This window comes from Tiliqua scincoides, chromosome 3 (genome assembly GCF_035046505.1).
Source record: "Tiliqua scincoides isolate rTilSci1 chromosome 3, rTilSci1.hap2, whole genome shotgun sequence".
In the NCBI taxonomy this organism is placed as follows: domain Eukaryota; kingdom Metazoa; phylum Chordata; class Lepidosauria; order Squamata; family Scincidae; genus Tiliqua; species Tiliqua scincoides.
The window spans coordinates 97,210,373-97,354,551 of NC_089823.1; the positions used below are offsets into that span (position 1 = coordinate 97,210,373).

Consider the following 144,179-nt stretch of genomic DNA (forward strand, 5'->3'; position numbering starts at 1 on the left):
CTGTTCTAGTAGAAGTTAGTTTGTATATTTCATATTCCATCCCCAGATTTCCCCCAGATCTTGGCAATTGGTACCCAAATACATAGGATTGTGTGTACTGTTACTTTCATGTTAAGAAAAAAATTAGAAACTATGCCCCCGTTCTAGAAACAAATCCTGTTAGTCAAATGTTGTTTGGGACAATGAAGGACAAAACTGAAATAAAATGGAATGAGAAGAGTGTAGAGCTAAGTAGGGCCTTAAAGTGAAAAACTAGAATAAAAAAAAAGTAAAAATGTATATGTATTCAATTTTAGTAGACTTTAAAAACTACTTTGAATTTCTTTTTTGAGTACTATTCTTAAAATTGCTGTTGTATTCTATTTTGAATCATTTGCTGTAAGCTTCAAAGTTCAGTTTATTGGAAAATACATTTCTGTAGCACCATTCATGTGCTTGACTCTTTATTGCACAATTCTGTATGAAGGAAAAAATTATATTACACTGGGTGCTATTTGTGGTTCTGTGAAAGTTTGCTTTAATGAAGTACATGAAGTGCAGAAAATGTGATAGTTCCCAAAATAGCCAGGTTTCCATTCTTGGCTAAGGAACCCAAAGAATGCATAAAAGCAGAGAACAAAACCTATGCATTGTGTGTGTGTGTGTGTGTGTGTGTGTGTGTGTGTGTGTGTGTGTGTGTGTGTGTGTGTGTGTGTGTGTGTGTGTGTGTGTGTGTGTGTGTGTGTGTGTTTTGTTGCTGTTTTTCCCATTATAATGTAAGGTTTAAATGTAGACTTACTTTTTATTGTAGAATGAATGAAAACATGGAATGAAATTAAAAATATGGATAGCCAACCAGTGTGTTCCAGCACTTGAAGCAAGACAAGGTTGAGAGATTAGTGATAACACTGAACTGCAGGTCTCTCCTGCAGGCGGTTCGGCACCCTCTCTGATGGTCCACAAGGGGGGAACTCACTCAGCAAGATGCTGGAAGGGATAGAAGGCAAACTTTTTTCCCCTTGAACCTTGAGGACCACTTCTCAGAGTCTTGTGATCATAGGTTGGGAACCAGTGCTTTAGATCTAGATTAGGAGTGTCAAACTCAATTCATACAGCAGGCCAAATAGTATTAATGGTAGCTGCTGAGGGCCAGAAGTGATGTTGTTAAGCTGGTCATGACCAGAAATAAGCATTTTTTTTTCTCACATAGGAGTTTATTAGCTGGAAATGACAAAAATATATATATAAACCTTGATCATATTTCCAAAATATGGGAGAGCCAAATACAGGTGTGCCCCACTTAACGATGGGGATATGTTCACCAATCCCTTTTGTTATGCAGTTAGGTCATAAGTAATAATTCTGCCCAATCTGAATGTGCCTTTATGTCAACAGACACCCCCTGCCAGACACTAGCTGGCTGCACAGGCTACTGGAGGTAGATTGCCTCTTTGCATTAAGAGCCTCTTTGTTGTGTAAACAGACACTCTGCTGCAGGCTATGGGAGACCTGACTACCTCATCAAAAGCCTCTGTTGTACTTTGACCATTTTTGTATATGTGGTCTGTTGTTAAGCAGAAGGTCATTAACTGCCTATAATTACACAGGACTTCCTTTTAGCAGCCCACTTCTGCTGAAGCATCACTTCACAGTTCAACAGTGACACCACAGCAAAAGTGGTGCTGCTGAAAGGGTGGCCTGTCTGATAATTGGGCTCCCTCAGCATCTTTGCAGCTTTTCCCTTTCTCACCCCTCTGGGTCTGCCTCTTCCTACTGTTCCTTGCCTTCTGGGGCCTTCTCAGCGCCTCAGCAGTGCTACTGAAAGGGTGGCGCTAGGAGAGCCCAATTATCATGCAGATCTTCCTCAGTACCAACCTTTCAACAGTACTGATTCTACCAATGCATCACTTTGTAGCTAAGTAGATGAGTGTGGTGCTGGGAGAGCCCAGTTATCACAGGGGCTAGATAGAAAGCTTCTGGGGGCCAAATCCAGCCTGCAGACTTTGATATTCCTGCTCTAAAGTCTACAGGAGCATGTTAAAGAATGAATAATTACCATAGCATTGGAGCAGCATAATGCGAGTGAATTCTGCGTTGCTGTAGTATAATTGCAAACATTGTTGGGACACTGTTAGTTCCCTGAATATATGTGTAGAAACCCTTAACATTTAGGCCTGCTTCATCCCTGTCTCTGTTAATAGAGCCCATAACCCTTTGTAGACTACCCTTGGAAGACAGGTGGGCTGCATGTGTGATAAATAGGTGTTAATGTAGTCATAGGAAGGTGGTTATCCCTCTCCCCATGTTTCACATTACATGTGATTATTCATCAGGAGCACCATATCTCTGATTAGTATGGCATATAAATGCTTTGCATTATTTTCTAGTCTAAACTTGACCATATCCAAGATCAGGCCTTTGGATCTCTTACATACATGCTTGCCTGAAACACGGCTCCTAGAAAGCAGCTGCTTTAGAACATACATTGTAAAGACAAACAGCAGAATGAGAGTAGACAGACACTTATAGCAAGCAGTAAAATTTCTGACCCTACATCAGTTTCCCAGTGGAAGAATGTGGGCCCTATAGCCTGATCAAGTCCCACAAATCCCTCTGTCCAATTTCAAAACTGCAACAGCAAAAAAGTTTCTGCCCCTCCAATTATCTGAAGATTACCTCAGTTCAAAGGCAGAGATTTCCAGTCACCAAGGACCACTGATGCTCTTGGATAAGCATTTGTTAAGCAGAACCATAGTGATAGGCTCATGCCCAGGAATCAAAGCAGCCAAAATTGTAATACTGCCTCTTCTTTTTTCCACCCTCTGTGTCTTTTCTTTCATTCCAACTTAGAACATAAACAGTATGCAAGGCTACAATCTACTTACACTAACGCCCCAATCCTATTGTAGTGGTGCGCTGGTGCAGCTGCTGCAAACACCTCAAAGCACATTTGCAATAGGGAGCACTGGCAGAAAGGCCTGCTCCATTCTGTCACTGCTAAATCTAGATGCTACACCAAATGGAGCAGGTAAGGTACCGCCAGGCAATACAGGGGTGGAGGATGGATGTAATGGAGTGGTGTTTTAGGGCAAGGGAGAGCAGGTAGGTGGTGGTTTAAGCCTGGGAGGGAGTGGAGATGGCAGAGGAGGCTGCCACTGTATCCTAACTCCCTTCCCAGGCCTGAAAGCTTTACATGGTGCCTTTTGGACTTGTGTCAGCAATTTTGCCGGCGCAAATCTAAGTAGCCTCATTGGGCAGGCTGGAGCTTGTAAGACCTCCGGTCTGCTCAATTTCAGCCTTGAATATGGTGTGGGCCATGTGGCCCCACTGTGCTGAATAGGATTGGTCTGTAATTTGAATTAAGTCCCAGGAACTTGTTTGGACATGCTTTGGGTAGACATGCATATGATTCAGCTACATGTATCTGAACATTTAGAGGGACGTATGCCCAGTTCGTGCTCCTAAAATGCTTTTTTTATTTTAAGAAATGTATACCCTGCCTTTCCCATGCCGAAGCAAATGTAAGGTGGCTTACTAAGCTTTTTAATCAAGTACAAAGTATATCATGCAGAGTGCCCCTGTGGACAGAGCCACCTAGAAGAACTTATGTGTGTTAGAAGACAGCGTGACCGCCTTGATAAGCAGTCACAATTCAAGAAAGCATGATGGCATATTGTTAGGCACCTTCCTCAGTTAAGTCCTTGCCAGGAAGTGAAATCTGTCCATGTGGTTGTGCTTGTTCACATGTTACTTCCCCCAGGGCTGCAGCCTGCAACTATGGGACTCCTGAAAGGGAGGATTCTAGAACTTGCAGGCTGGACCTTAGGATACCATGATTCAAAATCCAGAAGATGAAAACAAGTGAAAAGGTTGCATCAGCAAGTTAAAAATTCAATCTCCAAAATAGCATTAAACTAGTGAAATACACACCACCATACAGCTCCCCCCACAATTTATGGCTGGTTCGGCTGTGTTTACAGTATGTCATTAGAACAGTGGTTCTCACACATTTAGCACCGGGACCCACTTTTTAGAATGAGAATCTGTTAGGACCCACCAGAAGTGATGTCATGACCAGAAGCAACATCATCAAGCAGGAAAATTTTCAACCATCCTAGGTTGCAATCCTACCCACACTTACCCAGGAGTAAGGTCCATTTACTAACACTGTTAAAAGCATATGCATAGGAGAATGTTAAAAGTACAGGTTCTTCACATTTCCCCAAAAGCAGTTACATCCCATGGGAGCATCAAGTCTAATATAGTATTAAAAATAAAACATTGAAATGAATAGGGACCCACCTAGTGGGTCCCAACCCACAGTTTGAGAAACACTCCATTAGACAGTTCTTCCTAACTACACTCCCATCTAGTGGAAATCAGGCGTAAGGGCCACTCCAAGTTTTTGTACTGCCAATATTTAACATCCAATATTTAACAGACCAATCCACGTGATCAGGAACAAATGGTGCCTTGAGCAGTTTGACTTTTAGGAGGATATTTTAGTGCAAGTACTGATCCAGTATCAATACTGGGATAATCTTCCTCTACGTAATGGAAGGAGTAGCCTTGCAACAGGGTTACAGCGCCATTATTTTTAACCACTTTAAAAGGGCAGTGAGACCTAGATGCTGGCCCTGGCAGGAGATGAGTAGTGTGTCACTGAGGCCACCTACTGGGGAAGTGCAGAACAACTGAGAACGCACGCCTTAAAAAAGATATCTGGGGGAGGGTGGTTCACCAAATAGCGCAGGCATGGGATAGTTCTATCACAGTGTTTCTCTATGTTTGCCCCCTGCTGTACCACTTCACATTGTCCACCTATTGGAAGTACCACTGGAAATAACTGGCAATGATGTCTTCACCAGTTACTTCCAGAGTGGGAGGCCAGGTGCCACGCAACAAACACTGGTAAGAGGCTCAGGGCGGATGGGAGGGTTTTTTTGAGAGTGCAAAAAGCACACACTGGAGCTCCGTGTGCTGGGCCAAGCCTCCTACCGCTGCTTGTTGCACTGTGTTGCTGGTCTTGCTGCCAGGCAGCAGGGGTCTGGGGGCCCCATGAGTACCACTGGATGCCATCACAAGTACCACCAGTGGTACGAGTACCACTGGTTGAAAAACACTGCTCTATCATTTATCACTAACTTTATCCAAGGAGATAACCAACAAATGGCTGTGAAGGTGCTATTTCACAGTTCAGTGAAAAAAGGAGACAACAGTGACGATGAAAGCCTGTTCTTGGATTTATTCAAAGTAAAATTGTAAGACCAAATAGTATTCATGAGTCATTGTGCCCACCCACCTTAGAGAATCTGCCACAGATTTGCACGCTCCAGTGAGGCAAATGACACTGAGGAAGATTCTGTGGATGATATGCCAAGTCTCCGACTGCCATGGCCTGCTCACAGACAGCATAAGTTGCTCTGCCTTCCTGTTTGCTGACAGAGAACTTCCACTGGAGGGGCCTACACAGATAAGTACTCAAAAATCAATTATTGGGAAGCATCCTTCAGAATCTCAGGGCCCAATCCTATCCAACTTTCCAGCATGGATGCAGTGCAGTGCAGCCCACAGGTAAGGGAACAAACATTCCCTTACATTGAGGAGACCTCTCTGACTGCCTCCCCCACTGCAGGACGCAGCACGTGCCCCATTGGCGCAGCTGCATCACCACTGGAAAGTTGGATAGGCTTGGGCCCTCAGCTTTGATGCAAAGAAATGTGCGTCTGTGGCCTTCATGCTTGAAATGCCTGGCAATGCCTGATCATAGTCTCAGAAGTTGGAAGATACATTTCCCAGTGGTAGCAGGGTAGCGGTAGTGTTCAGTCCTTCTCATAGTCTCTTGCCCTTGATTGTGACTAATAAAACTGAAAGGGTGCAAAAATACCGTAGTTAAAATTGAACAGATTGTGCAAAATAAGAGCACCCATGTTCTGGGGTAAGCCCTGCCATAGGTCTCCCACCCCCTACCCACTAATGGCACACTGAGTGTTAGCACTGCCACTGATACTGAGGGCTCTGGGGGAAGCTCAGCCAGGTGGTTCTCTGATATGCATAGACCCTTGGCCATTGCCTGACTGGGTTGACACTGATGCCACCACCCCTGTGTGCATATTATGGCTTATAGTAACTGTGGAAAACTGAAACGTGGAGACAGAAGCAGCTGGGGCACTAAAAGAAAGAAAATTCAGGATCCCCAATAATTGTGTGTTTGCCTGAGTAAAAGTTAGAAGCAAATGGAACACTTCAAACAAAATACATTACTTCAGAGGGAACTGTAATTGAAACAAAGAGAGAGGTGTGCACTTGGAATAAATTTATTTGCTACCTTGCAAGAGCTGTAATTGAAAAGAAGAGAAACTTGTTGAGTGGAGCATTTGAAATTGACTTCTGTGAGAGGCACTGTGCTGGAATAAATTTCCTGGCTGATCTGCAGAGCTGAGCTTTTGAAACATCCAACCAATGGACTTGGAAGTAGTCTGCCCTAGACAGCCAAGCTTCACATACTGCAGCAGTCTGACTTGAAGTCACCCAGTGGAACTGCCTGTCTTTTGATAAATGACCTCATAATATTGTGCTCAGGACCAATCTATCTAATTGTGAGTTCCCAACATGGTATCGGTGCCGTGCTCTGATTCCAGATTACATCGCTCTCTCTCAGCATGTAATTCACAAACACACTTTACCAACGTTCTGTCACACTTTAGCATGAGTAAAGTCTTGTGAGATGTCCTCTGACATGTGGAAAGAGGCAGGATTGTGCCCTCTGCACAGCCAGTGAAAGGTCTGAAAGGAGCAGTGTTGGGAACTCAAGTCAGGTGACTTGGACTCAAGTCACAAAAATGCACGTTTTTCAGTGACTCTGTGACTCGTGAGCCATGCCCGTGGAAGACTGAAAAAAGACTCAAGTCAGGGCCGCCTGACTCAGCCCCATGGTTTTCCCCACGTGAAAAAGGTGGGGCCAGTGAGCAGCAGGGAGTTCCAGCCGGGAGGCAGGGAAGGGTTAATAAATCGGGCAGGGGAAGGCAAGTGAGCTCTTTTCCCCACATCTCTGATAGAAAGGAAGGAACCAATGATCATTGGACAAAGGATGGGCATTCAGATATTTTTACTGGCTGAGGGAGAGCAGGAGGAGGAGGAGCCCAAGGAGTTTCTTGCCTTACAATTGGCTGCAGAAGCCCAGGGAGGTGGGAGAAAACTCTTTTCCCTGTTTCTGCTTTCCAATCTTATGGCTTCTTGGCTCTGTTGTTACTTGGGGGAGCAACCCTCACTGAATGACCAGCTAAAGTGGAACTACTTCTGAATAGGGCTGCAAGGATTGGGTTGTCCTGATAAGCCTTCCAGCTGCTGTTCGTGACCCTCCCCCTCGCCACTTCTGTCTTGGCTCTCACACAGTCCCTCCCACCCCTCCTGCCCTCTTCACAGATAGGCAGGGACAGCAGGGGAGTGTTCAAAAAGAACTCCAACACACAAACACACACACACCCCTCAGCAGCAGGCCTGTTTTTCCCACAATGTGCTCTTTAAAGGAGGGAGGGACTTGACTCGAGTCCATTAAAGTGACTAAAGGGTGACCTGGAAAGTGTCTGTTAGGACTCTTTTTGAGTCAAGTTGTAGGAGGTGGTGACTCTAGACTCAACTAAAGTCAACCCACGCTGGGTTTTCCCAACACTGGAAAGGAGCCTCTGCATGTGGACAGCTTGCACTGTTTGGAACACTGCATCGGCCACCTCAAATTTTATTTACTTGTAAACATCAAAGTGGTTTCTTGTGCTTGAGATATACACCATCATGTAGGAGATATATATATATATATATATATATATATATATATATATATATATATATATATATATATATATATATATATAGTTTAAAAATGGATAATTTTGAAAATTAACAGTTTGTGATAGTTAGCATTTTGTATCGTACCGTGTTAACACATTTCAGAAACAACATATTTAACAGGAGTTAAGAAATAACCCGTTAAGAAATATTTGTTTGATTTGAATAATTACTCCTATACAATCCATCCAGACAGGTAATATTACTAGATTCACAACTAGCCCATTCATTATTATGGTACACTTTAATTCAAGGTGTATTGCAACAATTTTAATAACACCATGCTTGATTTAAAGCTAACACATAGTTAAACATTAATAATAAAATGTGTTTGATGCCCTATTTGGCACAAGAAGTAACACCTCCTGTACAATAATAAAGAACAATCTGGGATTCCTTTTGCATACTTCTAATTAAAATAAATTATTATCACTGAAATAGTTCTTATACTTAATCACTACTGAAATTATGGTGTCGTAGAGAAAAATTACAGTCCTGGACTTAAGGTGTTTACAGGAGTGACAGGTATAACAAGGAAATCACAATGGTTGCATTTCAACACAAAGCAATGGAAACAACAGCATTCATGTCAGTGTAGTGCTTAGAACAGGGATGTCACATATACGGCCTGTGGGCTGGATATGGCCTGCAGAAGTGCTTTATCCAGCTACCAAGATCATTAGACTCTCCCAGTGCAGCCCTTTCAGCAGTGCTGCTTCTGCCAAGTCTCTGGGAGGAAGAAGGCCTCAGAAAGCAAGGAACACTACGGGGAAAGGGGCAGACCAAGAGGGGTGAAACTGGGGGATACTGCCAAGGTTCTGAGAGCACCCAATGATCACATGGGCTGGCCTTTCAGCAGCACCACTTTGCAGAACACCTCTCAGCTGCTGAGTTATGAAGTGACACCTCAGCAGAAGCTGCACTACTGAAAGAGCAGCCCACTTGATAATCGAGCTCTCCTATGTCTTGAAAGCACGATCAAGAGTTGCATATTTTCTCTTCAGTCATTTGCAGCTAATGAGTTCCTACCTGAGAACAAAGTACTTACTTCTGGCCATCATCTGCTTAATGACATCACTTCCGACCCTCAGCAGGCACCATGCTATTTGGCAGCCCTGGTTTAGACACTGACTTTATTTTAATTACATTCTGGTTTAAACCTTGGAGGTATAACATGCTGATCGTCAGACAATTGTTAGACTTGGGTAAAGAAGAGCCTGAACTGAAATTCAAGGGCCAAACACATTTAAGGAACAGGAGTATGTCATTGGAGTTTATGCAGTTTTCCAGGTCAGACTTTCTGTAGACCATGGGTATTCTTTTATTACTCTACACCACATAGAAAGGCTTGTTTGTTTGAGCCGTTGAATGAGCTTCACCAATCTTGTTCTTTGGCAAGCAAGCAAGTCTGACATTAAGTACCTTACCTATGGCATACTGCTATAAAGCTCAGATTATGAGTTACGGTCCAATTCTATTCCCCTCCAGCCCAGAGCATGCAGCACTGCTGACAGAGCACACACTGCATGCTATGGGGTGAGTGTGACCAGATGGCCTAGGAGAGGTAAGTAAAAAAAGGGTGTACTTACCTCTCCATACACTACCTGGCCTCCAATGCGTCTCCTCAGACCTGCGCCTCCTCTTTTGCTGGCATACAACCTGGGGGCAGGTCCTGGGGGCAGGACCAGGCCAGGAAAAGGGGATAGAACCTAAGCATGTTCTGCTGCCACTGAGATACGTCCTCTCCCACCTCTGAACCACCCCCATTTGGTCTGCTTTCTGCCCAGAAGCTCCCTGGAACCATTCCTTCCACCTTATTTGCAGTACTGCACTAGGATTTACAGCAGCGGATTGCAATCAGATTGGGCTGTCTATTTTGTAGGATTTTGGGGGAGGGGAGGTTGAATATTTTATTGAAATCTATAGAAAGAAAGGTGAACCAAACTACCTCTTATCTTTATAGCTATTGTCTCTTTACAGTTTGTTATTCAGAAGTTTGTCCCTAAAGGGCCCTGATAGAAAGGAAGAAAGAGACAGAGGAGGATGAGGAAGTGGGAAGTGAATGGAGGAAAGAGAAAGGAAGGAGAAGCTGTAACCTTTTGAGCTTGAGAATAAAGAATCAGCTTGATGGAGTCCAAGCCTTGCCTGCTGGATTCTTCCCATCAGGATTAGGACAATTTTCAAAATGCCCTTACAGAAACAAATATAACTTCTCCTTAGCAGGGATAGTATATGCCCCCATGCTGCCTGAATCCCCCAAACCCCACTTCTGCATGCATGCTCCTGAGCATCTGCACTCCCCTGATGGCTGCAGTGGAGAGTGGGCAGGGGTGCCTCATCCCCCTTTCCTTATTAAGAGCACAGCGTGCAGCCTCCTGGCTCCATGCCATTCTGTTTGAAATGAACAAGAGCAGCATATGCTAGGAATCCATTTCAGACAGCAGTGGCACATCATGCTCTTTGTAAGTAAAGAGAAGAGGGCAGGTTTCAAATCATCTGTCTCTGCCCAGTTGGTGCTTTGTGAGAACCAAGTAGGCAAGGTTGAGCAATACAGAGCCACAGCAAGTTTTTTTTCCTTCCCCCTTCTTGTTCTCCTAGCTCAGGGAGGAGAAGGAGGCTGCCACTGCTGTGATCTGCTACAAACTTGCTCCCAGCAAGCTGAAAGGGAATTGGAGCACCCAGTGAAGCAGCAGGCTGGAGAGAACAGCAGACAGATGGACAAGGGGCTCATCCACTTGTTATCCCTTCAAAAATGCCCAAGGGTGCCACTCTACCCAACCATTTCAGGTTGCTTCATGGCGAGACCGGCCTGCTCCTTAGGCATTACTGGTTATTATGGCTGGTTGTCATGTTATTCTGGTTGGAAGAGGAGAAAGGTGAAACAATCCTACACAAGCATCCTGCATCTTTGGGGGCAATATAGCCAGTTAGCTAGCTGGAGGGGTTACCTATCTTTTTTTCTTGTTCAGTAAGTTTCCTTTCATCTGCAAATTGCTGCTCTCAAGCTGATTTCCTTCTGCCTCTCAAGATCCTCAGCTAGATAGACCCCCCCCCGCCAGCCCTATTTGTGCATATCTACTCACAAAAATATGTTTAATGTGACTCAATGGAATTTATTCCCAGGGAAGTGTGCATAGAATTTCAGCCTCACTGTCCTATCCAATTATGTAACTTTTTCAATTAAGTTTCCCCCCCCCCTTTCTTTATAACCATAAGCCTGGCAGCAATCTTAACAGACATCTCCCAAAACACACTGTGTAAATACACTGTGTAAACACACTGTGCCAACAGTTCTTTGGATCTTAGAATTAGTTTTTCTACTTGCAGGTTGCTTTTTATGAGCAGTATGAAGCACAGCACAAGAGGTGATATATAGTCATTACCTTTGTAGAAGGAAAAAAAGTACTCTGGAAAAGATGCAAAATGCAGAAAAATGCCACTGGGGAAAGAAGATGTCAGATGTTATGGAACAGCAGAGGCAGAATGACAAAGATTATGTAAAACAACACACACAAACACACACACACAGAGGCATGCATCAGTTAACAATGGGGATACATTCCCTGAAGTCTGTTGGTAAGTGACGATGTTATTATATGCTGTGGGCAGCATGATGTCCTGCTGCCACTGCTGTGCACCTGAAAGTGCTGGCTGCTCTGGTGGCCAGATATCACCCCAGCAGACCTTGCGTGGTGTCAGCTGGGGTCATATCTGGCTGGCAGAGCAGCCAGCACTTTCAGGTGCACGAATGGCTGCGGTGGGGCAGCAGTGCGCATTAGGGAATGGCTTTCCCTGCATCTCCAGGAGCTCCCAGTGTGTGTAACAGTTTAGTGCACTCTCAGATGGGCTTATTTGGGTATGGTCACTCCATAGGGACTGTTGTATGTGCAGTCAGTTGCTGGTCAAAAGGTTGTTAGCCAATGCATACCCGAGTGTGTGTGTGGTAGTGGGCTTCTGAAAACTGGAAGTGGCTTATGGAAGCTTCTGAGGGCTATTCTGAGACCTGCAGACTACTGTAGAGTGGGTCACCAGGCCAGGGAGGCCTGTGGAGGCTCCAGTAAGTAATGGGGCTTCTGGAGTGGTTCCTATTTGGAGCCAAACCAGCACAAGGGTGGGCAGGAGAGCCCAAATCGCAACCCACTGTACTTGGGTTTATGACCCACCTATGGGTCACAACCCACACTTTGGGAAGTACTGCATTAGCAGCTGTTTCAATTTGACTCCACTGAACATTAAGAATATTTATAATCTAATTTGTGCAAAATGTCAAAATAGTAATTTCCAATGGACTGATTTTCTTCAGATCTGGTGGGATTGTTCTTATTTAAACTCTTCCTCGATGAAAGTGGAGAAAGTTATACAAGTTAACAGGCTACTATGTATATGCTTTTAACAATGATAGTAAATGGGACTTACTCCTGGGTACGTGTGGCTAGGATTGCAGCCTAGGATTGTTAAAAATTTCCCTGCTTGATGATGTCACTTCCGATCATGACATCACTTCTGGTGGGTCCCGACAGATTGTCATTCTAAAAAGTGGGTCCGAATGCTAAATGTGTGAGAACCACTGCTATAATCTTAGAGCAGGTCCTATTGAATTCAATGGATTTTACACATGCTTGGGTTAGGGCTAAAAGAATGGTTAGAGGCACATTTAAGATGAAACTCTGTAAGTATTTTCCAGTTCAAATGTTCTTTGTATGATCATGCCAATAACATTATGATAACTAATATTTAAATCTCCTTAACACTTTTGTGAAGCTTTAAATTGTATTTTATCTTTTTTTCTGTCCTAGTGCTTTAATGGGTGATTACTTGCTTCTCTTCAAAAAGAGAAACTGAATTTCAGGCATGATGGTGTTTGATAAATTGCTGTGCACTTATGCCTAACAGTTTCAACGATAGGCATGACAATTTAAAAATTAACTTAAAACCAAATTTCTAAGCTAAGCAATGGAAATCAGACTGCAAATCAGATTGTCTAACACATAAAATTTGTTTATGTGTTTTCCTTTTGTGGGCAACAAAACCCAAAAGCTCCATCTCATGGGATAGAAAGCGGGGAGCAGACAATCAAAGTGGCATCAAACACCTCTCCTTCGCATTATGGAACACAGTATTGCACTATTCATCAGCGCAGAGGCACAACCAGAAACCATACATCAGATCAAACACTTCTTAAACCCATTCCAAGGCAGCAAAACTGCACATCAGTAGTGCCTTCCTGACACTCAGAAACAGCATACGCAAGCAAAAAACCTTGAAATCTAAGCATGTAGAGACGGGCCTGAGCAAAATAAAATAATGGGTCTACATGATATAATTGACTAGTGTGCTTATGAAGCACCAATAATGCCATCTCCATAGACAAGCCCAGCCTTCCAAGAAGCTGACAGAAGGTTGTCAAATGGGGTGGGGGGGAGCAAACTGGCAAGCACTTCCCCACACCCCACATTGTCTCCCACCCCTTCCAACCCAATGCTGATGGAGTTACACCAGTCAGCATTCTGATCAGATATGATCCAGGCAACAGCAACTGCTTTCTTCTTCCTCCAGTACAGAGGAAAGAAGCTGCACTGAGAGCAGCTGGAGAGAAGGGGACAGACCCAGGCTTCCTGTCCTCTACTTAGCTACTCAGGGTTGAGTGTGTGTGGGGGTGGATGTGCATAAAATTTATTTCTTTTTTTACTTACTTATTGTTAGGCAGGACAGCAAGTATGGGCTGACTTAAATGCCACCTGAGCACCCACTGGGCCTGTCCCTGGGCAAGATCTCAGAGGTAAGTCTTGTTCAACAAAGATCCTGCTTCTGCTTGCAGTTGCCACTTAATTAGCAGTTTCCTCTTTCTTCTTTTCTTTTGAAGTGGCTAATTAGTTGTTTCCTGTTCACTTGTTGTGGTTGCCATGTTACTGAACTGCCCTTAGTGTGTCAGTTCCTGTTCCTTAGAGGTGGAGGCTTTAATTAGAGGTGGAGAAGAGGGCAGAGGTCTCCTCAAGGTAAACAAACTTTCATTCCCTTACTTTGGGTCAGTTTCCATTACCCCAGTGCAATTCCTTGGGTCTCTGCTAGCCATTTTGTTGGTACAGAATTAAGGAGAGTAAGAGAGAGGTAAGGGGGTAAGAGGGAGCTCAGCATGCCAGTGTGTGTGAGTTCTTCTGATCACCGCCCCTGTCTGCCCAGAAGCTTCCCCACCCTGGCTTTTCCTCTGTCCCTGCCGCTGGCTTACGTATGCTGCCAGCAGAAGGCCTCCCTGCCTGTCCAAGCCTAATAATGTGTGTCCAGCCAGAGGGCCAGCCCATTCAGATCGAGTTATGTGTTAAGCTGACCTGAGTAGTAGTAAACCCAATGAAAAATTTCACTCCAGAAGTCAGTTACTACAATTCCCAAGTGGGCAGGGCTTCTTCTTACTCTGTCACTGCTGTAACTCAACTCTAGGTATGACTTTCTCAGAGGTTGTGGTGGTAGCAAGGGGCTGAAGGGGGGAGGAAGACTGAAAGATCTGATATATTGCTGATTCTGTAGAAGGTCACCAAATTGCCTTGAACAAATCAGGGCGCAATCCTAATCCACTTTCCAGCACTGACATAAGGGCAATGCAGCTCTGAGGTAAGGGAACAAACATACCTTTACTTTGAGGAGGCCTCCATGAGTGCCACTCAACTGCAGGAAGTAGCACATGCCCCATTGGCAAAGCTATGCCTGTGCTGGAAATTTGGTTAGGATTTGGGCCTCACTCTCTTTTCACTTACCCTACCTTGTCAGGTTGTTGTGAAACTAAGGGTGCAATCCTAACCCCTTATGTCAGTGCTTTCCAGCACTGGCATAAGGGCAATGCAGCTCTGAGGTAAAGGAAGAAACATTTCCTTACTTTGAGGAGGCCTCCGTGAGTGACACCCAACTGCAGAATGCAGCACACGTCCCATTGGCACTGCTATGCCAGTGCTGGAAAGCACTGACATAAGGGGTTAGGATTGCACCCTAAATTCTATGTTGAGATGCAAATGTAACAAACAGATATGTGACTGACACCCAATTATTCAGGATGGTGAAATCTTGAATGATTGAGCCACAAAATGGGAATGAAGTTTAGTGTAAGTTATGTGTGAAGTCATACACATTGCTGCATGGAGTCCTAAGTTTTATTTATTTTAGAAATGTTATACCCCATCTTTTCTCTTCAGCAAAGCATATGAAACAGCTTAAAGCATCATATATACTTCATCAATGGATTCTGAACTGCTGATGACTTATCAGGAAAGAGATCATGGAGTTAGGGAAAATAGTTAAATGAAAGCATCAACTATGTGTGTGACAGCTGTGAAAAAGGCAAAGCCCATGATTGGAATCATTCGAAAAGGAATTGAAAAGAAAATAATTCCTTTATGCAAATCTATATAATATTGAAAACACTTGAATATGGTGTACATATCTGCTCACTCCACCTCCAAAAGGATATTGTAGAGCTGTCAGACATGCCATAAAAAGGCACCCAAAATTTTCTGGTAGGAAGTTTGGCAATAAACTTGGGGTTTTTGCATATAAATAAAGATGACATGCCATGATAAAAATGTATTAAATTATCCATGACATGGAGGAAGTACCTTTGAGCTTCCTTCCTCTGTTGTCTACCCCTTACCACCACTCTTTTTTTGTCTATTTAGATGATAAGTGTGTGGGGATGGATTTGTCACTGTTAATTTTATGCATGTTCAGTGCCCTTTTTGCTGGTTTAAAAAAAATATTTATTAACCTTCGTGTTCAGGGGCAGAATAAAGGATCAGTGGCGCCAGTAGGATTTGTGTCACCTGGTGCAGGAGGCCAGCACATCACCCCCATGATGGACCTCCTCCCATGCAATGGGCAGGGCAATGCTGTGGGTGATGATGTACAATCACCCCATCCTTGCTGGTTTTGTGGTTATACCTTTTGATAGAACACAGATATTTCAACAAGGTTTTTTAATTGCATTCTACTGTAAATCTTGCATCAAATGGTATAGATTAGAACATGATGGTATTATTCCTACAAACCATGACTTCAGCGATTTCGGTCTTCCCTGTGCATGTCACCCGGTGCAACCTGCAACATCAGGTTTAAGTGCTATTTATTTCATAAAACCACAGACTAAAGAAACTTGGTGGAAAGACATACAACAATCTCAAGGCAAGAATAGTCTTTTCAATTATAACAGTAATTCTTCCCAAAGCAAACTATCATAGATAGCTGCATCTATTTTAATTTGTTCTTTGGGAAAGTCAGTAGACATTCGTATCTATTTTAAGTGTTTCTTTTACAGTTGCTATTAAGTTGCCACTAGATCTTTTAATCCCACAGAGACCCGAGCTTTCAAGTGGGAAAAATATGAGCAAGACTGCAGATCTCTTCCAGTTTCTTTTGCAGTCCGTTAATTTCCCATAGGTATGTACATCTGGAAATATCAGCATAGTTCCGCCATACAGTGTTTGGATTAGTAACCCTTGGCACACAATTAGCATATAATATCAAGTTTATTCCTCATTTTTATTTTCTGTGTACTATATTTAGATTGTAATAACCAGTTAGTTACTACAACAACTCAGAGCACAATCTTATGGGCTCTCAGTGCTGGTGCTGAACTCCAGTGCTGGGTGTCACAAATGTGCCATAAGGCACCTCTGTGGCACTCAGAGAGGAGGGGCTGCTGGCACTGGGCCAGCATTAGTTGGCACTGAACCTCACTGCTGTATGGATGGATGGCTAGCGCTCCTGCAGTGCCAGCCAGCAGCATGTTCAGAGCGGGGGTGGGGGAGGCAGGGAGTAGGTGGAATGGAACAGGGGAAGGGACAGGTGCGGGTGGAACCAGCAGAGCTCTGCTCCTCCATATCCTATCCTCCACATCAGGCTACAAAGCCCAACATGGAGGCTCTCAATTCTGCGCTGGCAAAATAGGCAGCACAGACTTGATAAGCTCCATTGCAGGGCCTGGGACTTTCCCCACAGGAAGAAGACAAAAGTTCCTTCCCCCGAGACTTCCAGTGGCACCACTGCACCCAGTGGAGGCACCAGGGATAGGAATGGGCTATTATTTACTACCAATGTTTCCACAGCAGCATAATGGGATGGACTTTTCTCATACACCTTGCACATGATACAGGTGTGATAACGCTGCCAAATGTCACTCCAAACACCGTCACATCAATAGTTATTCACATGTATATGAATGAATGTTCAGCATAATAGATGCATGACCAAGATTATCCAACTGGTTTAATTTATTCTGTAATATCACAGCTGTACAATTTTCATACATACAGAAGGAAATGCATATTGGCTACATCATGGCATGTGGATGCATTTCCAATTATAATACAGTTAGGTGCAACTCCACTTGAAAATGTACATTTTTTACAACTTATACAAAGTAAAGACTGCTACACTATTATCTGTGACAGTATAAAGCTTTGATTTATGTTAAGTTTCATTACTAAACCACTTCCTGGTTAAATACAAAATATACTAAATCATTTTTAAAAGGCCCTTGTGGTACTTGGCCAGTATATAAAATATGTTGTGTAAAATTTAACCATTTGCATTTTTAAAAATAAACTTGTAACTGTAGTTAAACATTTTGTAACTGAGCTGCAAGACCGACTTGTGAACAGGAGCCATATTGTAACTTCTTTGCTATTGCATTGATCATCATCAGAAGAAACTAGCACCCCGATCCTAAACACAGCCCTTAGAAGTAAGGCCCACTACAAGTAAAGAGTCTTAACTCTCACTAATGTGTTCAGAAAGGGGTGTAAGGCTGAAATCCTAAACTATTTCCTTAGAAGTAAGTAGGATTGAAATGAATGGAACTACCTTTCAAGTCAGTAGTCATAATCCAGTTTAGAGTTAAGGAAGTTTAAGCCACCTGAAATGAATAGGCTTAAATGTGCTTCACTCTTTGTTGGTTTGTTGACATTGTGTTTAGGATAAGTTTGCAATGTACTGCTGCTGTATTCAAATAGTCTATAGAACAATGTTATGGAAAGATAAACAGCATCCCTCTATAAAGAAAACTGGAATGCTACATGTTTACTAACTACAGTTTAGTGGGCAGAGTCTTACCAATTTGTGAAAAAAAAATGCTTTTCATATGATCAACCTGAACATAATGTGTTAACTCTTATTACTTTGTTATATGTTTTTGCCCGCAGTCCGTTTCCTTGTTAACAGCTGTATCAAAGGAAAAAACAAGCATTTCTTCTATTGCCATCTTTATGACAAGAATGGTTTGATTTATACAGTATCTTCCTTTAAAAAATATACATTTTACAATTCTGGCACCTCAACAAAAGGTGACACAGAGAATAAATATATGTTTTCACGGCTTTATTCTCCTTGGATTTAGAAACTACCTGTTGTAGGCCCTTTCTTTTTTAGTTTTCTCCAGTGCCTTGTCCATTGTTTTCTCATTTTCTCCTCTACATTTGGGACAGTACCACTTGCCCTTTGGTTTATGATTGAGTCCCACACATGAGAAGTGAAACCATTCAATTGGGCACTCATCATTATCACAGCCAATCATTTCTCCATAGGAGACTTGATTACACAGACAGTAAGTTGGTTCATTGGGATCAATCGGGAGGTCTGCTGGGGAAGCTTCCCTCTCTGCTTTGGCCTTGGACCGCTTCTTTTTCTTGGAAGTTTTTGCTTTCTTCTCCTTTGGAGTTCCTGAGATGATCTCATCGTGATCATGATTATTAGAAGCATTCTCACGATTCTCATTATTTCTTTGCCGCCTTGACCGTTTATTGTTGGGCTTCTCGGCCTGAGTGATTGTCTCATTCTTTGACTTATCTTGGTTAGTTTTGCCACTGTTCCCACTGGTGTCATTAGTCTCTGGGCAGGTTTCAAACAGTTCTACATGACTGTCAACTTGCCTTGTTCTGTTCTCAACAAGTTCTACCATTTGGCTGACAATCTGGATCTTTTCATCTCCTAGTTCCTGACTCCTGATCAGTGCTCTCTGTATGCAGTGCAACTGTCTTCTTTTTTGTACTGAATCAGTTTCTCGCTTGAATTTTTCATAATAATCATCCAGCTCCTTTAAGATCTCTGTGAAAAAAGGATAAGATTATATCATTAGCTTTAAATGCTAGTGCACTTATTGCACTTATGCACTGATATGCCAAGGCACTTAAGCTTTATTAAAAAAAAATTGGCCAAGAGACAAAAACAGGAAAAACTTTCTAAATGTCATTGAGATTCTAAGCATGGCTACTTGGAAGGGGGGGAAGGCTCCGCGTGTGGGTTGTGGTGCTTGGATGCCTCCCACGGCATCCATGGTGCTTTTCGAAGGACCCCGGTGGGGAGGCTGTGCCTCACCTGCCTCCCCACCCGCCACACGCCCCTGGACTACTCATGAGTACCAAAGCCTGGCACCTCATGTGTGTGGAATACCTTTACGGTGTGTAGGCCTAAAACTCTCCTGGTTGATGAGGTCTTCTTCTGAACTGAAAACAAGCCAACCGCCAAAAACGGTCAGCAAGAAGCCACCCCCTCCCCCCACCAGCTGACAGAACGTTGACCACAGTAGTGCAACTGACAGTCCCTGACAGGGCAGGAAGCGTGCAAGGCAGGCAGGTGCTTCCTAGGATTCCAATGAGGAGAGACTAGAGATGGCGGGAGAGGGGTCAAGGGGAGACTTCTGCCCACAGGCCACGCCCACCCCATTTAGTCATATCGTAGTGCCCTCCCTCAGCCCGAGCGAAAGGCCCCGCCCCCAGTTCTGCTCTCCTTAACTGTCGCGGTCGGGCGGGCGGAGCCAGGAGAGTCTGCTACAAGCTCCGCCCCCTGCCTCAGTCAGAAGCCTCGGAGGAGGCGGGGCCAGGAAAGGCTGCTACTAGCACCGCCCCCGGCGCCTCAGAATCCTGAGAGGGCGGGGCCAGGAGTGTTTGCTACCCACTCTGCCCTCCCTCTCGCCTCAGTCAGAATCCTCTGAGGGGGCGGGGCCGTCCACATTCTTTCCCGCTCCTGCGCGCGCGCCCCTTCTCCTTCCTCCGCCCCCCTCAGAGGCTTCTGACTGAGGCGCGGGGGGGGGGCCGGAACTGGCAGCAGCCTCTCCTGGCCCCGCCCCTCCATGCCCGTGCGCCTTCAGGCACTGAGAGGCTGTTGCACGTCACTCTGCAGAGTACCCCCTCCAGAACCAGCCTGGAGACGCCTCCTCCTCCTCCTCAGGAAGCTTCTCCCCCTTCATTGTTCTGCTGCGGCCACGTTCCTGGTGGCTCAGAGCCATCACTGAACAATGGAACTGCAAGACTGCTTGAAGCGGCCATCAGGCGAAGTAAAGGGACGGGCACTCTGTGAGCATGAATGCAGCAGGCGCCCTTCCCACTGCCACCATCTTCCAAGCCCATTGTTCTTAGAAGGGAAGTGGCCGCGTTGAACTGTGTAGGGGTTCCCCCCTCCCTGTCTGTCTTCAACTGTGAACATTCGGCGAGGACCAGAATCCGCGCATCAAGCCAATCAGCATCCGGCTACTGCAGTCAGAGCCCGCCCTCTGGACGAATACAGAACCAGAGGCCTGATAGGCCCGCCCTCTTCCTAAAGAGCTTTTCCAGCCAATCAGAAGGGAAAGCCCCAAACTAATCACCGCCTCCTTCGACATTCACGTTCCAATTCGGTCCCGGGAGGGGGTGGGCGGGGCGACGACAGCCCCAATTCTTCCACATCAACGCGTCTGTCACAGTGAAGTCGGAATGCTTCCTGCTACTCGGAGAGCCAATCAACGACTGAGAAGCGGAGGGGGGCGGTTCGGAGAGTGGGAGCAAGCACTCCGCCTCCTCCTCCACTCTATCCCCCCTCCCCCTCCGCGCTGGGTTTCGTCAGCGTCATTAAAAGACCGGGCTCCGTCGAGAACCGAGGGGGCTAATGGGGCGGGGCCACGGTTGTTCCATGAAGGAAGCGTCAGCCAATCACAGAAGCCGGGGGCGGGGCGAGAACAACAGGATAATGACGGCGAACTATAAAAGGGGCTGTGACGGCACTTCGCTCCTTTTTTCTAGAGCTCCGGCGTAGAGGCGCCTCCCTCTAGGGCAACGGACTGCTTGCAAGGGGTTGAAATGCCCGCCCTTGTCCTTTAACAGCGCCCTCTCCTCCTCCTCGCAGCTCCACTCCCCATGAGACAGTCGTCCCCTCAAGTTGGTGCTTGTCTCTGCTGCCGTGCATTAGAACTCCTCACCCTGCGACAGGTCTTCTGTGGGTACTCGCTGCTCCCCCTCCACACCACCGCCGCCTCAACGCAGCAGTAGCCTGCCGGTCTCCTCCACCCACTTCCTCCAGAGGCGAGGGGGAGTTGGACGTGGAAGGGGCAGCCACCCCTGTGTCACCTCTGCCACCACCAGCCGTGGCACTCTTCTCTCCCTCCACCCACCTCCCCTGGCACCAAGTGACAAAGGACCTTTCAAGGCTCCCCACTCAGCTAAGACCACCATTTCCCTCGCTGCAGAGTTCGAGAGAGACACAGCTGCCCTCTGCGAGAGCTACTAAATACTGGACGAGTTTCTCTGAGGAGGAGGAGGAGGAAGGCTGCACCTCCCCAGCCCGCACAGCATTTATATAATCTGCCCCCCACCCTTTCCATCCCCCCCTTCATACATTCTTGTTTTAAAGGCAAGCCCCATTGAAAAAAAGAAGAGGGAACGAAGGCAACAAGCCCTGCCCACCCCCCTTCCACTCAATCCAATCCACCCTCCCTCCCTCCCTCTCACTAGCACCCTCTCCTACTACAGCCATTGCGAATACTAGGCATTCCTCAATGTTGGGCTGTGGTCGCTCGTCCCCTTCTTTCTTTTCACCCCTCTACTGTCCCCAGAAAACATTCTCTCCCAACCCACAGAGAGAGGGGGGGCAGCCTCCTCAGTGCCCCAAGCCTCCCGATTCCCTGCCTCTTCCTCGCCCCAGCTGCTGCTGCCGCCTTTTTGTCCAGCATTCTTTACACCTTAGAAAGCCAAGTCCTTGCTTTGTAAAAGAAGCCCCCCAAAGAAGACCTTTTGTTCCACCCCAAGGAAAGGCAGCTCAGCGCTGCAGAGCAGCAGCAGCACCCTTTTCATCTTCCTTCCTTCTCTCTCTCCCCCCCTTGCTTTCTACTTGACTTCTCACCAGAATATATATATAAGCTACTACCACCTTCTTTGGGATGGAGGGACAGACGGACAGACAGACAGAGATCAGCCCTGCAGAAACGGCAGCCCCATGTTCGCTTCTCCTACTACACACCAGCACATAAAGGAGAAAGCACTCGGCGCAATAGTAGGCACACTTTCCTGGGAGGAAGCCCCACTGACCAGAATGGGCCTTACTCCCGAGTAGACAGGCACAGGCTCGGGCTGTTCTTACCTTGGTATTTGGCGTCAATCTCTCTCATCAGGGAGACGTTTCTCTGCAGATCGAAGGGCAGAGACTCGATGGAGTCCAGGTAATCCTCCACGTAGTTGGCTAGATGAAGCGGCTCTCCGTTGGCGGGGTTCAACATTTTCATCCGGCCGGAAAATCTTGTGCCTGGCTCCTCTCCTCCGGTCTCACCCCCCAGTGGGCGAGAGTTTTCCTTCCCAGCGCAGCAGTCCCAATGGCAGAGGTTGAGTGCTAGGAGCTTTTCCTCTCCTGCTCCTCCGATCTCCGCAGAAAGGACCAAAGCTACATCGGAGTCTTTTCTTCTTCTGAGAGCAGAAAGGCAGCCAGCCAGGCACACACAAGCCGCGAGTCCCTACAGCCCTAGAGCAGCAGCAGCAGCTGATTGAATGGCTGTCGTAGGCAACTCACCAAGGAGGTGGTAGCAACAATCAGAGAGAGGTGTGTGTGTGTGTGCACACAACAGAGGGGAGGGAGCGAGAGGAAGGTCCTAAAAAGCCGGATCCTCTGGGTTCCAATGCCTGCAGGAGAAGCTTTACTCCGCGTACGCAGCTACTCCTCTTCCGCCGGTGCTACCAACGCAGCCTTCTCCATACCCCGTACTTGATCCAACGTGGAGAACCCAAATACTGTACCAGTTTCAAACACTTGGGAAACATTCAGCCTCGCCGCCTAGTACGCGTGCGCAGCACTCCCATACGCTCTACAACCCACTCCCCCTCCCCGTTCCCCGAACAGCAGCGGAGAGCGCTCGGTGTGCCCCTATGCATATAGTCATTATACTCCCCTCCTTTCCTTTCCCGCACTCCCTACTCGCAGAGAAGGAAGTGAGAGACTGCAGTGGGAGGGGGGGAGCGCTTCAGAGCTTGCTGCTGAGCTGCAAGGGGAATGGTGTTGTGTTGTGTGCGCGCAGAGCTGAACGTTTCTACTGCAGGCGGATTGGATGCTTTTGCATTGGAAGCCAAATAGTGCTTACGGCTGCTACTCCTTCGTGCGTGCATAAAGGAGGAGGTAAACGATATCCATGTTGACTCATTGGGGCTGCAGTCTTAGACATAGTTTCCTGGGAGTAAGCCCCACTCAATTCAGTGAGGCTTACTTTTGAGCAGGCAGGCATAAGATAGTGCAGTTCGAGATGCAGAGGGAAGTTGAGCCCTGGCTGAAACCCACTGAATGGGTCTGTCTAAATGGAGAGAAGCGGTGTGTGAAGTTTGTGGGCTATGACTCCTGAATCAGGAGGCTCTGGGCAGGACTAAGGCTGTAATGCTATGCACGCTTTCCTGGGAGTAAATCCCATTGAGTGCAGTGACACTTCTGAGCAGGCATGCATAGGGTAGTGGTGTAAGGCTGCAGTCCTATCCACTTACCTAGGAGTAAGCCTGCAACCCTATGCACGCTTTCCTGGGAGTAAAATCCATTGAGTGCAGTGACACTTCTGAGTAAGATATGCATAGGCTTGTGCTGTAAGGTTGCCATCCTATGCACTCTCCTGGGAGTAAGTCCCACTGAGTGCAGTGACACTTCCTTTTGGGTAGACATGCATAGAACTGTGCTGTAAGGCTGCAGTCCTATCCACACTTACCTGGGAGTAAGCCCCAGGACTTGCTTCTGAGTAGACATGCATAGGATTGGGCTCAAACACTGATGCTCTTTGCACTTGTGTGGGGGGAAGCGGTATAAACTTTGAGGATTCCCAGGTTGAGGCAGGTGGCCAAAGACTCCCTCTCCTTCCACCCTGTCTGCTTCAGCAGCAGCCAGCTCTGATTTGTAAGCTTTGAGTAAACTGCAAGGAAAACTCCCTATGCAAACAGCCCATTGCATTCTCCTATGTGCCCTGCCAGCAGTCTCGTTTGCAGGACGTCTCTCGCTTAAAGGGGAAGGCATTTCTCCTTCCCTCCTTGAAACTAACCACCAGAGCAACAGCCGCATCAATAATTGTAATCTGGGAATGACAGCTCTATTGCCCAATCACCCTGCAGCTTGTGCTCCAGCCCTCTGCTTTGTTACCCAACTGCAGGCTTGTCAATAATGGAGCCGGAAGGGATCTGGGCATGCGCACATCTGATCCGTGCGCGCGAAGAAAATGGAGGATGTGAGGCGAAAAGAACAAACGAACTACATCTCCCGACAGCCTCGTGTGCAGGCGGCGCATGCGCCTGGGTTGTGGCCATTGCAGTTGGAGATGGGGTAGCCCCCTGTACTTTTAAGGTTGGCTGATCTGAAAATCAAAGCACACTCAGCTGCAGAAAGCAAAAGGAGGGGAAGGGGGGCAGAGGAAGGTTACTTTCCAGCTCCTGGAAGAGGGCTACTACTTGGTTTCTCTTTGTATCTGTGTGTTAGGGCACAATCTTAACCAGCTCTACTCAGAAGTTCTATTTTGTTCAATAGGACTTACTCTCAAGAAAGTGGAGTTAGGTTTGCAGCCTTACAGTCCAATCCTATCCACACTTTCCTGGGAATAGGCCTCATTGATACTAATGGGACTTACTTCTGAGGGACATGCATAGGATTGGGCTGTAAATTTGTTAAGACAGTCAAATAGGCTTCTTCCATCTCCTAGTATGATGCTGAGATAAACATCCCTACATAACAGTGTTTTTAAAGCAGACCTGTGATGATGACAAATTGAAGCCATTTCTGCATTTCAACAACAGGGGCCAAACATGTACATCTGTGGGCTGTATGGAGATGGGTGGTAAAGGAAACTACGTGCGGGGACAAAGAGTGTATCCAGGAAACACTGAGAAAATGTGTGCTGGAAGAGGTGGGGAGGATGCATGAGCTGCCTGGCTGAAGAAGCTGCAGATCAGAATGGAGGGGGACTCTAGTTGTAGGGTAATATAGCAAATATCTTTAAAGTCTCCTGAAAGCCCAAGCCACCCCAGAGCATGCCTACTCAGAAGTAAGTTTCATTATAGTCAATGGAGCTTACTCTCAGGAAAATGAAGAGAATTGCAACCTCAGACTGAAGAATAGGATTGCAACCTCAGCTTGATTTTCCAAGGGGGGGGGGGAAGCAGCAACCATATGTTGCAACAACCCTGAAACACAATTGCATGGTTTTGAACACAGCAGTTTGTTCTGTTGCTGATGCAATCTCCTTCCCTGGAATGGTTGCTAGGGTCAAATTAGCATTTTAAGGGTGCAATCCTAACCCCTTATGTCAGTGCTTTCCAGCACTGACTTAAGGGCAATGCAGCTCTGAGGTAAGGGAACAAACATTCCCTGACTTTGAGGAGGCCTCCGTGAGTGACACCCAACTGCAGGATGCAGCACATGTCCCATTGGCCACCGATATGCCAGTGCTGGAAAGCAATGACATAAGGGATTAGGATTGCGCCCTAAAGAATATTTGCTTGCTGTGAGCTGTTTCGAAATGAGGCTGCAGTCCTATCCCCACTTACCTAGGACTAAGCCCCACTAACTCTAATGCAGCTTACTTCTAAGTAGACATGCATAGGCTTGGGCTCTGAGCCATCAGGACGATAAAAGAAAGCAAAGGAGAACTTTTCTAGTTTTGCAGCAACCCTTAAAGGCACATGAAATGGAAGCGCCTCCTTTGGATTTTCTAAGTTTAAAAAAACAAAACAACAAGGACACTCAAGGATCTCACTGATTTCAACTGCAGTCTGCATTACGGGGATGATGGTAAACTGCTGCCCATTTTTGGAGAGGCAGCGACTATGCAGCAGGCACCATCCAGAAGGCAAGGAATGGCAAAAGCCATCCCACTGGAGGAGACGAGGAGGAATAAAAATGGGGCAACAGTAGCTACCCTTTCATCGCCAAAGAGGGAGACAGCAGAATCTTTGCTGGGACTGTGCACAGGGAAAAGACACATGGGTTCCTCCAGCTGCAGGATTAATGATCTGAAGTAAGACTTGGAATTTGGAATCTGGAAACATCACAACAGGGATGGGGGGAGTTTTTCTTAAAGAATCTCTTCTTTTCAGATGAGTAGGTTAAACAAAACATACACAAGATCAACACCCCCCCCCCCCCATGAGAACAACTCTATAACACAATCAGAGAGGGAAATCTTTTCCAGACAGGAGCTTCCTTTATTCCATCCTTTCTTCCTCCATGTCACACTTTCAATGAAAGAGCTGGATTTGCCCCGTGGGACACCCTGGGACCTGGGCTAAGCGATTTAGGGCCCAATCCTATCCAACTTTCCAGCTCCAGTGTAGCCACATTGCAGCCCCATGGAAAGGGAACACATGTTCCCATACCTTAAGGTCCCAGTGACTACCCCTCCACAAGATGCAGTGCACACCCCACTGGCACAACTGCACCAGCACTGGAAAAATGGATAGGATTGGACCCTTAGGCTGCAATCATATCCACACTTTCCTGGGAGTCAGCCCCATTGAACTTAGTGGCACTTACTTCTGAGTAGACACACAGAGGATTGGGCTGCACTCACTTCGTGGTGGGGAGATAGTAGAGGGCTTCCTTTAGCTCCTTAACCATGTGAGGTTTCCTCCCGTTCCAGCCCAGGAACCCCCTTCCAGCTTCCCCCCAACTCGCTCTAGAATCAAACTAATTGCCTGGTTTTCCCATCATTTAGATTTGCTCTGCTGCTGAAGCCATGATCAAAATATAGATCTCAATAATGACAGAAGGGGAGGAGCTTTTCAAAAAGCTTTGTTGTGTCAGCCTTTTCATTAGTTACCAGTAATGCTTCCTTCTCCCTTCTTCATTTTTCAGACCACATTACAATGGTGGTTGCAGCTGTTTATTTTCAGCCCCAAAACTTGGAAGCCCACTTGTCTAGTCAGAAAAACAAATCTCCCTCCCTCTTTTTGTTGTCTAAATCCTGGGGACTGCACTTTTTACTTATTCACCTCCTTCTCTCTCTCTCTCTCCCCCCCCATCTTTTAAATAGTAATGTGTGGCAGAAAGTGAAAGAGGATTCCCTAAACTAGTGGTTCTCAAACTTTTTAGCACTGGGACCCACTTTTTAAAATGGCACACTATCATGTCCCACCTAGCTTTACAAGGCTTAAAAAAATGATCTAGAAAGAAATGTTTTTATTTATTTAATAAATGTATTTTATTTATTTAAAACGTAACATTTTATTTCTTTATTTGAAAAAAACCCTGATGCATTTGTCATAATAAGGCAGCTTTAATGAACAGCCTCAAGGCTTGAAGGGCTTTCAGCCCAATCCTATGCATGCCTAACTCAGAAGTAAGTCCCATTAGAGTCAATGGAGCTCTGCTAGACCCACCAGAAACTGGGTCCCAACCCACAGTTTGAGAAACACTGCCCTAAACAATGCCTGCAGACTTTTGGAGTCCAGTGAGAGCTAATTCTTGTATGGGGCAGAGCATAACTGTTGTTGGTCTTGTACCATGCTAAGCACTTATGGAGGGCACAATATTATCTGGGACAGGGAAGCCTTTCCCAGATTGGGTTGACTTTTGTCAATGCAAAAGATGCAATAGATCAATGTCAATAGATAAATGTCAATGCAATAGATCTGATTAGATCTATTGATAGAAACTTAAATCAACTCTATTTTAGTGCAACTGAAATATTGCTGTTGAATTAGACAAAAGTTAAATCTCAGAATTTATAAAACTGATGTCGTCACACATTACATGAAAAGAAATATTTGCATTTTTTTATTTTTCACATTTTTCTACCACACTTTCTCCAAGGAGCTCAGAGAGTACATGGTTCCTTCTTTCGTCCTCACAACAACCCTGTGAGGTGGGTGAGGCTGAGAGATAGTGACTGGCCCAAAGTCACCCAGAAAGCTTTGTGGCTGAGCAGGAATTATGAATCCAGATCTTCCAGGTGTAAGTCCAATTCTCAAACCACTACTACACCATCCTGGCTCATGGGCTCATTACCCAGGTCTGTAATTCAAATATAATGCCTTCATTGGCAAGAGCACAATGGCTCTCTTCTACCTTTTGCCCACAAGTAACACATTCAAACACTAAGGGCACAATCCTAACCAACTTATCAGCACCAAGATAAGGGCAATGCAGCCCTCAGGTAAAGGACAAACATTCCTTTACTTTGAGGAGGTCTCTCTGACTGCCACACAAATGCAGAATGAAGCACATGTTCCACTGGCACAGCTGTGTCAGTGCTGGGTTAGGATTTGGGCCTCACACCATACATTTGAGAATATCTTGTGCTACTGTTTCAGCCAAACCAATCCTGTAAAAACAGAATGTGAACTATACTGATGGAATTAAAAAGACAGACCAAAGATCAGATCAATAAACTGAAGATCAGATCAATAAATACATTTCAGATTTGCTGTTAATACAAAACAGGTGGCTTATAATGGTACAAATATATAACATGTTTTTGAAATACATGTGATTGAAAATATACTCATCCCCAACACCCAAAGGCCTACTTAGAGTAAAATCTACACCAAATTAAGCTCTATTAGGATCCATTCAATTTAATAGGAGAATTAAGCACAAACTTAGGTTTCAAGGGAAGATTTCCCATATACTACTTTACAGTTCTTATGAGTCTCTTGTCCATGTTGATGTCATGTGATAGACATACACTTGTAAATGCACTGGTATCCATTTTTAAATTGATCAACTGCCATGCAAAAAGTTGGATTTAAAAGAACTTTTATGCATTTTCTGTGAACAGGAATGTTCTTTGCTTCCAATTTCCAGGATGCTGTACATTTGGGAATACTTTTTTCAAATTTTAACTTCTGTTCTCTGTTTGGAAGGGAACCAAACAGTGTGCAAGTGGACAATGACTTACAGCACAAGTCTAGGTATGTTTACTTAGAAGTAAATCCCATTGTGTTCAATGGGGCTTACTCCCAGGAAAGCATGCACAGGATTGCAACCTTAGTCACAAAGATGCAAGTTTCCTTCACTGTACGTTCTCTTCTTTCCCCAGCTGCTCTTGTTGCTGCATTTGCTTCTAAAAGACACACTAGTGATACTGCACATAGAAATACTTAAGATTTTAAAAAAGAATATGGCTTTCCTCCAATCACGTCAGTGTCATTGGTGAGGAGGGCAGTACCCTGAAGGAAATAATGGCAGGGCAGGCTAGGATACCTGTGCAGCATGGCCCAGCATCTGAAGTGTGTTCTTCAGTCCTAGGTGGAGGGACTGTGTTGGCATTTAATGTAAGAAATGCATAATAACCAACAACAGTAATGCATGTTAACAAACGAATATTCTGGAATGGATAAAGTACTTTAAAATGTAGGTGTGTGAATTTAGCTTCGTGTTGAATCCAGTAAGGCAAAACATGCTTAACTTTTGCTAAATGGTCTGTGCCCCCACCCCCATTTAATACAAGTACTGTACATGCTTTTGGAAGATGCAGATTTTGGTGCAAGGGAGGAAGGGGGAAGTAAAATCCAATGTTGTGGAATTGTTACCAAGAATACCTGTGGGAGCTTTTTTCAGATTTAACACACAACCAGTCACTGCTAGGACAAAGGGATTTTTGAGGTCTAGATGAGCATTACTAATCATAACTGATTCTTAGGCATGTAATGGAACTTACTCTTCAGTAAGGATTTTAATACTGCAGCCTTACAGCTAAATCCTATCCAGTTTTCCAGTGCCTGTGCAGCTGTGCCAATGGGGTGCACACTACATCCTGTGGTGGGGAGGCAGATAGAGGCCTCCTCAAGGTATGGGAATATTTGTTCCCTTACCTCAGGGCTGCACTGCAGCTACACTGGTGCTGGAAAGCTGGATAAGATTGGGCCCTCACTCCCTAGTAGGTGTGTTTAGTACTGCTGCCTTAGGACCCAATCCTATCCAATGTTCCAGTGCCAGAGGGGCACTGTGCCAGAGGGGCATGCACTGCATCCTGTGGTGGAGAGGCCTCCTCAAGGTAAGGGAACATTTGTTCCCTTTCCTTGGGATGGCAGCACCAATGCTGTAAAGTTGGATAGGATTGGGCCCTTAATTGTGCCAAAACAAAAGAAAGTCAGTTCAGATCCACCTACAGCAGGGGTGCGCACACCCCCACTTACAGCCCTCGAGGCCTCTCAATGCAGCCTTCAGGGACCCCCCCAGTCTCCAATGAACCTCTGGTCCTCTGGAGATTTGTTGTAGCCCACACTGGCCTGATGCAACTGCTCTTAGCGTGAGGGCCGACTGTTTGACCTCTCGCGTGAGCTGTGGGATGAGGGCTTCTTCCACTGTTTGCTGTTTCACATCTGTGATGCAATAGCGGCAGCAAAGGAAAGGCCAGCCTTACTTTGTGCAAGGCCTTTTTATAGGCCTTGAGCTATTGCAAGACCTTCAGTCACTCATATAAATTCATCTTTAATATATTCATTTATGTAAAGTTTTGTAAATTTATTCAAATTTTAAATGCAAAATAATTCCCACCCCCAGGCCCCCTACACAATGTCAGAGAGCTGATGTGGCCCTCCTGCCAAAAACTTTGGACACCCCTGATCTACAGAATAAGTATTTAAAAGATCTCTCCTACAGAGAGGTCTTGCATGAGATAAAGGTGGTACCCCCCATATTCTATGTTCTGTATAGGTTATTTTACAGAGGAGGATCTCCTTCTCTAGGATCAAAAAAGCAGCACCAGCTTAAGGGCCATTTGCTACTAGCTTTGAGCCATTTCCATTCAATTTTAAAACATATTTCAAGTGTGTTACTTGTAGCAGGCCTGAGGAGGCTACAATCCTATCCACACTTATCTGGACTCTTAGACTGCAAACCCATGCACCCTTTCATGAGAGTAAACCCCACTGAAGACAATGGGGCTTGCTTCTGAGTAGACAAGTTTAGGATTGGGCTCTTAGACTGCAATCCCATGCACCCTTTCATGAGAGTAAACCCCACTGAAGACAATGGGGCTTGCTTCCGAGTAGACCTGCCTAGGATTGGGCTGTGAGACCGGTGTGGCTCTGAAGCCGACGCGAGCCGACAGGGCTCGTAGCTCTTAGGAGAGGGAAGCATCTAAAGCCCTTTTCATGCTTGCTGAAGCCGCAGTGCTTCGGCTTCGCAGCGGCTCCACGGGGCCCGAAGCTTGCAATTTACCGGGAAGGCTGGACTTCGTTCTGCAAGGTCAATGGGATGGAGAAAGACTGCAGCCCAGGCACCCTTTGGCCGGCGCGGGAAGCCCCGAATGCCCACTCCCTCCTGCGCCTGCCTTCTTTTACCAGCCAGGCAAGAAGCCCCGAAAGCTCCTCCCTTTCCTGCTGCTGCCGCCGCCGCTGCCTGGCTGTAGCTACCCTCTGCCCTGCAGCCGCACAGGCGGCGGCGAGTGTTGGTACAGGCGGCGACGGCTGTGCAGCTCTCCCTGCTAGCGTCTGGGCTCCCAGCACCGCGCCGCCCCCATTGCGAGAGGAGGAGCAGCCGGGGCTCTCCCTTTCCTGCGTCCTGGCCAGGCGGGCGCTGCAGCGGCGCGTCGCGAGCAGCTGATTCCGCAGAAGCCATCGGGGAAAGCGGCGCCTTGGCTGGCTGGCTGGCCCAGCAGCCCCGCAACATGCTGCGCGTTGCGCTGCCTCCCCGGGGTGGTTCTGCTGCCGGACTCCCCGCCGCCGCCTCCCTGATGCCGTGGCTGGGTCTGAGCGGGCGCTGCGGGAGGCTGGCGTTTGCAAGCGGCGGAGCTCCTCTCGCTGCTGGGGCCGGGCGACCTTTCGGCCAGGCTTCCCGGAGAAGTAGGTCTCAGGCAGCAGCAGCAGCAGAACTGGGGACGAAGTGGATGCGGCCCCAGGGCCGGGACACGGGCATCCAGACCTACAACAGCCTCAGCAGGAGCAAAGAGCCGCTCATCTTGGGGAACGCGGACGTGGTGACTTGGTAGAATGCATAGTCCTTTGAGGCTGCAATCCTGTCCACACTTTCCTGGGAGTAAGTCCCATGGACTCCAATGGGACTTACTTCTGAGTAGGCATGCATAGGATTGGGCTCTGAGTCTACGATCCTATCCACACTTTCTTGGGAGTAAGCCTCATTGACTCTAATGGGACTTACTTCTGAGTAGCCAGGCATAGGATTAGGCTCTGAGTCCTAGGGTTGGCATGTCCTTTTTGACTGTAGGGGCTCCTATGCCTTTAACAACTGTGTGGCAAGGGTGCAATCAACAGGTGTAACCTCCCCCCCACCCCCATGGTGATGCAGTACAGGGGGAAAACATCACCTGTTGACTTTCTGACAGCTCATGAAAGCACAGGGACTCTGCCAGCAACCCTGTATAGGGCCAACCCAGGATTAAAAACCAAAAGATTAACAGCCAAAGCTTGTGTGCAGCCTCATTACTTGCAAGTAAGTCCCCATTTAGTTCAGTGGGGCTTACTAGAAAGTTGGCTTTGGACCTTAGGGTCCCATCCTAGCCAACTTTCCAGTGCTGATGCAGCAGCAATGCAGCCCTGAGGTAAGGAAGCAAATATTCCCTTATCTTGAGGAGGCCTCCATGACTGCTCCTCCGCCACAGGATGCAGCATGAACCCTGTTGGCATGGCTGCACCAGCACTGGAACATTGGATGGGGTTGGGCCCTCAGTCTCTGTGCTGCTAGCCCTGTAGTGAAGGTGGTGAAGAGATGAAGGTGTCCAGCACCTCTTGAAGCAAGGCAGAATGGCTGGAAGCTTTAAGCAAGGAAGCCAGACTATTGATCTGGGAGTAGCAGTGAGAGGATATGCCATATTGACCAAGTAAAGGTCAGATCGAGACCATTACTGCTTACGTATCAAGGCATTCATTTTGAAAAATCCTTTTTTGTGGCTAGGCCTGAAAAGGCTTCTGAGTTCGGAGATCAAGTAGACCTGCGTAAGCTATGAGCCTAGCCCCAGCATTCTCTGCCGTGGACATTTGTCTGGTGTGAATCTACTATCCTACTGTTTTGAACGGTAGATAAGTGAGATCAGTGACCCAACACCTTTTGCAAATGACTTGCTCTGGAAGCGCCTGTAGCAAGTTGACATATCTATTTAACTCTGCTCATCTTGCTGTCTGTCAGGTGGTTGAACTGCCCTTTGCAAGTAAAATTTTGAATCACTGTGTGATTTTCTCAGTAGGCCTTAATTTTGTTCACAGGTATAGCTGTGGCCCTACTGTGTATGACCACGCACACCTCGGGCATGCCTGGTGAGTGGTTCTGTTTTGTGTTTTAATTGTCATTATTTTTACTGACCTTTCTTTCCAGCCAATGAGCCTTGATATTGTCTCTAGTTAAGAGTATGTTGGCTGTTAGCCTGTACTATTCAAACTATGCTTTTCCAAGTCCAGAGTATGCGATGTGCAACCTGTCAACCACCAACAGACTCAAAAGTAAATAAATGTACACAAGGGGGTCATGGTACAGAAGATGGAGAAACTGTGAATTTGATGTGGAGAAAAATATTTCCCAAGACCCAAAAGTCTGTTGAGACTACCCAAATAATAAAAAATTATTCCAACATAAGGCTACCCCTTAGTGTTAAGCCATCCAATTTCACAGTCATTTGTGACACTCACTAATGCTTGGAGAGTGAAATAAGTACATGTTTTCTTACTCCATGAAGGGTGGCATTGGTACATGATGATTTATTACATTTGTATACTTCTTGTTTTCCAGGGAGGGCAGAGCATTGTGTCCTCCACACAACAACCTTGATGGGCTGGGAGACAGTGGTCCTATTTCAGACAGTCATCCAAATCTTGACTGTTGTCAGTAATTCTTAATGGGAGCCATTATGGTCCCCCGGGAAGCTCTGGCACATTTGAAGGGGGCCACAGATTGAAAACTGTGGGAAGGGGACTTTATGTTTATCTGTTCATAATGTATCCTTGTTTGATAGGGTGGTCTTGGAACCTGAGAAAAGTTCCTAAGGGGCTGTAGCCAAAAAACGGTTGACAATGGCAGGTTTAGATCAGTGTTTCTCGGCATTTGTCCCCCACTGTACCACTTTACATGGTCCACCTGTTGCAGGTACCACCAGAGGTAACTGGTGATGATCATTACCTGTTACTTCCAGATTGGGAGGCCAGAAGCAATGCAACACAGACTGATAAGATACTCAGGGCAAATGGGAGGACTTTTTCAAGCACACAAAAAAGTGCATGGTGGAACTCTGCCTGCAGATCCTCCTGCCGTTGCTTGTTCATTATTGCTAGTCTCGTTGCCAGGTGGCAGGGGTCTTGGGGTCCTGTCTGTACTGCTGGACACCACCTCAAGTACCATCAATGGTATGAATGCCACAGGTTGAGAAGTGCTTATTTACATTATTCTGAACAAGCTGGCCCAAGATTGAAAGCGTCTTTTACTTTTGAACTAACCACTGCTCCCTATTGCATCCAGACTTGGGGACCTATGGCTTTTTCTAACCATGCTTTTATAAACCAGGATATTAAAACACAGTTTAGTTGTGGTTTGCCTTTAACAGTCCACAGTATTTGTGTGTAACAAAGTGGGCTCGATTCTTCCAACACATATCCCATAATAAATCTTTAGGTCCCACAAGGCAATCTTTGTTGTGTCACTATACTCTGGTTACAGATTAACTTTTTATTAGAAAATGTTTCAGTTTCATGAACAGAAAAACAACTGGATAGCAAATATAAGATCCCAGGACACAGCTACATACAGTGAGAGAGCATTGTCAGTCACAAACACAGAGCATTCAAGTCTGGTATGTAGGTCCATTCCAGGGGGTTACATGGGGTGAGTTGGAAGTCCATAAGTCACTATATTCAAGGCTAGAGCAAGATACGCTCAGTCCCGCCTTGCACATGGCCAGCAGTGCCAGGCCAGGCTTCTTCCGCTGAGTACTAAACTTCGAAATAGTTGAGATTTGCAGAGTTTTTAAATGTTATGTTTTAAATTTCTGGTTTACTGTAACAAATGCACACACTCTCTCTTATTCATTCTTTCTGTTTTGGGTTTTTTTCCAGTTCCTATGTTAGATTTGATATTATTCGAAGAATAATGACAAAGATATTTGGAAAAGAAGTAGTCATGGTGATGGGAATCACAGACATTGATGATAAAATAATTAAAAGAGCCAGTGAGGTAAGTGGATAGTTTCCATTTTAATTTTTAAATTTTGTTCAGTTTTTGTAATTCAATTGATTTTGCAATGAGGGTGCTGCTTTATTATAGCGTTCATGCTACCATCTATGCAGCAATAAAACTGTTCTTGTTTGACCAGCAGAGGAGGTCTAGTATTCTTGAGTTCTTTAACTTTTGTCTCCTTTACTAATTTCTTTATAGATAGGAACCTCTTCTTGCACAATCACTCTACCAGCCCTTTCCTCTTCAAAGCAAATTTCCCTCTTCTGCCTCAGCTAAACATTATACATGCTGCAGTGGTAGCAGTAGTTAAGCTCAGTCAGAATTCTTGTTTAACCAGAATTTGAAATCTGCTTCAGAACATGCTCCTGTTCCTCCAGTGTTTGACACAACCCGATCTAGTAGCCATCTGTACCATAAAATCCTAATCTGTTTACCTGTCTGTTAGCTGGATATCAATCAAGCTGGTTCTATCAGCATAGCCAAATAAATTATTCTGATTTTTTCTCTTCAGAGATGATTTTGTAAAATACAGAAGTAACATTAAACTGTCCAATTGTTATATACCAAGAGTTAATGAAACATTGAAATTCAGCTGTTGATGTATAATGTGTGAGATTATGTGTGAGATTTTTTTGGAAAGAAATGTTTCTGCCTCTCCTGTCCACCCTTACCTTTTCACCTGCAGTGTTCTCCACCTGTTTCTGTAGCTTTGACTCGTTAAAACACATACACCAAACAGTTCTTTCCTGAAGTGATCCCAAGCTGGGGTGGGGGTGGGGGAAGCAGGCACTGTGATGGTATCACATTGCCAGATTTGAATGTGCAATGACCCTTACTCTGAATAGGCTTACTGATATATGTAGACATTCAGAATGAGGGCAGTTCTTTCTCACTCTGAATGGATGAACATGCTTGCCTTTGAAACCTTTCCCTATTGTCAAAATGTGAGAGATGCCCCCCCCCCCACATTTCAGCTTGCCCTCATACAGTACTTCAGCTGAACTGCTAGTTCTTTTTTAAAAAAATGATAATAATTGTGTTAAGTGTCTTGGTGAAGTTCTGTGATTACAAGGAAATCTTTGTAATTGTTACAATAACTCAGGAGGGCTTTCATCTCTCATGTCTTCTTTATGTCATTTAGGCCCAAATCCTAACCAACTTTCCAGAACTGGCATAGCTGTGCAAATGGAGTGTGTGCTGCATCCCGCAGTTGGGTGGCACTCATGGAGGCCTCCTCATGCTAAGAGAATGTTTGTTCCCTTACCTTGGAACTGCATTGCCCTTATGTCAGTACTGGAAAGTGGGTTAGAATTGTGCCCTTAGTAAAGTTATTTATATTTTTAATGGGGGTATTTGATTTTCATGTTAAATGTAGATGGAGGTTGATTTCATGTCTTTTCATGGGTACAAGCACAATGTATCTCAATCCTGCAGGCTTTGTAGTTTGCCTCCCTTTAATACTTAGCTAATGGGGATAATACTGTGGTATTCTAAATATGTTTTAAAATTGTATGAAAGCCATTCAATGTGTGTCTGTCTTACAGATGGCTGTATCGCCAGTGACTCTTGCCCGCTTTTATGAAGAAGACTTTAAGCAAGACATGGCTGCGTTAAAGGTGTAAATATTTTACCTGATTTGATTGAGGCCTATGGGTCAGCCCAGTTAGCAGGGGGTGGTTTAATCTTTAAATTACTTTCAGTCTCTAGTGATTTTGGATGATGGTTCCCTTGCAGTTTCTTATGCCAAAAGAGTTTCATTTTATCTTCTTATGAAACAAAATCTGTAAGTGCTCATAAAACACTAACCTTTACCTTTTGAAATATTTTGAAATGGGTTAAAATGGTAGAATATTCCAAGGGTTCATCTTCAGCATTGTATGTGAAGACCAGAGACTTGCAGTCCAATCTTGAGCTGTCTGGCACCCAAGGCTGCAGTGGTGCCAAAATGGCTGCAGCTGCATCCTATGGATGCTGGGCAGCCACCGGTGGCTCCCGTTGTCTCCTCGGGGGAAGATGACATTTGTCTCCTTCCCCCGGGTAAGGTAAGAAGCCCCACAATGGGGCTACTCAACTCTGTGCCAGCTCTGTGCTGGCACAGAGTAAAACAGCCCTGTTTCGGGCTGGGAGGCCCAATGCGGGGCTATGGATCCGGCTGAACTACACCAATCTCGCCCCCTCCCATCCTACTCCATCTGCCTGCCCCACCTTTCCCCTGCACCCCACCCTGGAATGCCTCCTCCCATGCCCCCATTCACCTCTTTGCCACCCAGTGCTCACAAGGAGCACTGGATGACCTCTTGCTGACCTCTGACTGGTGCCTGCCCAGTGTGTGCTCACGCTGGGCTAGCTCTGGGCTTGTGTGAACTGTCACAGGTGTGCCTTATGGCACATTTGTGACAGTGCACGCCAGCAATGGGCCTGTGTGAGCCCATCAGGATTGGGCTGCTGGAGTCCAAATGTTTCGATGTTTACTCAGAATTAAATCCTACTGATTTCAATGAGATTTCCTTCTAAGTAAGTGTACTTTGGGAAGCATAACTTCAGTCCTATTTTTTTGCATATTGGTGTGTTCCACAATGTCCAGTAAGACTTACTGACAAGTAAGTGTGCCAAAGGCTACAGCCTTGAAAAAGCAACAGTTTTCAAGCTTAGTCCTTTTTATGAGATATAATTCTGTTTCTCTGCTATCATTGAAGTACGCTGTCAATGGTCTGCTCAATATGTTAATCCAAACCTATGGCTTTCTTTTAACTAAGGTTCTTCCTCCTACAATCTATATGAGAGTGACTGAAAATATTCCTCAGATCATTTCTTTTATACAGCAGATAGTTGCTAGTGGACATGGCTATGCCACCTCCAAAGGTAAGTCTTCTAAATTATACAATTGGCAGTTAACGTGTGTATGACATTTGTGTGTTTGAAAGATTAACATTTTGCTATTCTAGTAGTCCAAACTAGTTTGTTTCCAAACTGCTAGTTCATGTCTGAAATCTGATCAGAGCTTAAGGCTCCAGCCAGCAGTTTCTCCTGCCTTGATATCCTGGTTTAACAAACAATAGATAGAAAAAGACACAGGGTTCCAGAGTTTGGATAAATGTGGGATTATGTTTAGCATCGATTTCCCACCTTTCTAGATCTATCTTGTTCCAAGTCAGAACTGAAGAAAAAGCATCTGATTTTTGTCCACAGTGCATATTTACACGTATGATCAGCAAATCCTGTAGCCCTAACATGACCCACCACAGGCACCCACCCATAAGTCAATCTCACAGATTAGTCGTGGGCAGGCTTTGAGCAAAAAAAAAATAATCATGGAATTTTATATGACCCTCAGATAAATCTGGGTTTTAACTTGGGAGTGTGTGTGTGACTATAGTTTTGTCTGCTTTTACCTGAGGCCAGATCTTGAAAAATAACCTACCAGTAATTGTTGCCTAAGAACTGTACAGTCTCTAATTTATTAAACATTTAGTAAAAAATCATAAGATACATTTTTATTCATTAACTTTTAAATTCTGGTCTTCACAACCTTTTTATAAACACTATCAGAGTAATTGCAATGTAAACAACATACCAGTAGAACCATGCATCAAATCCTTCTTTAAGGTGCCTGGTGTGTTAAGCCAGAGGCTCTACATGTAACATACAACTTATAACACATAACTGGGTGTGTGCAATTCGATTCACAGCAGAGAGACCAGCAACAAGGAATGAGTATGAGGAAGTGCAACTACACATAGCAACAACCCTATTTATTCAGAAGTAGACCCATTGCTTTCCATGGGTGTTATTCTTATGTAATAGTGCACTGAATTGTAGTCTGGGACTTTGTTCAAATGGAAATAAGAGTTACATCTTGGTGTTTTAAAAACCAGACCCCTAAACTGAGGGGTGTGTGAAATTTTTTGAAAATGACGTACCAGGAACTGTTCTGAAGCAGCAGCAAAAAGGAAAAAGAAGAGGCATTTTACCTTCTTCTCTAAACTGAAAGGGGATTGAAGGTGCTTGTGGAGTTGTGAGGAAGCTTTGTTAGGGGTAAGTGTTGTACTTCCATAGCTGTAATCCTCATACACACTAGAATTCCCATAAGTGCCTTCACTCTCTTCCTGTTTGGACAAGAAGCTAAAATGGCTGCCTCTGAATACCATAATTACTAGTAAAATTTCTCTTTTCCTCCACCCCTGTGTCTTGCTTCTCAGCCCAGTTCTGCCCCCACTTCACCAGACAGCTGCTAAGCTTCCCTGAAGCTTCTCAGAAACTCCCATAAGCTTCGTCTTTATTTCCTATATTGGCCCATGTACAAATTTTCTTTTTAGGCATAAGTTTTTGACTTATAGGCGAGTATCTACAGTATCTTATGTCATGCCCGTGGCATGAACACTTGTCCTGGAACCATGCAATCAGTCCCCTCTGCCATGGTTGCTGTTGGTTGATGCTGGTTGTGGGTGAGAGGAGGTGCTTCAGGATTACATCTCCTCACCAAGAGCTGGGGAAGAATTTGACCCATCTCAGCAGAAGTTGCAGCATGTAGCCTCTTTATTTTGTGTGGTCAATGCCAGATTGACATGGCACAGGATGCTTTGTGGTACCTTTGGTGTGCTAGCTTAAGAAAACACAGGTCATGGTTCAGGATGTGGGCTTACCTCCCTGCATTACAATCTCTGCGCATGAACTGGAGGTTGTCCATGACTTTGTGTACCTTGGCTCAGTGATCTCCGACACTCTCTCGATACCAAGCTCAACAAACGCATCGGTAAAGCAGCTACCACGTTTTCCAGACTCACAAAGAGAGTCTGGTCCAACAAGAAGCTGACGGAACATACCAAGATCCAGGTCTACAGAGCTTGCGTCCTGAGTACACTTCTGTACTGCAGCGAGTCATGGACTCTTCGCTCACAACAGGAGAGGAAACTGAACGCATTCCACATGCGCTGCCTCCGACGCATCCTCGGCATCACCTGGCAGGACAAAGTTCCAAACAACACAGTCCTGGAACGAGCTGGAATCCCTAGCATGTATTCACTGCTGAAACAGAGAAGCCTGCATTGGCTCGGTCATGTCGTGAGAATGGATGATGGCTGGATCCCAAAGGATCTATGGAGAACTCGTGCAAGGAAAGAGCCCTACAGCTGCGATACAAGGACATCTGCAAGAGGGATCTGAAGGCCTTAGGAGTGGACCTCAGCAGGTGGGAAACTCTGGCCTCTGAGTGGCCCGCTTGGAGGCAGGCTGGGCAGCATGGCCTTTCCCAGTTTGAAGAGACACTTGCCCAACAGACTGAGGCAAAGAGGCAAAGAAGGAAGGCTCATAGCCAGGGAGACAGACCAGGGACAGACTGTACTTGCTGCCAGTGTGGAAGGGATTGTCACTCCCAAATCGGCCTTTTCAGCCACAGTAGACGCTGTTCCAGAACCACCATTCAGAGCGCGATACCATAGTCTCTCGAGACTGAAGGTTGCCAACACAAAGGTGTGCTGGCTGGACTAAGTGCATAAGCATAGAAGAATGTATGGCTTGTACTCTTATGGCCCAATCTTATGGGTGCATTATGCTGGTGAAATGTGTATTCTGCCAGCATAAAAATGGTAAGCAGCCAGATCTGTGTGAGGATGGACTAGGCCTTCTTGCTGGAGCAGGTAAGGCTGCACAGAGGTCAGAAGGGAGTCTGGGAGGGAGTGGATTGAGGTGGGGAGATGAATGGAATGGGGAGGAAATGGGTTGGGATTGGCAGATAGGGCCTGGGAAGGGGGCATGTTTGGCAGTTGCTTGAATCCTAACTTCCCAAACCTGATATGCCTGCATGGTTCAATTTGGACTTGTGCTGGCTATCGAGCTGACACAAGTCACAGTTGACCAGAGGCAGGTGCTGGGGCATATCCCAGGACAAGGGAATAAATGTTCCCTTATTCCAAGGAGGCCTCAACATGAACTCCCCCGGGCGGGATACAGCCGAAGCCATCTTAGCGGCAATGCATCGTTACGTGTGGAGCTAGTTAGGATTGGGCTGCCCATCAGCAAACCAAGCATCTTCCATCTTTATAATAAGACATACTGTTTGTTTCCAACAGGTAATGTTTATTTTGATGTCCGTTCTAGGGGAGACAGGTATGGAAAACTGACAAATATTTATCCTGATGCCCAAGAAGAAGTGGGTGAGTTGAAACAATGTATTGACTTTTGTTCCAGTTTGAATGTTCTTGCTTAGTACATTGCCTGTGTGTTTAAAATGCAAAGTTTACTAGGCAGATTTGATGTGTTGAGATTTGATACAGATTTGATACAGATTTGATACAGTGAGCCCTTGGTTTAATGGAGGGGAAGGGGTGTCTGTTAATATTGAAAGTCCATTCAGTTTGGGTACCGCTTCTTCCCCATTAGTTCATTAAATCCATACCTTAGAAAGCACCCTTAGTGTTGCTGCTTGGCTCTACTCCCCACCAAGGTGGTCCAGGACTTGAGGAATGTCTCCATCCCTAGAGTGCCCTGGTAGAGGAAGGAGCAGCAATGCCAGCACTGTTTTCTTACGTAGTTAAGTGTTGGGAGGGAGGCTCGGGAGCAGGGTTATCTACCTTTCAGGACTCCCTCAGTGCTTCTGCTCTCCTTTTCGCCCTTGAGCAGTGCACTCTAGCAATGGAGATGTTCCTGAAGCTACTGTAGGCTGTCTCTATTCCTAGAGTGTCCTGCTTGAGGGCACAAGGGAGAATGGCAGTGCCAGGAAAGTCCTGGGAAGAAGGTGAGCCTGGCCGCAACACCTTCCAACATTTAGGTACCTTACAGATTTCCCTTGGTGCTGCTAATGTAAGGTTTAATGGCTCTCTGCTGACATCACAAATGGTCTGTTATTTCCAAAATCTATTAAATTTACAGTTTAGTAGACAATGTTCTTTTCACGTAGCTGCTGCTGTTTCATAACTATTATTTTTTAACATTATGTTCTGAAGCAGTTTTTAAAATAACTCATGATTCTTAGAACTGAAGAGCCCGTGATAATCTATCTAATACTTTAGTTGGGAAATCAAAATAGATCCTTCCACAATGACCCTGAAGAATAAGGGTGCTGAAAACAGTGAAGGTTTTTGCAGTGCCTTCAAGCAGCAGGCTAAAATGGTTTGGATTTTTGGTTTAGAAGTTAGATAAAGCAATGAGGGCTGTGGTAGAGGCTCAGGAAATCCTTGCCAATGAAAGTACTCTTGATATACAAGGAATTAGTGAAAATATTTTTTACGTAGTATGCTACTGTGCTGTTGGAAACTTGCAACCACTGGATTTTGCAATGACCAGCTCTAGAACTGCATTAAAAAGTATGTGTGCGCACAAAGGGAAGATGGCATTGTGAGTAGTAATTCATTGAGGTGTTCATAGTATGCATTTTTTTTTACCAAGAATCATAAGAACATAAGAACAGCCCCGCTGGATCAGACCATAGGCCCATCTAGTCCAGCTTCCTGTATCTCACAGCAGCCCACCAAATGCCCCAGGGAGCACACCAGTTAACAAAAGACCTGCATCCTGGTGCCCTCCCTTGCATCTGGCATTCTGACATACCCCATTTCTAAAATCAGGAGGCTGCACGTACACATCATGGCTTATAACCCGTAATGGATTTTTCCTCCAGAAATTAGTCCAATTCCGTTTTAAAGGCATCTAGGCCAGATGCCATCACCACATCCTGTGGCAAAGAGTTCCACAGACCAGTCATGAGTTTGAAACTCTGAAGGTGGTCCAAATGGTAGCAGGGACCTGGAGTTATCTGTGCAGTCGCATGCCTCCTCTGAAGCAAAATGTTTTTCCTACCAGCACTAATATAACTGATCTCCTTGGGTCACTGGTTTGTCCAGTAAGATGATTCTGTGCTTTCCTTTTTGATGGGAATTTTTTTGTTTTTTCTGTGCTCTTACAATTACATGACAGCAGGAGAATATGCAAAATAGATACTTTTTTCCTACGTGATTGTTGGGTATTAAGTCACACAAACAAACCCAGTGAAGGCAGTTGTTTCTCAGACATATACAAATAGAATTATGTATAGCTGCAGTGGTGCCACAGAATCAGACAAGTTTGTTAAGTTTCTAGTTCCCAAGGTGTTGTATGCATATCTGTAAATGTGAATTTGGCAACATGGCTTAAACACTGTTGCACCCTCAAATCTCTTATCTGTGTATCTGCTGATTTTTCCCATATGTGTGTGTAGTCATCACGTTGGGCTGTTTGTATGCAAGCTGCTTGCTTTTTCCTATACCATGCCATCAAATATTGGAAGTTCCTCTGCCACAAACTTTCCTTGTGAATGGAAGGAACATTCCACTTATATAAGGACTGTTTCTACAAGTGGGATGCTCCTTCTGTGGAGGAAGCCCCTGGCAGCAGAGACACTGGTAGGGATGCCACCCATAATGTCTGAAATTGCCTTAAATAACTTGTGAATTACAGCAGTCTTTTATTCACCTTTATTCAGAGCTTTTTCCTCTGTTAATACATTGTCCCTTACTATTGGCAGTTGATAGTGATAAGTGTCACACAAAGGATTTTGCTCTTTGGAAGGCAGCCAAACCTCAAGAAATGTGCTGGGATTCTCCTTGGGGGAAAGGAAGACCTGGCTGGCACATTGAGTGTTCTACAATATCAAGGTCAGCTTCTCTGGGGTTGCTAATCTTGTCTCTCTTTCAGGCACGTGTAAGCAAGAAGTAACAGATCTCTTGCATGACTGGTGGAAGATCAAATATATATTTTATTTTAATAACCAAAAAATATTAGCAATAGCAACTTGGGAAAGGACCTTTTAAGTTCACTTTTGAAACGTTTTTCTTAATGGAACGGTAACAAGCAAATGCTTGTGTTAACTCTGCCTCCCCCCCCATTTGCTCCAGTGACCTTAGCACTGTGATACAACCTAAGCAAAGAGGCACATTGAGCCAAATCAACAGTTCCGAAACTGTGGTTTGCAGTATGTTTTTAGGTGATCTGAAAGACCCCATTAGAAATGGAGAGAAATACTGATGTACATTTCTGCAGGATGTGGTAATGATGAATGCTGTTTAGAAAACTCACCTCTTTTTGCACTCCTTGCATGTGTACTGAACATATAGGTGTTGTTTGATGTTGGTCATGCATAAACCTCACGGTACCTTTCTGTACCCTTTCATCCTGTGTTTAGCAGCACTGGAGTGTAGAAAGAGTTATATTCAAAACACCTTTCAAGCAGCCCTTGATGTAAGAAAAATAAGCAAATCGGAATAGCTGCCAGCAATTTACAAAGTTTTAAGCTGAGCTAACTGAAGGTGATACGTTGGTGATGGGAGAGGGATGAAGTAGGCTGCTATCCTAGTTCCCTTATGGATTGTTTGTTTAGGAGATTTCTATACCACCTTTCCCCAGGCAACAAGTACTTAGGGCGATTTACAAAAAAAATTAAAGCTAAAATATTAAAATTTTAGTTTATAAAAATAAAAACTACTTAAAAAACAATGTTTAAAACCACAATGCATTAAAAGCAGCAGTTTAAAATACCAAAACATCAAGCAAAGAGATTAAAAAAGTCCAGCAGGACCCCCAAGATCCTCGGTTATTAAGACCCACCACTATAAGCAGTTTGAAATAAAACAGGTTTCAAACTTAATTGGAAAGTTTTCAGGAAGGGGGCTGATTATAATTCACCTGGGAGGGAATTTCATATTTGGGGAGCCACCATTGAGAAGGCTTTTCCTCTCACAACTGCTCCCCTTACTTCAGTTAAGGAGGGCGCACAAAGAAGGGACCTCTCTGAAGATCTTAGGGGGTGGGCTATATGGGAAAAGGTTTAATATGGAAACTTTGGAGTAATAGTGGGGGGAGGGGTAACGGATGCAAAGAAATTTGGACCTCCATAGATAGGCTTGCTTTACCCTTTGACGTTCTTGATAATGAACACAGCTACAGTTACTACCTACTTACCTGTTGCAGTTCTGCTCTTTGGACTCAGGTGAAACTACTAAGGTAAAGGCTGTAGCTGCCTAGAGGAATATGCAAATAAAGAATGGTCCAGATTAATCCCTTCAGATTTTCCCCTGAAGAAAATGACCATTTGGGGGACACTTAGCTGATATGCTGCTTACCGTATTTGTGATTGCTTAATTCATTCACAACCCAATTCTAACTAACTTTCCAGTGCTGATACAGCTGTGCCAGTGGGGTACTTGTAGCATCCCGCAGTGAGGGGTGGGTGCCATGGAGGTCTCCTCATGGTAAGGTGCTAATACCTTACCTTACCTCATGGTAAGGGAATGTACTGCAGCTCCATTGGCACTGGGAAGTTGGTTAGAGTTGGGCTGTCACTATGGACAAATGTAACATGGAGACCTAGGAACTGCATAATGGCCAACATCAATTTTATAGTTCTTGGAATTATAGGGATTTCTTCTCCTCTTCGCATCTCAGGCTGCCAAGTTCACCCATTATGTTTTGTCAATGCAATGCATATCAAGGGTACTGCTGAAAACTGTGGGCCCAGTCCTAGCCAACTTTCCAGCACTTATGCAGCTGTGCCAATGGGGCATGCACTGCATCTTGTAGTGCTGAGGCAGCATGGAGGCTTCCTCAAGGTAAGAGAACGTTTGTTGTTCTGCATAGCAGCTGCACCGGTACAGGAAATTTGGATAGGATTGGGTCCTGTGTGAACTAACTTTGCATTGCTGTACTTCTGGAGGAAATGTGTGACAAGCTGAACTACTAATGTTGTGCTATAACCTGGAAATACACAATAGCTTGTACCTTTAAATCTGTTAGTCTTTTATGCTTAATGGCTGTTAGATCAGAACTTTGCCTTTATCAGTCTGCTTAGGTGTACAGACCACAAATAGAAGTTTCTGAATGACCAAAGCTGCTGCATAAATGAAATGAGCAAATACACAAATTTCTTTCATTCAGAACAAATGTAGAAAGGAATTGTATCTGATGCTATATCAGTAGTATCCTTTTGTTTCTCCCACCAATGCATTTTGAACTTTTCAAGACTGCTGAGGAGAATGTGTTTTACTTTTTTGTATTTGGCAGACTATAAGCTTGGGCACATACTCGAGTTCCCTTTACTGACTTGGTGTAGGACCATGGACTGTGAATCCTGTTTGGTGCTGCCTCCATTTATTAACTTTCCCATGATACTGGCATGTCTTTTTCCCTTTCTTGTGAATCACTGAATATTCTTGTTACAGTCTGGTGTTTGGAGGACACTTGGATATCCACACTGGTGGAATAGATCTTGCGTTTCCCCATCATGAAAATGAAATTGCTCAGTGTGAGGTTTACCATAAATGTGACCAATGGGGAAATTATTTTCTACATTCTGGTAAGTTAAAGCTTAAATAAACCCTCATATAATTACCTTTTGATGTTTTACTTCTCAGTAGTATTCATTGTCTGGATTATTAAAATCTTTCATATATCTACCAAGCAGGCTGACCACATACAGTGGATGATGGAGTGCCTGTACCTTTAACCATTGAATAGAAGAGGGGATTTTGGCAGGTGCAGCTTAACATGGAAGGGTTTAAAAAGCTGCAGTTGCTAGAATCCCCTCTTCTATACAGTGTTAAAAGCATAGGCACTGTGTCCTCCATTGTATCTGGTCACCCTGCTACCAAGAAATAAATCGTGTTTTAAAGCAATTAAAAATGAATTAAAATAACTTGAGAAATCTGTAATACACGTCAGCCCTTCTTCTGTTACCTCTCAAGTTGTGATTTACTTATTGAGATGATCAAAATGTTTTCGCGTTGCACTGCTCCGCAATACAGGGGCATATGTTTATATTGTGCTCACCATGTGAATCGGTCCAGTCTGTGGAACATCTCCAAGCCAGGGACAGGTGATTTTTTTTTTTTGAGTGTCATTTAATTGGGCTTGATTGAACACTATGTCCACTACAAGCATAGTTTCTCACTGCTCACAGCTGTGCCATAGAGAAGTATTTTTCTTTTTCTGTAGAATTCCCAAGAGATAGATAATGTTTTACAGGAGGGAATTAGGAATATGGTATTTAAATGAGAAGATGTTCCCCTACCTGAGTTCATGTGAACATTATCAGAGCAGGGCAAATGTGCCATGTCAAAGTTCCCTCAGCAGCAGAGAGGAGAATGCTGGGGAACACTTTCATTCTGAGGCATTCTGATTCTCCCTGTAGTGGAAAAAGTGGGGAACATAGTACTTTGCATAAAATGTGTGTATGAACTACTAGTGTATGTATGAACTACTAGTGTATGAACTACTAGTGAAAGGCTTGTCTCTTGAACAAATGTGCCTGAGTCTCTTGGCTTTTGTTCATGTGAATATGGTTGTGTGTGTGTGTGTGTGTGTGTGTGTGTGTGTGTGTGTGTGTGTGTGTACTCATGCATATATTTTTAAATCAATGTGAGAACAGTATTAAGTATCCTGATCGTATCATTTCTAGTTCCTTTTGTCTTAATGAGTTGAAGTAAATAAATGCTGACTTCATTGTGATAAATCAGTAACCTGAAATCATTTGGCAAGATGCAAATGATTTTTACTAAGTTTCTTAGAGTTCCATTCCAGATGAATGGTTTTTACTCTTTATGTAATAAATGTTTTACTACTTGAATGTGGTTCATTCATTTATCTTTTCCTATCAGTTATGCTGCTCCGGAAGCCAATATATTACATTCCTTAATGGAATTCTTTTTTTTTTACCTCATAATTTAATGTGAATTATTCATTGCCAATTATTTAGTTTCAAATGTTGTTAGTGTTCTATAACAAAAAGTAGAATGTTAGCAACTCATTAATAAGATTATATTAGGGCTTAATCCTATCCAACTTTCCTGCACTGATGCAGCCATGCCAATGGGGCATGTGCTGCATCTTGCAGTGGGGGGGGGGGCAGTCATAGTGGCCTTCTCAAGGTAAGGGAACATTTGCGACTGCATAAGCGCTGGAAAGTTGGATAGGATTGGGTCCTTAGTTGGCTCTCTCTCCACCTCCCTGAGCTAGTCCTTTGTTCAGCAGCCTCTGGCTGGCGCTAGAATGTCGCGGGTGTGCTTTACAGTACATGTGTGACACTCTGCACCCTCAGAGGGCCAGTGCTGTGTGTTCAGGATCGGACCATAAATTGGAAGCCAAAGCTATCTAAAAAGGAATCTACTGAGGCTTGATTTATCACTATACGCTAAGGCAATTTAAATCTTTTAAAAGGCAAATGATTAAACCAGTTTACAGAATATTTGTTTTACCAACCCTATTGTTACAATGTTACAGCTCTGTACTTCTTTAGAGCATTTTCTCTTCCGATAAAACAAGCTGACGAGTGATTAGAAATGACCATTGAAATATTGTGTTCTAAAAAGTAATTCATTTCTGTCCTATCTATATCTAACCTTCATGAGTTAAAAATGTCACCTTGTTTGGAGGCACTGTTTTGCAGCAGTTCCACTCCTTCTTGACTGAAAGGTCTCAGAAGTGCAACTCTCATTCAGCACTCTGGTCTATGACATGTGGAGTGCCATAGAGTTCTGTCTTGTCCCCTTTGCTGCATAACAATTAGATCAGGGGTGTCAAACATAATGCCCAGGGGCCGGATGTGGCCCATGGAAGCTCTTTATCTGGCCCTCAGGCTCTCAGTTGCTGAGCAGTGCTGAGGTGTCACTGCTGAAAGGGCAGCCTACATGATAATTGGGCTCTCCCATATCTTGAAAATATTTACAAATTTTCTCTTCTGTCATTTGTAGATACTGAGTTTTTAAGTGAGGAAAAATTGCTTATTTCTAGTTATAACCTGTTTAATGACATTGCTTCCTGCCTAATGACATCACTTCCAGCCCTCAGCAAGCATCATGAATACTATTTAGCCTACTATATGAAATGTGTTTGACACCCCTGAATTAGATGAAACTGCTGGGAGTGGTCATCCAGGAATTTGGAGTTGGCTGTCATCGGTATGCTGAATGGCACTCAACTCTACCTTTTCTATCAAATTCTAAGCAGGCTGATAAGGTCCTGGAGCACTGTGTGGAAGTGTCTGGGAACTGAATGTGGGTTAATATACTGGAATTAAACCTGGGCAAAACAGAGGCCCTCCTGGTGTGGCAATGCATGTGTTAGACTATCTACCTGTTCTGAATGGGGTTGTATGCACTCTGAAGGAACATGTGCACATGTGCATAGCTACGTTTGGATCACCAGGTGGCAAATATGGGGGGGGGGGGGCTTTTGTCCAGAGTCAGTCGGACGAGGACCATAGTGGTCTGTGCTTTGGTGACATCTATGCCTTGGTGCAATAGACATGTTAGACATGCTTTGGTGATGTCCATGCCTTGGTGCAATAGACATGTTAGACCAGGGGTGCCCAAACCCTGGCCCTGGGGCCACTTGTGGCCCTCTAGGACTCCCAATGTGGCCCTCAGGTAGACCCCAGCCTCCAATGATTCTCTGGCCCTCTGGAAACTTGCTAGAGCCTGCACTGGCCCGATGCAACTGCTCTCAGCGTGAGGGTGACTGTTTGACCTCTCTTGTTAGCTGTGGGATGAGGGCTCCCTCCACCGCTTTCTGTTTCATGTCTGTGATGCAGTAGTGGCAGCAAAGAAAAGGCCAGCCTTGCTTTGTGCAAGGCCTTTTATAGGCCTTGAGCTATTGCAAGACCTTCATTCGTTCATATAAGTTCCATCTCTAGTATATTCATTTATGTAAACTTTTGTAAATTTATTCACATTTTAAATGTAAATTAATTCTTTTTACCCCCACCCCCAACACAGTGTCAGAGAGATGATATGACCCTCCTGCCAAAAACTTTGGACACCCCTGTGTTAGACTATTGCAATGTGCTCTTCTTGGGGCTGTCCTTGAACGTGGTTCAGAAACTGCAATGTGGTTGCTGTAGCTCAGTGTTTTGACTCGGATGGGCTCTTCTGCTCTGGCAACTGCACAGGCTGCCAATTCATTTCTGGGCCCCGTTTAAGGTGCTGGTGTTAATCTTTAAAGCTCTTTACAGACTGGAACCAGGGCACTGTGGAGACTTTCTGCTTCCATATATTCCATACTGCCGCCTAAGTTCATCTGAGGGGGCCCGGCTTCATGTGCATCCTTTAACAGATGTTAGAGAAGTGATAGCAAGAAATAGGGCGTTATCTGTTGTGGTACCACAGTCATGCAACCTGCTGCCCTTATGGGTTAAGGACAGTCCGCTTAGAAGAGGCGTTCTGGTGGGGACTGAAAACGTTTTTATTTTAGCTGGCATTCTGAGGATGGAGAGGGTGTTGGGGGGCATGAGCTGTTTTTATTTTTGCTGCCCATCGTTTTATTGTTAATTTGAATACTGCTCTGATCTTTTAATCTGCGTGCTTGTTCTTAGTAGTCTAAAAATTATTGCTATTTAAAATCTGCAGTGAAGCTGCACTTTGTATTTCTGGAATTTGTTTGATGCTTATTTATTTTCATTGTGTTTTATTACTATTGATGTGTTTTATTGTTAGCCTCCTTGAGCTTTGGAACGGAAGGATATAAATTTTTAAAACAAACTTGCTTTTGTCATTCTAGGGCACCTGCATGTCAAAGGGAGTGAGAAAATGTCAAAATCCTTAAAAAACTACATTACAATAAAGGTATTGTTGTCATTATTTAAAATGTTATTGTTATCGGACTTTTGTGTTCAATAAAACAGCTCAAAGTACTTTACATAAAATACAGAACAACACAATACAGCAAAATAAAATTAAAAGCAACTAATAGTGTGTGTGGGGGGGCAAATAAGCATTGTATGTGCACCTTTTATGGCACTGTGGGGAAATTACTTACATTCTTATCCCAGATCTAACCCTTGCCAAGGATCAAAATAGTGGACTGCATTTCCACCACAAGGACAAACCAGACTTCCCTCTAAGGGTATTTATTTATATGGGTATTTGTATACGGCCTTTCTTTGGTCGGCAGATTTCTCCTCAGACTTTAATCCAAGGCGGTTTACATAGGCAGGCTGTTCTAAACCCACCTAGGGATTTTTACAATTGAATAGTTCTAGTCTTTCATAGAACTCCTCCTTCCAGCTGAATTCCTTCCCAGTCTGGCCTCTCTCTGGCCTTCGCCTCCCACGCTCCACTTGAGGGCAACTCCTCTCTGCCACCAAGGGTCAGCTCATCAGTATATCAGCATGTCGTCAGTTCTCGGGTACTTCCAGTTGTTTCGAACTGGCAGCCTCAGATCTTCAGGCATACAAGGCGGCAGCTCTACCAGCTGAGCCAGACCTCCTGCCCTCTTAATTACTTGGATGATCCTGCAGAACTAGACTGTCAAGTGGTCCAGGAGAATTGGGAGAAAAGCTCTGGCTATATTCAACTGACCACAGGGAGGCAAAGAATTAAATCCTAAAATAAAATACAAATGGAGGGGAATGGAATAACATGAAGAGAAAGGCAAAGAACAAGCAGTCTTACCTATATAGATTGGGCAGTGGAAGAACCCAGGTGTGGATCTTAGCAAATGTAATACAGGCAATTACAGGCAAACTTTAAAAGCAAATGAAGTCCTTGATGTATCAGACTTTCACTGAGTTGAAGTGTATGCAGTCAGATGTCAGTTTTCTGGACTCAATTTCAGTTCTTCAAACCCAGGGGAGATTGGTGGGAAGAGAAACAGATGGGGAAAAAGAAAAAAAGCAAGGGGAGCTCAGTCATCACAATTTGTATAATGCATATTATTGTTATATTTGGAAGCCCCCTTAGTAAAATCCCCCCCGGATATTTTTGCTGTAAATTGCACTAAGCAGATTGGATCTATGCAAGAGCAAAGCTAGGGAAAAGGACCTCCAAGTCAGAGGCTGGCATGAAAAAAGTTGTGATCTGGCACTGCTCATAGTGGAGATAAAGCACTGCAGAGTGCTGCCATTCACCAAACTCTACACTTGCTTTAGCTGTGTTGGCTGAGTGTTCAGAAGCAGAGGATTGAACAAGGGTGAAGAGTACGAGCCAGAACAGTTAGAGTCAATAAATAGAGCCAGCTGCTTTCGTTTCTTTCTGTAGTGGTAGCCCATTCTCCCTCCAAAGACCTTGTGACCATGTACATGGGATAATCCCACTGCTCTTTGCTTCCCCCCCCGAAGGCTTTTGCATATTAGACTTAAAAAATTTTCTGTTAGATTTGTGTCCCACTCTTGTTCCAGGGAGTACAAGATTCCCCCCCCCCCCATTTTGTCTTTCAGCAACCCTGTAAGGCAGATTAGTCTGAGACCGACTTTAAAAAAATATTTGCTTGGGTCTGGAATAGAACAGCATTCTTGTAAGGCAGTGTTTTTCATACATTTAGCACCGGGACCCACTTTTTAGAATGAGAATCTGTCAGGACTCACTGGAAGTGATGTCATGACCAGAAGTGACATCATCAAGCAGGACAATTTTTAATGAACCTAGGCTGCAATCCTACCCACACTTACCCAGGAGTAAGTCCCATTTACTATCATTGTTAAAAGATTATATGTAGTAGTTTGTTAAAAGTACACATACACTGATGGTCCATCCTCATTGGCAATCTTTCCAATGTGACCCACACTCGCTCCATGCTAAAAGTACAGGTTTGTAATATTTTCCCAAATGCAGTCACATCAAATCTAATATATTAAAAATAAAATATTGAGATGAATGGGGACCCACCTGAAATTGGCTCGCAACCCACCTAGTGGGTCCCAACACATAGTTTGAGAAACACTGTGGAAAGGGTTTAATTTTGAGTTTCTGTATGTTCTTTGCAAATCAGTTTCATATTGTAAGTGGGGGTGTGCTTTTCAGATGTATAGCCTGTGCAGTAACTACTAGATAATTTTTCTTTAACCATTTTAATCCTCTCCTAAAAGTAGATGTCAGTCCATTGACTCGAACTTCCTCTTATTTCGCCATGAGAAAACTCAGTGTGAAAATTCTCTTCTGAAATCCGGCAATGCCGACTGCCTTCCTTTTGTCTGTTCTGATTTGGAATTGAGCAGATTCCAGATAACCAGTGAGGCATGCTTTTTCCCTTTCCACAATCATGCTAGGTACCCCTAGTCAGACTTTGCTTGTTCTTTGCTTCTTCATCCCTGATCCTCTCATTCTTCACCCAAATGTTATTTCAATAGTTATAGGTAGTTTCCCACAAATTATAATCTCTTCCCTTTCTCCCCCACCCCTCATGTCTGCCTTCAAAATAATGTACTATTTATTATATTGGAGAGAGTATCTGAGAAACTACAAATTCTTACATCTGTGAAACTCAACTCAAACTCTTCATCAAAACGGGGAAATAATACTAAGCAACACAGTGAAAGCGGCGAGATTTGAGATGCCTTGTGAATTGTTAAATTTGCCAAATTCTTCACACTGAGTTATGCCTACAGATGTGGGGTGGACAATTAGTCTTGCCTGTAGGTGTATAATAGCGCAACGGAAGGCACTCTGGGGTGTGTGGAGGAACTGGAAGCTCTGCTGGGTCCCAGAAGTCCTTCCTGTTGATAACAGGGAGCTCTGCCCCTTCTTGCAATTGCAGACTTGAATGCAGAAATGAACTTCATTCTGCAATCATCTGCGTAGTTTGCCTCTGCAGCTATGAAGAATTGGAAATATGCTGTCATTTAACATGAACGCTGGAATGTAAAGAGAGTGGTTTCTGGGATATAGGGTATTTCCATGGTTTCCTGTGGTTTGTAGTGTTTATCGTGATAATGCACGTTTTAAGGTCTTAGGACAAGAGCACTAGCTTATTTTTTCCTCTTTTTTCATAATTAGTATAATGCTTAGTATTTTAATCATTTTTTTGAGTATGCAAAGCACTTTGCTTGTATTATCTTAATGTTACCCTGTAAGATAAGTGGTATTAATTTCAAATTTTGACTGGAGAGGGGGAACTGAGGCTGAGAGAAATAGGCTTCCCTAAGATCACCTGGTGAGTGGTGACTTTATGGCAGACAGGGTGTGACTGGGAAAGTCCAGGCTCACAGCTCAATCTTCACCTTGCTGCCTGATGGTGGCGAGGCTCCTGTGATAGCACTGACTGCGTAAGGCAGCCAGCACCTGTTGTAAAAGGCACTCTGACAGTGCGAGTCAGGTGCGATGTGGGGAAGACCTGTACCATCGTGCTCCTGCCAGTGAGGGAATCCCTGCTTGCCAGATGAGGTTGGATGACAGGGAGACGGGAGGGGGAGGTGGGAGGGCGGAATGGAGGCAGGGAGGGGTGGAACCAGATGGGGAGGGAGGCGTAGCTGGGGTGGGGAGACCATGGGAGGGGAAGGGTTCATTGCAGGTAGCCCACAGTGGATCTTATCCCTTCCGGTAACACTGCCTTGTTTCTCTCCTCAGACTTGTGCTGGTAAGGAGATTTTACAATCCCCTTTCCCTTCTGAAGCTTCCTGGCCTACCCACCCCCACAGCATTCACCAGTTTGGTGTCATTGTGATGGGGGGGTGAAGTAAAATAATAAGTTTTGGCTCTTGGTCTCTTAGCTCCTACATCACACTTTCTTCTCTTTAGAATTTCCTGAAGAAATCTTCACCTGATCAGTTTAGAATGTTTTGTTTGCGGAGCAAGTACAGATCAGGTAAGGACATCTCCTGTGGCTGAAGATGGGACTGAACAGTTCCTATTTAAATAAGTGCTCTACGTGATCCTTTGTATAGCTAGATGGCTGATTGAGTTTTGGTTTTTCTTGAAAATGTTTTGAGAGAATGACTGACTTAAGAGATGATGGGTGTTTTTCTTTTTAAGCCCTGTTTGCTGGTTGTGGGGTGAGAAGCAGGGCTGCTAAATCCCCTTGCTGAACACAGACTGCTCCAGTTGATGTGGTAATAATGTTGAGCACCCTGATCTCTGTGCCTGGTGCTTCCTTTAAAGTGGCTTACTCGTTTAGTTTATCAAATGCAGAATAAGAGCAAGACTTCTTAGCTGCAGTGGATGACTGGGAATCTGCTGTTCGTTCCTGGAAAGAGGGGGCGAATGGACTCAATCGAGATTTGTCCCTGTTCATTTCAGTCCCCCCCTCCCCCAGCAATTGCACAGTGGCCAAGGGTGCTTGGTAGTTGTGACTAGACATGCCCCCCCCATTTCCCCATGTTGGGAAACAAATTTATCTCCAGTGCACCATTTGTATCATCTTTCACTGCTTCCTTGCCAGTTCCAGGAGAAACTTGAGTTTCTGAAAAAGCAGCCCCCTACGATGCATGACAAACTGTGTTTGAAGTTGGGGATATTTTGAAAGGCAGTTTATTTTGAAACATTTATATCTTGCCCTTCTCTTCGAAAACAAAGAGCCAAGGTGACTCACAGTCAGTGTTTAAAGTAGGAAAACCAACCAACCAATAAATACAGTCAAAATAGACATGTCTAGCATTGTGCCAGGTTTGAATGCTTGGTTGTAAATTGGGTGTTAAATGGGAAAGACAGGACAGGAATTCTGCTGGTGTAGCATCCACTTTGTTGCTGTGCAGACTCCCTTCTTGAGCTATCTCGGCGTGATCTCAGTGATGGTGTTGGAATGCCCTTGACTAATTGTGCTGAGGGATTTCAACATCCGTGCCAAGACCCCTCGTATAGGTAGTGCTCAGGACTTCATGACCGCTATATGGCGACCATGGGATATGGCGACCAGTGGATCATGGCCCCCACACACATGGCTGGGCGTACTTTGGAACTGGTTTTCACTGTGGGTCATGTGGGTCAGGGAGGTAGTGACCTAGTGGTGGAGGGGTCAACATCATGCCTCTTACCTTGGAAAGATCACTTCCTGGTAGGGTGTAGGCCAGGGGTCTCTAAACTTTTCAGCTGAAGGGCTGCATCAAATATCTGGCACAGTGTCAAGGGCTGAAAAAAAAATTAAATATAAAATTTAAGTAAATACATTAGAGATGGAACTTAGATGAATGAATAGATGGTCTCAAATGTCCTGGATTTCTCCAAACACCAAGAGCCCACTCCATGGCGGGGATGGCAGCGAAGAAGGCTCATTTCTCTGTCACCATCGCAACTGCAGAATGTCGCCCAGCGGAGCTGTTTCATGGAGTGGGTTTGTTGCATCTACCCTCACACGGTGGTTAGGGGGATTGCTCTGTTGCCCATGGTGACCATTTTGCTGATAAAATTGCCTGTATCCATCAAGACTTAAGACTCCACATTAACAATGTCTGTTGCTGTCTCTCAAGCCTCTGTCCATCCTGGTGGTAAAATACCACAGATGCTACATTCATAATACATGAACCCAGCCATTCATTTGCAGCAAGGATGGGTTGAGTTCTGCCTTTTTCTTTGCTTACTAGAATCCCTGTGATATACTGGTATTTGTTGCATTGACCAAGTCAAGAGTGTATGCCTTGGTTCTCTTAATTGTAAAGTACACCAAATCTGTGATTAAGGGTAAAATCCAAAGAGAGCCCTAGGCTGGTGCAAGTCCCCTGTGCTGGCCTCCCAGTGTTGCAAAAATGCCCTAAGGCCCTGAGTTGGGAGGCCCATGCAGGGAACTTGCACCAGAGGCTGAATGTGGCCCCACTGGCAGAGGGTAAGTATGCGCTGGTGGGAGGCTGCTGGTGCAGGGGTCTGGGTAGGGCAGGGGGGAGGCATTTCAGGGGCATTCGAGGGCTGAGGAGGGTGGGCGGACCAGACCCAGGAGGGGGTGGAGTCAGGATCTGGCACTTAGGCCAGAACCGTATCCCTCTTCCTGGGCAGCCCGGTCTAATGCCGGGCTGCTCAGATCTGTGCCACCTCTTTAAGTGGCGCAGAACCAAGTAGCCCCATTTGGACCGCTGCCATGCTACCTAGGGGAAGGGGAGTAAATTCCCCTTGCCCCGAGTTGCACCACAGCCAGCCCCAACTCTGTGCTGGATACAACCCTGTTCCAGCACAGGATAGGATTGGGCTGCCCATCATCTTGAGTATGTGCATTTGCTATACTGGAAACCAGTATTCACCTAGATCAGTGTTCTTTGCCAGAACTTGAACGATGAGCAGACAGTGAACCCACCACAAACTGTCTGGCTCACCACAGTCTTATCATCTGGTTTCTCCTGATTTATACTGCTTGGTTATGGTTAAAGGTGAACACATCTCAAGGCTTGTCTCAGGCTATTCTGTGTCCATTCCACCTTCACTCGCTTCAAGTGCAGATGATCCCAGAGCAGGAGGTTGAGGGCAGGCATATCACAGTTGTGTGTGTTGCCTTCAGCATTGTTTTATATTTTGTATGACTTCAGATGTTTTTCAATTTATATGTACTGGATTTTCTTCTGTTAGCTATAGAATATAGCGATGATACCCTGAATGATGCAAAGAACATCCTGAACACAATCAATTCTTTTATGAGCAGTGCCAATGCCTACATGAAAGGGCAACTGACCTGTGAAGCTATTAGGGAAGATGTACTGTGGCAAAGGTCAGTATGATGCCTGCTTTTAGACTTGTATGTCTGGAATTTACCTGTTCTACATATGCAGAAGAATAAGGTGGTAGAATCCTGAGGTGATAACATTAGGTTGTACCATGTCAGACGTAAAGCCTGCGTGTGTAGTGTGCCATTTGTATCTGTTCCCAGTATATTTATATCCTGCTTTTCTGTAACAAGACATTCTAAAGCAGCTTTCATCAAAATAAACCAAAATGCTAAAAATAGTTTTAAAAAATATAAGAAAAGATGGAAAAACAAATAATTTACATAATTAGGCAGCAGTGTTAAATTTCCTCAGATTTAAAAATGTTTTTAACGTCTGCTTAAAAATGGGAAGAGAGAGAGCTAGTCTGATCTCCTTAGGGCAGTGGTTCTCAAACTTGTGGGTCACAACCCACCAGTTCATTTAAAGGTCCCCCGTCTCTTGAAAGGGCGGGAGGAAGGGGGGAGGCAGGGAAGTGATCCCAAGGATCCCGTTGGTATTGGGGGGGCAAGGGGGTTGCTTGTGACTTACTTTATGAAGGCAGGGCTGCAGCAGGCTACAGGAGGTGTGGGGACCCTTGCGCAGCCCTCCGCAGCGCTCCCTGAGTCTCGGAATGTTTGGAAAAAGTGGGCGCAGAGCACTTCTGTTTTGCTGGAGGTGCTTCGTGCCTATCACAGAACGTTCTGAGCCTTGGGGAGCACTGCGGAGGGCTGTGCAGGGCTCCCCACACCTCCTGTAGCCTGCTGCAGCTCTGCCTTCATAAAGCAAATCACAAGCACCCCCCCTTAGTGATGCAAACTTGGGGATCACGTCGCTGCCCTAGCCCCTCCCCCACAAAGACTGAGGGAGTAAAGCTCCATCAAAGTTTGAGAACCACTGCCCTAGGGAGATAGTTCCAGAATTGTGGCACTGCCCCTTAAAAGCTCCTTCTCCTGGTTGTCATCAGCCTCTCTTCTGACAGTGATGGACCAGACAGTAGGCTCTTTGGCTGATCTTAGGGGGTGGCTGGTTCATATGGGAGCAGGCAATCCTTAAGGTAACCCAGGGCCCAATCCTATCCAACTTTCTAGCACTGATGTAGCCTTGCCAATAGGGCAGGTGCTGCATTCTGCAGTGCGGGGGAAAGGGAGTAGCCATGGAGGCCTCCTCAAGGTAAGGGAATGTTTGTTCCCTTACCCTGGGGTTGTACTGCGGCTGCATCAGTGTTGGAAAGCTAAATAGGATTGGGCTCTCAGTCTCAGGCGGTTTAGGAATTTAAAGGCCAATGCCAGCACTCTGGATTGGTCCTGGAAGCATACCAGCCAATGCAGCTAGGCTAGAAGTATTGTGATATGGTCCAAGTTGCTCACTCTGATCAATAGTCTGTCTTCTGTGTTCTGCACCAGCTGAAGCCTACAGACAACTACCCCAGTTTAAAAAAATATCTGCAGCATTTTGGGGTGAACAGGAGTAAGTCGGGTTATAAAACTTATATGCTAGTTTTCTGCTTGCTAGGAATGATTTGTGTTTGTTTTATATAGGACACAAAAAAGGTGTCCTCTGCCTGCAGTCTGAAGTGGGAACGGTCCATTCTACAGTCTCATTCTCTTGCATGTGTAGTACAAACCTGTCATACATACATTGCAGTGAATGTAGATGTCATTGTATGAATTTTGGCAATCCCAGATGTATTTTGTGAGCATACAAGTTTACATTTCGTAAAATTTTAGTCATCTTAATGCATCCATATGTACTTCTTATGTGCAGGCTAAAGCTTCCAATTTTGGGCCCAATCCTCTTTACTGATGTAGCCGCAGTACAGCCCCAAGATAAGGGAACAAACATTCCCTTCCCTTGAGGAAGCTTCCATGCTGCCCCTGCACTGTGGGATGCAGCTCACACCCCATTGGCATGGCTATATCAGTGCTGGAAAATTAGGATTGGGCCATTTGTGCTATGTAAGTTCCTCTGTGATATGACTAGATGAAGTCTCTTTTTTATGTTCTTCATGAGGAATACAGAAATTTAGTACAGTTTTGCGCATTATACAGTAAGAAAGCTGGGATTGCCCCTGCTTGTATGCTCAACAGCTGATCCCATTATCTCTCTTGTGTGTTTCCAGACATCCTGTTTGTTGCAATCACACCTTTTTATTTTTAGGTGTACACTAAAAAAAACCCCATAGGTGTACATCTTTTTTAAAAAGTGTGAAGCAGCTCTTATTTTGTCTCAGGATTTAAAAAAGGCAAACAAAAACAGCTTTTTCTCTGTTCCGTTTATAACTAGGGATGACACTTGATTAAATAGGGTGACTGATTTAATTTTAATCAATGAAGTCTACATAAACATGTATATGAATAAAGTAATATTTCTTTTTTCAAATTAATTTTTTTAATTATTTTCCAAAATAAAAACAAACAAATATAAACAAACACATAACAAACACAAACTCAATACACAATGCACAAAAAAAACACAAAAACATACCGTTGAAGGATGCAGGCATTCATATATCAATATATCTAATCAATCAATACATATCTTCTAATCTTGTTCTTCTTCTAGTTTAATTTTTTAATATCATTTATCTATTATATCCTGTATCATGTATGTATCCTATATCATGTATACAATATATTCATCTAAATGCCCTACTTATACATCTACAACTTCATTTTCAACCAAGCATAAAATGGTCTCCATTGCTCTATTTGTCGGTTTACGCTGTTGATCCAAAATCTCTGTAAGCCTATCCATTTCCGCCACATTCATTATTTTCTCTATTAATTCCTCTTTCGTTGGAATTTTAATATCTTTCCAGTATCTAGCATATAAAATTCTTGCAGCAGTTAATATAATAATAACTAAATACACATCATTTTCTTTATCTATAATATCTAAGGTGATATTAAGCAACTCTGGTTTCAGCGGTATTGTAAATCCAACAATCTCTTGTATTAGATTCCTTACCATTTTCCAGTATGCTTGCATTTTTTTACATGTCCACCACATATGATAAAATGTCCCTTCTTCACATTTACACTTCCAACAATTTTTTTGATATGTTCTGATTCATTTTTACCAGTTTTACTGGTGTCATGTACCATCTATAAAACATTTTATATGCATTTTCTTTAAAATTTGTTGCTCTAGTAAATTTTATATTATATTTCCAAATCTGTTCCTATTGTTCTAATGTAATATTATGGCCTATATTTTGTGCCCATTTTATCATACATTCTTTTATTGTTTCTTCATGCATCTCAAAATCCAATAGGAACATATACATTCTTTGATATATTTTTCTTTTGTTTCTAAGAGTATTCTATCAAATGGCGTCTGTTCTGAATAGAATCCTTCTTGTTTATCTTACCCAAATTTTGAATCAAGTTGTAAGCGAGTCCACCAGTTCATCTCCACACCCTGTCTTAACAGTTCTTCTTTTTTCTTTTAATTGCCCATCTTTCTTCAATAAACTTTCATATCTAAGCATTTTTGTTCTCTCTAGTAAATTTGGCCGGGTACATGCTTCTCACGGCACCACCCATCGGGGGATTTTGGGATACATCTGTCTTTGTATTTTAGCCCAGATCCATAATAAAGATTTTCTTAATATGATTATTGAATCGCTTATATTAGTTTACTTTTCCATACCAAACAAATGCATGCCATCCCCATTCAAGATCATGTTCCTCCAGTTTAAGTATTCTTTGATCTTCTAATATAATCCACTCTTTAATCCATAGCAGCACTGCGGCCTTATAATATAAAAACCAATCAGGAAGCCCCATGCCTCCTCTTAGTTTCACATCTTGCAAGGCCTTCATTTTAATTCTTGGTTTCTTTCCCTGCCAGATGAATTTTGAGATAATTTTATTAGTTTCTTTAAATATATCTTGCTTCAAAATTACAGGGATTGTTTGGAAAAGAAAGTTTATTTTAGGCAAAACTGCATTCATTTTCACTGCAGCAACTCTTCCCATCAATGAAAGTTGCAATTCTTTCCATTTTGTTAAATCTCTTTTTATTTCTTCAATCAATTTCAAATAATTATCTTTCACTAATGTGCTTGTTTTCTTCGTTAATTGAATCCCTAAATATTTAATTTTTTCTTCTTCTTTGAAATTTGTTAATTCCATCAATTCCTGTATTTTCTTTATTTGCATATTCTTTGTTAAGATATTTGTTTTCTTGACATTTATTTGACATCATTCAGTTGTGTAGTTAAAACATCCAGACTAGCCTGAACCTGTAGAAATTGATTTGTGTGCTGCTGCCCCATCACCACTAATTCTTCTATATTGTTTTGTATTGTCTGCTTCCAATCTTTCCCTTTTGGTTCCTCTTGTGTTAGTTTTCCCAAGTTTGACTCCAGGGCGGGAGAGCCCCTAACTTTTGCTCCTTTTCCTGTCATCCTTTTTCTTCCTTCTTATATCTTCTCTCCTGTAAAACTCAAATATCTGTTATCACCTATATCACTATCAATTACCCATACATCACATCACATCATCAAAAAATCAACTGTTCACCCATAAAAACCAACACAAAGAAATTTTTGTCAAATAAACCTTTGCCTTGCAATATTTTTAATGCCACTAGATGTCCTCAGCGTATCATCCTCCTTCACTTGTCAAGTTCTGTTCTTATCCTTGCAATGTCTTTTTAAATCCACTAGATGTCCCCGATGTTATATTCTTCTTATTCTATTGTTTTGATTCTATTGCTTACCTTTGTTGCTATATCAACGGCATTCTGTTCCAGGAGATAGTCAAAACAAAACAGGAGGAATTCAAAACAATGAAACCACTTTTGCAAAACAAAGAAATGCAGATCTCCAGCCCTCTCCACAGGCACTCCAAGATCTCCACAGGAAAACGAAACTGAGCATTTCAAAGCAAAGTTTATATTCCAAAATGATTAATTTGTAATCCAACGAGTTTTAGATTTGTTAAGTTGGAGTTATGCTCTCATATTTCCATAACAAGCTCGGCAGGTGTCCTCCAAAGCTTCTTCTCACACAAGCAAGCAAATGAGCTGAGAAAGCCTCCCCCCTCTTCCTCTTTCCAGAGGGGGAAAACCTGCCCCTCCTTCTTCTTCCCTCAGGGAAAAGCTTAATCAGGCAGTCAATTAATCAATCAATGCCAGACCCACACAGTGTTCTTCAACATTCACTTAGTTCTTCCAACGTGCTTCTCTGCTTGGGGCCTTTAGCTTATTTTCAACATGAATCCTCACCAACACTGACACTGATGGCTGGGTTCCCTTGGAGAAAAAACAACCCCTGGCGGGGCCCTTCCTCTCCGAAACCGTACACCATCTGTAGGATCGAATCTGTCCTGATCACAGATCCTTGGATCTTCTCAGACCCACGGTTTTTTGGGAGGAAATAGAAGAGCTTTCAAGAGCTCAGAAAAGCACAGCCATTCAGTTACCTCTGGCCCCCAAATAAAGCAATATTTCTGAAGGATAGCACATTTGTTTTTAGATGAAGCAGGCATGTCACAGCAGGCACCACCTCAGAAGCATTCCTTCCTGTATGAGAGAGGAGGAGGAGAAGAAATGCTTCTTCTAAGATGCTGCTTGTAAGTTACTTGGGCTGCAGTTCTGCGCACACTTTACCTGGAAGTAAGCCCCATTGATCACACTGGAACTTTTTTTATTGTTTTAATTTTTATTTTAAGCATCAAGTACAACATTATATAATTAGAACAAAATAATAATTTGTAATTACTATAATTATATATTAATATAAAACATATTAATTTGTAATTAATATGCAATTAATGTAATAATATGTAATATAATTAGAACAAAAGGAATCTATTTAGGGTGACCATTTAGATAGGTAGGAATAGATAGATCACAGTGGAACTGACTTCTGAATAAACATGTAAGAATGCACTGTTACTTAAGTTTTCTTAAAAAAAGAAGCAACTGTTGCATGATTAATAAAAGACATCCCTTTAATAAGCCAACTATTTTATTTTTTAATCAATTTTATATACGGGTCAGTCCTCGGCATCCACAGGGATTCTGTTTCTGGAACCCCACGGATGCAAAAAAAGAGGTCTAACATCTTTTCTGAGTTGCGGGGAGGCTTCAGACAGCCTCCATGTACCTCAGAATACCTACCAGAATCTTCTGGCAGGAACTTCCAGTTTTTACACAAACCAGAAGTGCCTGCCAGAAAGTTGTGGCAGACATTTTGAGGCACGAGGAGGCTATGTGTGGCCTCCCCACAACTTAGAGGATGTCCCGGAGGTAACTTCTAGTTGCATCTGGGAGGTCCTTAGTGGATCTTCCAGCCATGGGTTCCGAACCTGCAGTGGGTAAAATTCATGAGTTTCAAATCTGCAGGTAAAGAGTATCTATTGAATTGCCTTTCTTTCATGGAATAAGAGATGTTCATTGGCAAGATGGGAGGATAGGTCAAAGCATGAGGTTCCAAGGTAGCTGCCCCTCCAAATCCTGAGCCAGACTTAGACCTTCTTAGATACCAAGGGTGGATCCGGGGTGGGGGGGGGGGCAATGGGTGTGTGGCCCTCCAAACTGTCTGTCACCAGGCGCTGGGCTGGGGAGCAAAATTGGGTATGAGGGGAACACCCACTGTGTGGGGGCCGGCAAGATTGACTGAAATGGGTGCCCACATCTATCCAACCAGTAGATCTGGTTTCCAAGTCCACGCCCAGGTGTACCCACCCAGCAAACCTTGATCATGGAGGCCATCAAGTTCAACCCGTAGCCCACCTGGTTGACTTGGGCTCTGGAGTTGGTAGTGCTCATGGCCCCCTCCCCCAAAACATAAACACTGAATGCGCCCCTGTGAGGTACAGTGGAGTGGCTGCATCACGCCCCCTCAGGCCGTACCCTGGAACTGATGTCAGTTGGTTAGCTGACTTAACTAGCCCTGTTTTTAACTCATCCTGTTGCATTTTTGTGATTTCGCCATACTTGAGTTATATTGCTTTTGTTAATCAACATAACCTTTTCGTTTAAAAAAAAAAGTGTTCAGTTTTCTTAATAGGTTTTAGAGAATCCAGGCACTACAAAAGGCAATCATATATAATTTGTATTAATTCATTATATGCTCATGAATCAAAATCAGTTCCATTATACTGTGAAAAAGTGCCAGATTCCCTTGAACATCAGCTTTTGATTGTTAGTAATTCCTTTTCCAATAGCACATAAATCTCTGATACTCCTCAAGAAATGGGTTTATAGATCTGCCTTTCTGAATTTAATGTTTCTTCAATAAAATTAATGTTCTCCACATTTTAATTAATCAACATCTCATGCTACAAATTACATTTGTGTTCTAGTAATTTGTAGTTGCCGTGTTTGTGGAGATTAGCAAATTAGATACCAATTGTGTCTGTTGCCAAGCCTGGAAGATATCCCAATAATACAAATGTAGGGTGGGTTGGTGTTTCTGCTCCAAGAATATCAGTGATTAACTTCTTCCCCTTCACATTTGTGCACCTGTAGTGGTGGGGCTTTCCACTATATATGTGGAAGACTAGCCTGTTCATTTCCAGCAGTCAGAGTTTGCATCGTAATGTTGGCTTTTGATGCTGTGCTCATCATGCCCTGTTTTAGCTAGTTAGTATGTGCATTTCTATGCCACACTTTCAACTTCATCCCCAGGGTGACTATAGATCAGCTCATGCATAACTCTAGTGAAGTCTAAAGAGCAGCAGATTCTGAGCCAGGCAAAGGAAGGTTGGTGATCAGTGAACCAAGGAATATTGTAGGTCACCAAAGGGCTAAGGGAAGGTTTAATATCTTACTCAGGATTGAAACCAGTGGATGGCTTCCAAAGTAAGGGCACGTCTGCACTACCTTCATATTCATATGCGTGCGTCCCTTTACAAACCCTATTCTTTCACTCATTCCAAATAATCCAAAAGCCAGAGATAGGATCTTCGTTCAGATCAAATAAAATGTCACAAGGAAGAGAGCAAGGCAAATCAGTTCGTCCTTATAAAGATATTGTCCTACCTTGGCTCTTGGATATTTTCATAATGGGCCAACATCATATCTATGTGTTTTTGTTCAAACTGCTTTTCTTCTAAACTGTTATTTTATTTGGCATTCTCCTTTTTTGCCATGTTGAAAGCAAGCCTCAAAGACTGTAACCCAACAACTGATTGGCCAATACGAAATTGATTTGCAAGTGTTCATATTGAGATAGGCGCACACTTTTCAAAAGAAATGTTCTGTTTCATTATGGCTGTTTGTCCCTCCACTATCAGCAGGACTAGTTCTACTATTTCAAACAGGATGCTCTTCATCACAAACAGACGTTTTTGAGCCATTTCTTTTAAATCCATATTCCTAATATGGAGTTCTCCAAATAATTTTTGCTTATGCCATGAGATTAGAAACACCATAGTATTTCTGGCTGGTGAAATACAACGGCAAACCCTGGTCTGTTCTGTGTATAACTGGGTATCAATGACTGTTGACTACTGTGACCATCCAAATGCTTCTCCTGTGTTGACTCAGGCCAAAATACACTTGGCAGCAGCAAAGCTGTTTGTTTTCAGACCATGTCTTTCCCTGATTCACTGCCCAATCCTATCTACACTATATGCTGGCAGATATCATAGTCCACCATCTCTGCAGCCATTCTGATGGTCTGTGGCCCACTGTAAGCCCCATGCCAGTAGTGGCAGGGTGCAGACAAGCCATTGGTGCAGGTATGTTTGCACCCAGGTAGATCAGGGTGGGGATTGGCTGAGATGGGGGTGGATTTCAGCAGCAGTGGTGTCTACTTCCCATCCCGGGCCTGACATGCCCCTTGTGGCAATTCAGATCTATGCCGGCAAAAAGAGCTGGCATAGATCTGAGTAGGCCCATAGGGAACCAGGAAACAGTGGAAGTAAAATTTTCTTTACTTATCTCTCTTGGCCACCCTGGTTCCCATCTGACCCATTGGATGCAGCAGAGGCTCTGTCAGCATCCCTGTATTGTACAGGCTGGTCCTTGTTAGGATTGGGCCCTTAGTAATTTATTTAGTGCTTCAGGAACAAACTGTAGGGGGGTGAACCAGGAACAAGAGAAACATTTGGCATCCCCTGTTGTTGTGTGTCTCTTTTTTTTTTTTTTTTTTTTAACTATTGAGGCCATCAACCCACTTTTTATGGGACTGGGCATCTAAATTTTAAACAAGCTGCTTTGCTGCAGTCCTGTCTAATCTGGCTTTCAGTTAGAGAGAGAGAGAGAGAGTGTGTGTGTGTAAAATATTACAGTCTAATACATTATAATACAATCTGCAAATCTACCTAAATGAGAAGCAGGGGCCATATTGAAACTGGAGGGAGATGGAAGACTGAGTAGGAGGGATTATGCTCTGAAGTGTTTCTTTCATGAGATGGATTAAAAACAAAACAGAAAGAGAGAGGGGTGGGAGTTAGCACTGCCTGCCAGTGACGCACTGCCAAAATGAAGAATTTCTACCACAATAAGCGTCTCTGCACTCAGTCCAGTTACTTCAAAGTGCTGAAATGCTGCCATTGGAGATGTTTAGGCTTAGGAGGAGAAATGATTTGAAAGAGTTCTTGAAAGTAAAATATACGTCAAGGGAAATAGCTGAAGTGTTTGAACTTAGATTTTGTTTGAGCTTGCTACCAGATACCATGTCAGCATTTGTTGAACTGCAGTTGCTAGTTATTGTAGTGTTTCAACGAATGGATTTTCTTTACTTAAAAATTACAATAGGCTTGATCCAGCCATTGTTGAGCACTTTTACACTTTGCTGAAAAATTCTAAGCATCCTTCACGGAATTGAATGTGCTCTAAAAATGCTTGGTGTTGACTTGGTCACGTCCCACATAAACATACACCTGTGTTTCCACTTAAAGTACGTTTTAACTAGTTGATGGGCTTTTTTGGCCATGATAATAACTACTTCTGTGCTCTTACGATTCCTCCTCCTCCTTTTCCAAGGCTAGCCAATACTAAAGCAACAGTAAAGGCTGCATGTGCTGATGACTTTGACACCCCCAGGGCTGTTGGTGCAATTATGGACCTCATTCACCATGGCAACAGACAGCTTAAGGCCGTCACTAAGGTAACCCATTAGGATACAAAGATCAGAAACAGACAGTTGTCTACAGTTGAGTACTGACAGATGAGTTTATTATTTTCATATGAGACACCAGAAAAGAAAATCAGCAAATGAATTTTTCACACACCAGCTGGTAGACATTTATCCAAAGTGCATATATGTTTCTAGAGTGTGAAAACCTCTCCTTTTCTGTGACCCTGTAGAGTGTCTAAAGTTTATTTTACTCTTGCTACTCTCTATTCTCAAATAGTCTGTGAAAGTAAGCTTTCTCTCTAGTCTGTTTCTTCCCTATTGATGCTATTCACTCATTTATTTCAGAGTCCAAATTGTGATCTGCCCCAAACCATGACATTTCCATATGTTCCCTGTCATTGTCCTCTTTTCCTTCCAAGTGCTGATTTGGGGTGTGTGAGTTTCAAGTGCAACTGCAGGGCAAAGCTCTGAGGTGTGAATTGACTATTTAGTTTGGAGGTGTGGTTGTCTAAAGCAGGGGTCTCCAAACTTTTTGGCCAGAGGGCCGCATCAAATATCTGTCGTGATGTGGAGGGCAGGAAAAAAAATTTAAATATAAAATTTAAATAAATAAATTAGAGATGGAACTTAGATGAGTGAATAAATGAATGAATTGGCTCATTCATTCAACCTGCCTGGTCCTCAGAACACCCTCCAGACACAAACAGAGCACAGTTCTGGTCATGTTCAGTTGAGTGGGCCAGAGGCTTTCAGGGGACAAGAGGTTGGTCATGGGCCAGAAAGAGGCTTGCTGCAGGCCGCATCTGTATTGGAATTGCGGAAGATCTGGCGAGGAGGTAGATGTGGTATCAGCAGTGGTCCCTTTAAGGGTAAGGCCTGGTCTTCCAGGGAGTGTGCTGCACAGCTGCAGCCACTTGAAAGCAATAGGGCCTCAGGGTTATAAGGAGCACCTGAGGCAGGAAGGGTTTGTGGGTAGTAGAAGGAGAAAAAGCTTGAGGAGAGACTGGAGACATTGGTGAATGGACTTTGGAGACTACTTGAACAGGCTGTGGAGAGCTGAGGTGTGCTGCTATACCGGGAAGGACTCCTACCTTAGGAACTGGGTCCCTGCAGTTTTAACAGGCAAGCTACCCTGGTGGTGGAGTCTAGCAGTGCTGCTGTAGAGAACTGGGGCCATTGTTGGGGGAACGAAAGGGGAGCTAATTAGCTTAGAGTGGGCATAAGTTCCCTAAGTGAGGCTTGGAGTGGGAATCTGGCAGAACAGCATCTGACCCCTGTTCTAAAGGTTGGTGATAGTATTAAACCTCGCCTCTCCCCCAGCCCCTTTGTTCAAGCTATAGCAAAAGTGTTAGGCATCTCTCCCTGCGTTGGCCTCTTTTCTCCCACCATCTCCTTCTGAAAGGAGACTGCTCGTTCCTGCTCCAGTCAGGCACTTTTTCTGCTTCTGCCATTGTTGGTCTTGCTTTTGCTACCACCATGATGTCAGGCCCTGCAGTCTTGGTGGCAGAGATGAGAAGGATTGCTCAGTGACATAGTTAGGGCATCTGGCACCTGGGGCCAATAAATTTTTAACATGCCCCCCATACATCTCCCTCCTGGAGGCCTTAGAAAGGCACTTCTGGCTTCTGCTGAAAATTAGAATTGCCATTCTAAGGCCTCCAAAAGGCACCCCTTGCCATTCCCTCAAGGCGTGGTATCGGGAGCAATTGACCCCCAGCCCCTCTTTCGGTACACCACTGGGGTCACTCTGCCTGGTTCTGACTGAATGGCAGTTTGGTGGAGCACTTTCATTTTGGTGGCAGCATGAAGAATGTGGAGTCCAGATGGAGCCAGGGGCCTTTGGAACGCAGCAGCTTGCTTCCTGTTGGACCCTGCCCTGGGAAAAGTTGGTGCTTGGGCACCTGTGGTGGGTTTGGCTAGTCGGAAACCCAAAAAGGCAAGTAAGAAGGAGCCAAAGTGAACTGTCTTCAGAAGCAACTATTCAACAATAGCAGGCACGTCCTTGCTTGCTTTCAGGCCACAACAACAAAAAGCAGAGAGCCTCTGGCCCTCCAGAGATTTGTTCAAGCCCACACTGGCCCAACGCAACTTCTCTCAGCGTGAGGGCGACTGTTTGACCTCTTGTGTGAGCTGTGGGATGAGAGCTCCCTCCACTGCTTGCTGTTTCATGTCTGTGATGCAGCAGAGGCAGCAAAGGAAAGGCCAACCTTGCTTTGTGCAAGGCCTTTTATAGGCATTGAGCTATTGCAAGACCTTCATTCGTTCATTTAAGTTCATCTTTAATATATTCATTTATGTAAACTTATGTAAATTTTCTCCCCTGCCCTCGACACAGTGTCAGAGAGCTGATGTGGCCCTCCTGCCAAAAACTTTGGACACCTCTGGTTTAAGGCATATAAATATGTCTTCCAAAAAATCCTACGTCTTCTGTCCTAACTAGATCTTCTGTGGTAGAAAAGGGCATGTGCAGATGGAGGGTATAAACTGACACCATGCCTCACAATTAACAACCCTCCTGCCCTTGTCCCTTCTTGGTTGGGGAGGGGCTGGGGATTTGGTAGACCTCCACTGTAATGCCTAAGCCTGGGAAACCAACCACAGAGGGGCCACTTGGCAAACCTCTCTCCCTGATCTGAAAAGGGGATCCCCAAATCAGGTGAAGTCCCATTTATACAAAAGCCAAAACACACAGTTGTGAAACTAGGGTGGTCTGTGGACTGTGGTCACCCATGGTATCTCTACTAAACCGAGACCAGGCAAGGAATCAAAAATAATAAAAAGTTTATTAAAAAGCTGAAGAAACAAGGCTTAGTAAAGGAAATGGAGAGGGATATTCCAGATTCCTTTACTTAAGTTGATTTTTTTTTACATAAGTTGAGACTGGGCTGTTCAAGAGGAGTCACCCATGTGCATTTTCCTTGCAAGGATGAGAGGAGCTTTAAAAACAAAATGTAAGGAAGCCACTTTCTGATTTGTCGATATTGTGGATGCACTCAATAGATGCAGTCCAACTCTATTATGAAATTCACCTTGTGCTTTTACATTTTTCTTCTGATACCACTTTGTGACCAAGTATGATAATCAAGAGTTCTTCACTGTGAGAAAGAAGATGGTTTAGGAAAGGTTTCAGATAATGAGATCCCTGCAGAGCTGTCTTTTGCAAGCAGCTAACTGTTCAATTTTATCTTCTGTACACGTGCAGAGAGATAGTGGTCACAGTAGGGAACTATTAAAATTACATTTACCACTCTTGTGCTTTTCAAATCAGGAAACTGGATCTCCTAGAAGTGCAGTTGTGTTTGGAGCCATTGTCTCCTATATGGAGGACTTTCTTGACACAGTTGGGATTGCCCTTGATGAAAGACAGGTAGGAAAATTCTATAGAGGTGTATTATTAAAAAACTCATCTGCTGTGCAGCATCATCAAATTAGGCTTCTTACTCTGATCCCTTGTGTTTTCTGCAAAAATTGCCTTCAAGTCTGTAAATTCCTGTATCACAAGGATAGAGCTGTCTTTATAAATGTATGTTGCTGCTGTTCTGTCTAGTTATGAGCCACCTTCTGTGATTGGCAGCAGCAGCTCCCCAGGGTCTTGGGCAAGTCCTCTTTTGCAGATGTTGGGGATTAATCCTACATACAAAACACACGCTCTGCCACTGAACTCCCATGGCATGTCCTGTACAAATGAGTCTCTTGGTCTGCCTTCAAGCATTAAAGAGCTCTAGAGATCCTTCCAGTATGTCTACACACTGAAATATATACCTGTCATCATACGCGAGTGAACTGCTGTACATGCAAATTCCATGCTGTTTGCTGGGCTGGAGGGCTTTCTTTAATGGCATTTTGTTATATTTGAAGTAGACTGAAGTTACAGTTGAGAACACACTTTGAGATTTCCTGTGCTGTCGCACGCAAGATGCATGTCTGCCACCACTGTATATGCTTTGCCTTGATATAGGTTTATGATGGACAGGTGGCTCCAGAACGCAAGCATTCAGCCATGCTCTCCAGTGTGATAGATGAACTTGTAAGCTTCCGAATCAAAGTGCGTGATTTTGCTCTTGCCATGCCAGAGGGTGCAGGACACGTGCCCTCTGAAGGTACTGGCCTGTCAAGAGAAGAAAAACAGCAACAGAAAGAGGAAAGGCGGCGACTGATGCAGGATCGAGCCCCCCTTCTGCAAGCGTGTGACAGTTTGCGTCAAGACCTGGCTCTGTATGGTATCAACATAAAGGTATGTCTTTCCCTCTTCCCCCCCTCCACCCACCAATTCTGCACACTAGACGTTTTTAGTGTATCTGTGGGTTTTCTTGGGAATAGGATGTTATCTTTATTCTTTCTTCACTCTGTGAATAGGTAGCTTTCACTCTTTGTGCCCTAAGTGGTGTTACAGTATAGCAGATGTAACAATAGGATTAAACTTGAATTGTCACATCTGGCCCAATTAAGCCAGACTTCCATAATAGTCTATGCCACCTGTAGCTGCTTTTGCAGTTATTTGAATGGGCTTTTGCAGTTATTTGAATGGTAAAGGAACTGATGAGCCGTACAAGGTTTCTAAGACACATTTGGAGGTTTGAATATTAAGTATCCCTCTTGTTGCCCTGAGTGCTGGCAAAGGGTGCTGGCTTTAGAGACAGGGATTCTCAAGATTTGCTTGCTTGCCTGATCTTCCCTTTTTACTCATAAACTGTCACCTGAGGGAAAACATAATTGTCCTTCTCAGCCTGGCAATGGAGGCTAGGTTTCAGAGAATCAAATGTACAGAAGTGTTGTGTTTTCATTCATTCAATTTTTTAGAATCTGGAATGTCCTTGCAAGTAAATAAGCATTGCAACTAGTCCTCTGTGAGGAAGTAGAGCAACGATTTTCAGGCACTGTGCTATGGCACAGTGGTGTGCTGCGAATAGTCTGCAGGTGTGCTGCTGGAGCTTGGGGGAGGGTCATTTATTAGTCCTGACAGTGTGAGGCTAATAATAAACGAATAGTGACATCATCTGAATTATGTAAGAGCAAAGGTAGGTAAGGATACAGTTTGGACTGCTGGAGGTCTTCATATAAAGGACCATATAGAAGAATGTGAGGTAGGTTTTCATTAGGTCCCTTATTGCATGTGCACAGGCAGTCTTTGTTAGCAGGGCCACTGGGGAATGTGAGCCCCTCCCCGACAGTAGTGTGGTCTGCCTTGACAATTATTTTTTTAATAAAAACAAACTCATGGTATGCCTTGACAATTTTAGCGCCTTGTCAGCGTGCCGTGAGATGAAAAAGGTCGACAACTGCTGCAATAGAGGCTGCAAAATCAGCTGAAAACTGCCAAGGGCATAATCCACCAAATGGATTTGAAAGCCTAATCTTATGCATGTTTTAATTAGAAGCAACTCCCAGTGAAGGTGAAACCAGTGGTAGCATCAAAGTGGGCTTACCTGGGCGTATGCCAACAGTTCCACTTATCTGCTTGTGGCTGGCTGCAGCTGAAGTACTTTTGGCAGTCTAAAGCCCACTTTGGAAATCTTCCTCTGTGCTGTGACTCAAGATTTGCAAAGTAAATTCGTAGACTGTTGCAAGTAGCGCAGCAGCAAATAGTGGTCTCACAGGAGCCCACTAGGGCCACTGGAAAGGAAAGGAAGTGGCCCGGACATTCCTTCCCCCTGCAGAGGCCTGTCTGCTCTCAGGCATCATCAGAAGACTTCTGCCTGGGAATATTCCAGGGTAGGAGAAGGAAGAACTGCTGAAGCAACCAGTCACTGTTCAGTTTTTTACAGTGGCTTGTTTCTCTCCTGCAGCAAAAAAACAAAGGTGCAAATTTGGTTCTTCCCTAATATGCACATATGACGTCTGTGGATCCTGAGTGTGCATGTAGTTTGGGGCATTTGGTGGGCCGCTGTGAGATACAGGAAGCTGGACTAGATGGGCCTATGGCCTGATCCCAGTGGGGCTGTTCTTATGGTTAGTCAGTACAGCAGTGTTCTGCAAAATGTCTTAACAACTGCATTTTACAATTGCAGCAGCTCCTGCACTTAGTTTTTGAATATGAATCTTCTCAGAAAACCTTTTCAGCAATCTATGTACATTACAAGACCTGCAACATTAAGTTGATGTAATCTGTTACTTCTTAATCGATTTTAGTCTATCAAAATGGTTCTTAAGTGCCCCCCAACTGTTGAAGCAGCAGACCTTAATTTTTTTCATTTATTTTTAATACAAGTACTTATAAAAGCTGCAGGTGGCAAATGCCATCTTAAAGAGAGAAGGGGATGCTTGCTGCAGCACATACTTCATCATCTTAAAGACAAAGAATACACTGAACTTTAGGACAGTGGCTTCTCATTTGCAGATCTAGAGCCCAATCCTTTGTATGTCTACTCAAAAGTACATCCCATTATAGTCAGTGGGGCTTACTCCCAGGAAAGTGTGGATAAGATTGTAGCCCCAGTAAGCTGAAGTTTCTTTAATTCAGTAACATGTCTTGTAACTGCTATTTCAGTTTCACAAATGAGGTTAACCAAGACAAGTCAGTGTGCAAGCAGGAATCTGAATTCATGGCTACAATCTCACGTACTCTAACTCAGGAATAAATCCTGTTGAGCATTTTGGAATTGCTTCTGAGTGCGTCTGCATAGAACTAGGTGTAGGTCTCTCAAATCTAAATTTAAGCTGTAGAGGTAGAACATGTTTAAGGAAATGAGTGCTTTAACACACACATCCCTTCTGTTTTGGTACTTGCACAGGACAGAAGCACGACTTCTACGTGGGAACTTGGTGAACCCAGTAAAGAACTGGAAAAGAGCTGATGCAAATATGGAATGCAGTTGGATTGATTGATGCTATGGTAAATAGATGTAAAGGATCTGTTCCTGGCAGTGTTTTTGCATGAATTGTTAGACTTTTGTACAAAGTCATCCTGAATGCCTCGTGATTTTCTACTTGTGTTCTCTGAAGACTGTTAACCTTTTGGAAACAAGCACAGCTCCATGACTATAACCCTTGCTTTTGAAATCCTTTCCTCCTGTGCTTTCATTATTGATGCTTCATCCTGCTCTTCCAGAAGAATAAATATTTCTAGTGAAATTGCCACGACCAGTTCTTGTGACTTTGGAGGTAAGTTGCTTAAGTTTGAGTTAATTTCCAGATTGGTGGTAGGCTTTGATAATGGGGTAAGGAGGCCTCTGGCAGGCTTTTTAAGCGTGCAAGCCTCATGAAAGACAGGCTTCAGTCTGTCACCATCCCTGCCCCCTCTTGAACCCAATTCTCCCTCCTCCCACCCTTACTGCTGCAGCATCACATTGTTGCAGAGGCTAAGTGCTGACTGGTGTTAGCCTCTCCACCAGCACTGCGTGTTGCCCGGCAGCAGCAAAGTGCCTCACAGCACTTCCACAGCAGCCACTGCTGGGGCACCGCGTGGGCCACGGGTACTGCATCGGGCTGCCCATCACTACAGCTTGGCCTTAAGTTTCTGAGTTCCTTAAAAGTTCCTTAGTACTTCTGTCAGTGATCTGCACACCTTGCTGGCTCCGGCCAACATGAGAGTACAGAACAAAGGAGAAATAAATAGGTGGCAGTGTCTTTTCTTTCATGTCCTCTTGCAACTGTGTGCTGCTAAGTCATTTCAAAGATCAGTTGCAGCTCAGTTATCACAAGCCCAATTATCATGCAGGCTGAATAAGGAGCCCCAGTGTTTGCACTTGGAGATAAGCAAGTGAGTGCACCTCTCTGAGCTCCCACTGAATAGGTCAGTCTGTAACTGGCAAAAAACAATAGATTCCTTGGGCTAGAGCTTACATAACTTTGTCATCAATTTACAAAGGAGTAAATTGGGGGAGTGGCATCTACCTAGTCATTATCTGTTCAACTTGTGTGTCCATACCAATGTGGGCAGTTATTCCCCACACTTATCAAACTTGTCTCAAAGATGCATCTTGTCTTCCATCAAATGTAGGAGCTAATTTTTTCTTGTTGCCCCATGCCTAGGCATCCTAGAGAACGAAGGCATATGGTACTGTACAGAGCCATTGCAATCCTTTTCATTCTTCTTACCTTCACTCCTTAGGAGACAAAAAGCTTGGGAGTCATTGTTCCAATGGATAATGGCTTACATAGTAGCAGCTGGGGGGCAGTGCCTGGGGGCAAGTGAGACAATGATGCCCCTGCATCACCTTGTCACCCCCCACACATGCATTGCCCTGCTTCAGAAATGCCTCTATTTGGAGGGATAGGAAAACAAGGGCTAGCAGGTGGACTTCATGGTAGTCCTGCCATGGTAAGCACTATCAACCCACCCAGCCAAGACAGCAGAATATCACCACTCCACTTAGCTGTGGTGCTGGCAGTAATTCCTGCAACTCTCCTCTCAAACTCCTTTGATGCATATCTGCCAAACTACTGCTTGGTATCCAGCCTAGCCCCTATTGTGCAACTGTAGGCTGAATCTCTATTTCTGCACAGGCTTCTCTTGGAAGGAGAGTGTGTCTGCAGGTGCTAGATACCACCTAAGTAGATAACCCCCCCCCTTGTACCACTGTTGTAGATCCCATTCATGGATACCTTTGTCTACCATAGGAGAGCTGGGAAGAACAACCCATTCATGGATACCCTCCATTCCAGTGTAGAATTGGATTTATTTACTGAGTTTATCAAGTAAATCCGATGTTCTAATCTCTAAATTTAACTACATAAAATAAACATGCTGCTCAGTAATTGCTCCAAGATTACCACGTGCATAATCTATTAGTGTTTTTTCATATGAAAGCACAAAGTAACTTTAAGCTGAAAATTGGATCTGAAGTGGGGGTGTATGATAGAAAGGGAACAGAGGAGTAAACCTGTACCCACTGTCTCCCTTTACTATACTGACGAATGAATGTTCAAACACTGTGTAGGCATTGAGTTCAACCCTGCCTATTTCTTTTATTTTTGTCCACTGTCATACGGACTGAGAAAAGTCAGGAAAACAAGAAACTGAATGTATCACCTAATATCAGAGCACACAGGTAATTTTGAGATTGTAACGGTCCTGAACTTTTTTTAAACCAACTGTAAAGATTACTTTCATTGTGTGACTGCATCAATAGTATTTGAACAGAAAAACTAGTTCTATAATGTGTTGCGGCTTCAGTAGGCAGGGCAAGGCCTGACCAGGTTGCTGTGAACATATACACAAAAGCTGTTTAATTTACCATATTTTTATTTCCTCTAGAAAAGAAACTGCTACATCTTCAGATTGTTTCAACTAGAAAACTTATACAGTGGTGAACAACATATTTGCAACTTCTGTAATACAATTAAAGCAGGCAGATTCCATTCTGACTGTTCTGTTATCAGCTTAAAAAGATTCAAGGTCATACTTGGTTTCCCTACAAATATAACCTAGAAACCCTGCTAGTTAAATTCTAAATATTGGCAACTCAATTGAAAAATGGTAGCCATTTTACATCACACCTTATTTATGGGAACTGGGACACATTTCCAACAATAATCATCCCAGTTCCTTTCACCCCAACAAGGCAGCCCTTTTGACACTGGGGCCACTGTGCACTTAGACTGATTACAGCCTTGTTTCCCACCCTGATGAGCAGGCAGTGTGTTAGGAGAAATGGGAGGCCTGTGCACATGTTCCAGGTTTCCATCCAAACCTTGTTTTGCATTGTGAACATGATATATTTACTACAGAGAGAAGGCTAGATAGGGACATGAAAGACCCCAGCATCCTACTGTGCTGCAGAAACATGCCTGTTTATCCTTTCCAGGATCTTCTACATGGCATATATTCCAATATGAGTGGATTGTGCCCTGCAAATATTTTGTTTGCATATATAGGCAATTCTCAAGTCTTATAGTCAATTCAAATATTCAGAAAAAGCATGTTATACCATCCACTGTCTGTGCCACCAGAAGGAAAGGAAGGGGTTGCATTGACTTTTTTTCCTAATGTGCTAGTATTCCACTTAGGAAGCTATCCCTCACCTGCATTTGGAAGTGGTAGAGAATAATCCATATATATACACATATATAAAAAAATTAAGATGTTTTAAACCTTGACAGGACCAAAAATTGGTAAACACATCATATATAATTTTTAAAAAAGAAAAATGTATTGTTCTGAGGTAGTAGTCTCAGTGCATCCAAAACATTAGTTTGAAATGCATTGAGTTTATGTAGAGCAATCTCCCTGGTTACAAGTTGAAAGCTAATTTATGCAAAGTGGCATTTGACTAGTAAATATATTGTAGTGAATATTAAGATGAGTATCAAGCACAACCTGTCCCTACACAATCAGAATGCTAGTTTAGTGCTAGGTTGTAGAGCATGGCTGCAATCCTCTGTATCCTTGTGTTGGAATCCACTGAATTAAATGGAACTTATTTTTGAACAAACATGCACTAGATCAGGCTGCATGTCATTCAAGGAAAAACACAACTACCAGGATCCTCCTTTATAAATTTTTCAAAACAATATAACAAGGTGGAATTTCTAAAGTGAACATACTTATAAACTTAACTTTGTAGGATCTATGTAAATCTGTTCTGCTGGTTCAGCTGATTGATATAGGATAGCCGGTGTATTTCCTTTTGAATGCTTGTGCTGTCTTGTACAAAGATGTTCAAATGCCATTGTTACAAATAAGTTACTATAGCAGGGCTTTGAACAACTTACACTTTACTCTGTACTCTGCCAGAGGGCTGCCTATTCTTTAAAGTTGTGCAATTTAAGGGCAAGCCTTTCCTTTCACACTTCACTTGCTGTATGCTGGTGATTTATACAAAAGTATTCGTACACTATTGTCACTGTAACACTGTAACAGCTGTAGATTAAGCTTAGTAACAGCATAGGGGGTATTTTCTATCAACAGCTACTCAATGTAGAGCCTAATGGAAGAGACAGTTCAAGACTTTTTTTAAACCCCTGAATAATTTTCAGCCCAATCCTAATCAATTTTCCAGTGCTGATGCAGCTGCAATGCAGTTCTAAGTGAACAGATCTTTCTTACCTTGAGGAAGCTTCTGGGAATGGCCCCGACTAGAGAATGCAGCGTACACCCCGTTGGCACAGCTATACTGGATCTGGAAGGTTGCTTAGGATTGGCTGTTTCATGTAAGTAGGTCTAGTTTCTCTGTATGCTCTGCAAATGATTTGTTTTCCTATTCTAACTGGCCCTGAATAGTAGATGAAGCTAATACATTCTTTAGCCAAGTAGGTTCTAATTTGCATGCCAAAAATTCTACAGCTTCTTTGTGCTTTGTGGGAAAAAAAAAACCCCTAGTGATGCCCGCTTCTCAATCTCAAAAACAAAGAATTTTGTCTCTGTGCCTAAGACTTAATAAAGACAATTTGCATGCATTGCCTGCTCAGACATGACATGTTTCAAGAGCAACACAATATTGTGCAGAATTGAAACTCAGTAGTAGTACTAAGAATAAAATTGATGAATTTGGTGCAAACCAAGGAACTAAGGGTCCAATCCTATGCCCTCCCAGTGCTGGCACTGAGCTCCAGCGCTGGGTGCTATAAACGTGCTTTAAAGCATGTTTATGGCACTGGGCCCAGCCCTGGTGCTTTATTTTGCAGCTTAGCACACACATTATTATTGCTCAATAACTGTGAGATAGAACAGAATATTTTCAGTTCAGTTTTATTATATTATAACATCTGCAACTACAGCTTATTCAGCCAAAAAAATCGTATTCGACTCTTTAAAAAATATCTACAATTCTATTTTTAAAAAATAAAAGCTACCTAGTATACCAATACTGCTAACAGCACTTGGAAAAAAAGGTGCATTGCACACAGATATCCTACTATAATTTTTGTTGCCGCCAGTGTTCTGTTGTTCTTCATCCTCTGCTGCTTTGGTCTTAGGTTTCAAAGAGTCTATTAAAGGCTGCTCCAATTTCTAAAACCATGTCAGAGGCTGTCATAGACCGTCCACATTTTTGAAAGGCTTGGTTGTTGCACTGCCTTGTCAGTGAACATGCTCCAAATGCAGCTACCAGGAAAGGATTTTGACTAAAAAGAAAACATGAATCCAATTAAAACTGAAGTGTGCATTCACATATACCATGTTCAAGGAGCTTATAACTGATCCAGGCATTCAATCTACTGAAGAAGTCTGCATTCAAGCATTTGAGGTTTATTTCCCTGTGTCTTGGCGGGTTGACCATAACCTTACATTAATTTTTGTGCTAATCACACATGCCTTTAGTGCTCCCCCTGACTTTCCCTCCCCAGTGCAAGCGTATGTGTGTAAATAATATTTTTAAACACAGCAATTTCATTGTAGAATTAGGCTGCTGAAAAGAAAGTACCAGGCACACCTTACCCATTTGTTTTTTCTGGTCCAGCAAGGAAGGCCCAGTGTGCTAGGACTCCAAGAAAACCTGAGAGGAGATCTCCTTGGCCACCACACCTTCTGCTGCTTCCTTCGTGGCTACATACAAGCACTATAAGATGAATGAAAAGACATCATGAGATTTAGGAAAGAGCTATGCTGTGTATTTATAGCAAGATAGTATAAGACAGTAAACCTCAGTAGCACAGCAGTGCTTTCTAGGAAGAAGTCTTAACTGTACTTTTTATCCCAAATGCAAGGCAGTCTCATAACAACCCCCCCCCCAAAAAAGCCTGCTCACAAAGAGCTCAAACTATTAAAAGGTTATGCATTACATGTAACTCTAGAATTTCAACCATCAGTACTCCCTCTTTAAATAGATTGTGATTTATTACCTTAGTACCTATCTAGTACAAATGCCACTGTGCTTGCTGTCTGCTTCTTTTCCTCTATGTATACTACTTTCATTGCTACTGAGCCTCCTCTGATGCTATGTTTTCCTATTACGTGTTTGTGCGATGGCCTTCATTTGAAAAACAAACATACGTCACCTCCCTGAACAAAGACTGGGCAATATTGATTGAAAGTTGGTATGATCAGTTTCTGGAGCAAATAAAGAGATATACAGATCCATATCATGGATAATAAGGAATAACAAGCACTCTAATAGGAGTGAGGAGGAATAATAAGCACTCTAGAAGATGGCAGGATACAGGAGTAGTGGTTTGGCAGACTCTAGTATGGGAACGAACAGCTTATCAGAGATGTGTGTCTATGAGCAGTCAACATGCAGTGCTGCTCACTAGGCTTATAATATCCTGACTATAAAGACACTTAGGGAATGGGACTCCTAGGCAGGCTGCAAGGTGAATAGTGTGTAATGGTTAGTGCACACTCTCCTTTCTGCTTTCTACTTTCCCTTTGCTGAAGCAGCAGCTGAACAGGGAAACACCTTTATCTTTTGCTCCTTTCTGTTCCAACAGGATTTGGGCCTGACTGATGCTTGGACTTTTTGTTTGATTTTCTAGTTTTTCTTGTTTTGCTGCTGTTCCTGTTTGTCTCTTGCTTTAATGATAAACATTTAAAAAATCATTAAAGCAAGAGACAAACAGGAATAGCAGCAAAACAAGAAAAACTTTTTCCAATGTTAGTTGCCTAGGTGTCTAGTTTTTAAATGGAAAGGCAGGATAAAATATTTGAATGAATACTATATATAAAACCTACTCAATAAGGACCAATTTAAACCATGAAAATGTTGCAAAATCATTCAGCGCACCACTAATTATCTCACCTTTACTTAAGATTTAAGAAAGGGCAAGCTTTACCTTTTACACTAATGTGGTAACATCATTAGAAAGGGCTGAAATAGAATTTTTGCTTTATCTCTGTAAAATTCATCATTTGTGTGTGCATATTTATTTTTCAGATTTTTACACCACTCTTCCTCGAATGAGCTAAGGGTGGTATACATGGTTCCTTCCCTCCTGTCTGTCCTCACAACAACCCTGTTAGGTATGTTAGGCTGAAAGATAATAACTGGCCCAAGGTCACCTAGGCAGTTTCATGACTGAGTGAAGATTTGAACCTGGAGCTTTGATCTGGTAGACTACAGTATCCTGACTACCTTCCCAGTGTTCACCTTATGTACTTCCCTTTCTACATAGTCAAAATGCATTTCCCTTTATATCTTGTGCCACTTTTCTTGAGACATGGGAATCCTCTGTGCTTTCTGCGTATTCCACTAATCTGTTTTGCTAGTCCAGATTTACTTGAGAAACTACAGCACAATCCTATGCATGTTTATTCAGAAGTAAATCTCATTGTGTTTAATGGGGCTTATGCCCAGAAAAGTGGGCATAGGATTACAGCCATGTTCTCTTTAAGAAAACATGCTGTGAGATTGTCAGAAATTAACTGGTTTACCATGCTATGCCACTTTGTGACATGACATGTGGGTATGCAGTTATATTAACTGTGGGCAGCAGTTTATATAAAATTAACACCCTAGATTTTCAGTGCTAAATATGAAAAGTAGCTATGCTTCTGGAATATTTCTTGTATTTCCCTATCAATTTCTGCAGAATTCTGCAATTTTCAACAATGATCACTTTAGGACAAAGAAAATGAAATAATGTCATTATTAACCAAAATATATAATTTAATCACATTTGGTTTTTAATCAGTCACAATTTTGTGTTGCCATGTTGAATTGTAATACTGACATTGTTAAAGACTAAATACTATTTACTGACTAATGAAAGGCGTCCTTTTCTTTAATTTTCCCTATTTTAACACATCCAATGTTATACATATGCTTCATTGCATTTGTTCTTTTTATACCTCTTATCCATCATGGGACCACGATTCAGTTGTAAATGTATTTGCTGTGCTTTTTCCTTTAAAGGTATCACTTACCCTTTTCTCCATCTGAAATCAGATCTCGTTCTCCTTTCTGAACAATTGTCAAATTCCCAAAGGCTTGGCTGAGCCTTAGCACACATCCATGATGATCATTACTATCTACAGGGTCTTTAAGCTACAACGGGGAGGAAAAAGTCATAAAAATGTCAACATTCAGTAGTGCTAACAATATATCATCTACGTATACTTCATAAACTGGTCTCTCTATTAATCTACTAACAGATTATTGGAAAAGGATACCATCTTATACAAGCTTGACTTAGATAAATAAACATGGATAATAGTGTAATTTATTCTATGTCAGGTGCAGGCAACTTAAGGTCTGTAAGCGAGATACAGCCTGTCACCTGAAATTATCTGGCCCATAGTCCCAAAAAGATATATCCACCTGGCCCATGGTAGTCCTAAAAAAAAATTCAAGTTTGTAATTCTATCTCTGTAAGGCACACAGTGTAAACAGCCAGAGGCAAAAGCTTCCTTTGAGTGTAATTCTCCGTCTGGACATGCTTCTGTCTGTGCCACATCCATCTTTTTTTTCCTTAGCACTATGGCCTAACCAAGAGGGTCACGCATACATATCAATCACACATGTGTTCTTACTATTGATGGACCTAATGTCTGACCCTGGTGCAGAAGAAGGCTGCCGACCTCTGATCTAAGTGTTTGTATTCCCCCTTTCTGCCCTAACGGGCTCCCAAGCTTGCTTACATTTTAAAAATAAATAAATGTATAAAATATCACTGAAAGAGTTGGAACTCACCATAGCTTCATACAATCTACTAAACTCCATAGCGTTTGGAGTAAGGATAGCTCGAGGATAACCCTGAATAAGTGAAGGCTGTTGAGCAATGAGCCATAAACCATCCTGCACAGGACAATAAGAGAGACACATTGACCAACAAGTATAACATCAAGGAAATAGACTAATGAAAACAGAATACTTACAGCATCAATTACAACAGGAATTCCTTTGACCTTAGATTTTTCTATAATACCCTGTTTAAAAAAAAGAATGTTTTTAAATAATTGTAGCTTTTCCTGGAAAACTGCAACACGTTTCTCATGCTTTAAACATGTGAATTATCTACTACAGTTTCAAAATAAAGATTAAGGATACAGCTGTTTCTATGCAGTCAAAGGTGTTGTTTGTTTTTTGTGTTTCCTAGTCTTGTTCTATAAATTAGCTTCCTGCTGCTTTCTGCCTTGACATACTTTCTAATCCTAAGCAAGTACATGTTTAAAGTATATGCAAAACCACTTGGAGCCTGCAGTCCAAACTGGAACGTGATCTGGTAAAGTACAAACACCCTTTTATCTTAAAAAGAATTTGGGAAAAGGATGTCTTAAAACCATGTTTGGCTAAATTTTTAAACATGATTATAGTCTATTTACTTTCTCCAGGCATCGTAACTGCAGCCAAGAACCTGCTTGGTCTGTTTAAATTAAAAACCATGAATGAAATTGATCAGCAAAAAATAAAAAAAATACTCAGTAAGGTCATTGACCCCGAGCTCTAGAGGGAGATTCTTTTGCATTTGCCTACTCCCACAATTGTACAGAATGTTTTGTTCTGATTTAGACTGAGAGCCTGCACACACTCAGTTTGGAAATAAATTTCACAGATGCAAATTGTTAGGATCAATACACTAGAAGGAGAGAGTTAAGCTGTCAAAAAACATGCAGTGCATCAGTATATGGTATATTTTGTTGGACTAGTTTCTTTTTTGGAGGTAAAAGGGGAGTAGGGAGGTGGCTACAAATCCATGTTACATTTCTCTGTTGTAGAATCTCTGTGCTCTAGATTCTGTTTCAGAGTTCAGATGAAGTTTTTGTTATAAGGCAAATTACTCCTGCTCAAATGCACAAGATCAGGCCAATTTTCTCTTTTGGAGCTTGAGAGCAATGTATTGCTTTGTAAATACTTTTTGTTGAAAAGCAGTATATAAAAATTATTATTATTAATAATAGGATAATGCTTACTCACCTTTTAGTGTAAGTAAAAAAATATAAGAAGTGATCAACATGACAATAGGATGGGCAGCCCAATCCTGAAGCCTGTGCTGAGCTTCAGTGCCAGCTCCAGGCGTTGCAAATGTGTTGCAAAGCACGTTCATGGTGCCCAGCAAGGAGTGAGCACTGGCGCCGAGTCTCAGTGCCACGAGGAAGATGCTGTGCCGCTGCTGGAGGTGAGTCCGCTGGGTAGGGCGCAGCTTTTTCGGGCATGGGGAAGGTGGAAATGGGTGGGTGGGGATCAGACCCATGAGGGAGTGGAGACAGCAGCAGCATCTGCTTCCACATCCTGAAACCTCCCACTGTAAGCTGGGCAGCCCTACATGGGCCTCTGACTTTGCATCCATTAAAACACAGGAACAGAGTCAAGAAGACACATTGCTGCTGGCTGCTCTGCCCAGATGAATGGAGTGAATACTCTCTTTCCAAGGAGACCCCAGCAGTAGCCATGGCACCCACAAGATCCTGCAGTTGCCATTTTGGCACCGCTGGACCCCTGGGCATCGCCATCTTCAGGACTGGGTCCTAAGTCCTCTAACATCTAAAATAGATAAGATGGGTCTGAAGTTCTTTCAAACTTCAGTGCATAATGGAGGGCTCACTACCAATTTTACAACCACATTTACAGAGATTTACTGCCCAGTCTTATGGGCTGACCTATGGCTGCGGAAGAGAATTCTGCGGTCATAAATGCCTCTACAGCAGCGCAAGCAGCAAACAGAGTGAAGCTCCAGGCAAGCAGGGGTAAATATTCCAGATTCCCCCAATACACTGGTGGGGGTAGGCAGGGAGGAATGGGTTGGGGAGGAGCAGGGGGTTTTGGGGGTGGGAAGGTAAAGGAATGAAAGTTCCTTTACCTTGTTGAGTCCTTCAATAATGTCCCTCCACCATAGGATGCAGGATGCAACTGATCCCACTGGCATCAGCGCTGATGGTGGGAGTAGGATTGGGATAGAAGAAGTCCAACCTCATTCCCAAGGTTGGCATCCTTGTTAGGATGGCTCCCCTATGCCACCATTCCAAGAGGAAAGTGGTGAACTCCCACTAAGTCAAAGAAGCATTATAGACTGGCCTTTTGACTGAGGTTGATTGCATGTTTATCCTTATCCAAATCATGCTGAAGAAGCATGCCAAGCTCAAAAGACAAAAGCATACAGCATACCCTAAGCAGCCACACAAGGCTGTGGAAATCATTTCACTTTCTGACAGACTCCACTGAGGCTCTTGGCACCATCTCACACATTCCAGTTATGAAGTTCTACCACACAAGCAATCCAACAGCAAAGCTCATCATCAAGTTAGCCCCCTGGGCATGCACAAGCTAAACTTGCATGTTGTGCTGGCAGTTATTTAGAATAATATGGGTAAATTAGATTAATTTTGGCTGTTTTCCTAACCCAACTCAGAGCACTCATATCACCTTTTTAGTAAAACATGTCCAAAATATTTACTAGTAAATAAGTGTAACAAACTTGTAATTTGTGATGTGTATGTGCAACCTCCTGATTTTAGAAATGGGTTATGTCAGAATGCCAGATGCAAGGGAGGGCACCAGGATGAGGTCTCTTGTTATCTGGTGTGCTCCCTGGGGCATTTGGTGGGCCGCTGTGAGATACAGGAAGCTGGACTAGATGGGCCTATGGCCTGATCCAGTGGGGCTTTATAACTTTTATGTTATAAAAGTTACCAAAACAAAAGGAAAAAAAAGGTTTGCAGCAGCTTTTTATTGGGACATGGTTGACAATTGGTGCTGTTTGGCACCAACATGAAATGTAGTGATACCCCAGCTGTAGAACACTCTTCTGGAGACCTATATGGCCTCTTGTTTTCTTTCAGACAGTCAAGTCATTTCTTTTTCAGCAGATATTTAGCCTTACAGCCCAATCCTAACTAGCTCCCAGTATGGTGATGCAGTGGTGCCAACACAGCTTGCACTGTATCCTGTGAGGGAGTTTTGGCATGTTGAAGCCTCCTCGGGGTAAGGGGACATTTGTTCCCTGGCCTGGAAGTAAGCCCCAGCTGCCACAATGGGTCAACTCAGACCTGTGCCAGGTCTATAGCTGGCACTAGTTCGCACTGACACATGCAGACAGATCAGGTCTGGGAAGGGGGTTAAAAATTTGGCAGATGCCACTGCTGCTGAGACTGTCCCCTTCTTGGGTCTGATCTGCCCTTCTTCCTGCCCCTTCTTGTTCCACCACCTCCTGCCCTGTTCTACCCCCTCCCCATCTTGCTCCCAATCTCTGCGATGCCTTACCTCTTCTGTGGGGCATCTGGAATCTACCTTCACACAGCGGTAGCCAGGCTGTGCGCACTGGAGTGACAATGTTGCATTTGTGACAGCCATAAAGCTGTTTATGCCAGCTGAACATGCATTCAGCTAGTATAAACAGTGAATAGGATTGAGTTGTTAATCACTGATCTTCCACTGGATTTTAACACCTATTTTTTTTTTAATCTTCTATGCTTTTTCTACTGTTTGCTGTTTTTATCCTTTTTAGTGTTGTGAGCTCCTTTGGGTGACTTTGGTGGAAAGTGACCTAGAAATATTGTAGATAAATAATTGAGCTAACAGGTGTGAGGTTTTAGCATTTCTGTTGTACCTGGAAAGTTTTACATTCTACTGCCAAGTCCTCCCACACGCTCTGGCACTAGGGTACAGGCTTAATGTTTAAAATCAAGCTGTGAAACTGTTATATATTTTTTATATAAAGAAATCACATTCTTTAAAGCACACTACACACCCACATGGTGCTGCTGTTTCTTTATTCTGTCTGCATTTGGGCCCACAATAGCTGCAATATATATAAAATGTTACATTGTATGCTTGCATAGGTGTCTATACATGCATACACTTTTTCAGGGGAATAACTGTACAACTGTTTGTTTTAAAAGTCAACACAAGAACTGGACCCTCCAAAAAAGGTAAGAGTACAGATAATGTATCACACTGTTCACCTGCTGAATATAAAGTGTTAACTGTATACATAACACAGTTATTAAAAATAATTTCTTTTGTTCAGCTCAAACTGATAGTTTAATGTGTTCATTTCTAATTATTTTAAGCATACTGCTCTGAGAGGTGAAAGCTAGGATGAAAATATTCTTAAATAAACTTTGTGTGCCCAGATCAATCATATGCAGTACACAAATTGACATACATAATACACAATTTAACACACAACATAACCTGCAAATAAGTCTTTTGTTCTTCCTAGAGCTCAGAAGGTCTATCTAAATTTGGAGAGGCCTACAACAGCACACTTAGAGAAAGTCTACCTTAGACAGGTATCTTGGAAAGAACAGCGAAAGTTTCACACAAACACAGCTTTCACCAACTGTAGCTGATAATTCTGATTATTGTCTTTGCTCTCCAGTAAGAATTATTCATCAAGAATAAGAAACAGCAAGATGAATAAATTAAAAGTAATCACTAAGAGGTATTGCAGTCTAAGTTACCTTGGCATTTTCAAGTAGTACATCATCTCTACCCAAACCAGGTCCTATGACAACTGAGTGTAGTCGTGGTAACCATTTTTCCACTTCATGAACAGCATCAGGGCTGTCACTAAAGAGAGATGTCACAAATTGCATATGTTCAACATTTTGATTCCTATGTTTAAGCACCCCTCTTGCAAATGAAAAGCTTTCTGAAGAAAATCACTATGCAATGAACCCTCAATTTAACAGACCACACAAATAATGGATGTTTTCTGCTTCATTAAAGACTAAGTCATATACATTTTACACATCTATTAATATAAATGCATTTGGATTTAATACTTTCAGCATTAACGGACACCCCGTCCCCTCAATTAGTCTGTTTAATTGCAAGTTCAATATAACTTTTTCACTTTTGTATAAACCAGAACAGATTATATCCATAAACCAGTACATATGTTGGTCCCTCCCTTTCTGGAAAGCATAGACCATAATAGTTACATTATAGATTACACTCAGCTGCTGTTCTAAAAACACCAGGATAGGTAGATGTCAGATGATTCTTATGAGCGGGACATGATACATCACTACTGCAAAGAAAGCCCGGAAAATCTTCATGTCTTGGGGAAACTCCTGCAGGTTAAATGTGAAAGCAGCCCTAACCCGTCAGAATCTCAGAACCCCCAATGGAAGCTCTCCAAAGCAAGGCTTCCCTGTTGCAAATTTATTTTTTGTTTGACAAGTCAACAGATTATTTTCTCTGTATTTCAAGAGCAGCAGCAGCAACAAGAACTACAAAAAGGTTAAGTAGTTTTAATTAGAACTGTCAGGGGTTGAAGAACACAAACCTCAGTGTGTGCTTGGCAACTTTTCTGCTTTTATTTGTATATGGTGGTATTTTGGAGAAAGGAACTTCCATGTGTCTAGGAAGCTGGCAAGCAAAGTTGGACAAGGGAGAAAAAAACGACCTGTGCATGGCAGGTTAACATATCTTTGTTGAACACTGGATTAAGAGAGAGAAGGAAAGCATATGTGCTTTCCCCTCCTCCAATCCCAGTCTTGCAGGTAGCATATATTCCACTGTATTTCCTGGCAGCATTTCCCTTATTTAATATCCTCCTACCAAGCTTCTGACCTTGTCTTTAGAATAGGAACTATAGCAACTATTAGCTGCATCACACTTTACAAGCAGTCTGATGGAATACTTATGCAGACAGATTTCCCTCAGTGAGTGATATTATATATAAACTGGTTGCCACTGGGAAACTTTAAAAAAAAAATCTTTCCCAGTGCTTTTCTAGGATTTTTACTGTGTTTTATTTTTTAATCACTGTAAGGCACTAATCCAATTAATGGTATAGACACACAGCTTGGGAAGACAACAGCTGCTATTGTTTATAACTTATCTGAAAGCAAGGGAAAAGTTCTACTACGGTTCACAACTATTTCATGACGTAAGAAAAACCCACACTTGACTAAATTCTGTTTTTGGGATCTGGCACAAGAATTTGACCTGCTAAAGCCAAATCAAACATTGCAGTGGTTTTCAAAGTGGTGGGTCACAACCCATCTGTTCATGTAAAGGTTCCCCCATCCCTTTAAGGGGTGGGGGGAGGCAGGGAAGTGATCCCCAGGGCAATCTGTTTTGCAGGAGGTGCTTTGCGCCTGCTTTCTCAGAATGTTCCAAGCCTCGGGCAGCACTGCAGAGGGCTGCACAGGGCTCCCTGCACCTCCTACAGCCCTGTATTCATAAGTCACAAGCACCTCCCCTTGTGCACGGGCAATTTGGTTCCAACAGTGGCACAAGAGGAGCTGTTCCCCATAAACTGATTCTGGGATTCTAGCTTTGAACCTGTGAGATGCTGCCCTTGCATAAAGGTACAAGGGCTGAAATTTTGAGGGCCAATTCAGAGACAGTAGGGAACTAGTTTCCTACTACATAACCTTGGGAGCTGCAGGTCTGCTGGTTTCCTCCTCCTTGCAATAACCTCTTATCTCTTCTGCTTGTGTGGCGGCATGGTTTAAACCACAGTTCATATGAGGCCAGGAACTGTGGTCTAACTCTCCTTATCAAGCCATGTTGTGAAACCAGAGTTTGAAGCTGGTTTCATATTCTGGTTGTTTGATGGAGTTAAACCCTAGTTCCTGACTTGGTATGAGCCACGTCAAACCAGAATATTGATGTTATGGCTCTGCAACAGAACTGAGGAGGGGAAAGGGAGGAGGCAGAACATAAGCATGTGGCTCCCCAGGGCTCTTTCATGCTGCAGGAGATAGTTTCCCATACATGTGAACCATCCCAATGCCAGGAAAAAAAATTGTAAAGGTGAAAGCAAAATAGACCAAAAAATGATACTTACAGAACTGGATGAACTATCAGCTCTGGGCTGTAAGATTTTATTACAGTTGCTGCATCTTTGGTACAAAATACATGGGACAGGTCTGCACCCTAAGAAAGTTAGCAAACAGTTATCCATTCAAAGCATTACTGCTAATCATCAACTAAAGACCATTAACTTAAAACTGAATAACCAAATAACAAAGTCAGTTTCTTGCCTTCTGGCTTTGTTCTTTCATCTGATATTGTTATTTAGTGACAGAAAACAAAGTGGTTTTTTTTAATTAGATGTTATTTCTTACATCTACCTTAATCTTAAAATATTTTTATCTGGAAAGAAGTCTCATTGATTTCAATGGAACAAACATGTTCAGGATCAAGGTGTAAGTATGATAACTAAGGTCATTCATACCTAACCTCTCAAACAGCTGTAGTTTGCTTCAACAGAAACTTCAGCAGTAAGGTTCTTTATCTTGGTAGATACAAATGTACCTGAAGTGAATAGTAAGTTACACACCAATGAGTTTGCTATGCAAAGTGCATGTATGACACTGCTCAAAAACTGAGAGCCCAACCCTATGCATGTCTGTCTACTCAGAAGTAAGTCCCACTGCAGTCAATGGAACTTATTCTCAGGAAAATGTGGATAGGATTGGGCTGCCAGTTCTCTACAGTAATCTACACCATTATTACAACAATTCACATTATTTAATTATTAAACGGTACTTAATGATTGCAAAAGCAATAATCTAAAAGGCACAGTTACTATTTGCATACTAAAGACTGACTGATTCATCTGAAGCTTCACAATCACACTTACATGCCTCGTGCCCGTGATCCAGAATTCAGCAAAATAAAAACTACTATTTTCACTGGGCTTACATGTGCTTGTGTTAGATGGTGGCTAATTTTTTAAAGACACATTCCATGCAAAGTTAGAAAAAACACATACCATTTTGAGAGCTGAAATTGCAGCAAAATACGGTGCCCCTGTATACCTGCAAATAAAAAGCTTAGCTTAGGAAGCATAGCTACACTGCTATCAGTTTGGCCTGATAAACTAAAGTTACCCAGGCAGGTTACATTAGTTTTTTCCCCCCTCCTGTCAATTGCATATCTACTTCAAGTTTCAAACATTAATAATGGCTACCACAACTAAAATCCAAATCCAGCAAAAAAAAGATTCAATTTACAGCCCAATCCTAACCAGTGCTGTATCCAACGCAGGTTGGGAGGATGCTGGAGGTCACCTTGGGATAAGAGGATACTTTTCCTCTTACCCCATAGAAGGCTGCCTGGGCTGGGGATGGAGGTTAGGATTTGGTGTGCACTGCTGCTGACCCCACCCTCTCTCAGGTTCTATCCTCCCCTCCATTCCATTCCCCTCCACCCAGAAACGCCCCCCTCCCCACTCTGGAATGCCCTCCCACTACCCTCTCCCACCCCCTAAGCTACCCGGCACAAACCTGCCTTGTTCGGCCAGCAGAGGGATAGGATCTAGCAGCAGCAGGCTGGCATATACCCTTATGCTGGCACAGCATGTTCCCAAGTCAGCGCAAACATGCTCTGTGGCATGTTTGCAACACTTGGGAACCAGTACAGGAGGCCTGCACCAGCACAAGTCAAGGTTAGGATTGTACCACTATTAACACCCAATGAATATGATGTGGTAGTTGCAAGATAAAACAAATCATCTATAGAAGTAAACTAGTGAAATGACATTTTGTTCACACAATAATACCACTTTATCCATTCTAAGAAATCTGATAGCCTGCCTTTGTTGAAAGGCTATAACTATTATTGCAGTTATCTTGTGATCAACATGATTTGAAATGCTGTAGTCATGTCTTAAAAGTAGTCACACAACCTTTCTTTAAGACAACATGTCTTAAAAGTAGTTCACACAATGTGAACAGAATGGAGCTTCTCTAGGGCACTGGGGCTGTTAAAGGCACAGATATACTTTTAGTCAAACCAAACAAACTATTTTATAAAGTATATTAAAGAACTGTGCAATACAGATGAGGAGGATATTAAGAATAGTTAGTCATTCCTCAACCCACTTAACATGAGTAGATACAAACCACCAGCATTCAATCCCTGTACCTTATGCTACACTGGCCTTTATTAGAGTTGGAAAATATGTCTGGCACAAAGGATCTGGAGCATATTTTATTATTATATATTCAATTATCAAGACACAAACGGGAGCCCAGAGACTGTGTAGGAACAGGACTGACACCAGGTTATCCAACCCATCTAAGAACATTCACGAATTATACATTCTGGACTACAAATAATTAAACTTTGGCATTAAAACAACTGAAATTGGACACTTAGGGCCCAATCATATCCCCTGTGAGCCCAGAACATGCAGTGCCATTGATAGAGGGCACACTGCATGCTATGATTTGCAAGGGGGTACCAGATGACTCAAGAAAGGTAAGAAAAAAATCTTTTACACATACCTCCCTGTACGCCTGCTGGTCTCTCCAGACCTGCACCAGTTCTTTAACTGATGTAAGTCCGAAGAGACTACTGGGGGTCGATCCAGGCCAGGAATAGGGTATAGGATTTTGGTTGCCATTGAGATTCTCCCCCCTGGCCATGCCCTGATCCATCCATGATCCTCCCCAAACTGCACTTGCCACCAATGATGGGGGATGGACAGATTCAGCTGACCACTGTCACCTGCATGCAGCCTCCGGACATTTGCCTGAGTGGACATGGCCCACCAAACAGCAGAGCGGCTTTCCCGCCATCAGTCCAGAACTTACGCTGACAGATCGTGGGATCAGTCACTGTAAGCCCCAAATAGGACTAGGTTGTATGAAAAGCAAATTTCTGTTAGTATAAATTATAAATACCCGCATAAATTACTCCAGCTGAGCAATATTCTTAGTTTGTATTTTTTTTAGTTCTGCACTTGACTTTTGATCTTGATTTCATAGCTTGTTAGCCACAACTCCTAATTTGGGCCATATGCAGAGCTATTGTTCAACAAATCAAGATTCTTCATCACTGCTTTGCACTCAAGCTGGGGAGGAAATGTGCAGGATGGACACTTCTTTGTCTTGCATTCCCAAACCAGTTTTTTCAGATTGTCTGATCTGGGACAGATTTACTGAAAACTAGAAAGCAAGCTAGGAAATCACAGTAGCCCACAGCATGGTGACAAGTTGCTAGAACTGTCAAGGCATACCATCAGTTTTTTGACAATTGACAAGGCACACCACACTGCTAGTAGGGGGAGGTGGCTCACATCCCCAATGGCTTTATTAAAAAATGACCCTCCCCCAATCTCCTGTGGCAACATCTGCAGACCATTTGAGGCATACCAATGTGCCAAAGCACACTGGTTGAAAATTGATGCAGTAGCCCAAGCCAATGAAACGGTTTGAACAGCTAAACCACTGTTTGGTTGTGACAGCAGAATTTGGTCAATGTGCATGTGCTTCAGGCCTTTAACAGTAATGGATATTAGGCTAGTAAATAGCCATTCCACTAGTCACCTGTGGTGACTAAAATTTCCCCTAGCACTGAAACAAAAATTAAGGAACTTTTTTTTTGCAAACTGCCATGTCACAAGTTACTACTTTGTGTAAGAAAGTGTGCTAGTCTGCAAAAATGATGTACATTTCCATTTAACTTACTCTTGGCATCCTCCAACAATCCCTATTCGTCCATCTTGGCCTTTATGTTTTTTGGCAGTTAGAGGAGGAATAACGTTTCGCACCAATTGAAATATATTCTCCATTTCCTTTACAGAATGCGTTTTGTGCACGGAAAATGATCTTTCTATCACTGAAAAAGAAATACAAACATTTTAAGCAGTCACTTCAAACATGAAATTTTCATAACATTCATGAGATTGACTTTGTTCACTTGGGCTGCAGTCATATTGTTGACTTCATTCACTCATAGTGCAATGCTATGCATGTCTACTAAAAAAAGATGTTAAATTCAGTGGGACTTACTCCCACATAACCGTGTACAGGATTGCAGATTTAGGTTGCAATCCTAAATGCACCTACCTGGGAGTAAGGACTTCTGAATAAATGGAACATACTTGCAATTAAACATCTATAGAAGTGTGATATATAATTTGGACATGCTTTTAAGAAATAAAATTAAAATGGTTATACCCTAAAAACACTGCTATAGACATATGCCTCATTTTAAGCACTGCACAAAATGGTAATAAAGTAAGGAATGTGCCTGAGATTTCAAGATTAGCTTCAAGCAGATAGCCCTTTTTATGAACAGAAGAAGCTATTTTCAACTCATAGAAAAAATGATGTGTAAGAAAGTAGGCCCCAAATCTAGGAAAGTTCTTCCATCTTCACAAACTCTTCACAAGACTTGCTTATGACCCTTAGTTTATATGCTAGTCTGTAACTTCCTTATTCACCATATTTCTTATGCTGTAATGCCAATCCCAATACAATGTAGTGCTGCACTGCAAGATGTCTTCTACTAGTGCTTGCACAAGCATTCACAGAATAGCATGAACATGTTTTTTTCTTCTACTCACAGTTCTAACATCCAGGCCTGTGTGTTAGCCATTATGTGACTGTTTAAACTACCAGTACAACAAACTAAGCATACAGAAATGAATGGTCCAACATATTCAGACGTGAGCGTCCCGCACTCCCAAGTTGGGCACTATCACACTTTCCTGGAAGTGAACATATTGTGTACAGTTTCCCTGGGAATATTTCACACTTGCTATGGGGAGGAGGGTCCCCACAACATACAGATTTCACAACTCATGAGGACCCAATGCTAATCTCTGTCAGCATGTGAACTGTCAGAAATCACCTGGAAATTGGTCTGTACAGGTCAAAAGTGTAGGCATACAACTCAACAGTGAAGGGCCACAGTTCAATGGGACAGCACATACTTTGCATGCAGATGGTTCCAAGTTCAAACTCTGGCATTTCCAAGTGAGGGTGGGAAAGATCACCATCTGAAATGCTGGAGAGCCAATGCCATCAGCGTAGACAAGACTGACTGAGATGGACCAATAGTCTCATTTGGTGTAAGCCAACTTCATATGTACTCTAATCTCCACAGCCAATGTCATTTGAAAATGCCCTATAAAGTTATGGGAGATAGATTTTGAATAACTGGGACAGGAGAGTGTAAAAGCCATATTAATAACAAGGAAAGTGTTTTTGCATCTGCATTGTACTCCACACTCCAAGTCAGAATTAGTAATGAACATTAACATTTACTGTCTTTAGTTGCATCCAGTCTCCTGATGATGTGCGGAGGGAATACAGATGACAGACCTCTCATCTGAAAGCTATTTTATGATCAAGTTACAATGAAACCCCCTTTCTTTTTGACACTCAGTTTTTGCAAGTCAACATTCAGTCCAATATGTAACCAACTTCTACAAGTGAAAAAATAGTACTGAGCAGGAGAAACTTGTGATGGCAAGAAGTATGGACAGGGAATGAAAGTGGTTCTTTCATTCCAAAAGTTAAAAAAACAACAACCCACTAATTGGGTCACTGAAATTATTTTACAATAAAGCATGACTACAGCTTTATAATGAATCAGAGACTAGGGGCACAATCCTATCCTCCCCAGCACCAACACTGAGTGTGGCAAAAGTGCTGTAAGGGAGATATGGAGCTCTGGTGGAGAAGCCCACACCATTTGGCACAGGGCCTCTGCACTGGATGGATGCCACACAGAAGCATATAGTGGTAAGTATCCCCCTGGGAGCAGAAGGCTTTCTGGGGTGGGAGGAAGATGGGGAGGGGGCAAAAACTGGCCAAGGTGGGTGGGCTGGGGGACAGATTGGGCCCAGAGGGGGGAGTGGACAGCAGAACAGTCTGTCGTCGTATCCTATCCCCCCCCAAGCTGCGGAGTCTCACACAGTTCTTCTTGGCTCTGTGCCAGCTCAGGAGCTGGTGTGGATCTGAGGAGTTTCATTGGGGACAGCCGAGTTCTACACAGGATAAGGGAACCAATGTTCCCTTAACCCTGAGGAGACTTCAGCAGCTGCTCTTGCCCTGCAGGATATAGCGACGGCTAGTTCGGTGCCATTACACTGTACGGTGCCAGGGCAGCTTAGGATTGGGTTGTAGGAATGAAACAAAACACTTACTTTCCACATATAAATTGATAATACCCCAAGGACTAAAAAAGGGGAATACATTTAAAATATGCAACTACAAATTAATACTCCATATTTCTCTATACTTAAAAAAATTGCCACTAGAGACCTTTAAGAATTATAATTCGAACTGAAAATTCATATTACATAATTAATAGCCTGCTCATTAGCATTTCTGTCTACGAACTTTTAAAAAACCCATTCCAAACTGCGCTTATTTATCATAAGATACGTTTTACAAGAAGCACAAAACAGCCAGAAGATGACACAACTTTCTGAAGAAGTCTGTGTCAAACTAGAAAATTCCCATGTTTCCATTACTAGCATAAACTCATTTTAGTCCAACCTTGATACAACCACCTCTATAACCAGATCTCCAAACAGTCAAAACTTCTAGCTCATAATTTATATAACCACCTCTATAACCAGATCTCCAAACAGTCAAAACTTCTAGCTCATAATTTATACTGGAAAACTTGCTTTAAATAAATGCATTTAACTTCCACCAAGATCACATGACATTTCTAGATATCCTGAATATACCTAGAATACCTTTAGAGAGGCCCTGTTGAAATCACTTTTGTTGAAAACTCCCAATAGGGAGTAAATCTGAGTAAACAGATACAGTGACTAGAGCCAGGGAACTATGCAGAGAGCTGAAATCCATCCTAGATTCTTCCAGGCTTCTAATATCAACAGTACACACTGCCTGCACACATTCAGATTCTTCTAGATAACAATGAGATCTAAAAACTTACATTTTAAAAAAAAAATATAAGCAAGCTCACAGAATTTGGACAAGGGTACAAAACTTTTTGTCTGAGACTACTGCACAACTCATGGCAAAAATCAGAAGAATGGGACGTTCCTAGATGAATAGGCATGATGCACAGAAAAATGGAAGTTGCTGCCTTATTTATTTGATATAAAACTGGTATGTTGTATCTTTTTTTTACATATAGGTTTTACTATTTTTCCTATACTAATTTTTATAAATATGTCATATTCCAGACACCTGCATAAGTTACTTCTTTAACATCAAAAATTCACAGTATGGAAAAAGTTACTGTGAAATCAGATTAATGATAGTCATCAATGGTCTGAAAGCCAAGTTCAGTGCACCCATAATATATTTAAGGGCATAAATACATTATCACATAATATAGATTACGTATCAATTAATACCCTTATCCACCCTGTCATACTCACAAAGTGAGGTTGATAAGAGGGAACGTTCAACGTTCACTACAAGCTTATTTAGTGATAGGAACTATGGAACCAGAGACTGGACAAACACTCCAGATTTATTAATCTAGAATGATTATTAAATCATTATCACAAGATCATGATCAAATAAATCAGAAGATCATCTAGAATGATGATCTTGTGAATGGAACTTACATAAATCTAAATAAAATACACAGACAAGAATTTGTCTCAGCCTTGGTAATCCCCAACCTTGAAGAATATCAGGACAGTGCCTATGGAAGCATAGTCGGGGGGGGGGGCAGCTGCCTCAAAAAATTTCTTGTAACTGTTTTTCAAATCATGTTCTGTGAAAACTTTGAACACCAAGGTGACAAGAAAAAAATTACTCATCCACTATCACTACTCTTTCCTGCAAATGGCAGCTGGATTGACACAGTAAACACATTCTGCATTGCTCTGGCTATTTACATGGGATGACAACTGGATCCAACTGGAATTTGCAAGCACCCCACACATACTTAGGAGTATGTCCTAATCCAATACAATGGTTATCAAACTTTTTAGCACAGGGACCCACTTATTAAAATGACACCCAGCTATCTTTACAAGACTTTTAAAAAAAAGGTGACCTAGAAAGAAACAAAATTTTTATTTACAAGTAATATTTATTTGAAAAAAAAAACTTGATCTGTTTCTCATAATGAGGCAGCCCTAATTAATAGCCTCACGGCTTGAGGGGCTTAGTTATGTGACCCAGACATCACCTGCCCCCACTACCTGTCATTGATGGACTTGGAAAAAAACACACCAGAAAATGATGCTCATCTTTATCTCCCTGTATTTTATCTCCCTGTATTTACACTAGCTGGCAAACTGCAGGAGTTCAGCTCTTTGCAGGGCAGTTGACAGTTATCTGGTTTTTAAATAGCCTTGGGACTTGAGTCAATTAGTTATCTGATCCTTCCATCACCCTTCTTTTCATTGGAGGCTCTGCAAGTCCCACCAGAAATCGAGTCGTTACCCACCAAGTGGATCCCAACCACAGTTTGAGAAATGCTGTCCTAATATATACCCCAGAAACCTCTGCTGGTCTGGGGTGCCAGAGCAGATAGAACAATATGGAAAAGGTTTCCTGATATTAGGAAGCTTGAACTCCATTGACTTAACTGAACAAAAATGGAAAACACCCACTACAATAGAAGTATAGCAGGAAACCTACTGCCACCTGAAGGTTGCTACAAGACTCTCTTTAATTGTGCTAAAGTGAAGACAGCAGCAGTTTTGTTAACCAAGAACATCACTGCTGGTCTGCAGTAAACGATGAGTTCACTGACATAAAGTGGAAAACTTTCAAGAAGTCTGACAGGGCACTTCTAACTTTGCACACGTTACACTTTTAACTCATTATTTATAGTAGTCAATCAATATTGATTCTAGCACAAACACATTCTACTATTTCAACCATTAACTGTATACCAGCGTTTCTCAACCAGCGTACAGGTATCAGCAGTGGTACTTGAAGTAGTGTCTGGTTGTACTTGTAGGACCCCTGGACACCTGCTGGCTGGCAGCAAGACCAGGAATGAGACACAACAAACAGCAGTAGGAGGCTTGCCTCAGTGGGCAGAGCTCAAAAGCAAGCTTTTCTGCGCTAAAAAAAGGCATCCCACTCACCCTGAGCCTCTTACTGGTCTTTGTAATGTTGCATCTGGGTTCCCAACCCAAAAGTAATTAGCGATGATGTCATCACCACTTACTTCTGGTGGTACTTCAAATAGGTGGACCACAATGTGAAGTGGTACAGCAGAGGTCAAACATTGCGAAACACTGCTGTACACAGAAATCAAAATGCACAATGTGGATTTTACTTTCAAGTTGAATACAATTTGATTTTTAACCCATTTCTGCCCAGCCCACAGGTGTACCCATTTGGTTCCTGTTGTGTATACGCAACATTGGGTAGAAATGGCATAACCCATTGCAATCATAACGGAACTGATGATAAGCTGCTATGTAACTTTAAATCAAGCTATATAAATCACACAAGCCATCATGATCTTTGCCACACAATTCTATGAAGAAGCATAACCTGGAATAACTACTTTGTCTACACAGCCCTCATTCAAGTACAATATTGTGGTTCACTTCGTAAGCGCACTTCACTTCATACGCACACCTCAGAACATTCTGAGAACCACTCCATTTATTTTTAGAAATCTCAATATCAATGCGAACACAAATCATACCTATACAATCCATATGTCATTTATGCAATAGAATGAAATACCTATAGGTGAAGATAAAGTTGTTCTCATAGAATTATAGCTAAAATTATCTCCATAGGATCGATGATTTGATCTCTGAGAAAGATTGCTTGGTATACATTGTGACCTCTGTGATACTGTGGAAGAAATTCCTGCTAACATCTGTCCCAACATTTGCAACATCTGGAGTTCCCTAGAATGCTCAGCTTCACGCCGTTTGTCTTCAATTTTAAGCCGCTGCTCTTCATACTTGTAAAACTTCTCTTCACTATCCATGCTTTGTTGCAGAAACCTCTCCATCATTTTGTCCAGTGTTAAGTTTGCATGCCGTTTTTTGGATCTCTTAGCCTGAGATAATAAGGGTGGTGCATTGGTGTGAGCATTAATTTGTTTAAAACCTGAAACAAAAACAATTAAATTAGTTTTCTGTATTTTGAACAGGCTTAGAAAGAAAGGTAAACAGTGAAGAGTATCCTTCTAGCTCAGGGGTCTCCAAACCCCGGCCCCAGGGCCAGATGTGGCCCACAGTGCCTCTAACCGGCCCGCAGCCAGCCTCTGATCCCCTGAGAGACTCTGGTCCAGCTGACCAACACAACCAGAGTTGTGCTTGCGGAATGGGGGAATGGTGGTCCATTTAAGTGTGTGCGCTTTATTTCTTGGGCTGTGTTGGTGCTTGGAGAAATCCTGGACATTTGAGCCCATTCATTCATTCATTTCAGTCATTCATCTAAGTTCCATCTCTAATGCATTTATTTAAATTTTATATTTAATTTCTTTTTCCGGCCCTCAACACCATGCCAGATATTTGATGCACCCCTTCGGCCAAATAGTTTAGAGACCCCTGCTCTAGTTATATGTTGAGTAAAATACATTTATGTTTGGTATTTTGAGTCATGCAATAACTTTGTTCAAGCTAAGACATAATGTTCTTACATACAAGACATTCACTGCTGCAAAAAGAGCTAAAATGGTGAATATGTTATCCAAGGGAAGTTTTCTAGAAACCAAAGATTCACTTAAAATACCTCTTAAAACTTGTGTCTTGGTCCTTTAGGTAAACAAAGATTTGTGTGTTGCTAGTGTAGTAATTATCTAATTGCTAGTATAGTAATTATCTAATTAAGTACAATTTTAATTATTTGTTTCTAAATGTGCATTACAAAAAGCTGCAACTATAAAAATTCTCCTTTGATGCTATTTAAGCGCAAAGGGGGTTTAAGTATTAGTCAATTGGCTAAGGAATGTCAGTTTCTGAAGTCAGATTCATGTGAGCGGATGTATATTAGTCAGATTCAAATGAAAGTCAACAGGAAAATCAATGCACAGAGAGCAAAAATTTCTTGTCTTGGTTTCTATGAATTATTTTTAAAAAAATAATACAGACATGCATACTTGCATGTGCAGAAAATGCAGACACAGAAGCATGGGTTTTGTTTGAGCCTCATATGCAGATAGTAAAATTAGAGGTTGAGAAGTTTCGTTTTTACCTGAAGGGGAGGGATTCCTATTCCTCCCCTGGATGTATCATTGCTGGTTTCAGCACTGCTATTTTTAATGATGCCATGTTCTTTCTGTTTTTTATATTTATATATTGTTTTAATGCTGCCTGTTGCTCCATGATTGGTTGTTTTAAGAGTACTTTTATTGTTCTATTATGTAAAAGTTATGTTAGCTGTCTCAAGCATCCACACCAGTGAAGAAAATATATTTTATTTTAAATAAATGTTTTGCTATATTGCATAAGTAGATACATGCATACACCTGATTCATACTGTGCATGCAACATAGTCACAGTTGACAATGTGTGAACTGATCCTAAGCAAGTAAACATTAGAGACTACAAGCAGATTTGCTAAGATTTTCCACACCCCTTACTATAAGAATGTTGAATGAGACAAGTGGGCAGCAGTGAGTGTGAGAGTGTACTCAGAATTCCAAATTGCTATGAGTTCCCCACTACCATGTGTCATAGCATATTTTGGGGTCTTCCTTTCAATTAGTACTGGCTAATATGTCAATATGTTGTATACTCAAAAACAAGTAAGCTCCTAGATTTTGTTTTGTGAAATAGCCCTAATAATGACAAATGCATTTTAAAATAAAGGATACTTGGCACTATCTAGAAAAAGGGCATGTCATAAAGTTAGAACAGCACAGCTTAGGCAAGAAGGCAGTCAAATTTCCTCCAGTGGGAAAGGATGGGGAGAATTCTTCTGATTTGTGAGTCTAGAAATTGTATGCAAGTAGAACCAGGGAAGGGATTTCCCTCCTGTGTCTAGATTCTAGGAGAGGGCACAATGGATGACAGGCCACTGCAGTGTGATAATAACAAGGATTTATATACTGCCTTTCTGGTCAATGGATTGCTCCTCTGACTTAATTCAAGGCTGTTCACACAGGCAGGCTCTCTCTAACCCCCCCCCCCCACTTTTTTTTTGTTTTTTTTTACAACAACAAGTAAGTTCTATCTTTCAAGAACTACCAACATACCAGGTGGATCTTCACAGTCTGCTTTACTTTCCGAGAGTACAGCTGAAGAGTTTTCTTCAGGTGAACACAGAAAGCAAGCCTGATGACAAAGTGATTGTTCAAAATTGTGCAACTTAACAGGGAGGCAATTTTGAAGCCAGGAGGGAAGAATTTTCCTGTACTGGTGGAAAAGTCAGAGCTGTGGCCGAGGAGGTGCATTTAGCGCCCAATCCTACGCATGTCTACTTAGAAGTATGCCCCATTCTAGCCAATGGGGCTTACTCCCAGGTCAGTGCGGATAGGATTGGAGGCATCCTCTGGCCAAAGGGCAGGTGGAGGACAAGTGCCCGGGAGGAGGCGGGGGTCCTAGCCCTGTGGCAGAAGGCGGAGGGGTTCGCGTGCCAGCCAGAGCAGGGCATGAGCTCCCCTGTCCTCGACGTGCTACTCACCCTCTGCAGACGGCAGCGGGATGGCGAAGGGCGGGCACTCCACTTTGATGCCGCCGTGGCCGGCGTAGGAGGAGCACTCGCCGGAGTCCTCGAGGAAGCGGCCGCGCGGGGGGGAGGCGAAGTCTCCGCCGTCCTCGTCGTCCTCCGGGCCGGCGTCCCCGCAGCCGGCGGAGGGGGCGGGCGGGAGGCAGCTCTCGGCCGCGGGGGGCGGCGCGGCGGCGCCCTGCCGGCAGCGGAGGACGCGGTCCATCTCGTCGTAGTACTTGCAGAGCCTGCGGGCGTGGCCGTTCTTCTGCAGCCCCTCGCGGGCCTGGTAGTACTGGCGCTTGAGGCCCTTGATGCGGATGCGGCACTGCTCCGGGGTGCGCTCGAAGCCCAGCTCGGCCAGGCGGCAGGCCACGTCCCGGTACACATGGCTGTTGCGGAAGTTGCCGTCCAGCGCGCTCTGCACGTCCGCCTCCCCCCAGATCTCCAGCAGCGCCCGCGTCTCCAGCTCCGACCACAGGAAGCCCCGCGTGCTGGCGATCATCCCCCCGCCGCCGCCCGGCCGCAGGGGCCGCGCCCGCCCGGGCAGCGCCGGCAGCAGGAGGCCGGGCGGCGGGCAGGCGAGGCGGTGGCCCGGGGGCGGGGGGCTCGCGCCAGCCACGGCCGCCGGGCGTCTCGGCCGCTCCAGCCCCGGCCAGCCCTCAGCCGCCGCGCCCCCGCTGTGGCGGCAGAAACCCCGGCCGCATCCCTCCCCCTCCAGGCCGCGCTCAACTTTCCGCAGGCGGGCCTGCCTGGCCTCTCAGCCGCGAAGGCGGCTGCCGCTCCCTCGCCTCAGGCGGCCGCAGCTCGGCGGCGGCGCTCGGCGGCTCATCGCATCACGGAGCCCCGCGGCCTGCGGGAGGGCGAGCGAGCTTGGCGGCGAGGCCGACCTGCTCTCCTCCTCGCCCGCTCCCCGGCGGGGCCCAGGTCGGCCCGGCGTCACCGCGCATGGCGCTGCCCCCCTCCCCTTCGTGCGCGCACACCAGCCACTCACTCGTTCCGGCACAAAGCAGCCACTTGTGTGACACTCACGCTGTGTGGGGGGAGGGAGTCGCCGCTCCAGGGGAGACAATGAGGACACGCACAGCAACCTCCGCCAGGGAAAGCGCTCTCCCCCTAAGAAAGGGGAAGGCGCTGGACACACAGCACAAGCCACTGCCTGTCTACTCAGAAGTAACTCCCGTTGTGTTCCATGGGCCTTACTCCCGGGGAAGTGTGAGTAGGACTGCAGTCACACACAAGCCAGAGAGCTCTCTTCCACAGCTCCAGAAAGTCACAAGAGTGGATGCTGCTCTGATACTCAACGCTGAACAAGTCAGGGAGAACATGGATTCGTTCCCCTGATGTTCTTGCAACTCATTCTCAAACCACCAAACTACAAGTGATGATTCAGTCTTTTTTGTTGCATGTCCCTATTTCCACAAGCACTCCTCACGCTGTCAAACATGCAAATCAGCTGCCATGAGAGAAGCTTCTTGTGCTTTCCCCTCTCATGGTCTCACCATCACAATATACCTTTTCAAAGACACTAAGGTTGAAATCCTATCCATGCTTTCCTGGCAGTAAGCCCCATTGACTATAACGGGACTAACTTCTGAGTAGACATGCATAAGACTGAGCACCAAGAATGCAATCCTATCAATAATTACCTGAGAGTAAGCCCCATAATTGACTATAATGGGACTTACATCTGAGTAGATATGCCTAGGATTGGGCTATCAGGCTGCAATCCTATCCACACTTCCCTGGGAGTAAGCCCCATTGACTATAATGAGACTCACTTCTGAGTAGACAGGGCTAGGACTGGGCACCAAGGCTGCAATCCTAGCCACACTCTGCTGGGAGTAAGCCCCATTGACTATAATGAGACTCACTTCTGAGTAGACATGCATAGGATTGGGCACCAAGGTTGCAATCATCCATAATTACCTGGGAGTAAGCCCCATTTACTATAATGGAACTTACTTCTGAGTAGATATGCCTAGGATTGTACAATACTCATAACAGGCTACTTGCTCTTCAGAAGGTGGTCAGTTTTTTCCTCCCCAACAAGCCATTTCTTGAAGAACTGACTGTGTTGCATCTCAAGGAATACAGTACTGCTGCTTCTTTTAAATAGTTACTGTATTTTGCTCCAACCCTGAGCGAGACCATGAAGGGAACACAAAAGTTATGCAATCACACCCCCCCCCCCACCAGAATGCCATCCATTAAAAAAACAACCACTATAATAGGCTGGTTCATGGTTTGATGACTTGCATTGGTAAATAAAGCCTATCACAGATCTAACCCCTGCACAGCTTTTTACATCATGCAGTTTGTTTGCAGCACTGGAGTCAATCCAGCTACCAATAGTCATGTGCAGCATACAGGCGCTGCCCCTTAAATCAAGTGTTTGTTGGGTGGCAAAGCCACTCTCCCTTCCTGGAATCTGGACAAAGCAGTTTTACAACCCAATCCTATGCATGTTTACCTGGAATTAAGCTCCACTGTATTCAGTGGAACTCACTCCCAGAAAAGTGTGGATAGGATTGCAGCCTCACAGCCCAATCCTATCCACACCTTCCTGGGAGTAGGCCCCATTGACTCTAATGGGATTTACTTCTGAGTAGACATGCATAGGATTGGGCTCTCATTCTGCGATTCCATCGCTGCAGCCTGGGGCGTAACAACAGTACCCTGATCTTATTGCCTGCTTCAATTCAACCTAATGGTTAAGGAGATCCATGTTTTTACAGTACCGAAACAAGCCTGCAATCTATTTTTTTAATTGGGGAAAATATATATATATGTTTAGAGCCAGTTCCACAGGCTGCAATACTATGCACACTTTCCTGGGAGTAAGCCCCATTGAGCACACTTGCTTCTGAGTAGACGTGCATAGGTTGTGCTCACACACAGAAAGAGCAAACAATGTGGCACTTATCCAATTAATCCATTTGCCTCTGAAACTGCCTGCACGACGTCGCATGGCCTCTTCTTTCCTTCAAGCTTTGCGATATAGGCCACAATCCTATCCACCCTTGCCTGGGAGTAAGCCCCATTGACTATAACGGGGTTTACGTATGAGTAGACATACCCAGGTCTGGGCTCAAATGCGGTCTTTGCAACCAGTTCTAGGCTACTGTGCTAGGCAAGCAAGGCGAGGCATGCCTCAGGCATGCAAAGGTGTCAAGGCATAGACTCCACCTGTATTTTATTTACACACGCAGCTCTGCAAGGAGGAAGCACTCCCGCTCGGCCTGCGATGAGCCTGAAAGCCCCAAGCCAGCCTGGAAGATGCACGCTCTGGTTGGCTCAACAGGTGAACTGCCTGCAGCCTCCCCCCGGTGGCTCTGTACCTGTTCCATGCCGCAGCCAGACCACCACCGCTGTCGAGACCAGCGCTGCGACCACAGAAGCGCCCCTTCCCCAGACCATCCCTGCCACAGCTCGCCCGGGCCCACCTGGCACGCGCGCCGGCTCGCCTCCCTCCTTACCTAGCCGCCAAGCCAGGCTCACGCCGCGACGTGCCAAACTCCCAGGCGAGCGGCTGACACCCAACATCAGCGCTGCTTCCGGGTCCGAGCCCAGGGGCGCGCGCGGGCCACCCCCTCCCCGCCTCCTTGGTACGCGAGAACACCTCGCTGTGCAGAGCCAATCCCGGCTGGGTTTCTCGTCTGATTGACAACGCGGATAAGGTGGAGGGCGGGATCAACGGGTTTTGTCATTGGATTGTGAATGCATGCGTAAAAGCCTACTCCTATGCCGGTCTACTCAGAAGTAAATCTCATTATAGTCAATGGGGATTACTCCCAGGGGTGTATGGATAGGATTGTGGTCAACGGGTCTAACCCTCTCCAACTTTCCAGCTGGGGTAAGGGAACCCATGTTCCCATACCTTAAGCCACTGTTTCTTAAACTGTGAGTCGGGACCCACTAGGTGGGTCACGAGCCAATTTCAGGTGAGTCCCCATTCATTTCAATATTTTATTTTTAATATATTAGACTGCCATTTATTTCCTCCCTAGGGCTCATCACTCTGGCACTGCAGTCAAAAGCCAAGTTAAGCCTGGATAGAAACCAGCTGATTGCCCAGTCGTCTGCTTCTGCTCTTTCATCCCTCTTCTGAAACAGAGTTGCTTCTCTTCTACTCTTCCACCACCACCTCCCCCCAAAAAGAAAACTTCCCTGCACTGCTGGAGTTTTCAGTTCATCCATGAAATGCTGACTGCTCCAGTTTGTGGCAAAGAAGTTAATTAGAATTCTTTGCTAGTCAGCAGCATTGCTGATACATGCGTTGGGGATACATTTCTCATGGAGAAATGGATTCAACAAAGAATCGGATTGATGCTCAGCACCTTCCCAAAACTCATTAGGTGGGTCAGGATCCACCTGAAATGCTCAAGACCCACCTGAAATGCTCACGTCAGGTGAATCCTGAAACACCTGGTGGGTTTGGGGTGGGTCCTGAGCATTTCAGGAGGGTCCCAGCCCACCTGGTGGGTCTCGGACAGGCCCTGAGCATTTAAGAATATAAGAGCATAAGAACAGCCCCACTAGATAAGGCCATAGGCCCAACTAGTCTAGTTTCCTGTATCTCACAGCAGCCCACCAAATGCCCCGGGGAACACACCAGATAACAAGAGACCTCATCCTGGTACCCTCCCTTGCATCTGGCATTCTGACATAGCCCATTTCTAAAATCAGCAGGTTGCATATACACATCAAGGCTTGTAACCTGTAATGGATTTTTCCTCCAGAAATTTGTCCAATTCCCTTTTAAAGTCATCCAGGCCAGATGCTGTCACCACATCCTGTGGCAAGGAGTTCCACAGACCAGCCACACACTGAGTAAAGAAATTTTTTCTTTTGTCTGTCCTAACTCTCCCAACACTCGATTTTAGTGGATGTGCCCTGGTTCTGGTGTTATGTGAGAGTGTAAAGAGCATCTCTCTATTCACTTTATCCTTCCCATGTATAATTTTGTATGTCTGAATCATGTCCCCCCTCAGGCGCCTCTTTTCTAGGCTGAAGAGGCCCAAACGCCGTAGCTTTTCCTCATAAGGAAGGTGCCCCAGCCCAGTGATCATCTTAGTCACTCTCTTTTGCACCTTTTCCATTTCCACTATATCCTTTTTGAGATGTGGCAACCAGAACAGGACACAATACTCCAGGTGTGGCCTTACCATAGATTTGTACAACGGCATTATAATATTAGCCGTTTTGTTCTCAGTACCTTTTCTAATTATCCCAAGCATAGAATTGGCCTTCTTTACTGCCGCCGCACACTGGGTCGATACTTTCATCGACCTGTCCACCCCCCCCCCCCCAAGATCTCTCTCCTGATCTGTCACAGACAGCTCAGAATCCATCAGCCTATATGTGAAGTTTTAATTTTTTTGCCCCTATGTGCATGACTTTATACTTACTTACATTGAAACGCATCTGCCATTTTGCTGCCCATTTTGCCAGTTTGGAGAGATCCTTCTGGAGCTCCTCACAATCGCTTCTGGTCTTCACCACTCAGAAAAGTTTGGTGTTGTCTGCAAACTTAGCCACCTCACTGCTCAGCCCTGTCTCCAGGTCATTTATGAAGAGGTTGAAAAGCACCGGTCCCAGGACAGATCCTTGGGGCACACCGTTTTTCACCTCTCTCCATTGTGAAAATTGCCCATTGAAACCCACTCTCTGTTTCCTGGTCTTCAACCAGGTCTTAATCCAGGAGAGGACCTGTCCTCTAATTCCCTGACTGTGGAGTTTTTTCAGTAGCCTTTGGTGAGGGACCATGTTGAACGCCTTCTGAAAGTCCAGATATGTAATATCCATGGGTTCTCCCACATCCACGTGCCTGTTGACCTTTTCAAAGAATTCTAAAAGGTTCATCAGGCAAGACTTACCCTTACAGAAGCCATGTTGATTCTCCCTCAGCAAGGTTTGTTCATCTATGTGTTTTGAGATTCTATCTTTGATGAGGCATTCCACCATCTTATCCGGTATAGATGTTAGGCTGACCGGCCTACAGTTTCCCGGATTCCCCCTCTCTCCCTTTTTAAAGATCGGCGTGAAATTTGCTATCCTCCAATCTTCTGGCACTGTGGCAGTTTTGAGGGACAAGTTGCATATTTTAGTCAAGAGATCAGCAACTTCATTCTTTAATTCCTTAATAACTCTTGGGTGGATGCCATCCGGGCCCGGAGACGTATTGATCTTTAATTTATCAATGAGGTCTGAAACATCTTCTCTTTCAACCTCTATCTGACTTAATTCCTTGGTCAGGGGGGGCTGTTTGGGCAGTGGTATCTTCTGCCATGAAGACAGATGCAAAGAACTCATTTAATTTCTCTGCCATCTCTAAGTCTCCTTTTATCTCCCCTTTCCCTCCCTCACCATCCAGAGGGCCAACTGCTTCTCTGGCTTCTAACATATTTGAAGAAGCTTTTATTATTCCCCTTAATGTTGCTGGCCATATGTTCCTCATAGTCTCGCTTGGCCTCCCGTATCACCTTCTTACATTTCCTTTGCCACAGTTTATGTTCCTTTTTATTCTCCTCATTAAGGCAAGACTTCCATTTACGGAAGGAAGCTTCCTTGCTCTTTACGGCCTCTCTAACTTGGCTGGTTAGCCATGCGGGCACCCTCCTGGACTTAGTCGAACCCTTCTTCCTTTGCGGTATGCACCTCTGCTGGGCCTCTATTACTGTTGTTTTAAGCAGCCTCCATGCACTCTGGAGAGACTGGACTCTTTTTACCCTCCCTTTCAACTTCCTTCTAACCAGCCTCCTCATCTGAGGGAAGTCTGCCCGTCGGAAGTCAGGGGTTTTTGTGAGATATTTGCCTGGTATTCTTCCCCCGACATGCATGTCGAAACGGATCGCAGCATGATCACTGTTCCCCAATGGCTCAGTAACATTTGCATCTCTAACCAGGTCCTGATTACCGCACAATATTAGATCCAGAGTCACCTGTCCTCTGGTGGGCTCCATGACTAGCTGCTCTAAGGGACAGTCATTTAACATGTCAAGAAATCTGGTCTCCTTTTCATGACCAGAACACAAATTGACACAAATTTCTGGTGGGTCCTGGCCTACCTGGTGGGTCTTGGGTGGGCCCTGAACATTTCCAGTGGTCCCTGTACTAAAAGTTTGAGAACCACTACCTTACGCCATTTCTGCCCAACACTGTGTATACCACATTGTGTATATACCAGTGGTTCTCACACATTTAGCACCAGGACATTTTTTAGAATGAGAATTTGTCAGGACCCACCAGAAGTGATGTCATGACCAGAAGTGACATCATCAAGCATCAAAAAATTTAAATTTTTTACAATCCTAGGCTTCAATCCTACCCACACTTACCCAGGAGTAAGTCCCATTTACTAACATTGTTAAAAGAATATACATAGTAGCTTGTTAAAAGTACAGGTCTGTAACATTTCCCCAAATGCAGTCACATACCATGGGAGCATCAGGTCTAATATATTAAAAATAAAATATTGAAACAAAGGGGGACCCACCTGAAATTGGCTCATGATCCACCTAGTAGGTCCCGACCCACAGTATGAGAAACGCTGGTATATATGCAACAGGGACCAAATGTGTGCACCTGTGGGCCAGGCAAAAATGGGTTAAGAAGGCCCCAGTGACTGCCCCTCTACCACAGGATGCAGTGCACACCCCAGTGGCACAACTGCACCAGCACTGAAAAACTAGATTAGATTGGGCTCTAAATTCACTTGCTAGTGCGTGGAGGTTTACTTAGAAGGAGAGTGGCCATCTCTAGCCATGACCGGCCTGTAGTTGCGGTTGGATAGCAAGAAATCCAAAATTCTTCAACTATTATATGATTTTATTCAACTTGTTTATTGTACCAAGTTACACACAGAGATTTTGCTTATCCTGTTGCTTATCAGGCTTACCTTTACTTATTTCAATTGCATTGACTTCCAAATAATTGTAATCTTATAATCTTAATCTGATTTCCAGTTAATCCAGTTCCAGCCTAGGAACTGGAAAAAACTTGTAATGAGAGGTCTCATAACTGATGAACTAAGTAGACAAACAAGCACAATAACAGACAATAAGCACATGCATACTGCTTACCCTACTACGTCACACCCACCCACTCACCTACCTACCTACCACCATCCTTAGAATGAGGATATCTGACTTGGAGGCAGGTGTATTCAGCTGGATGCAGTGTATGCAATACAAGCAGGGCCAGTCCCCCATAGGGCTGACTGAAGGTACAGCTTTAAGTAGCAGGCTGGAAGAGGCAGAGAACTGATGACCTGCATCCTTTATCTGCCTGCTGCCCCTTTCCAGCACACTGTCCACCCAGCTGCTTTAGTTGGTGTTCTGGCCGACTTCTCACACACTGAGAATCAGTGAGAGGAGGATCCTGTCTCTTTCTCCAGCACTATTCCCCTGAAGAAGAAATTTGAAGCCGTTTTTCTTTCCAGTTTATAAGAAAAACTAGCACATTATTAGACATTCAGGCTGAAACTACACTTGCTTTCCTTCTATCAGTATAAAGCTCTTATAACTGAAACTGAGAGTGCTTAGTTGCAATCTTAAACTTTTAAGTGACAGGAAGATGTCTTATACTGAGTCTGACCATTGGTCCATCTAGATTAGGGGTCTCCAAACCCCAGCCCAGGGGGCCAGATAGAGCCTGCAACAAGTCTCTGTCCAGCCCAAGCCTCTCATCTCCTGAAAGCCTCTGGCTCGTTCAACCTAATGTGAAGAGGGCTATGCTCCAGTTGTGTCTGGAGGGTGTTGTGAGGGCCTGGAAGGCCATGTGCCTCCCCTCAGAATGCCTTCTAAAGGCCTAAAAACATCACTTCCTGATTTTCCTGAAAAGCCAGAAGTGACGTTTTTGTGCCATCTGAAGGCCTTAGGCTTTCTGAGGCTTTCCAATGTATTTATTTAAATTTTATACTTAAAATTTATTTATTTTTCCTGCCCTCAACACCATGCCAGATATTTGATGTGGCCTTCTTGCTTTAAAGTTTAGAGACCCCTGATCTAGATCAGTATTGCTAACACTGATAGGCTGCGGTTCTCCAGGATTTCAGGGAGGATTTTTCCTCTGCCCTATGTAGCAATACCAGTAATTGAAATTGGGACCTATACCACTGAGTTATAACCAGTGTTCCCTCTAAGGTGCGTTGCTGAGCATGCATCTCCCAGCCAAGCTCTGTGCAGTGAGCATGGCCACCCAGAAGTTTGGCTATGCTGTGATGACATCATTGTTGAATGTCCAGAGGCAGCATCACAACTACTCATGATATCACACAGCTGCCAGAGGGATCTGCACACTAGTGTGAACCCCTTAGACTAGAGCCTCAAACATTGTAGGCTTTCCTCCTGAAGATGGTGTTCCAGCTCTCTGATCATTTTGGTTACCTTCATCTGTACTTTTTCAAGCTCTACAATAGTTTTCTTGAGGTATGGCAACCAGAAATATACACAGTTTTCAAAATGTGATCACATCATAGATTTGTACAGGAGTATTATAATATTCGTGGTCTTATTTCCAATCCCTTTCCTAAGGGAAATTTGCCTTCTTTACGCTTCAACAACGTCTTTCTATCCACCAAGGCCCCAAGATTTCTTAACTGGTTTGTAACCAACAGCTTAGAATCCATCATTCTATGTGTGAAGTTAGGTTTTTTGTTTTTTGTTTTTTGCTCCAATATGCATTGATGATGAATACCACTCTTTCCTAGGATTTCAAGCTTACTTTGGGATAATACTCATGAGTAATCTCCTGGGAGCCCTTCCCAGCCAGCCGAACCAATGCTTTAAGTACTTCTTGTTGCTGTATCAGTAAAAACATCACAGGGAAAATGTGTGATATTTTGCATCATTTAATATGTCAAAAGTGTCAATATAATGAGTAAACATGAACTTTCTGTTAGAATAGGAAAATGGAAGCAGTGTTTTGAGCTAATAATGATGATAGGTGATATACATGACTTTCATCTCTGAGCTTTTAATTACAATATTCATAGTTTCAATTGGATGGTTGCCTGGTAGTTTGTGGGAGCTCTGACATAGTTAGCATTTTAGTAGCATAGGTGTTGAAGTACAAAATATAATAAGCCCGTTTATGCTTTTAAGGTTGACATAAATCTCTGAAATCAGAGGGACCTATTTCTGAATAAATGTCATTTATTCTATAAATGTAGTAACACATTATATTACTGAAGTTAGATTACTAGGGGCTGAATCCTATCCAAGTTTCCAGCACTGATGCAGCCACAATTTAGCTCCAAAGTAAGGGAACAAATGTTTCCTTAACTTGAGAAGGCCTCCATGACTGCCTCCCCACTGCAGAATGCAGCAGATGCCCTGCTGGGACTGCTGCGTCAGTGCTGGAAGGTTGGATAGGATTGGGCCCTAAGGCTGGGAGTAAGTCCCATGAACACAATGGGAGTAGATACACCTAGGATTGTGCTATTGTAAGATCTATATTCAGTAATAGGCTTTAAAGAGCTGTTTGAACTATATTGAAATGTTGTTTAAAGGTTACATTTTCATATTTATTATTATTTTTATTTAAAATATTTTAATCCCGCTTTTCTAAGGTTCAAAGTGTCTTATGACAATCAACCATTAACCATTACTTGTTTGTGGTTTCTCATCTTTTTTCCACCTGATGCATTAGGCATGAATAGATGTTACACGTCGTGAAAGGAAAAAGTGGAGATAGATATTCTCAAGGTAACATCATGCTTTCCACTTTGTAACATCTTTCATTGTCCTAGAATTGCCACCTTAAAGTTCTTACCTATGAGTAGAGCCACTAGCAAGGAGTCATTTCTAGACACAGATCCAATGTTTCAGTGTTATCTGTTCAAACATCACAGGGAAGTTCCTCTTTAATAAAGGACTGCCTTTCCCACATGAGCTCTGTGGAGGAGAACTAATGAGTGACTCTACCCAGGACTTGGTGTGAACTTTTCATATTCCAGGAAAAAAGTTGGTACAATCAACACTTTCTGCAACACTCTTTGACTCCAATTTCTGAAACGCTTCCCTTGTAATCCTTTTTCTCAGTAAAGCTCCTTGACCATTGATGACTTCTTTTGTTTTTCCCCTTGAAATCTCAATTATTAGGTCTTATGTCATATCTTCACTTGTTCTCCCTGTTATTGTTTTTGTTGTCCTTCTCCCCACAATATCCAGTTGCAAGGGCAGGCAACAGTTGGCCTCTTATAACAAGGCACTGGAGAAACAGAGTACCATCTTTGTCTTAGAATGTGTCATTTCAATTCTATGGTTAGTTTATACATGTTCACAGAACTACCTTTCATTGTTCTCCATATATTTCTTTATATAGCAAAACAATGCAATTTAAAAGTCTAGAGCAGTGGTTCCCAACCTTTAGGAGCCCATGGGCCACTGAGGCAAAAATTTGAATCGTCATGGACCATATGCAACCCCCGACCACAGAACCCTGCACACAAAAATACAATTAAATTTGTAATAATTTAGTGGTCTGTGGGGAAGTCTCCCCCAAATGAGCACTCCTCCATTGACTACCAGAGAGGGCAGAGAACGGACCACCCACAGCTGCAGGCAACACTTCAATCCACCTCTGGTGGTCTGTGGGGGAGCACTCACTTGGTGAGATGCTGGAAGTGATTGAAGATGATCCCAAGACCTTCCAGACCATTTCTTAGGGTCTTGCTGGCCATCAGTTGGGAACCAGGGATCTAGAGTTTCAAACACAATCTGAAGGATTGCTTGAATTTCAAGTTGAGTGGTTTCATTTCCCTTCACAGTGACCACAGAGCCTCCAACTGCCCTGTGAGGAGAAGGAGGCACGGTCTCTTAGAGGGGTGTGCAGGGGGTACAACATACCTGGGCCTGGGGTTAAAACAGGGACCTGGGAGCCAAAGAGGGCCAAAAAGGGGGGCTGGGAAGCCATATTCACATTTGAAGGAAAAAGGGAAGTGACCCAAAAGAAACTCCCCCCCCCCCGATAAAATTCCTCTTAGTGGCTCTGGAAGGAGGTGAACAATGAGTCAATGAGGTATAACACATCACACTTTTTATATTGTAATGATTGATTTTCCATTTGATTGATTCTCTGTAAGTTGTTCTGGAAGCCTTGTTGGCTAAAGAGCAGGGTATGTATAAGTAAATAAATTAATTAAATAAAACCTCACCAAAGGCTACTGAAAAAACTCCACAATCAGGGCATTAGAGGACAGGTCCTCTCGTGGATTGAGAACTGGTTGGAGGCCAGGAAGCAGAGAGTGGGTGTCAATGGGCAATTTTCACAATGGAGAGAGGTGAAAAGCGGTGTGCCCCAAGGATCTGTCCTGGGACTGGTGCTTTTCAACCTCTTCATAAATGACCTGGAGACAGGGTTGAGCAGTGAAGTGGCTAAGTTTGCAGACGACACCAAACTTTTCCGAGTGGTAAAGACCAGAAGTGATTGTGAGGAGCTCCAGAAGGATCTCTCCAGACTGGCAGAATGGGCAGCAAAATGGCAGATGCGCTTCAATGTCAGTAAGTGTAAAGTCATGCACATTGGGGCAAAAAATCAAAACTTTAGATATAGGCTGATGGGTTCTGAACTGTCTGTGACAGATCAGGAGAGAGATCTTGGGGTGGTGGTGGACAGGTCGATGAAAGTGTCGACCCAATGTGCGGCGGCAGTGAAGAAGGCCAATTCTATGCTTGGGATCATTAGGAAGGGTATTGAGAACAAAACGGCTAGTATTATAATGCCGTTGTACAAATCGATGGTAAGGCCACACCTGGAGTATTGTGTCCAGTTCTGGTCGCCGCATCTCAAAAAAGACATAGTGGAAATGGAAAAGGTGCAAAAGAGAGCGACTAAGATGATTACGGGGCTGGGGCACCTTCCTTATGAGGAAAGGCTACGGCGCTTGGGCCTCTTCAGCCTAGAAAAGAGACGCTTGAGGGGGGACATGATTGAGACATACAAAATTATGCAGGGAATGGACAGAGTGGATAGGGAGATGCTCTTTACACTCTCACATAATACCAGAACCAGGGGGCATCCACTAAAATTGAGTGTTGGGCGGGTTAGGACAGACAAAAGAAAATATTTCTTTACTCAGCGTGTGGTCGGTCTGTGGAACTCCTTGCCACAGGATGTGGTGCTGGCGTCTAGCCTAGACGCCTTTAAAAGGGGATTGGACAAGTTTCTGGAGGAAAAATCCATTACGGGGTACAAGCCATGATGTGTATGCACAACCTCCTGATTTTAGAAATGGGTTAAGTCAGAATGCCAGATGTAGGGGAGGGCACCAGGATGAGGTCACTTGTTATCTGGTGTGCTCCCTGGGGCATTTGGTGGGCCGCTGTGAGATACAGGAAGCTGGACTAGATGGGCCTATGGCCTGATCCAGTGGGGCTGTTCTTATGTTCTTATGTTCTTAAAACATGATTCATATTGAAGCTTCAAATATATATATTTCAGCAGAAACTGTTTATTGTTAGTTAAACATACAGGTATAATCCTCAGGTAATAAATTTGATAATCTTCTATAAATATTTTATAATGGAAGAATATGCCACCTGCTCTTAACAATGAGGTCCCCATCTAAGATAAATGATTCAAATGATTCCACCAATTATGTACATTGAATTCCCACTAGGGATGTTCTTTTTGTTTTAGTTCATATAATAGCTAAAATGAGATTAGTTGATGACTTTATAGTTATTGCACTAATTGAAATAGAAAGCAAATTAAATATCACTTTAATTTTAGCATTGCCTCAAGGCAGCCTGCTGTGAGGCTGGGCTACAAAATTATATGGCAGCAATTTAAGGGAGAAGGGAGGAGGAGAAGAAGGGATGGGGAGAGCAAGAAGCAAGAGATGGGGCATCCCTGTTGGTAACTGACAGACACATCCACAGTACTGTGACACCCACAGAGAAGCCCTGCCACAGGGCCTTGTTTGATGCAATCATAATTTGCCAATATCCCGTCAGAGACATTGGTCAAACACTTTTCACAGTGTTGGACCTAAAGGAGACTATTGCTTAGCACCCATCTGCTGCTAATTCTGTATGCACAATGTCTGATAGAGTGTTCTGTGTTTTTCCGATCATATCCCCCACCACATCTGAACGCACTCATTTTCACAATTAGGGCACAATCCTAACCAGGTCTACTCAGAAGTAAGTCCTATTTTGTTCAATGGGGCTAACTCTCAGGAAAGTGTAGTTAGGACTGCAGCCTTTGCTTCTGCATTTTATTCCTTTCTCCTTAGTTTTAGCTAGGTTTTGTTAGTTCATTTTAGTCATCTCACTGTCTTGGGGCCCAATCCTATCCAGCTTTCCAGGGCCAATGCAGCCAGGCCTGAGGAGAGGGGGAAGGAGGGCAGAATCCTTGGGATTCAGGCTTCCAGGGGACCAGGCCATGACAAAATAAACCATACAGTACCAAACAAATTTAGGCAGTCAGGCATCTTGCTCCAGGCCCAGTACCAGCTCTGAGCAGCTGGATACTGCCTTGCTAATGGAACACACATTGCATCCTGTGGTGGTGGGATCAGTCATGGAGGCCTCCTCAAGGTAAGGGAACATTTTTCCCCTTACCTCAGGGCTGCATTGTGGCTGCATCTGCACTGGAAAGTTGGATAGGACTGGGCCCTCAGTCTCTTGGTCAGCCTCCTATCCCCTATTCTACACAATCCTTTGTGGCAGCTGACATTTCCATTGCCAGGTTTCCAGAGCTGACCTGTGAGAGGAGTCAGTGGCACATTGCCAGGCAGGATGAGCATTGCTACGGATGCCTACCTATTCTCTGTCTTATCTCTCCTGTGCAAATTCTGGCTGTCCTCTGCCAGCCTCCCTATTTTCTTTCTTCTCCTGCTTCTGTGTTCACCACTTGGTCTCTCTCCTAATCTACACCCTTCCAAGCATATGCTGCAAGTGGAAGCCCCACTATATCTGGGACCTGTCTCTGCCCACAGCCTCTATTTCCCCCACTGCTTGCTGCCAACTACTCCCCCCCCATCTTTCCCTTGAAGGGCACACAATGAAGGTTGATGCTACACTATATGTAGGGTTGTAAGAAAGGGCAGACTGGGAATAGCATCTAGCAGTTAGCAACCTACACCCTATCCTCTGCTGTCTGTTCACCCTTGTACTGGTGAGATTGGGACTGAATGGGAGAATGGTAATCTTTTCACTGACCTCACCCAAGACTCGGAAGCCCAGAGAGAAAGAAGCTACCTGGGGAAAATCTCCTTCTCAGGTTAACAGAGAGCTCCCAAGTCAGCATGCACTACCGTCTTAAAAGGTGATCTAGTGGAAAGATTCAACAAGATAGTAAAGAAAGTTTTTGTCACAACAATGGTACTCAGTGTTTGCCATGACAGACCTCAGGCTTAGAATGGTATTATTGACCATATAATCATAGAATGTTAGGATTGGAAGGTGTCATGGAGATAATCTAGTTCAACCCTCTGCTTGGATTATAAATCTCATTACCTTTTTATACATAGTTAGCTAGAAATACAACACACTATTTTTAATTGCTGTGCAGTGCAATCCTATGCAAGTTTACTCAGAAGTAAGTCCCACTGTATTTAATGGGGCTTGTTGGCACCTTCAGTCTCTGAGTAACCTGTCTAGAAATATGGATACTGTAGTGTGATGAATGGCATCTATCCTTATCCTGAAGAAATCCTGTGCTGAAAGATTCATGAGTAAGATACTGCTCACTGTGTTTTTCTGCTCAGTGTTTGGCACCATTGACACATCCAGAATGCAAAGAGTGGTTCTGCAGGAGCCAATAGGACTGTTCACATGTTAAACTGCACTCAGGTCCACCTGTGAATGATCAAAGCTCTACTTGTCATCCGTTATCAAACAGCACCAGAATTGAAGGGAGAAATAAGTGAAGAAGGGACTTCCTGAAATGGGACCTTTAATATTGCTGTTCTACCATGGTGGCTCATTTTTCTTTCCTTGTCACTACTTGCACATCAGATGAAGTGGGCTCTCATCCATGAACATATGTCACAATAAATCTGTTTGTCTTTACAATGACACAAGGCTCTGGTTTACCTGCATCAAACTAACATGACTATCCCTCTGGTATATTTCTGATATGATTGGTGGTGTAGAGTGATTTACAGTGATGATACTTGATGGCATGCCACTTATGAAGTGATTCATGGAGCAACAAAATTTCTCTGAAATCAATGCTAAGAGAGAATACAGATTGTGATTGAGAAAAAAAGCTGCTTTTCTAGCCTTAAAGGCCACTTTTTTGTGTTGTTTTTTTTGCTATTCCTCATGGGACACAATATTCTAGCTATCTGGATTATGCATCCTACTGTAGCTACTATACCGATATAGCATTTTTAAAAATAACACTTTATTGCGATTGTATAGTGTACACATGTGATAGTCTGATAAATGAAGAAGAGAACTTAAAGCAAAGCATCCCCCAAAAAGATGAATGGATACTGGCTGCAGTAATTAACAACCCAGTTCTATGCAGGGATGGGACGTTGGATGCAAGGTGCTGACACAGTGTCCAGTATATCCAATGCACCATCCTGATGGAGAGACCAGTTGAGAGGAGTGGGAATATGTGCCTGGGTGTCAGCTGCCACACGGTCCCTTATGGGACTCATTGGAGCTACAGATACCCCCCACTTTCTGACTGTTCATTTTTTGACAATCTGCTCTTTCAACGCATTTTAGTTATACCCAGAAGTCATTCATTCAGCGCATGCTCAGCTGGTTCAACCTCTCTCTGCTGTTCTAAAAGCTAAATTGCCCTTCCCCATGTTGATTTGCATATGACATGGTGCTTCAAACTGGTGTGTGTGTGTGTGTGTGTGTGTGAGAGAGAGAGAGAGAGAGAGAGAGAGAGAGAGAGCGCGCGCACATGTCAACTTCAGCTCCAGGTCTGCTCCCCTTCCGAAGGCGTTAATGAGAGTCCGTTTGCAGCAGGAACTTGCAAGATAAAAAAGGCATTAACAGTTTGCTAGCTAAAAAATGCATTGGAAGCAACAGTCGTAAACTAAAAAAGACTGGGTTCTGCTTTTCAACTGTTTTTGCTTTTCACCCTTCTCCGGTCCCTAACCTGTCAATTAAGTGGGGGACGCCTGTACTTCTATCTGAGGAGCCACAGGGGGCGCGTCCAGCCTAGGACAGGGGTTTAGGATCTAGCAGCCGCTGGCTCTGCCTTGTTCCAGCCCCATCCCACCCTGCTCCCTTTCCCGTGGCCTATTTGCACACTGCTGCACTAGCATCTGTACATAAGCCACTGGTGGAAGGGCTTCTGCAACAATGGAGCAGTCTTTGCGCCAGCATACCGAGCAGCACACCGACACTTCCCATAGGTAGGATGGGGCTAGCCTCTTTGCATGCACACATACTCATTTGTGGCATGTCAACTTTGTCCTAAACCAAGGCCATTTAGGTCTAACCAGACTAGGGTCCAAACTGATAAAGATGAAGGTAGTCCATTTCATCAAGGAAAACTTGGAGCTTTGTCATGGCCACAGAGTCGCTCTGCCCACAGATAGTAAATTGGGGGACAGGTGGGCTATGATCAAGAATAGCCAAGTTCAAAAAAGCCTTTTTCACTGTGTAGTTTTGCCTTGAAAACTATAGAGTTGGTGATATCATAAATTTCAGTCAAATCCAGACATTAGAAAGAGTTGTCCAGTCTGGTTTTTAAAAAGTGAGTAGTTGGACAAGATTGAAACAGCCTATCATATCTCCTGCCATAGCACAAACTCGCATTTTAAAAACAAGGGACTTCACTTTACAAAACCTCCTGCCTCTACTGTTTACTGAGCTGTGATATATCTGAAAATACATGCTGCCACCTTGTGGATTTTTTACTGAACAAACGCTGAGTGCACAGAGGAAACGGTGTCTCACATTGAACCTGAAAGATTCCCCAAGAACCCTACACAAAAAAGAGGAAGGCCACAAATGTGCCGCAATATACTCAGATGCCACTAGAGGAAGTGGGCTTTGTAGCCCCTGGGGTGATATGTAATCACATGACTTTAAATTAAGGCCAACAGTGTCCTGCCAGGTTTGTCCTTTGAAGGAGGCAAAATGACAAATGGTTCCTCCTTAAACATTAATGATGTGGAATGCAAATTGCTGCACTGACACAGCTTCTGGCAGCGCCCTACTGAGCTGATGTCATCCCTGAACCTAACTGGTGCTCATCAATGTCAATTAGTTATGCATAGAAATATGCCTTTTTCTGGCAGGGTTTCTCTGTGTTTAACCGCGGTATAACAGGCAGAAATTTGACAGGCAATATTTTCCACTGTCATCATATCACCATACTGGGAAGTGTTTTCTCAGTTGTATTTTTGTTTCACCTCCATTTGTTAAAGGCAGAGGAATCCAGTCAGGAAGAAGCTGGCAACCCTAGATGTGTGAGGTAATGCAGAGCCAAAAGGTTGACTGGAGGTTGGGAAGTCTAAAGTTTCCCTGTCCTGCAGGCAACCCCCTAGTTGAGACACTGCTTCAGTCAGTCCAAACTGTAGAAACTAAATGCTTGGACTGGGGGAAATGGGATTGTGGCAGCAGGCTCTGCCCCCAACATCTCCTATGTGTATGTACAACTTGCTGTAAAGTGCTGTCCTTGGAGGTCAGAACCCACCACATCATGTCACTTTCAACAGAAGGACGATGTTGTCCCATTAAATAAAAATCCTTTTTCCAGGGTCTAAGAATGTGACACATTACAAGTTGCTAGGGGAATTCTTGGCAGTGTAATACTTGCTTCTAAGAGTGCTTCTGTACTCAATTACTTACCGGTAGTTGCAACCATGCCACAGATTTCAAAATCTATGACAACTGTCAGATTCCTAAGAGTTCCTGCTTCAGCAGAAAAATGAGCTAATTTTGGGGGGAAACTTCAAAAATGTTTTTAAAAGGTACAAGTAGAGTCTGCTAAAAATTCTGAAAAAAGGGGCTCAGACTGGGGCTTTCTGGTAGCCAAACAGATATCCTTTCCTCTCCATGAAAACCAGTTCCTATCCTCCTGCTTAATGTTATATTTGTATCTACTAGCCTGGTATGGGTCACACAATCTCAAAAACATAGTGAGCATTTTAGGTCTAGATGATCTGAAAACAAATTAAGTTGTTCTCTATCTGTAGCTAAGGAAACTTGACCCTGTAATCTATCTGATGGAACTCAGGTCATTGGATGCCTATCAATTTGGATGCAAAGTACACCCACCTCAAAATAAGGTAGTGGTTCCTACATACTCAGGGCACTAGGAACAGTATGTAGAAACAAAAGGGGACTACAAGTACTGAATACAGTCTAACCTTCAGTCTAGTAAACCACAATTGTATAATAGTGAGATGCTTATATCTGTGAGTTTGGATACAAATGCCATTATATATTAGCTGAGGGACTGGTTTCAGCAATTCCCCTTGCTACATGCCATCCTTTTCAGGAAGAGCTCATTAACCATCAGGAACAGCTTACGGAGGAATTTGGTTCAGGGAATGGTTGTGGAAAAGCGGAGATAAGAAAGTCCCACTCCTTGAGTGAAGTCCATTCCCATGTGTTGGAAAGTAGGTACAATGTTGCCTGCAGGACACTAGGGATCAGTGTATTGTCCAGGTGACAGATGACTGAGAGGCTGTCTTAGACCTTTACTTTGTGTTGACCTGTGAGGGTATTTCCCTACCCAGCTTCCTTCCAACCCCCCCTCCGGTCTCCTGATCTCCCAAGTAGGTAGTAGACCTCTTTCCATAAGCACCGACCAGCCACATGGAGTCCACATGCCATGATTTGTCATACAACCATGCAAAGGAAATAGCTCTTGGATGCTTTGTTTCAAGTCTAGGATCTCTATAGCTAACAGAGCTGCGCATGCTAGTGAACAGTAAGCAAAGTATTTTTCTCTGAAACCTTTATAACTGTCTCTGCTCCCATTTTTTTTACTAGTAGTGTTAAGTCTGTTATAGCAAAAGAAAAAAAAATCTTTATTCACGTGTTCAAGTGAACTGTACTCCATGAAAGTTTATGCTGTAAAAATGGTCTTGAAGGTGCTACAGAACTCTGCTGCTTTGGGAGCTGTAATGGGTTGAACCTGCGCCCATCTGCACACAAAGCATATGCTCCATTAGTGAGCTATGACCCTCCTTTGTGGTGCTGCTCCCACTTCCCATGTTTCCTTTCCTTACTCAGCTTTCTATCTGTCAGGAACTTTATTCATGTATCTGAGCATTGAGAAGGAGTATTGTGTCCAGTTCTGGTCGCTGCATCTCAAAAAAGACATAGTGGAAATGGAAAAGGTGCAAAAGAGAGCAACTAAGATGATTACTGGGCTGGGGCACCTTCCTTATGAGGAAAGGCTACGGTGTTTAGGCCTCTTCAGCCTAGAAAAGAGGCGCCTGAGGGGGGACATGATTGAGACATACAAAATTATGCAGGGGAAGGATAAAGTGGATAGAGAGATGCTCTTTACACTCTCACATAACACCAGAACCAGGGGACATGCACTAAAATTGTATGTTGGGAAGGTTAGAACAGACAAAAGAAAATATTTCTTTACTCAGCGTGTGGTTGGTCTGTGGAACTCCTTGCCACAGGATGTGGTGATGGTGTCTGACCTGGATGCTTTTAAAAGGGGATTGGACAAGTTTCTGGAGGAAAAATCCATTACGGGTTACAAGCCATGATGTGCATGTGCAACCTCCTGATTTTAGAAATGGGCTATGTCAGATGCAAGGGAGGGCACCAGGATGCAGGTCTCTTGTTATCTGGTGTGCTCCCTGGGGCATTTGGTGGGCTGCTGTGAGATACAGGAAGCTGGACTAGATAGGCCTATGGTCTGATCCAGTGGGGCTGTTCTTCTAATTTCCCCTTTATAATTCCAAAAGAAAATAAATCTAGACCTATTGTTCCTTATCAACCTCAGATTTCCTGTGATGAGCTTGTTATAGATCAGGAATACCCAATGCTTTGTCTATTGGCATATGTGCAGATGCCTGGCAGCTTCTACCTACCCACCAGTTTCTGCTATGGTCATTGCTGTCCTGCCTCTGTTCTGTCTGCTGTATGGCCTTGAATTGTGAAAAAGGAAGCATGGAAGTCAGAACCCCCCTCCTCTTCTCATCCATAATTCCTCCTCCCAGTGGCGTAGCTAGGTCATTTGACACCCAGGGCTCATAAATTTTTGTCACCCCATAGGGCATTGACAGAAGGTGGCAGAGTGACCAGGGTGATAGGCAGGCCACCAAGTCAATAGCCTAATAGCTGCACTGCTAAAGCATAGCAACACACAACTGCTTGGTAAAAGCTGCTTGGCTTTAATAAAGAATCATTTTGCAAGTCTGACTGAAACTGGCTGAAGTTGGGCTTGAGGCCTCAGCTTCAGGTTCTTTACACTTTGGAATCTAGCTCAGAGATAACAGTACCAAGCAACAGCTGGAGACTTGGCAAAAGTTAAAACACACCTGTATCTATCAGGAGAACTCTGTAACTATACTTTTATACTTTTAGAGCAAAATGTACACATATGCAATAGTGAGACAAGGTAGCCTGTAACCCACATATAAGGGGACATAATAATCATACAATAATCATAGAAGCAGGCCATAGGGAACCAAAGCTGCTTAATTTTAGTAAAACTGTTAAAAGAAGTTTAAAAGCCTTTGCTTTGCAGAGGTTTGTAGAGAGGCCCCACAGCTGCTTAGTGTTTATACTAACACATAGGAAAGGGATGCAGATAAGATAAGGAGTGCCAGGCAGATCACATAGTGCCCTCTCTTTTAATGATGTTATTCTAAACCAGGGGTGCCCAAACCCCGGCCCTGGGGCCACTTGCGGCCCTCAAGGCCTCTCAATGCGGCCCTCAGGGAGCCCCCAGTCTCCAATGAGACTCTGGCCCTCCAGAGATTTGTTCAAGCCCACACTGGCCCAACGCAACTTCTCTCAGCGTGAGGGCGACTGTTTGACCTCTTGTGTGAGCTGTGGGATGAGAGCTCCCTCCACTGCTTGCTGTTTCATGTCTGTGATGCAGCAGAGGCAGCAAAGGAAAGGCCAACCTTGCTTTGTGCAAGGCCTTTTATAGGCATTGAGCTATTGCAAGACCTTCATTCGTTCATTTAAGTTCATCTTTAATATATTCATTTATGTAAACTTATGTAAAGTGTCAGAGAGCTGATGTGGCCCTCCTGCCAAAAACTTTGGACACCTCTGTTCTAAACCTTGTCAAAACAATCTGTATAATTGGCTTGAATTATGACTGTGTTATTGAGCCCTGGATAAATGGTGTTATACTGCTCCCTGCTGGTTTTTGGAAACTTTGTAATTTAATATGTTTTAATCCTTAATTCTACCTTTTATGGAAACCTGTAACCTGAAATACACCTATCAGGTACAAATCCACCTCTTGTTCCCATCTTTAATGCAAATTGTACCTTATCTGTAACCTATTATGTGTTTGCCCCATCTCTGATGTAAAATTTCAGCCAATGGGATGTCTAGATTTTGAGACAAAGAGCTGGGAAATTTATAAAAAGTCTGGACACCATTGGGATGGGGCTTCATGCTTTGAGACAAATGTCCCATGGGCCAATTGCCAATTTAAATAAAGAGCCTGCAAACTTTTACTCCTGATGCTGAATCTTGCTTTCTTTCAATCTTGCAACAACATAATGAATTATTTAATTATTAATTCATTATTAATTAATTCATTCACATTTTTATACCACCCTTCCTCTAAGCAGCTCAGGGTGGTAATAGTCATGACATGAAATGAATAATAATAATGGCCAGAAAATAAGCACAGTGAATATTTCCCCACAAGCAATGGATGAAATTCTGCATTAAATGGTATATAATACACTGCTCAAAACAATAAAGGGAACACTTAAACAACACAGTGTCACTCCAAGTCAATCACACTTCTGTGAAATCAAACTGTCCACCTAGGAAGCCACACCGATTGACAATCAAGTTCACATGCTGTTACACAAATGGAGTAGACAACAGGTGGAAATCATAGGCAAGTAATAAGACACCCCCAATAAAGGAGTGGTTCTGCAGGTGGTGACCACAGACCACTTCACAGTCCCTATGCTTTCTGGCTGATGTTTGGGTGACCTTTGAATGCTGGCGGTGCTGTCACTCTAGTGGCAGCATGAGGCGGAGTCTACAACCCACACAAGTGGCTCAGGTAGTGCAGCTCATCCAGGATAGCACATCAATGCGAGCTGTGGCAAGAAGGTTTGCTGTGTCTGTCAGTGTAGTGTCCAGAGCATGGAGGTGCTACCAGGAGACAGGCCAGTACACCAGGAGACGTGGAGGAGGCCGTAGGAGTGCAACAACCCAGCATCAGGACCGCTACCTCCGCCTTCATGCCAGGAGGAACAGGAGGAGCACTGCCAGAACCCTGCAAAATGACCTCCAGCAGGCCACAAATGTGCATGTGTCTGCTCAAACGGTCAGAAACAGACTCCATGAGGGTGGTATGAGGGCCCGACGTCCACAGGTGGGGGTTGTGCTGACAGCCCGACACCGTGCAGGATGTTTGGCATTTGCCAGAGAACACCAAGATTGGCAACCTTGCCACTGGCGCCCTGTGCTCTTCACAGATGAAAGCAGGTTCACACTGAGCACATGTGACAGACGTGACAGAGTCTGGAGACAGCAGGGAGAACGTTCTGCTGCCTCAACATCCTCCAGCATGACTGGTTTGACAGTGGGTCAGTAATGGTGTGGGGTGGCATTTCTTTGGGGGGCTTGCCAGAGGTAGACTGACTGCCATTAGGTACCGAGATGAGATCCTCAGACCCCTTGTGAGACCATATGCTGGCACGGTTGGCCCTGGGTTCCTCCTAATGCAGGACAATGCTAGACCTCATGTGGCTGGAGTGTGTCAGCAGTTCCTGCAAGATGATGGACTGGCCCGCCCGTTCCCCAGACCTGAATCCAATTGAGCACATCTGGGACATCATGTCTTGCTCCATCCACCAGCGCCACGTTGCACCACAGACTGTCCAGGAGTTGGCGGATGCTTTAGTCCAGGTCTGGGAGGCGATCCCTCAGGAGACTATCCACCACCTCATCAGGAGCATGCCCAGGCGTTGTAGGGAGGTCATACAGGCACGTGGAGGCCACACACACTACTGAGCCTCATTTTGACTTGCTTTATGGACATTACATCGAAGTTGGATCAGCCTGTAGTGTGTTTTTCCACTTCAATTTTGAGTATGACACCAAACCCAGACCTCCATGGGTTAATAAATGTGATTTCCATTGATGATTGTTGTGTGATTTTGTTGTCAGCACATTCAACTATGTCAGGAACAAAGTATTTAATAGGAATATTTCGTTCATTCAGATCTCGGATGTGTTGTTTAAGTGTTCCCTTTATTGTTTTGAGCAGTGGTATATAACAGGGGTGTCCAAAGTTTTTCACAGGAGGGCCACATTCTCTCTCAGACACTGTGTCGGGGCTGGGGGAAAAGAATTAATTTACATTTAAAATTTTGAATAAATTTACATAAGTTTACATAAATGAATATATTAAAGATGAACTTATATGAATGAATGAAGGTCTTGCAATAGCTCAAGGCCTATAAAAGGCCTTGCACAAAGCAAAGCCAGCCTTTCCTTTGCTGCCGCTACTGCATCACAGATGTGAAACAACAAGCAGTGGAGGGAGCCCTCATCCCACAGCTCACATGAGAGGTCAAACAGTCTCCCTCAAGCTGTGAGCAATTGCATTGGGCCAATGTGGGCTCCAACAAATCTCTGGAGGGCCAGAGGCTCATTGGAGTCTGGGGGCTTCCTGAGGGCCACATTGAGAGGCCTTGAGGGCCGCAAGTGGCCCCAGGGCCAGGGTTTGGGCACCTCTGGTATATAACATAATTCCTAAAAGCCATGATTTCCCAAATTTTGGTCACTAGGGTGTCACCCTCCCTCCAAGGATGTCTCATTGGTCTGTTTTGAGTTAAGGCAGTGGTTCTCAAACTTTTAGCACCAGGACACACTTTTTAGAATGACAATCTGTCCAGGACCCACCGGAAGTGATGTCATGGCTGGAAGTGACATCAAGCAAAATAAAATAATTATAAATAATTAAATTGAAGAAAAACAAATAATTAAATAAGGGGAAGCCAGTCCGGTTTCACCAAGTGAATTTTCTCTGTAGCCTGCCTGCAATAACACCCCTTGTGAAAAGACTTTCCTCTGCCTTAAGGGCTTCTACACTCTTGTGGGGCAGGATATTCCCTTTCAGCCTCAATAACTCACCCACCATTCAGGCACCAAAAGCCCAGGTTCCTCATGAGCAAACCCCCACCAGCATGAAACACACACACATGCTCTCAAAGTAGAAAGTTTATTACAGAAATAAGTTACAAAGTTTAGGTGACCAATACTCATCCTGGCCAGGAGAGAGGGATGAAAAGGCACCTAGGTACAGTATACATACAGCACAAAATAATACACTGTCTGAGTCTACACTACTTCAAATGCTAAGTCTAACTACCAAACACAGTTTACCTTGGCAGATGGATAATCATTGCAACAGCATTTCATGCAGCAGATGCCAGGCTTAAGAGCAAAGAATGGCTCTGCCTTGCGCATAATTATAGGAAACTTTCCAAGGCCCATGAGGGGTCCTGGGCCAATCACCAAATTAGAAATATGCTGAGTCACATCACCCCAAGTTGCCAACCAATCACCTTTCATGTCAGGTCCACCTCATCCCTCAGTTACCAGGCTGATTCACACCTGTGTTACATTCCCCATCTACCCTTATCTCTCTTCAAGGTCTCTACCTGCGCCTCCGCCTCTCAGCATTTGAAAGCAATTAGCCCTTTTATTAACTTGACCACTTGGTCTCTTCCATTCATCCTAACTGTCCTTTTGTTCTTAAATGGGCCATCTTGCAGAAATACCATTCCTCACTGGCTTTTGAAGTTACCAGACCAGAGTTCTCTTTGTTGTTGTTAGGTCAAGCTATTCTGTTACCCATCATCCTGTTGGGCCATGGTACTGCACAATCTTATTAATAAACTATACCCTAAATATTATCATCTAACCCTGTTACCCACTTCCACTCTGACACCCTCTCACAAAAATATCAGTGAGATTTTCAGCCCTCCCCAGTGCCCAGTTCAGTGTAAATTCTTGTATTTCAAGCATATCACTATCAGGACCCACCTGGTTTTACAAGTCTAAAAACAAGTAAAAATTCACCTTACTAGCTGAAGCCTCTGTTTTATTCTTTGGGGGGTGCTGCCTTCTGGAGCATTTGTTGAGCTCCACTTTCATCAGATTAGGATCATGCAGCTAGCCTTGCATTCCCCTTGACTAGCAGCCAAGGCACATTTGCTGACTTGCGAGCAAATGCGACATGTGGCTTACTTTTGCTTTCCATAGGGTCAATACATTTGCCAGCTTGGAGGGAGGGACCTCCTTCTTGGGCTACATTCATTGGATAGGAACCATTCTAATGTCATTTGATTCCTCTCAAACTGCGCTTTCCAATGGACTAAGGCACGTTCACCTACTCGCAAGTAAACACACGATATGGCTTGGTTTCACTTTCCGTAAGGCTCCATGCATTTTTTAGTTTCCGTTTTTTTGGCCATAACTTTTGATGGAAAGGAGATATTTTTTTCCATTGCATTCTGCTGGAAATTCCGCATCCAACGGTATATAGCATGATGGGGTTATTCCTAACCTACGTGATGTTAGCGATGTTGGGTCATGTGTGGTGTCACCCCCCCCGGTACCTGGGGCGAACTGCCTCTGCCCCCCACTAGCTACACCACTGCCTCCTCCTTAAAACCCAAGCACATGCTGAGCAGGGTAGTGGAGGTGAAAATGGCAGTGAAAATGAGATGATAAGAGAGCAGCACCAGCAGTGTTAGGGGCCACAGACTGAAGGAAAGTGTGTACATGTGCCTGGGTCGCAGGGATGTGCAGTGTGGGGGTGGCGGGGGGAAGCAGAACTGCCCCACTGGAATCCTTGGAAAAGTGCCGCCCCCTCTACCACAGCTTTGAGCATGCAAGCACTCACAACCCACATGCTCCAGCTGCTGATCAGAGCAGGTGGGTTGTGAGCGCTTGTGCACCTCACACAGTGGCAGTGGTGACACTTTTTGGAGGACTCTGGTGGGGCAGTTCTGCCTTACCTGTTGCCCCCACACCGCAATTCCCTGCTGGGTGGGTGGTTTTAAGACACATGTGCGTCGATACAGGAATGGATCAGTGGGAGGTATGTGTTTAGGTGGATGAAAAGTGTGCATGTTGTGAGGGTGGATGCTGGCATGGAAATTGTGTGTGTGTGTGTGTGTGTGTGTGAGAGAGAGAGAGAGAGAGAGAGAGAGATCATTTTGTGCCTGCCCCTGCCTGTCCCTCAGCAATCCCCTTAGCAACCATTCTGTCGTGACACCTGCCAATCCCTTCTCAGAATTCCTGTGGCACTCACAGGCTCCACAAGGTGGGAGCCCTGCTATAGATTGTATCTAGCCTCTTCCAGAATAATGAAAATGTGACCTGGCTCAGAAATTAACATTAAACATGTTAACAATAGTAAGGCAGGAGTTCATTGAAAATGGGAAATGTCATCGACTCCCAAAGGCGGTAGCCTGACTGAGGAAAATATTGGCTAGGACTAGTGAAGTAGACAAAGGTAAAAATGATTATTTGATAGCAAAGCCTTTGTTTGATTATCCACCTGCTTCTTTGTATAACATCCAGCCTGAACACAAGTTCTAGGAAACTCAAAAATTTGCTGACTGTGGGCCCAATCCTATCCAACTTCCCAGCACTGGTGTAGCCGTAATGCAGTCCTGAGGTAAGAGAACAAGTGTTCCCGTACCTTGAGGAGGCCTCTGTGACTGCCTCCCCACCACAGGATGCAGTGCGCACTCCATTGGCACAGCTACACCGGCACTGGGATAGGACTGGGCCCTGCTTTGGGACATTTTAGTTGGCCTTAATAAAGATATGGCCCTACTTTTTAGGCAACCTCTCAACATAACCGTATTACAACATGTTTTTGATTGTTTTTCTTTGTGTTTTTTTTAGTTTTCTGCCTATTTTGATACTTTCCCATGCCATGAAAGTTATATATATTGTTACATAAATAATGAAGTATAAATAAATAAATGAAGTGTTGCTTTTTTTAAAATCACTGGTTGCAGAGATAGCTCCCGTCTATTGCATAACATGCTTTAAAAATGACTATCATTTTCACTTTGGGTGTGCATTTTTTTGCAGCCACTAGATGGCCTCTGAATGCTGCTTGAGCATCAGCCAGCTGTGCTTGATACCTCTTGTTTTTGTTATAACATTGTCTCCTTCAGTTATTATTTTCAGTTTGTTTGCTTAAATCATCAGTTGCCTTTATCTTTTTCCAGAAGTTTTTCCACCCAATTTTCTTTCAAAAAGGATTATTCATTACATTTGAATGTAAGGATGGTGTAGTGGCTCAGGAGCTGGACTTAGACCTGGAAGACTCAGGTTCAAAGCCCTGCTCAACCATGAAGTTTCCTGGGTGACTTTGGGTCAGTCACTGTCTCAAAGCTGCACCTACCTTACAGGGTTGTTGTGAGGACAAAAGGAGGAGAGGCACTATGGATACTACCCTGAGCTCCTTGGAGAAACAATGGTATAAAAATGTGAAAAATAAATTTATATCCAATTTTGATCTGAGGAGGTCAGTAGATTCTCACATTTCTTCCCCTTCCTCTCTGTCCCCCTCTTCTTTTTCCAATTGAAGGAGTGGAAGGAGGAAGAGGAGCAGCTGAGGCAAGTAGACAGACAGACTTTGGCACCCCTCTCCATGCACACCAGAGATAACTGCTGCCTGAGATAACTGTTTCAGTTGGCCTCATGGATGGACTTGCCCTGGCTGTTAATTGAGGACAGACTGAAGAAAAGAAATGAATGGCCCAATTTTATCTCCCCCCCCCCCCCCTTGGCATAACTAGTGGTGGGGCAGCAGTCACAGAGGCCTCCTTAAGGTACGGGAACATTTGTTCCTTTACCTTGGGGCTGCATTGTGGTTGTACCAGTTCTGAAAAATTGGATAGGATTGGGCCCTCAGATGTACATGGGCAGCAGTAATCTGCTTCCCTACCCACTCATCCCTTCCTCACATGGTTCCTTTAAGACTGTGAGAAGAAGCAGCAAGACGAGAGAAGCGGCTCCCACTGCCTATGTGGTTTTCTTTCCAGGAGCGGGCTTGGCAGTCCTCTTCCCTACCCACTCATCTTGCATGTTCAGTGCATGGTCCCTTTAAGTTTAAAGATAGGGAAGAAAAAGTGGGCAATCTTTTCCCTGCTTGCTTTTAGCAGATTGATGCAATTTGGACTGCAGCAGGCTGGAGGGAAGTGGTGGCAGACTTAGGGCAAAAGTAATCTCAAATCTGTCACTCTTTCCACTACCAACCACTGACAGGTACTGTGTCTTTCACTGCATGACTGGGCTGGTTTGCTGTGTTCTTCAAGATCTCCCTGTCACCATGAACCCACTTCCTCCTCTTGTGAGCACCAAGGCCAACAATGCATGGAGCAAGCCTGCTTTCTGGTAAGGTTGAGAATGATGATTGCTATTAAACAGAAGTTCCAAACATTAATACACTTTTAAAAAGGGGATAGTACAATGACATTCATAAGAAAAGACAGTGTTTATCAGTGTAATGTCTTGTCAGCAAACAAAACAAGACTTGAATCATAGCTACCATGTTGCCAATTCCCCTGAACCCAAGGAGGGCAGATCAATGTTGGTAGTGAAAACAGAGGACCCTGGGAGGTAGGATTAATTCTGCCCATTCTTGGAGGATTCGGGCTTGATTAATGGATAAATGGCAGAATGATTCACCTCCTGCCGGTCAAAGAGGTTGCACAAAGCTGTAATTAACATGTTTGATACTGAGGTTGACTCAGCAGCTATCCCATTTCAGAAGAAAGAACCGATAACAGGCACACACCCTTTGGAAAGCTAGCTGGCCCTTCCTGCTAATAGAGGAGAACATTCCGAAGGTTTATTTCCTTGTTTCATGTTTCTTGAAGAAACTGCATTCAGACCTAAAATATCTAGATTCAAATTCCAGCTCAACCATGGACTTGCTGGGTACCTTTGGGCAAGGAGTTAACTCTCTGCTGCAGTCCCTTATCAGCAGAACTGAAATAAATAGAATAGAATAAAAAATACAATGGAAATAATCACTTCATGGCCATAGGCTGTTGCACAGATAAACAGGTTTGTGCTGATATTAATTCTAAATCTACGTGTACTATTGTAGATTCTTCCAAAAACAAGTATTGAAATATTTCTCTCCATCCCAGAGACCTTCACTGTGTCTCCCCAATACTGTACATTAGCAGGCTTTCTAACCTAGGCATGTGTGGTGATGCAGACCCTGCCAATCAGCTGGGAGGTGAGGTATCAGCTGGTGACATCATTGGGCAGCACCTATTCCCAGCAGGAGCAGCTCACCCCTAAGTACAATCAGCTGGGGAGCAGGAGACACAGCATAGGACACCCCTCAAGAGAGGACTGCAGGGGAGTGGAAGGGGGAAGAGGAGAGGAGAGGATGGAGCAGGAAGGGAGGATAGAGGCAAGCAGAAAGAGAACAGAAGGCTCAAGAGAGGAAGAGAAACAGGAGGAAAAGGACAAGGAAACAATTGTTGGGGAAAGGAGGCAAGGGGAAGCAACATGAGGAGCAAAGGGAGCAAAATAGGAAAGAGACTGGAAGAGAGAAGAAGACAGAGTGGAGGAGGGCAAAAAAGGGAGGCAGACCCAGAGAGGGAAGATCAGGGCCTCTGAGAGGAATTTTATCAGAGGGTACAAAGTTTCTTCCCTTCCCTTCTCCATTGGATTGTAATTTTATACAGTCACTGGTTCATAAAGTCTACTAACAATGATATATAAAACTACATAGGTTTACATAAAGTGTGAATGTCAGTCTTCACACAATATATGCAAACATTTTCTGAGATTCCAAGAAATTTCTGGCTCCCTTCTTGTGGCTCCCAGACCCCCCTTTGACCCTGGGCCCAGGTATGATGTACCCCTTGCACCCCCCTCTCCTTGGCCCTGGGGGAGATAGCCAGACCCAGGTGGGAGTGGCTAGCGAAGGGCTGGAAAACTGCACTCAGAAGCAGACCAGGGAGGAGGGAGAAACCTTGAGCAAGTCTTGGGCTCTGCTGTATTGTGATCCAGGGGGTGGAGATCTGTGGTCCAAGGAACATGGCCAGAGATGAGTTCAGCAGCCTTTGTGTCCTGTGTGTGGGCAAAGGCACGGCTCCAATGGTGCCTTCAACCCCATCCAACTCTTGACCTGGGGGAAACCATCAGGCCTGGGCATGCTACTATTCCCACAGGACTTTCCTAGGACTATTCCCCTTGAAGAGGGCATCTCCTTAAATCTAAGGCTCAACAGGAGGACGTTGTTTGTTTGTTTGTTTCTGTTCTTCTGTATGCTGGCATTAAATTCCTGATTAAAGGTCAGGTCATCCTCACGTCATTCTTTGGGTGCACACTCCACTCACACAGCCTTCCAGACCCCCCCCCCCCCCGTGAGGTGGAACAGTCTCTTGGAAGGAGGACAGAGAGATGCCAGTATGCACAATGTATGACCCACCATGCCAAATGCAACTCTCTGCATGTGTATGGTGGCTCAAGAAGAGCCTGACAAAACTCTGTTTCTGTTGCCTGCTTGGGACTACAAAAAAGGGGGGGAGGTCTGTTTAGCACTTGGTAGGCCATAAATACATGGGGATGAGAGCGGATCAGGATTTGTGCAAACCTAAACTAAAGTTGTGTGAATAGAACTCTTACTTACCGTGATTGGGATTTAACTGCCCATCTAACATTATCAGTGTGTCTGTTAGGATGCTTCCATTGCCTCCAGTGGAATCTGAAGAAACCAGTGTTTCATGAAGAGCGAGCAGATAATCTAATATGGTAACTTCGTAACTCATGATGTTCAAAACATTATCTGTACAACACTCAACATTTCTGGAAAGTTATGAAGATATTGGAAAAAGACAAGAGAAAGCAGTATCACTGCCCTCAGAATAAAGGATCCTTCAATGGAAATTATTTAATTTCCCATTTTAGAACATCCAAATAAATGCTTTGTGGCTGGGTCTGGTGAGCACTTAGATGTGAGCAATTTCCATTGAACATAAATGAACTTACTTCTGAGTAAATGTGTGAACTCAGAACATCTCAATTTCTGCTGTGGTTCCATTTATAGTAGCTAACATGGAGGATTTTATCTTTTTGTCAGCCTAGCAGATACTGGGAAGGGCTTTTCATCCCCAATAAACAGCTCTGGCTGTAGTGGAGAAGTACGTAGCATTTATCTATCTACCCATCTATCCATCTAGTTGCATGCAACATTATCTGCTGTTCACACAGCATCTGAAGTGGCTCACAAAACTGAAGTAGCTGGTTTAGTTTATTGCTAAGAGACTACAAATCAGGAAGACAGGCTCTTTGGGATTGAGAGCCTCTTCTGTTATATTTCTGTGGGTGTAATTGTCAGATCTAAGAACATAAGAAGAGCCCTGCTGGATCAGGCCAAAGGCCCATCTAGTCCAGCTTCCTGTGTCACATCTCTCTCTATCACTTTGGAGATGAGCTTCAGGGTCAAACTAGACGGTACTTTAAGCATATATCTTACAATAAGTGCTTGTTTTTTTACATGCTAAAAAGCAGCCATGATAGGGACCATGGCATAGGGGGTTTTAACACTTTCTTCCTCACCATGGTCCTGATCTGATCTCCCAGAGCTGCTATTTGTTCAGGGAGCCAGTTTGCCAATGGAAAGTTTTTTTTCCCTTGGCAAATAGCAGCTGCAAGGCAAGGGGAATCAGGACTATGGTGAGAGAATAAGGTTAAAGCCCCTTTTCCCACCATAAAAGTGATTTGTGGTGGTCCAGGTCCAACAACTGTTTAACATTTAAAAAAATCGAGCGGTGCTAACCTTGCGATTGTGACCCTCATGTTTTGCTTGCCTCAAATGGACCTAGCTGCTGCTTAGAGATGGATGTAGTCTCTGCATTTTGGTTCTGCTGCTTGGTACTGCTTCAAAATAGTTTGAAAATTTGTGAAGATGGCTGCCTTTTACAGAATGAATATGACTATTATGGAATAAGTATAGGAAGCATAAAAGGCACTGAAGATGTGAGATCAGCATGCCTGAATGATCAAGATCCTCATAACAAGTTTTAGACATTGTCAGATTTGAAGTTGAAGTGAAATTCTGGACAGCACGAGAACACAATAGTTAGATGGCAGAGTACTAACAATATTATGAGGGTCAGATTTTAAAACTTGTTTTTTATTGTTTTATCCCATCCTATATTCAGTGTTTCTGTCACAAATTCCACCTCCCCCATCTCAATAGTATTATCTTGGCACATCCTTTATGCCCTTGCTTTCGCCCCTCTTCTGTGAGTTGGTACGACACCATCCAAAATTATTCCTACAGAAACAAATCACTTGATCTCATGACAGCAGTTGTAGCTTTGACTGATAGCTCTGTAGAGAGCCCCTTGCTGTAAAACAGTGAACTTTTGTGGGTGACAATCTGGTGCCTTTCAAGGGAATTTAACTTAAGAAAAAGTGGGAGCCCTGAAGTAGCAGTAATGCAATCCAGCAGACACTGTTTACACATTCTTTTTCTCACAGTATTGATCCCTTCATCTGGTGATATTGAAATACTGAGGCGTTGACATAGTCATCTAAATTACTGAACATTGCTGTAAGTCAGGCCATAGGCTTTCTTTCTTCTTTTGTTTTAATCTTGCTTGACATCCTTCACTTGAAGGATAATGGATAACCTACTCAGGTCCATTGGCGCCTTAGAAGGATGGCAAACAGGTATATATCTGCATACTAGTAAACATTTATTTAGAAGTTTACTGAATGCATAGGGTTGGTTGTCTCTTTGGCTTATATGCTTCTTCCTTGCAGCCATGTCCCATGTTGAAAGAGTTGAGACACAAGCACTGCCCTGATAGGATGCTTCTGCATTACTTAAAGGCAAGGTCTACAACTGCACCTTCTACAACAGTGGTCTTCAACCTTTTTCTTGCCATGACCCCAATAAAAAAATAAGGTCTGAGGCTAGGTACACACTGTTGATCCCACCCCCTCCCAGGACCCAATCCGTCCATATGCTGCCCAGTCTCCACCCCCCACAGGCCACAGTGGTGAAGGCTCTTTTTGAACTTAGCACAACCATTTTTGCTCATCAAAATAATACATCCTCTTTACTTTTAGCTGTAGCTGGACAGGCTACTGCAAAGTAATGTAGGGTGGCATGCAGCAGATAGCAAAGTCTAACAGTGGAGCAAGGCTCAGCGACAAACCTATGTATGCAAGCAGTATTTGCATATGTGGAATGTTGGGTCCTGGGAGGGGGCAGGATCAGCAGTGGGTACCCTCTGCCCCCCTGGGAGGGGGCGGGTTCAACAATATGCAACCCTCTGTCCCCCATGCCACCTTAACAGTATGACTTGGCATGACTGGTGGCCATTTTGGTTCCCCTAACTTGTTGCAAACCCACAAATGTGGCTTCTCAACCCCTTTGGGGTCACAACCCCAAGGCTGAAGAACACTGTTCTGCAACACTTCCTAGTGGGAGAACCGATTGCCAGCTTTCATCTTGGATAATCATCCACTGTCTTTCACACCTGTCTACCTGCATACTACTGGCCTTTTATTCCAGCGCTATGGCTGGCAACAAAGACACCTTGGCCCCAGCACCTTTGCCTGAGTCAGTGGTGTAGCTAATGACCATGTAGCCCGGTGTCAAGCTCAAAATGTTGCCCCAGAAGTGATGTCACAACCAGAAGTGACATCACACCCAGGTTTTTTAAAAAGTGAAAATTGGGAGGAACCCACCTCCTCCCCCCAGCAGCTCCACACCCACTTGCTCTGCAGCCTCTCCCCAGTCAGTGGCATTGCTAAGGCATCTATCTGCTCCCTGGGGTCAAAGAAGATTTTGTAGCTCCCCCTCCATGACAAAATCAAATTTAATTAATTAAGTAAATAAATAAAAAGTTATTGGTTCCATGCTTTATCATTATAACATCTCATTGGCACTCAGAACAATCAGTCTCATAGGTCAGTTTTTAGTTTAGCAAATCCAGTTTGTGTTCCATAAAGGCAGTTGTGTTTTCATTTTCTGTGTTTCAATTGGCCATAACTTTTGATAGAATACAGATATTCCAATGCAGTTTATTTCATTGCATTCTGCATTGAATTACCTTTCCAATGATATATAACATGGTGATATTATTCATACATACCAAGATTTTCACAATTTTCATCACTAGTATCATGCTCAGCTTGTTGTCTCCCTAAAGCTTGATGTCTGGTGCAATTGCTACCCCCTGCACCTCCTTAGCTACGCCACTGATCTGAGTGCATTTGGATCAGCAGTAATAATAAGTGGCATCATTTCTGTGCACTACCTGCTGTGACCAAGCTGGGTGCAGGTTTGACTGGGGAATTGAGTAACATGCAGAAAATAAGTAATTGCTCCCAGTTTCACCAATATGTATGTGGGCCAAAACTGATGACACACCTACTGCATTGTTGGGTCCTGCATGTTTGTTCTTAAATCGTAGCAGTTGCATGAGGCACTCATATGGTCCTTATCCAAATCCCTGCCCTACAGCTGCTGTTTGATAAGGGAGAACAGGGAGAAAAGCTGCCATTCATGTAGGTGTGAACAGTGGCAGATGTGTTATCTGATTTGAGAGATGATTTGATACCTGATTATCTGAGATGTTTTATCTCAGGATTACCCTTGGCTACTCTCAATCACTTGCCTTTGTTTTGCTTTGTGCACAGCTTTCAACAGCTGGACAAGTGTGGAGGAGAATTCTGACAAAACGTCCATGGATATTCACATATGGGAGCTGGCAATATTATTTATTTAACTTAGGCCCAAATCCTAACCCTCTTTCCAGCACTGGCATAGCTATGCCAATGGGACGTGTGCTGCATCCTGCAGTTGGATGGCACTCACGGAGGCCTCCTCAAAGTAAGGGAATGTTTGTTTCCTTACCTAGGATGCTGGAAAGTGGGTTAGGATAGTACCCTTATTTGTATTTATTTACAAGATTTTTATCCTGCCCCACCAAGGACCAGATCCAACGATAACCAATAAGAAAATAATGGCCTATGGTTCCCAGAGGAGGATGTACACACACAAAACCATTTCCTCAGAGTTAATCCTCTTCAGGTCAGCTTACCGAAATATCATTTTTGGACCCAAAGTTTGAAGCTGAATGGAAGAAACATTCCAAGAACATGCATAACCATCTGCTAAAATAATTTTTGAAAAACCCAGTGATTTTCAATCTTTTTTGTCTCATGGCACACTGACAAGGTACTAAAATTGTCAAGGCACACCATCAGTCTTTTGACAAGGTGCACCATGCTGTTGGTGGGGGGCTTGCATCTCCCAGTGGCTCTCTAATTAATGACCCTCCCCCAAATTCCCACGGCACATCTGCAGACCATTCGTGGCACACCAGTGTGCCATGGCACAGGGGTTGAAATAGCTGCTCTAACATGTAGATTCAAACTGTTATGTCCAGAACATGTATGCACTTCATAGATGCTTGCACTAAACCCTTCCCCCCCCAAATCTGTTTTTCTAATAGCTCTGGATGAACACAATGCTGACGTATTAGCACTGAAGAATAATTTTCAAAATTGCTGCCTTTGGAGAGAGTGATTCCAAAATAAGCAGCCCAGCACTGGGAGGGACAGGCTGCAGATGCCAGGCTCTGCCTTCTCAATGAATGACAATGACCTAAACATTCTTTTTCTCAAGCATGCTTTCACAACACAATAAACAGATAGATTACTATCTATGGAAACATGAGCACAACTATACTGTCAGTGGGATGGTCTCTTACAGACAGTTTTTTGGATGTGGTTCCTGTTCTGAGGAGCCCATTATCCTTCAAGATAATTGTATGTACTTCAGTGTTCTGACTCCCTTATAGTTGTAGTTATACCTTAAAAAAAAAAAAATAAGAAGGCAGAGTGCTTGCCTGAGAAACCACTTTAAACATGGCATCTTAGCTTTGTCAGCCTCCTGCAGGGAGCTCTGTGGAAGAACAGCAGGTTGTGAATCTTAGACAAGTGCAGAAATCAAATGGTCTTTTTATCTATTATTCCTCATTCCTATTAAAAGCAGCTTAGCAGGTCAGAGAGGAACAGTGAAGAATGGCAATGTTGGTGGGGAACTGAGGAAGAGGATCAGTTAGAAACACTGAACACAACCAGTAACTATTAGGATGAATCATGAAGACAAATAGGGGAAAAGGCTGCTTTGGATGCTATGGCTGAGTGTAAGGTTAGAATAAAATAAAATATGCATGCAGCCCACATACAGAAGAAAAAGTCTTGAATTCCCTGAATCAGAAGACTGAAAGTTTAACAAACCACAAAATACCCTCAGAATCTGCTGCCCATGTTGTCCTGATATTTTCAACCAAGGTCTATAATTTGTCCTTCAAGTTAACACAGAAGCATGTTATTGCTTGACTTTAAATCATAAAACAGCAAGAAAATATCTGAAAAAAGTCAAACATGATATTGATCATCATCCCATTGCAGTGTGTGGGGGCAAAGAAAACAGAGACTTGGCTGGAGTTAGAAGTTGGCTGTTAATTGGAGTGCATGGGATAGCGTTCCCCTGATGGTGTGGGAAGACTGATCACTTAGCAAACAACTTACAAGTCATATATAGGGTTTTGGAATGAGATTGTCCAGTTTCTGATCTGATACAATAGGCACTTTCTTCATTAACAACTAGATCAACTATAGCAAAATTACTAGTACGATTTACTAGTACAAAATTACTAGTACAAAAATTAGTACTAGTACAAAATTACTAGCAAAATTACTAGTATGACATCATATACACAAACCCTTTAACAAGAAGATATAAATTTATTTTTATATAATAATACACAGGAGAAAGTCTGGAAATGGCATATCTATGATAAAATAGATATGGATCAGGATATATTCATTAAAGAACCATTTATGTCCAGGTACTGGCCTTGTCCTGCACTTCTGACCCAGACAGGGTCCTCTGGAGTTCAGTAACTGATGTCAAAAGTTCCTAGCTGGCCTAGCTGCTTTTGGATCTTGTGCTATACGGGTAATATTGATTCCATGTTGCCAATATGGATTCTGATTTTTATGAGAATTAACCCTTATTTCTCCCACAAGTGCATTGGACTACAGTGAAGCATAATTGAGCATCATTCTGGAAAATAATGGTGTTGTCTTTTGGACACACTGAAGCTTTTATGTTTTTGGAACAAACTTCCAGTACAGTGGCTAAGTTACAGAACAATCCTAAGCACTGGCTATGCCAGCTGATGGTGCCACAAACATGCCGTAAAGCATGTTTGCAGCTCCTAGAGAGCAAGCAGTGCTGTCAGAGAGCCCTGCGCTGCCCTGCCGATGCTGCATTCAGAAGATTGGCTGCCAACAGAGGTGAGTAAAGCACTGGGAGGCAAGGCGTGGTGGTGGGAGGGTAGAATGGAGGTGGGAAGGGGACATTTCTGGGCAGAGGGAGGGCAAAATGGGACAGATCAGGCCTGGGAGGAGGCAGGATTGGTGGAGCAAGCTTTTGCTATATCCTATCCTCACTCCTGGGCCTGAATGCCCTACAAAGGCCTACTTGGACTTGCGCCAGTGAATTAGCTGGCCCAGATCCGAGTAGCCCCATTGGGCAGGCCGAAGTGTTACTCTGGGTAAGGGGAAAATACCCCTTACCCCGAGGAGATCTTCAGCCTGCTCCCAACAAGCACTGGATACCACAGAGGCCATGCAGCCCTACTGTGCCAGCGCTAGTTAGGATTGGGCTGCCCATTTTGTCAGGAAAAAAAATGGCAGGCATGTTGTAGACCTTAAAAAGTAAAAATTTATTTCGGTGTAAGCTTTTCTGGCCTGTAGTCCACTTGATTTGATGCAGTGAGCTGCAATAAATGAAAGTTTACACTGAAATAAACTGGTTCATCTTTAACTACAAGAATTACAAGAATTTTTGAAGCACCTTTGTCGAAATGTTTTATTTAATCCATAACCACTATCAATAGTGACCTCCTTCCATACTACTTTGAAATCTGTTCCACTACATGGAAGTTTGTTCTCCTTTTGGAGAACCTTACCTTGTAGGGTTGTTGTAAGGACAACATTAGGATAATACATGTGAAGGGGTTTGCACACCCAGAACGTGTTATATAAATGTTTAGTAGTAGTAGTAGTAGTAGTAGTAGTAACTTCTACATATGTTTCTGGATGCCACTCATTTCTGTACAAAAGCAAAGCAAAGTACTGTAGTTGGGGCACTTCTAGTGGGACCAACACCTACCTCCTTTCCTTTTCACTTAGTGCCCAGTCTCTGTTGACAAGAGCCTTGCTGGGAGCAAGACAATGTGAAGACCCCCTGGCACCTGGGTCAATGAGCAAAATGCTGCCCCTTTACCTAGCAGCATGATGGCTGTTCCTCTTTCTCCCACTCCCTGGATTTGATAAGCAAGAAGGCCACGGAGTGGAAGAGAGCTGTTTCCTCTTCAGACTTCCTCTTCTACTCTGTTGTCTTCTTGCTTTTTGAATGCAGGGAGCAGGAAGAGAAGGAGCACATGCAGCCATTCCTTTATCTGTTGCCTGAACAGACCATCTCAGTCAGCCTCATGGGCTATGGAGAATGGTCATGCCAGGGAGTGGAGCACAGAGATGCATTGTGCTTCCCCTGTATTTTGCTAGTTAGTAATAGTAGGTAATACTGTACAAGTCTTGTTAACTCCAGTCAGGTTCCAAAGAGACTTAGTGTACACATGCACAAATCCTCCTGATTTGTTTCCAAGAAGTGCAATTGTTTCTGCGCTGCCTCAGAGGCAGATCTGAAGGTTCTCCATGTATCAGAGGACAACTTGGTTGTTGTGAGGACACAGAGAGGCTTGTTCAGAGGAAGTGCTCACCCAGCCTCCGGGTGAACGTACATGGCCATTTGGATCCAGATCTCCACTTAGGTTAGTTGCTCTGATATTTAGCTTTCGAGCTTATCACAGCAGTGTGGTTCTGTATATTTCTGGAGGTATTCTAAACAAGATAATTCAGTATTGATATGCAGAAGCAAATATTTGGCAGGCACATACCAATCTTAAAATATATGCAGTTATATAATTTCTGGGTATGACTGAATGTGTTCTGTTTGTAAAAGGCACAGAGCTTCAATTCCTTGGGTATCACTTGTACTACTATAGCATTATTAGAATCCACATATCCACAGTCCACATATCATGGAATATGAAATAGATATGTTGCATTCTGACTTTAAAAAAGAACCCTCTTGGATCATGCCAATGGCCTATCAAGACCAACATCCTTTTCTTACGGTAGCCAGTCAGATGCCTCTGGGAAGCCCGTACGCAGGTGATGAAGTCAATTGCTGTTCCCCCACTTAGGTGACCTTTGGCCTCTATGGATTTAGAAGAAGTTGCCCGCATAAATTCAGTGGTTTATCTGTAACCATTAGAAATAGAAACCTACTTTTTTGCACAAAAGCTAAAATTGGGATCGAGGACAACTCAAGATGCCTGAAGTGGCATGCAAAATGCTGCCCCCCTTACTGGTGCCAGCCTCTGCTCCTCCCACTCTGCAATGTTCTAACTCAGCACTCTCTTCACCCACATTTCCTCTTCCTCTTTGCCCCCCTGCCTTTTCTAATCCTGTAAGTGAAGGAAGAAGGACGTGCAGCGGAGGCAATTAGCAGAGATGAGCACCTGCCAGCAATATGCTGCCTGAGGCAACCACTTCAGTTGGACTCATGGATAGGCCAGCCCTGACCAAGATTCTTGGATTCCTTTTCTTTGTTTGGGACGTGTTGTAATCTACAAATGTATTTTTATGTACTAAGTGGACTCATTTAATTTTTAAAGGCCACATGGTCTGGAAACAGTGAAACGTGCTACAGTGAATTTATTGGCACCCTGCAAAACCAGAACAATCTATTCCTAGAAAAAGAAGAAGAAGCTCTAAAATATTTTGCTAGATGTTTTTGATTTAGTGCTAGAAGAGAAAAAATGGTTTTCTTTGAAAATGCTCACCTTTCCCTCTTTACACTGTATAATAGAGTCAATCAGCAAGGGCTTGCAACAGGGCGTAGCGACAGAGCAGGTAGCAGCAGGGGGCATGTGGTTGCCCAGGCATGCTTTCTTTGACTTTGCGGAGCAGGTTTTTGTAATGATGGCAAAGCAATGAGGATGTACTGCCTGCTTTGAATATCAGCAAAATGCCGGCATGTGTGGGAAGGGCAGTACTGAGGGGAATTAGTCTGTTAGATAATGATTATTTCCAAATGGAAGGAGAAGGAGGCAAGTTGGGTGCATGATGATAAGCTTGTCATGTAGTGACAGTCCATTGGAAGGCAGAGCTGCTCCAAGTTGTGGAAATAAACAAGCAGGGAACATTAACATTCGTGGACCCCGGTTGGTTGTTGCCTTGGCCCCGTGACATTTCTTTTATTAAGGAGGCTAT

General features: G+C 43.7%; 3 protein-coding genes across 9 annotated transcripts; 1 reads left to right on the forward strand and 2 right to left on the reverse strand.

Moving 5' to 3' along the window:
• Positions 1–17,064: 17,064 nt before the first annotated feature.
• On the reverse strand, positions 17,065–22,818 carry ING1 (inhibitor of growth family member 1). 2 transcript variants are annotated; one of them, XM_066620282.1, is made up of 2 exons: positions 22,189–22,818; positions 17,065–18,906 (listed from the first exon to the last, which is right to left on the reverse strand). In XM_066620282.1, the coding sequence occupies exons 1-2, from the start codon at positions 22,328–22,330 to the stop codon at positions 18,203–18,205; spliced, it is 846 nt and encodes a 281-aa protein (XP_066476379.1). In that variant the 5' UTR covers positions 22,331–22,818; the 3' UTR covers positions 17,065–18,202. The 2 variants fall into 2 exon arrangements, with proteins under 2 accessions (XP_066476379.1, XP_066476380.1); XM_066620283.1 differs by lacking the exon at positions 22,189–22,818 and adding an exon at positions 19,252–19,349.
• A 1,569-nt stretch (positions 22,819–24,387) lies between these two features.
• CARS2 (cysteinyl-tRNA synthetase 2, mitochondrial) lies at positions 24,388–74,621 on the forward strand. Of its 2 annotated transcripts, none has more exons than XM_066618968.1 (15): positions 24,388–24,408; positions 33,222–33,272; positions 35,058–35,175; positions 36,723–36,794; positions 37,935–38,040; positions 41,247–41,330; positions 43,676–43,805; positions 46,365–46,498; positions 50,695–50,759; positions 54,648–54,714; positions 57,396–57,534; positions 67,457–67,580; positions 70,819–70,917; positions 71,509–71,784; positions 74,282–74,621. In XM_066618968.1, exons 3-15 carry the CDS (start codon positions 35,092–35,094, stop codon positions 74,342–74,344), a joined length of 1,443 nt encoding a protein of 480 aa, XP_066475065.1. In that variant the 5' UTR covers positions 24,388–24,408; positions 33,222–33,272; positions 35,058–35,091; the 3' UTR covers positions 74,345–74,621. The 2 variants fall into 2 exon arrangements, with proteins under 2 accessions (XP_066475065.1, XP_066475064.1); XM_066618967.1 differs by lacking the exon at positions 24,388–24,408 and adding an exon at positions 31,573–31,986.
• Positions 74,622–76,716: 2,095 nt separating this feature from the next.
• On the reverse strand, positions 76,717–106,216 carry NAXD (NAD(P)HX dehydratase). 5 transcript variants are annotated; one of them, XM_066618962.1, is made up of 11 exons: positions 102,607–103,182; positions 99,712–100,086; positions 93,739–93,889; positions 91,038–91,083; positions 90,108–90,196; positions 87,766–87,874; positions 83,242–83,292; positions 83,057–83,161; positions 82,291–82,411; positions 79,867–79,987; positions 76,717–79,553 (listed from the first exon to the last, which is right to left on the reverse strand). In XM_066618962.1, exons 1-11 carry the CDS (start codon positions 103,133–103,135, stop codon positions 79,403–79,405), a joined length of 1,848 nt encoding a protein of 615 aa, XP_066475059.1. In that variant the 5' UTR covers positions 103,136–103,182; the 3' UTR covers positions 76,717–79,402. The 5 variants fall into 5 exon arrangements, with proteins under 5 accessions (XP_066475059.1, XP_066475062.1, XP_066475060.1 ...); XM_066618965.1 differs by lacking the exons at positions 99,712–100,086; positions 102,607–103,182 and adding an exon at positions 106,110–106,216; XM_066618963.1 differs by lacking the exons at positions 99,712–100,086; positions 102,607–103,182 and adding an exon at positions 106,077–106,216.
• Positions 106,217–144,179: the final 37,963 nt, after the last annotated feature.

Coding starts and splice junctions, on each gene's coding strand:
- ING1 (XM_066620282.1), bottom strand. CDS start 22,330: ATGAAAATGTTGAACCCCGCCAACGGAGAGCCGCTTCATCTAGCCAAC. Junction 18,907..22,188: donor GATTGACGCCAAATACCAAG/GTAAGAACAGCC, acceptor CTTTTTTCACAG/AGATCTTAAAGGAGCTGGAT.
- CARS2 (XM_066618967.1), top strand. CDS start 31,670: ATGCTGCGCGTTGCGCTGCCTCCCCGGGGTGGTTCTGCTGCCGGACTC. Junction 41,331..43,675: donor TGATGCCCAAGAAGAAGTGG/GTGAGTTGAAAC, acceptor TACTATTGGCAG/TTGATAGTGATAAGTGTCAC. Junction 54,715..57,395: donor GCGGAGCAAGTACAGATCAG/GTAAGGACATCT, acceptor TTCTTCTGTTAG/CTATAGAATATAGCGATGAT.
- NAXD (XM_066618962.1), bottom strand. CDS start 103,135: ATGATCGCCAGCACGCGGGGCTTCCTGTGGTCGGAGCTGGAGACGCGG. Junction 83,162..83,241: donor TTCCTGTTGTAATTGATGCT/GTAAGTATTCTG, acceptor TGTCCTGTGCAG/GATGGTTTATGGCTCATTGC. Junction 82,412..83,056: donor GTAGATTGTATGAAGCTATG/GTGAGTTCCAAC, acceptor TCCCCGTTGTAG/CTTAAAGACCCTGTAGATAG.